The sequence below is a fragment of the Camelus dromedarius genome, chromosome 11 (assembly GCF_036321535.1).
Source record: "Camelus dromedarius isolate mCamDro1 chromosome 11, mCamDro1.pat, whole genome shotgun sequence".
In the NCBI taxonomy this organism is placed as follows: Eukaryota; Metazoa; Chordata; class Mammalia; order Artiodactyla; family Camelidae; genus Camelus; species Camelus dromedarius.
The window spans coordinates 58,845,321-58,963,832 of record NC_087446.1 but is presented as its reverse complement, the minus strand read 5'-3'; the positions used below and the strand labels follow the sequence as shown (position 1 = coordinate 58,963,832).

Genomic DNA, 118,512 nt, shown 5'->3' with positions numbered 1-118,512 from the left:
GCCCCGAGCCCTGTGCCCGCCTCCTCTCACAGAGCCCTCCAGCAGCCACCACCCAGCCATCAGACCTGGAACACAGAGCCCTCCTGTTCTTGTCCTGCACTCTCCCACCCCTCCAATACTGTTTGTACCTTGTATTTTATCCTGCTTCTTTCCATGTTAACGTGTTTTTACAGCTCTAACATTGTCCCTCTATAACAGATTGCCAGTATTTAAATAAACTTGTTTCTAAAGGACAAGAATCTGAGCCTGGTCACTAACTGCATGGAGCACACCCTGACCACTGTTCAGCCTCGGACCCACTACTCTGCTCGATGGGACACCAAGTGCTTCTCTCCCTCTGTCTTTTTTACCAACACCAGTGGCAGACTTAATTCTTCATCTTACTTCAAATCTAGTAAGGCCTGCTGATGCTGTGTAGTCTACAGTTTCAAACTAAACACTTGATGCTACGTGGGGGCAACAAGTCAGATTTTCCTCTTGAAAGGAGAAAGAACCAGAGGAATGTGTAGCTCCCTACTTCAACAGGGAGCATGCCATACTTTAGTTCACAAGTTTCCATATTCATTTTCTCAAAAAATGCTCAGTGAGCATCTCCCATATTCCAGGCGGAGTTCTGGGTGCTAAAGATTCATCTGTACACCAAACAGGGCCCCTGCCTAATGGTACTTACATTCTAGCTGGATCGCATAGTGTGGGATAATGACTGCACTGAGAGAATTATTAAAATGTAAAGGGTTATGGGGTCTCTTAACAACCTGGTGTAAAAGATGTGGGCAAGGTCACAGCTGCTAACTTGAGAATCACACGTTATTAGTGGTGTTCTACTTTAGATGTACAGGGTTTTTTTCTAGCAGTTAAAAAAAAAACTTAGTTTTCCAAAAATTAAATAAGCTAATCACTAAATCAGTTTATCAAATAAATTATTAAATTAAATAATTTAGTCCTCTTCCTCTAAACTTTTGAAATACCCGGACTTAACTACCTCTGCCCAGACTCTCTGGCAGTGGATACCTCTTTCAGTGAAAGTGTTCCCCTAGTCCATGCTTTGTTTTTTTGACTCCTGCTCTGCCCCAGATCAACATCACTCTCCTCCCCTTCCTCTCAGCTCTGCCTGCTTCCTCCCCAGCTTTGGGGAGAGACAGTTGAATGTTAAGAAATCTGGCTTTCGAGTCAAAAAGGGCTGTGGTCAGACCCCAGCTCTGCCACCTTCAACAGTGTAACTCTAGGCAAAGGTATGCTCTGAGTTTGTTTCCTCATCTCTTAAATGAGAATAATATTGTCCCATAGGTCAATGTCAAGAGTTCAAAGAGACAGTAGGCCAAGGTGCCTGGAAATGGGTCCTTCTTTTTCCCACTGGAGGATCTTCTGGGAAGCTATGCTTCAACTAGTCTAAAACTAACTGTTTCTCCTTGTGTCTCTCTTAGCAATTTCTAATAGCTTCATGCCTGGTACTCATCACACCATGCCCACATTTAAAAACACTTAGCTCATGTGATAATGCTCTGAGGTGGGCATCCCCTGATTATCCCTCCTTAACCAGTATGAAAACTGAAACTGAGAGAGGCTCACTTCTCTGAGTTCTGAGGATCCCTAGCTAAGGGCAGGGCAGGTCTCCTGACCCCAAGTCCCATCCATGGCTGCCTAAATGGATTAATAGAACTCTGGTGTTTTGCCAGCGTTTCTGTTTCTGTAGTGATAAAACCACACTTTTCTCACAGTGACAACTTATTCATCTGATGCCTCATCCAGGCATGATCTTAGGTATTTCAAAGAGAAAATAACGTCTGTGCTGGAATTATTACTAGGTTTGGAGATGTGGGAATTTGCTTTCTTGGATAATACCTTCATCCTATCAAATTACTCCACTTTACAAATGAGAGTATTTGATTTCTTGCTATCTTTGATTGCACTGGCCTGGTCCTAATAAAGCCGACAGTTACAGAGCAAACTTTTGGCACTACTGCTGTGCCTTTCTTTTCTATAAGACTAGGTCTAAAATGGGGTATCCAACAAATCAAGCCATCATAAATAGATGGTCATATGTCAGGGTCCTCCTAAGCTGGAGATTTCCTATACACATGAATATCACTGCCATTTAAATAGTAAGCTAAAAGAGTCAAATCTATGAGACATATAATTCCACAGCCCTGAAAAACAGAGATGGCATGACACTGCATATAGAAAACCCTATAGACTCCACACAAAAACTACTAGAGCTGATATATGAATTCAGCAATGTAGCAGGTTACAAGATTAATACACAGAAATCTGCTGCATTTCTTTACACCAGCAGTGAAAAATCAGAAAAGGAAAAATTTAAAATTCCTTTAAAAATCTTTAGTTGTGTTTCCTACTCACAGGATCATTCTACACAACCACAATATCATAATGAAATTAACAGTGTTACTTTACTACCATCTAATCTTAGGCCCTGTTTACGTTTTGCCCATTGTCCTAATATTGTTCTTGGCAGGCAAAATCCAGTTCAGAATCACATGTTGTTTATTTAGTTGTCATATCCCTTAATCTCCTTCAGTCTGGAACAGTTCCTCAGTCTTTTCTTGACTTTCATGACCTAAATATTTTAAAGATTACAGACAAGTTATGTTGTAGACTGCCCCTCAATTTGGTCTGTGATTTCCTCAAGGTTGGATTCATATGTATCTTTGGCAGGAATATCACACAGGTGCAGCTCCGTTCCTCTCGTTGCATCCCCTCAGGTTGTGCACGATTTCAATTTGTCCCGTTACTGACAAGGTTCACGTTCATCACTTGATTCAGGTGTTGTCTGTCTTCTCTACTATAAAGTTACGTTATTTCTTTTTTTTTTTAACATTTTTTATTGATTTATAATCATTTTACAATGTTGTGTCAAATTCCAGTGTTCAGCACAATTTTTCAGTCATACATGGACATATACACACTCATTGTCACATTTTTTTCTCTGTTCACATAACGTTTTGTGTAAATTTCCCTGTGCTATACAGTATAATCTTGTTTATCTATTCTATAAAATCGACAAACCTCTGGCCAAACTCACAAAGAAGAGAGAGCACAAATGAGCAAAATAAGAAAGGAAAATGGAGAAATTACAACAAATAAAATAGAAATACAGAATATCATATGAGAATATTATGAAAAACTATATGGAACCAAACTGGATAACCTAGAGGAGATGGACAAGTTTCTGGAAACATACTGCCCACCAAGACTGAATCAAGAAGAAACTGACCACCTGAACAATCCGATCACTAGAAAGGAAATAGAAGTAACAATTAAAAACCTCCCTACAAATAAAAGTCCAGGACCAGACGGCTTCACCGGGGAATTCTACCAAACATACAAAGAAGAACTCATACCAGTCCTTCTCAAACTCTTCCAGACGATTGAAAAGGAGGGAATACTCCCAAACTAATTCTATGAAGCCACCATCACCCTGATACCAAAACCAGGCAAAGACACTACAAAAAAAGAGAATTATAGGCCAATATCACTGATGAACATAGACGCCAAAATCCTCACCAAAATATTAGCAAATAGAATCCAACAGCACATAAAAAAGATTATATATCATGACCAAGTGGGATTCATCCCAGGGACACAAGGGCGGTTCAACATACGCAAATCAATCAATGTAATACATCACATCAACAAGAGAAAGGACAAAAACCACATGATCATCTCAATCGATGCAGAAAAAGCATTTGATAAAATTCAACACCCATTTATGACAAAAACTCTCGCCAAAGTGGGTATAGAGGGAACATATCTCAACATAATAAAAGCTATATATGACAAAGTTACGTTATTTCTTTTTGTAACTAGTAAGGATTTTGTAGGGAGAGAACTGTGAAACTATGAAAATTTTCTATTACTTATTAACTAATTAATATCAACATGAGCTCATGGTTTCCTATTTTATTCAATTGGTTATTTTCTACTAACTTTAATATTTATTGATGCTCAACTTGTCATCTATTTAACAACTGGGACCCCTTTCAAACCACTTTCTGTTGGCTAAGAGTCATGTTCCCATCATCTTTGAGCATTTTCTTACTTTTTGGCGCAAAAATATGTTTCAGACTCACTTTTTTACTTTCCCTGCTGTTTCAGTTCTCTTGTATATGTATCTAGAAGTGGAATTGCTGGATCATATGGTAACTTTATGAACTGTTTGGTGAACTTTCCAACTGCTTTTCAAAACAGTTGCACCATTTAGTGCAATTAACTTTACTGTATGTTTTACCTGGCCAAATTCCCTAAAATTGTATATATTTGTGGTATTTAATTTTCTTAGCTGCTAAAGCATTATTTGGCTTTGGATTTCATCCCTGAATCTAGAGAATATCTTAATATATTTTCGGTGGTTGGGCATTTTCCTATTCTCCTCTGTTGTTCACTTTAAGACACTTTACGAGTAAAATACACTGCTTTTAAGTATTCTGGAGTGCATCTCTGTGTCCTAGTACATGATCAAATTTGTGACATCCATATATTATTGAAAAGAAATGGCAATTCTTTGTTCTATTCATTGTAATATATAACTTTTGGGCATAAACAAAAACCCTAGAGTGTATAACAGATTCTTCACTGAAAATGTTGCTTACTAAATATCATGATTTGATAGTGAAACACTGGTATCTTTAATTATTTTTCTATCTCTGCTTTCTTATTCTTCTCCTTTATAAATTGTATTTTGTATCTAGATGTTCAGGATCATTAACTTTGTGTTATTTTTATTATGATTGAATGTTCTTGTTTTTTCCTTAATGATTTAGCTCTGAAATTTGATATTATGTTGATAATTTTTTTTTTTTTTGAGCAGAGAAAGGTTTATTGCAGGACTGAGCAAGGAGGACAAGGTGGCTCATGCCCAAGAAAATCCTGAATTCCAACTCTGATAACGTTTAACTTTCCTAAATTATACATAGGTCTCCTAATTCTTATAAGTGTCTTTTAAAATGTGTCTGATTGCCAGCAAATTATTGACTCTCTTAAAAATATTCCTAGCAACTCTTATTTCTATATGAGAGTTAGTCCATTTGCATTTAATGCTCTATTTGAGAGATTTTTTTTTTACTACCCTCCATTTTTCTGGTTGTTTACTCTCTGTTCAGTTATGTAATTTCTATAGTGGACTTTGACCTCATTTCTCTTGTAACATGAGTATAAAATAGTCTTTTCTAAACCACATGTTATTCCATGTCAACATCAAACATTTAAAAATCATCATCATATTTTTTTCTGTAACTGATTCTATTATCTAAGCAACCTCTGACTTTTATTTTCAGAGGTTATAAAGAGCAGAGATATTTTTGCCAGCTAGCCTGCCAGCCAATCTGGAGCCTCACGTGTCAATTACATCCTGGTAGATAGCATGTATGGGCTGCTCTCAGAAGCTCAGCTCTGTATGTAACCGCTATGACAAAGCCTTTTGGCAGTGAATACTTCCCTCTCCCACAGGTATTGTATAATCTTTGAGATACAGGCACTGTGAGCTGCCATTTTGAGGAAGATGAATGTAAAGATTTCTTTGCTCAGTCCCAACTAAGGAGGCTGGCTTTATCCAGAAACCCTGTTTGCCCTGAAGCAAGGTGTTAACCTTAAGCACTTAAGCTGCTATCTCTTTTAATTCAGTAAAGTTTTACATCTTTAATTTCTTAAACTCTAAAATTGTTAATCTGTTTCTGCATTGTTTAAACATATTTTGCCTACTTTATTTTTATATTTCTGATTGTATTGTATATTTTATGTCTAATCAGCATAAATTTCCTTATTATTAATCATTTCAACTGTTTTTTATTTAACAATTTTTTTGTTCTCAATAATCTTATGTTTACCTTTATTTTATTCATCGTAATTGTGATCAACATGCTAAGCTTTGACTTCTATATATGTAATCTTTTGTATTTTATTTTCCCTGTGATTTAAAAAATATTTTTTACCATTTTAGTTCTCTTTTAATGTCACTTTCTTTTATCTTTCTTGTTCAGAGTATTTGCTATTTTAATTTTAGACTCCTCGATTTACTAATAACAAATTTTATAATTTGTTAATCTTTTAACTGTTGGTGTTGAGCAATCTGTTTTATTTTTAATTAATTTTATTATTTATTGTTAAGAAGTGGTTCTGGTTTTTTAATTTAAAATTTTTTTCCAGCTTAATGAGATATAACTCATTACAAATCTGTGTTCATTTAAGGTGCATAACATGATTTAATTATGTATATAATGTGAAATGCTTACCACTAAAGTTTGTTAACACTTCCATTACTTTACATAATTATCATTTGTGTGTGTGTGTGATGATAATATTTTAAATCTATTTTTAGGAACTTTCAAGTATACAATACAGTATTTTTAACAACAGTTAGCATGCTGTACATTAGATTCCCCTCATTTGTTCTTATAAGTGGAAGTTTGTACCCTTTGACAAACATCTCCCCATTTCCTACACCCCTACTAGCCCACAGCAACAACCATTCTACTGTCTCTGAGTTCAGCTTTTTTAGATTCTACATGTAAGTGATATCATATAGTATTTGTCTTTCTCTGTCTGACTTATTTCACTTAGCATAATGCTCTCAAGGTCCATTCATGTTGTCATGAATGGCAGGACCTCCTTTTTTTAACAGCTAAATAACATTCCACTATGTGCTGTGTGTGTGTGTGTGTGTGTATGTGTGTATATACGTCACATTTTCTTTATCCATTCATCCATCAGCAGACTCTTAGGTTGTTTTCAATCCACTAAAATGATAGTAAATACCTTTTAAAATAAGACACTAAAACCACAAGTGCTATGAGAAGATTCCTATAGCACTGCAATTTCAGGAGACAGAAAGCAAATGCAAAGAGGTGAATGATTTAGCAGAACTGAAAATACTGAGTAACAAGCCAGCAATAGGGGACCTAAGAAGCAACTCAGTTTAGCTGAAGAGTTTCTAAAGGCTCAACAATTGAAGCACCAGACAGCTCTGGAATTAGGGGTAAACAAGGGACTGAGAAAAAGATTGTTTGAAAGCCTATTTAAGAAACAGACCATTGAATCCCCTCCCAAACATGTACAGAAACTGTTCCTCTCACAACAGGGAAGAGGGGGTGTAGATACAACAATATAAATATACAGTAATGAGTAACTGGATGACAGTGGGATCAGGCATTTGGCAGAGCTGAGGGCACATATATTGTGTATGGAATGCACCGTGAAGAGACTCATAAAACAGAAGGTGGGCCCAGCCTTCTTCCTGCATTTAGCAACCAAAATGGTGGCAGCCAGGCATATGCCCTCCAGGTGGGAGACTGGAGGAACTTCCCTAGGGAATCTGACAAAGCCAAGGGGGGAATAAAAACAGCCTAGAACACTGATATCAGGTATCCACTGAAATAGTCCAGTCAGAGCAAAAATAGCAAAGAGGGTAACTGACAAGCAACACCAATCTGCAGTTCTTTAGTTCCCCACTCCTTGGTGTGAGCAAATAGCTCTCAGATTGGAGCTAGCCCAGAGGCTCCAAGTAATCATGCTGGAAGATGAAATTACAGACTGCCTAACATGTTTGAACATATTGGGGGGTGACTTATAAAACAGGGGGTGGAGAGAGAGAAGGGAGAAAGGTCAATGTAGGGGTAACACATCAAAAACTAAGCAAAGTTAATTATTAACTCTAGAGAAAATAAAATGTGTAAGGCATCAAGAGTAATTGTTTACACGAATCAGCATACTGCCAACACTGAGTATCAATCTGGCCAAATTTCTGCAAGGATGGGGGTGATTGGAATGTACCTGGGGATGGAGTTGGAGTGGTGTCGAAACAGGTTCATCTCAACCCCCCATAGAGAAGCCAATGGAAAATACTCAGATCAAAAACAAGCAACGTAAGCAGGTTATTTAGATAAACAGAAGTAAATACCACAATAACTCACTAAAAGAATCCAAAAGATTGTCCTCAGAAGCTCTTTATATCTGTACCCATATCATTTTTTTAAAATTATCAATCTTGTAAAAATAAAAATGACAACTTAAAAAGGAATGACATAGGGAGAGGGTACTCTTATTTCTGTAAGTAGTCATCTGTTGCAAAGGCTAAAGCTGTGGTTTGGGGGAAATATCAGAAGGATAAAGAAAAAAACAGAAGGCACTAGAATCTCACCACCCAAAGATAATTGCTATTAAAATTTCAGCTGAGATTCAGTGTAATTCCTCCAAGCCGAGCATTTAACCTAGCACATTTCTGTGGCAGCCCAAGATTCAACTAAACAAACCAAGCATGAACTGAGCACCTACTATGTGCTAGGTATTAGGTACTAAGAACATGGAGACAAAGATACACAATCCCTGTCCTTTAACTCTCTCACAAGTCAGACTTACTCTAATAGAGGTAAAAGGAACATGGTATTTTAATTGCCTCGAGAAGTCCCTCTCCTTCATATTAACAAACCAACACTTAAATTTATTAAACTTAATCTCTGTAGCTCCAGAAGTTCTAAAAGGAGAAGAAACTTTGCCAAGGCCAGTAACACATCTTCAAAACGAAACACACTACAGCCTAATCACGAATCTACCAAATTTAATTCTTATTATACATTTGCTACCAGCACGAAACGTCAAGTTCTTACAGCCCTTACTTTGAGGTAACTAAGAGTGACCATTATCCTCATTGCGGTTTTCTCACTGGCAAAGCCCATGAACAATTCAGGAAATAAAAACAGAATCTGGATAATAAAATAAAGTCTAACCTTTTTTTTTTCGCCCTTTGAGCTTCGTCTTGTTTCACTTGCTCGGAGGGTGTCACGGGCAGAGGCCTTGCAGCCGGCACCTCAGACTAGAGTTTCTAGTGCAAAACGGCTGCGTCTGACAGCTCAGCCGGAGGCGGGCCGTGTGGAGAAGTGGGCACACGACCTGCAACTCAAGACGGCGAGAGCAGACTGTGCAGAGGACCTGCAATTCAAGACGGCGAGGGCAGACTGCGCGGGCAGACCGTGCAGAGACGCCACCCGCGGCCCTTCGCTTCCTGTGCCGCGCGCAGAAGCTCCCGGCTTCCGCCACTCAAGATGGCGGCAGCGGGCTGCGTGCAGAGCGGCAGCGCCCCGCCCCGCGGCCCGGAGCTGTGGGCGGTGCCGCTGCGCCCCGCCCACGAGAGCTCCGCCCCTCCCCGCGGGGAGATCACACAGCTTCGCTGCCCTCGGCCTGTCGGGGAGAGCATGCATGCTAGGAAAAGCTCGAACCCCTCCACTTTCTGAACCAAACTCAGTCTCATCTTGTTGGTTCTAAAGATGCTGGGCAGAAGGATCCTTATTGCGCGGACTGACTCAAGAGGGTGGGTAACAGCTTCACCACAAAGCTGGGGCAGGGCAATGGCCTGATGACCCCAGGTGGTTTATTTCTCCCAGCTTTATAATCCTAATAAGAAAATTAAATCCTGCCCATTTTAAACCCAAATGTGTCAAGAAAGCCAAAGCTTTGACTTATCCCAATCTGATTGAAGGAAAAAGTTAAACAAGGCAAACAGCTGAGAGAATGTTTTGCCTCGAGCTGTTTATTGGGGTTGGACTCCAGCCTCTTCAATCCACTACTCTGGAGTTGCAATCCTGTGTGAAGAAGGGTGGTGAGCAGCATCCTACATGTCTCTGGAGCCTGACAGCTGGGGTTGAAACCCTGTTCTCCTCTGACTCAGTTCTTCATCTGTAGAATGTGAATGTTAATCACAGCAAACTGTTGTTAAGGAAGATTAAATGAGTTAGTGTTTGTAATGTACCTGATGGTGCATTTCCCGGTTAATGGAAATAAATCCTGTTTGAATGGACTCAAATCAAAGTCTGTGCCCTTTACTATTCACATAAGATTACAGATTTAAGAGTTAGCGAACCATTTCTTCCATTCTTTATGCTACCTTCTTAACAAGCTGCTGGTTGGCTTTCTTTCCCAACCAATTCATGAGAAATAAGCTACTCCACAATTATTATTAGATGGCAATATATCTTACTAAATGTTAGACACAGTTTTAGTCATTTTGTGCACATCATCTCTTTTAATCTTCACAACAAGTGATTTTACAGTTAAGAAAACAAAGGCACAGAGAAGTTAAGTTACTTACCCAAGGTTACATAGGTGGTAAGTGTTGGAGCCAAGATTCAATCCTAGACAAGCTAGCTCCAGGCACCATGTGCTTCGCCGTGAAAATGGGCAGCCCTTCAGAGAGCATGCTGTGTTAGGAATAACATGCACCTTTAAACACTAATCATCTTCTTTCTGTCTCTGCTATGAACAGAAAGCAGTTATTCCCCAAGCCTCAACAAGACTCACCAGTTCCCTATATGATGGCGTTTCCATTGGCCACACAGTCACCAACTTCTTCCCTAACTGAACTTTCCTTTCCACTTCCATATAAATTAGTTATATTCCATCGAAAGATCAAAACCTACTTATTCTGAATTCTACATTCACCAGATTCATAGCCAAAGTATAGAAAAGAAAAGTCAGCAGGGATGTACATTGGACTCTTGCCTCAGGCTGAACCTCATTGGTGGGTTCTGATGGTAAAGGGTCCCTCAGTCAGTTCTGTATTTCTGCTTTGCTGGTCCTTATATCCAGTTCCAGCTGTAACCCAAGATCAAATTCTGGGAGGAGGCTGATTTACAAACCAAGAATCAAGTTTACAGGGGAAACTATTTCTGAATATTAAAGCTATGGAGGGCATTATCATAGGACTTATTCTGGGTAAGACCTAGAACACCTGGAGTCTCTATCATTGATCAGAATGTTGTTTAGTGATGATAGTTTTAGAGCCAAAAGAATGAGATGCTTTTAAAGAATATCTCCAACAAGTTAGTACACTAAGTGAACTTCCCTCTCTCCATCCTAGCACTTTGGGGTCCTGAGGAACAGCAGCAGCCCTCAGGGCCAGAGCAGCTTCTCTCCAGGGTGGGGCAGCAGACCATCTGGAATGGCTCTCCTCTTTGGCTGTCTTCTCCTAGGCTCCATGTAACCTATTAACCCTTCTGTCAAAACCCTGCCATACCCTTGTGGCAGCTTAAGTAATGTATGCATGTAATGTACACAAATCACATTCCAGGCTTGCTTTATTGCGGACTTGTCTCACCCAAATAAAACTCAGTAGTTTCTTACAACACTTCACAGTGACACTAGCAAACTATCTCTTGGGTAGGGTTACTTCTAAAGTGACTCACTTCACATTCAGAGAGTGACATTATTTCTAAATTTATTTCCAAATTCTGAGATCATCTCCCCACTTAAAGCCAATTAACTAGGGAGTCTATATTTACAAGGGAAGTGATAAGATACGATTGTGGTGATTTGCAGAAGAGGGGAGAAAAGAAGGAAAGGAGGACTCTGTGGTTGAATTAAACCTGGTTAATTACCAGTGATTGATTCTTTGTTTGTTTGTTTATTATTCTGACTAAAGGTTTATTATTTTCATATAATTTTTCAAAGTATTAAAAGAACACCACGTTGAGAAAAATCATTTTTAAATACTGCAATAATTCTACTCTATATACATTAACACCAGTCTCTTAACTCTGAAAACATTCTTCGCGTGTACAATGTAAAAAATTTTTTGACAGTATGTGACTAGAAATCTTCCATTACCATAAAGCTACAAACATTTACTTTCCTAAGAGCAAAGTTAGAAAAGCAAAAATAATCATTATTAACAGTGATAAGCACCAAGACGGAACTTTTTTGCACTTAGGGCCTGATTGGTTTTATATAAACATAACTTCTGATATTTGCAAAATATATCCATGTCCATATTTCTTCCTCGTTAGTACACTTTTTACAATTCAGACGGCTCCATCTTTGTTAATGTGCTGTCACACTAGTGTAAATAAACATGCTGAGCCCCGGGAGTTTGCCGTAAGGAATCCAAACCATCAGAGCCAGATCCAGTAGTGCAAACAATCTTAGTTGCACCTCATTCCAACTGATGAAACAGATTATCTTCATAATTTTTGAAAACCTTAGCCAGATGAGATATTGTTTGTATGTGATATTGTGTGTGTGTGTGTACATGTACAAGTTTGCGAGAGCAGTGTGAGAGTGAGTGCGTCCCAGAGAGAAAAGTGACATACAAACAACTGTACACAATGGCCCGAAAGACATGGGTAGCCAGACGTTAACTTCCCCCAAAACAAATCTGAGGCTGAGCAATGGGGGAATTAAGTGACAGGTTTGGAAAATGAAGCCTAAGGCAGGATGCCTCGCCATAACATTCCCATGACACTGGAGGATGCGAAGCAGCGACAGGGACCAGGGATCGACTCTGGCTGCACTTGGATGGATTTCCTGGGTCTACAGCTGAGGATCCCTGGAACTTCCCCCAAAGGGCATTGCAGTGGCCTCTGACAGTGGCCCTCCACCTCTTCAGTGAGAAAGTCTCAGGGATCTCAGTGTCTGAGCCTGGGTATTCTGTCCTTCTGGTCTAGTACAGATACCATCCCACCTAGAGACTTGGCCAAAAACCATCTACCAGTGATTATTTATTGCAGTAACTTTAAAACTTTGTACTTCTTTTGTTTGCCTTGGCTTAAAAAAAAAAAAGTGTTATCTGTTGTTACAAGAATGACCTTCGAATTTGGGACTTTGAGTCAGACAGACCTAGATTTTACAGATTCCAAACAGATGTCATTTTAATATCTTTAAGATTTGTTTCACTACAGATAGGAAGAATATGAAAATTATTCATATTAGACTATAATCAGAAATGACTCACTGGATCCCATGTGGGTGAGAGTTGCAGGCATCAATCAGATGTGAAAATTAGGGGTCGCACATTCAAATGCAGGGTCAAGGGATTGTGCAAGATCCCCTTATCTGGCAATAGGGACATTAAAAGAGGCTTCTAGTAATGTTTGTCCTCCATCACTGTGAGAAAACTCATCCTAGATGTTGTTGAAATAAACTTCGAGGTCCAAGATGGAGCTGCTCCTGTCAAGGAGGAGGGCAGGGAGTGGGAAGGGTGTACATCAGCAAAGGGAACTTTTCTGTTTCTGTGAATGCTCCTCGTGGCCAGAAATGTAGTGAACCCAGTCAGCCACTCCCAAGCACCAGGCCAGCTCAGGAGTCTGTACTCATTTCCTTATCCACTGATCTTTGGGCAAATATGCAAACCCAGCCAAACATGCCCCGTTTCCACACTGGAATTTGTAATGCTTTGCAAAACTCATTGTTGCCCCAAATCTCTTGACAACGGTGCTCCACTGCACTCCCCCGATCCATGGATTGTTTTCCCTTGAATAAAGGATATTAATTTTGTACGTACTTCTTTTATGGCAGTCATCCGACCATTCATTATCTTACCATGGTGAACCTGAGTTTTGTTCTTATTTTCTCCAGACAGAAATGTAAAGATCAAACCATGCAACTATTTAAAAATGCACATGCTGTTTTATTCAAATGCCTCTTTTGTACATGTTCATGTTCAGTGTTTTCTTAGAATCAGCAACTCAATGAAGGTACTATGAGGATTTTTCTCACTGGCATAATTTGATTACAAGCTAAACAGGAATCTATGTTAATATGAGGAAATGTAAATTAAATTAGTTATAAATAAATAACAAACCAAAAATGTATGTAAACATTCAAATGATTATCTGAACACATGGAATTTTGTTGTGTTTTTCTTAACCCATGTGATGTCCTCCAAAATGTGTAGGGTAAAAATTCGCAGGGCTTCCAGATAACTGTTTCACTATTAAATTTTATTTATATAATGTTGACATCTCATAATTCATAATGTAATTTTGACTCATGCAGCCTTAATTACTGTCTATGTGTGGGGTATATGTGTGAGAGAGAGAGACAGTCAGTCATCAGGTCCTTCCATTAATGAAGTAAGGTTTTTAAATTTATGTTTCTAGAAATTAGAGCTGCCAGTTTATAGTAGTTTGAGCACAGAGAATGATTTGCAAAAAATCAATAGTTATTTTCCTCTCCTCTAAAAAAAAAAAGATATTACACTCATTACTAAGTTGTTTTCATTTCATCATTTGACAATGTCCTCAGCTATAAGTATTCTTACCCCAAGGTCTCAGGGCCACACGCAACCTCAGCTACCCAACCAGGCAATGGCAACTACCTGAAGAAAACTGGCAGGATGTCTTCCTTTTCCACCATGTAGCAGCCTCTTCCTGCCAGCTGACCTGGGCCTGGCAGAGGTGCCGATGGCCACAGGCATAAGAGGACTTGGGAAGCAGCCATGGGAAGCTTGGGGCCGGATACCCATGGCTCAGTTCAAGGGGGTCCTGGGGAGTGCGGTATAGGGGTCAGCGGCTGCCATCTCTCTAATTTCTCCACATGGGCACTTGGCTGGCTGGTTGGAAGCTGTGTTGGGATGCCAGAGACCTGGGAGGTGCAGTCTCGGGATGGGCAGCTGTGCTCCTGTTCTTGAAGCCCAATCTCTCGCCGCGGGGCTGGAACCAGAAGGAGAGGAGCCAGGCTAGCCGATACAGGTGCAGGAGGTGCCAGGTGCAGGTGTACAAACTTGCCGGCCCGCAGAGGGGCCTGAAGGTGGATCCTGGCATTAGAGTAGAGTGCTCGGTGTGTGTGAGGGGCCTGGGGCAAGAGGAAAGGGCATGGAGTGCGTCAGAGATAGACACGGAGAAGGTGGTCCAGGACACGGCCACAACCAGCAAGAGAACTAGAAAGGCCACCTCTGCTATGGCTCACCTCTGCAGCGGCGCCGGCTTTTATAACTGCCCGTGGTGCATCATAATGCCTCCCTGTGACCCCTGCGGCCTCTCGGGCCAGTCGCCAGGCTGCTCTCAGCAGGCCACGCCTCCAGCCAGTTGCCAGGAGGCTGTCACCGTGTCCCTCTGTAACAGAAAAGAACAAATCTGACTCCATATTGGATCTGTTCCTGTGGCTTTCACCACTGTGCCCTGTTTTCCAGGCTTAGTCTTGCTAGCTCTGCACCTTTTGTAAAACAATGTTGCCTTTAGCCTGAAATGTACAGGAGAGCCTATTCTCGGGGCTCTGACCTTTAAGGATATTAGCACTTCTGCACTTATGTAGAGATGGCAAGTTGCAAAACAGAAAATAAATAATCTTTGTTTTGTTGGAGGTTTACAGGGACACCAAGGCCTGACCCACATGGACAGCTGCAGGAACAAAGACTTCCTGCAGCAAGAACTTTGCAACAACCACACTGCCTCCCCTGTTTTTCTGTATAAAAGGAGACTGTATTCTGACTGGAGTAGGATGGTTCCCCGAGACGTTAGTCTGCCATCCTCTCGGTCGGCCAGCTTTCAGAATAGTCGCTATTCCTTGCCCCAATACTTCGTCTCCCAATTTATTGGCCTGTTGTGCGGCAAGCAGAATGAGTTTGGACTCCGTAACAAGTGGGATTTCCAGTCACTGAAGAGGGGTACTGCAGGAGGGGCAGGCTTTAGGGGCAGGAAAGCAAAAGCGAGATTTACCTTGGACGAGCAAGGTTAGAGATTATTACACATCCAAATAGAGCTGTCAAATGCACAGTTGGAGATACGGGTCTGGAGTTCAAGAAAGAAGTTAGAAGGACAAAGATGGTAACTTGGAGGCTCCTGAATTTCCCTTCTAGCACAGAGGCACTGAGTACACGGCTATTCATGGAGCAGTTGCCTCTGAGAGAAACCCAGAGCCTGGCTGAGTGATTCCTACACATCGGGTAACAGAAAACACCCACATCAGAAGGGATAGGAAAGGCACATCCTCCCCATAAACCCCACCCCCAGCGCAGTGCCCTGCAATTGAGGGGACCCCCAACTCCCAGCTTGTCCCAACAGTAAAACCAAGCATGTCACTGGAAGGAGTTTGTCCACACACCTAGTGCCCCAGCTTTTACAGCTGCCATTCGAGAGATGGCCCCCAGTCACCCAGGTTTGGTAGCCTGTAGGACTTCCACTCCCGAGTGCCACAGGACTAAAAGAAAGGTGTGCTTTTTAAATGGACACAGGAGTACCCGCCTCAGCTATACCCCACAGCTCAGCATGGGGTGAGCAAGTCAAAACACTCATCTCCCAGTTTCTCCAAAGAAAGGGCTTCATTACACACTTTCTCAGTCCTGCCTGAGGGTCCAGCTTCCAATCAACCCACATTTAGGCGCTGCCTGAGAGTTTCCCCTTTGGAAAACTGATGGGTCTAGGGAGCCACTAAAAGAAAGATAGCAGTTTGGACAATCGCAGAGGTTAGTAAAGACACAACCAGGAGCTCAGGGCTGGCTGACTGCCAGGGTTCAACTCCTGCGGGAGACCATTCCACCCAGACTGGGAGAGGTGGCGGTTTTATCTAATGTGCAGAAACCAATACAGAGAGTCAAGGAAAATGAAGAAACAGGGGAATTGATTCCAAGCAAAAGAAGAAGCTAAATCTTCTGAAACTTACCATAATAAAATAGAAAGAAATGATTTACCTGAGAGAGAGTTTAAAATAACAGTCATAAAGATGCTCACTGATTCAGGAGAGCAATGTATGAACAAAGTGAAAACTTCAACAAGAGATTAAAAATATTGAAAAGTACAAAACAGCAATCATAGAACTGAAAAATAGAATAAAAATAATTGAACTGAAAAATTCAATTGAGAGGCTCAATAGTAGACTAGATTGAGCAAAAGGAATGATCAACAAACTTGCAAACAGGGCAGTAGAATTTATTCAAGCAGAGAACAAGAAGGAAAAAGAATGAAGAGTGAACATATACATTATAGAGGTCCCAGAGGAGAGGAGAGAGGAAAAGAGGCAGAACGCCTATTCGAAGAAATAATGGCTGAAAACTTCCCTAAACTGAGGAGAGAAGCAGACGTCCTGACCCAGGAAGCCCAGAACTCCAAATAAGCTGCATCTAAAGAATCCCACAGTGAGACACATTGTAATTCAACAGAAGTTAAAGACAAGAAGACAGTCTTAAAAGCAGCAAGAGCAAAGCAACTTATTATGACAAGGGAACCCTCATAAGACTGCCAGTGGATTTTTCAACAGAAACCTTGTGAGTCAGAAGAGAGCTCTCAGGATGATATACATTCAAAGTGCTGAAAGAAAAAACCATCAACCAAGAATCCTCTACCTGGCAAAGCTGTCCTTCAGAATAAAAAGAGAAACAGTTTTACAGATAAACAAAAGCTGAAGAACTTCATCACCACTAACATTGCCTCATGAGAGATGCTAAAGGGAGTTCTTCAAAAGGAAATGAAATGATGCAAATTAGTAACAGGAAAACATAGGAAAGCATAAAACTCACTGGTAAAATTAAAAATAGAGTTACATTCAGAATACTCTCTTATTGCAATGCTGGTGGTGGTGAAATCACTTATAAATCTAGTTTGAAGGTTAAATAACAAAGCATTGAAGGAACTATAATTACAATAATTTGTTGATGGATACACAGGTAAAAATAGATAAATTGTGACATTAAAGACCTAAAATGGGGGGGGGGTGTAAAAATGCAGAGCTTTAATATGTGTGCGAAGTTGTTATCTTAAAACAGACTGTTGTTTCCTGTAATCCTCATGGTAAACACAAAGCAGAAATACATAGTAGATATACAAAATAAGAAGAGAAAGGAATTTAAGAATAGCACTACATAAAATTACCAAGTCACAGAGACAGAGAGGAAGATAGGAGTGGAGGAATTACAAAACAGCCAAGAAATAATGAACTAAATGGCAATAGTAAGTCCTTACCTATCAATTATTACTACAAGTGTAAATGGACTAAATTCTCTACTCAAAAGACACAGAGTAGCTAAATGGATTAAAAAAAAATAAGACCCAACTATATGCTACCTACAAAAGACTCACCAGCTTTCAAGACACATGCAGACTGAAAGTACAGGGATGAAATAAGTTATTCCATGCAAATGAAAACCAAAAGAAAGCAGAGGTATAGCTCTACTTACATCAGGAAAAATAGACTTTAATCAAAATACTATAAGAGACAGAAAAGGTCATTATATAACAATAAAGGGGTCAATTCAACAAGAGGCTATAACATTTGCAAATATTTATGTGCCCAACGTAGGAGCAGCTAAATATATAAAGCAAATACTAATAGGCCTAAAAGGAGAAATAGCAATACAAAATTATGGGGGGGACTTTGATACCCAACTTTCATCAATGGATAGATCATCCAGACAGAAAATCAATAAGGAAACACTGGCCTTAAAGAACATGTCAGAACATTTCATCCAATAGCAGCAGAATACACATTCTTCGCAAGTGAACATGGAACATTCTCCAGGATAGAGTCTATGTTAGGCACAAAATAGATCTTAAGGAATTTAAGAAGACTGAAATCATATCAATAATCTTTTTCTGACCACAGTGGTATAACACTAGAAATCAATTGTAAGAAGCAAGCTGGAAAGTTCACAAATACGTGGAGATTAAACAAGATGCTCATGTTCAACCAGCCCACAGGTAACATCATACTCTACAGTGACAATCTGAAAACTTTCCCTCCAGGATCAGGAACAGTCAGGACATCCATTCTCACCAGTTCTATTCAGTGTTGTACTGGAAGCCATGGCCTGAGCAATTAGACAAAGAAAAAGACATAAAGGGCATTCAAACTGGAAAGGAGGAAGTAAGATTTTCTCTGTTTATAGCTGGCATGTTATTATATATAGAAAACCCTAAATATCCACCAACAGATGAATGGATAAGGAAAATATGATACATATATATAAACAAAGGAAGAAAATCTTGAAATGATGAAACTTGAGGGAATTATGTTAAATGAAATAAATCAGACAAGGACAAATAAATACTGCATGATCTCAAACAGGATTCAAAAGAGCCAAACTCATAAAAAGAGACCAGATTGGTGTCGACCAGGGGTTGGGAGGTGGGCGAAATTAAGAGATGTTGATCAAAGGGTACAAACTTACAGTTTGTAAGAGGAGTATGTTCTGGGTGGCGACTACAGTTATAATATTGCATTCTATAACTGAAATTTGCTAAGAGAATAGAACTTAAGGGTTGTCATCAAATAAAAAAGTATGTGAGATTTTGGATGTGTTCATTAACTCAGTAGGAATCCTTTCACAATGTCTGTGTATTTCAAATCACAGACACTTTAAAACTTTTACAATTTTATTTATCAAGTTTATGTTAATAAAGCTGAAAAAAAGAATTTAGCAGTACAATCACGGAGGTGAGTTTTAACCTGCAGACCAACCACAGACCTCTGGTTACTTTACAAAACACGAATAAGAAAAACAAAATCAAAACATTAACTTAGCATTTAAAAACATTTATTTAAGGACAACAGAAGCATGTCAACATAAGTTTATTCTACTGCTACAAATGAACATAACCTCACAAAGAAAAAAAATTAATAGATGTCATCTTTTTTTAATGAACAGTGGTTGAATTTCTTTGTAATAGTATCTTACATACATGTACATGAAACATATATATGCAACTTTTGAAGGCATAGAAATAATTTTAAGAATTAATATTCTAGTTAGTACCTACAACTCTAATTATTATTTAATACACAGTTAGAATTCACACCCCCATCCTTAAGCTTCCCAAATTAAAGTCATAAGGTACAAAGCCAAATCAAATATTTATGGGTGTTTAAAAATGAACACAAAAATAATGTGACCATATAAATTGGAAGACATTAACTCTTAAATAGTATATGTAATAAAATTAGTAGAAAGTATTTAAAGACATGTAAGGTAACCATTTATATATAGAAAAACAAAATCTTTTACATACAGGATAAAGGTTTATGGAATAAACAGAAGAGGTTTTGAACTTGTATTAAACACTGTTTAACTAGATAGTAAATCCTGTGAGTGCAGAAATAATTTTCTTATAACTCTCAAAGAAGGAAATCATATAAACTTTAATTCATGGTAACAGAGCTGGCTGGAAAAATGCCAGTTTGACCTCGGAGTTTTCCTTCCCACCAATCAAAATGTGAGTCTGTTTTTGATAAAACTGTGATTCTGTCTCCAGCTTGAAAATTCAAGTCCCCGGGCTGTTGTCCTTCAAAAGAATACAGTGCTCTCACTTCTGTAGTCTGGTCTGAATTGCCTAAAATAAGAGAAAGGTATTTAAATTGCTCACATTTTTATGAGGAAACTGGAAGCATGTGTCAGCAGGATATCAGCTAACAACTCGGGGCTTGGTGTGCGGACGCCTTGGAAGCACGCGGACTGTGTGAGTTCACCCCACTGTGAAGAGCACACGTTTGGTAATAACACTCCCTACATCCACACGCGTCAAACTGCATTCGATTATGTACTTAAACATGTGTTTAGCAAATATTTGTGGTTATAAATATTTAAATTTTGAATATTCTGTAATATTTTTCAATATTTGTTTTAATAGAATAGTTAGGATAGTTTCCAAGAATTATAGTTATTTGATAGAAGTTGATGCTTATGATCCTGATTGGATTATTAAAGCCTGCCAGGTCCCTAACACCAATGCCCCTCCACGCCACTGACCGCGTCCTGGCACCCAACCAGAACCACCACCAGCCCCGAGCTAGGCAACATCCCCCAATCCCACTCCCCCTGCTCACCGCCCCCACCCACATCACTGCCTCCCCACCCCAGGTCAGGCCGGGTCGCAGACCAGACCCCCTAGACAAGGCCTCTTCTCCTCACACTGAGTACCGGCCACTACACTCCGCCCCACTAGGTCCTAACCTACAGCCCCCGCAAACCAACCTGACCCCTCATGCCTCACCCAGGGGTTCCCCCACCCCTCAGCCGGGTCCTCCCACTCCGAGCGCCCCTCACCCAGGGCCTGCCACTTCACCTCTCAGCCAGGTCACTTCCACTCCCAGCGGCTCCTCACCACTCAGCCTGTTCCCTATCACCATGGGATCCCCCCTCACTCAAAGTGCACCCCTGCCCCGAGGTGACCCCCTCACCCCACTGGGGGCGGGGAGGTCTGGGCTCCGGTCACCATGGCAACAGCCACCAAACACGGATCCTGTGCAGTGTGCAGGCATACATTCATGTGTCGAAGGGTCTTGGGCCTGGCGAGCAGGGATCAAGACAGTTCTCATTCCAGCCTGGGTGCCCTGCCTCCCATGCCTGAGGCCTCGTCAGAGCCAGGAGGTCAGGGTGTCCTCGGCTGCACGCTGCTTGCCAGTGGACCTTGGGTAGGTGATGGCCTGGATTTTGACCCAGACACCGAGGGTGGAGGCTCTGGGCACTCGGACCTGCACGGGGGACTGGCAGTAGGCAGCGGCAGGGGCGGCGGGGGAAGGGGGCTGCCCTAGGAGAGCCAGTCTTCTTGCTCCTTTCTACCACGCGGCCTCGCCTGGGAGAGGCCACTTCTGCCCCAGCTTATAGGAAAGCATTTCTCCCTGTCAGCCTGCTCCTGGGAGGCGGACACGGTGCGGTCAGCGGGTGGAGAAGGTGGTGATGGCTGGCTTGGGACTGCCCTGAGCTAGCACGGGGATTTGCTCCCATTTCACGGCTGTGGCTGCTGCACCACCCGCCCTGCACACTGACTGCACCACGCCCGCCTCTCAGGAGCAGGCTGACCTGAGAACGTGCCTCCAGCGAACCTGGGGCAGCAGAAGCAGCCCCCAGGCCAGGCTGTGGGGGAGATGGGACCAAATCCACCAGCTGGCACTGGGCAGACCCCCTTCTCCCGCCACCGCCTCAGCTGCCACCTCTGCAGCCTTCCCTGCTCCCTGACTGAACCGTGCAGGCCTCCAGGAAGGAGGCTGACCTAAACATGTGAGTCCTGCAAACCTGGGGCAGCAGGGGCTTGCACAGGGCAGCCTCCTTCCTGCCACCGCCGCCCTCGACCCTAACCCCACCATGCCAGCCTCCTGGGAGCAGACTGACCTAAAGACGTGGGTCCAGTCAAACTGGAGCAGCAGCGTCCACCCCCAGGTCAGGCTGCAGGGGGGATGGGAGCAAATGAATGGCTCCCAAGGGGCAGCCCCCCTCCTCCCGCAGCTGCTACTGCTGCTACCATCCTCCCAAGCTCAATATCACGAATTTTCAGAGAAATGCAAATCAAAACTACAATGAGGTATCACCTCACACCAGTCAGAATGGCCATCATTCAGAAGTCCACAAATGACAAAGCCTGGAGAGGCTGCGGAGAAAAGGGAACCCTCCTACACTGCTGGTGGGAATGCAGTTTGGTGAAGCCACTGTGGAAAACAGTATGGAGATTCCTCAAAAGACCAGGAATACACTTACCATATGACCCAGGAATCCCGCTCTAGGCATATATCCAGAAGGAACCCTACTTTAAAAAGACACCTGTGCTCCAATCTTCATAACAGCACTATTTACAATAGCTAAGACATGGAAACAGCCTAAATGTCCATCAACAGATGACTGGATAAAGAAGATGTGGTATATTTATACAATGGAATACCATTCAGCCATAAAAATGACAACATAACACCATTTGCAGCAACACGGATGTCCCTGGAGAATGTCATTCTAAGTGAAGTAAGCCAGAAAGAGAAAGAAAAATACCATATGAGATCACTCTTTGTGGAATCTAAAAAAAATAAAATAAATAAATACAAAATAGAAACAAACTCATTGACAAAATACAAACTTGTGGTTGCCCAGGGGGAGGGAGGTGGGAAAGGACAGACTTGTAGTTCAAAATTTGTAGATACTGACAGGCATATTCAGACTCTGCCTGCATTCCTCCTTCTGGGATTCTCTGACCTCAAGGCCCTGCAGGGCCCCCCCGTTCTGGGTGGTGCTTCTGGTCTACCTGGTCACCTTGCTGGGCAACTTCCCGATCATCCTCCTCACACAGGTCAGCCCCGTCCTGCACTCACCCATGTACTTCTTCCTGCGCCACCTCTCCGTGGTGGAGGTCCTCTAAACCACTGACATCGTGCCCAGGACCCTGGCTGACCTGGCCTCCCCACACCCCCGGGCCATCTCCTTCTGGGGCTGTGCAGCCCAGATGTACAACTTCATTGTCCTGGGCATCTCAGAGGGCTGCCTGCTCACAGCCATGGCCTATGACCGCTACGTCGCCATCTGCCGGCCCCTGCACTACTCCACCCTCATGAGCCGGCGGGCCTGCACGGCCATGGTGGGCATCTCCTGGCTCCTGGGCATCATCACGGCCACCACACACTCCTCCCTCATCTTCACCCTGCCTTTCCCCAGCCGCCCAACCATCCCACACTTCCTCTGCGACATCCTGCCAGTACTGAGGTTGGCCAGTGCTGGGAAGCACAGGAGTGAGATCTCTGTGATGACAGCCACCGTGGTCTTCATCATGGTCCCCTTCTCTCTGATTGTCACCTCTTATGTCTGCATCCTGGGTGCCATCCTGGCAATGGGCTCCACCCAGAGCCACCGCAAGGTCTTCTCCACCTGTTCCTCCCACCTGCTCATGGTCTCCCTCTTCTTTGGAACGGCCAGCATCACTTACATCTGGCCCCAGGAAGGCTCCTCTGTCACCACGGACCGCATCCTCAGCCTCTTCTGCACAATCATCACACCCGTGCTCAACCCCATCATCTACACCCTTCGCAACAAGGAGGTGACAAGGGCCCTGCGGCACATGGTGAAGAGGCAAGTCCCCTCACCCTGAAGGGACTCAGGGGTTGTCTGCTGACTCAAGTCTGCTCCTCCTCTCAGCCTTCAGGTGCTGGACTTAAACCCTAGCCTAACAGAAACCATGCAGCACCTCAAAGAGATGAGGCCTCCTCGCAGAAGGTGTTGGAGTTAAAACAGAGATAAATCTGTATCTTATCTCCTCTCCCACACTCCAGACTCACTATCAGAGCATGAGTTATTAGACCAGGGGAGAATGGAAGGGAATACTGCCTAGGGGGAAGAACATTTAACATCTTCTAGATAATTCCGGATCCCTGAGCAAGCTGATTGCCATGGTATACCAGCAGTCGGAGGTCCATGTCAGTCATGAAGGCAGATTTCTATGAACTTGACATCCAACTAAGTGACCCACCCAGAACCCCTGGCGGAGTTTACCTGGCCCTTTGATCTAGTTTTCTCCCAGAAACACACTGCAGTCTTAGGCCCTGATGCCTTTTAGAAGAGAAGGAACTGCTACCTCCTTGAGACATTCCACGTGAATATTCTTCCCTGCCTTTCCCATCCTGGATTTCTGACCTCATCCTTAACTGGTGATAACATGTCCAGCTGGACAAGAGCAACTCCCTGGCTTCCCTGTCCTTCTCCCAACACGCACCATCAGCCAGATCCTGTGTGCTCTTAGACTAGGTGAAGTCCTGAGGCCGTCCTGGATAGGAACCAGAGAGTGGACACTTAACGGTCACTGTGGCCACCCAGCATTTGACCCTCCTTCAGTGTTCAGAGAATTTTCCACTTTACAAGTCTGCTGGGGAGAAAAAATCACCTCCCTCTGTGAGCTGAGAACATTTCCAAACCCCCACGTATGGGAGCTGGTACCACCAACTGGATGCACCGCTGCCTGACCTTGAGTAGCCCGGGCCCACAAGAGGCAGAGAGCAGCGCTCTCGCTCTCGCTCTCGCTCTCACTCTGACTCTCTCTCTCCCTGTCTCTCTGGCAATAGCAAAGAAGGCTGCAGCAGCAGCAAGTTTCTGGCACACAAGTGGCATCTGGTCCCTAGCGGCAGCACCAGTGGTTTCCTCCACTGACCCAGTTCATGTTTGGGAGTTACTCCTGGAAGCTTAGCCTCTGACATGGTCCTCAACCCTCCCAACACTATATTTTGCTAATAAATTACTTCTCAGTTTCATCATCCAGACAGCTTACTTCTGTTGCCATCAAAAATTCTGACTGATACCATCAGCTGGGAGGCTGGAGGCAGCAGAGGGAAAACCTTAACCCTGGTGTCCTAGGAATGAAACGTCCAGCCCCCGCTTAGAGAAAACAGCTCAAAGGAACCTGGGGTCAGAGAACATCCTCAGACAGACACAGAGTCAAGGAACCAAGAGCTATACAGCTCTCCTAATCTTCAGAACAAAACTGAGAAGGTCCTTCCCTCATGGGGCTCCTAATCTAATGGGGGTGGTCATGGAGAGAAGAGAGTGAAAACAAGCAAACCAGCAGAAACATGTAATGAGTAATTACAAAATGTGCAATCATGCAGTAGAAGGTTAACGGTCGATTACAGTTCGCAGGTGTTTCTGGAGGGCTTCCTGGAAGAAGTGACTCAGTGCAGTACTTCCAACCTTCCTCCCATCATGGCACACATAGGAAGTGCTGAGATTTGAGTGACACACCAGGGTAAACAGAAGGGGATTTGAAGGCATCTAGACAGGACTTCATGGAAAAAAATTCATTGCACTTCTTGTAATACAATCATAAGAGAAATAAAGAATACAGTACTGTGGACGTTTTTAAATACTGGTTTTACATAAAAGTTACAAATAAAAATTTAAAGTTTTATAAGAAACTTGAGCTTCCTTCTTCAAACATAATTTTTACATTATACTAGGTTTTGTGTTTAAAAATTGACACAGTAAACACTTCCTGATCAAGATTTTTTAAGTATTGATTTCTTAAAATAACTATGGTCATCATGAATGAAAATTACTCACAGAAATGGGTGATAAAAAATCTAAAACCTTTTACAAAGTCATTCGAAATTTTGCAATAGCTGAAATTACACATAAATATATATTTATATTTACTAGATCTTCCTTTTCTTTCATGCACAAAGGTAGTGTTCAAAATTCTTGTTAATAATGAAAAAGAATTTCATATCCAATCATACTTTTTCACGTCAAGTGCCTCGGTGCAGCACTGTTGGAGCGCTAACATGCAGAACGCGGGGCCGGCTTAGACACCGCCACAGGGCACGTGGGCAGGCAACAGGCAAGATTCGGGTCCACTGTGGAGAGCTGAACTCTCAGGACGCCCCTCGGACTCCCCACCCTCCGACCCCCGCAGGCCACACGCTGGGCTGTGCACTGTGTTCCTCAGGCACGTGGAAGCCCACCTCCTCCACAGCTCCACAGGCCCCTCGCCCACAGAGGGTAAGGGGACACCGGGGAGCTGGCCCCAGGAGAAGACGTGAAGGCTTCAGAGCCCTTCATGGGCTGCCTCCTCCTACCGAGGCCAAGCAGTGGCTACGGCTCTTTTCTCTCAGCGACCTCAGGAAACTCAGTTTATTACTAAACCCCACTCCTTTTGGGCTTCCCCGTGAGGGTCCCAGGCAAGGCTGTTTATGACCAGATGCAGTGGGCCTGGGAGCTCCATCCTTTCCAAGAGTCCACACGTGCAGAAACCAAGGCCTGAGAGGATCACTCCAATCCGTGTGGTCCCCCAGCGTGCCATGATGCACCCGCTGGAAAGCTCAAGTTCAATAACTCACTCAGAAAATACTACGTCAGGCTGTGTGCTAGGGATCTGGGGCAAAGGGGAATAAAACACAACCAAACAGGACAGACACACCAACTAACAGTCGACTGCAGTCTCACAATTTTATATGAGACTTGTGCCAAAGACAGCAGCAAGACAGGACAGTGAGGAGCACAAGGGAAAGGTCCTAATCCAGCCTGAGAGGATGGAGCAGGCTTCACGGAGGAGGAGATATCTTAGCTGAAGTCTGGATAACAGGGAGGAGTTATCCAGGGAAAGAAGTAAGAAAGGGAATAGAATGTGCAACTGTCCATCGGTGACAAGGAGCATGGCACACACTCCAGGAACCGCAGGGTGATTATTACAGTTACGTGTGTGTGTCTGTGTGTGTGTGTGTGTGTGGTGAGCAACGGGGAAGTGACAAGAGAGGAGGGAAATGCAAGCGGTGACCAAATTTGCTGGGGTCTGAAGAGGCCCAGTGAACCTCACAGCTCGCCCTTTTGGGTTCTCCGCCAACGAGGAGAGTACACTGGAGTTAGAGAGAGAGCACACGGTCAGCTTTATTACCAGGCAGGCTGAGCTGGGGGAGACGGCTTGAACCCAAGGTCAAAATGAGCTTCCTACTCCCCACATTTACCACCACCCCCAGTTACAGGCAGAGGTTCTGTACAAACTGCTGGTCACCCCAGCGGGCCTGCCCCCAGCTCACCACCTGAAGGAGAAAAGAGTGTGTGCAGCCTAAGGCAGGCCAGCCCGCGACAAAAGCCAAAGAGGGCTTGGGGCGTGCTTTCTACAGCATCACCAGGCCGTTCACTCCTCCTCCCCTGAAGAAGTGAGTGAGGGGCTAGAGAGAAAGGCAGGAAGTGTTTCCACCCCTGTTCCCTTCTGGGAGTGGGATAAAAAATCCTTCATCTCATGGAAGACCTAAGGAGCCGGGTAACAGCTGTGCTCCCACCTCCACCCCGTACAGATCACGAAGGATGTGGGGGTCAGTTTAGAACTTGAGGACTCATCCTGAGTGGCAAGACCAGATGTGAGGGTTTTTTTAAAATCATTCTAGTGGTGTGAAAAGTAGGTAACAGCGGCAGGAAAAAGAGACATGGAGATCATTAACCAGTTTATCAGCGATGGTGCTCAGTTGCCAACAACAGATTCCAATCTGCTCATCTCAAGCAGAGAGGAATTATTTGAAGGTTGAACAGTGCACGGAATCTCCAAGCTGGGGACAGAGAGCCACGGTCCTCAGCGGTGCAGCAAAGATGACACTCAACAGCCCAGGACCCACACCACTGACACGAGGAGCTCGGTTCATACGCCACTGCCCAGTGCACACTGATGGCACTCGGGACAAGACGTCACAGCTGCCCCCTAGAGCCATCCACAGTGGGCCGGTGGGAATTCGAGGCAAAAAGTAACTGATTAGGGCCTGAACAGGAAGCACAGAAGGGCATCTGAGCCACAATGAACAGTAATAGTAAAAGCTAAGATTGTTTCAGAGCCTAATACATACAATACGAACCCCTTGACTTGATTATCTTATTTAACTCCCATAAAAACCCTATGTGGTAGATGCAGGGATGGATCCCAGACATGTGGGCCTAAAGCTTATACCCTTTGAGATGGCCCTATTTAATAACACAGAAATATAAAATTAAGTACAATGTTCATTTAAAGGAAAAAATACATTACTAAAATTAGAAAACTTTTTAAACTGGCAGATGCCACGAATGATACAATCCAGGAAAACAATATATTTTTGGTTTCCCTGCTCACCTCTGGAATTCTTTTTTTCTTATGTTTTTTGCTGTGCACTCTTTGATTGCCTTCCTATTCACAGGACAATGATTTTGTTATACACTATCTGCAAAGAGATTAGAAAGATGATTTGTCCTACCCCTTGCATGGTTGATTGAAATGTATTGTTTTAATTGGTAGTTTAGGAAAGAAGTTTTAACGTCACAACTCATTTTTGGCAATTTTATGTGAGATTTTAGGATTGTTGTCAAATTTGATCAAACCTCTATCAAGTTTCTTTCATTATTAGCTGTAAATTTTCACAATGTTTCAAGTTTTCTTGTACAATGAATTATCTTAAGTAGTCTCTGAACTGACCTCACTCATTAGCCATTTTGCCCTCCAGGCTCTCACTGCACTAGCATATTAAATTTTATGTTTCCTACTTTGATGTCAGTATTTATGTCTAATCAGCAAGAAATCTAAATCTTTTCCCAATGTGTTCATTTGATTCACTCTCTTCATTACTTGGATGGTGTTCAAGTGACCTATTGCTGCATAACAAACCACCCCAATCTAGTGGCATAAAACAATGATCAGTTTGTTGTGCTCTTAATTTCTGTAGGTCAGGAATTTAGAGCACAAGGATTCTCGTCTCTGCAGCACAATGTCTCTGTCATCAGCTGGAAAGACTCACTAGGTAGAAGTGACTTGAACGGCTGGGAGCAGAATCATCTAACAGTTTCTTCATTCCCACGTCAGGTGCCTGTAATGACTGGGTTTACTGACCAGAACACCTACACGTGATCGCTCCATGTGGCTCGGCCTTCTCACAGCCTAGCAGCTGGATTCCAAGAGGGAGTGTCCCCAAAGAAGACATCCAGAGCCAGCATTCCCAGAGCCAAGACAGAGGCTGCAAGGCTTCTTCCCACCTAACCCTGGAAGTCACACAGCATCATTCCCAGCACATCCTGTTGGTTACAAGTGGGTCACTAAGACAATCCCAGATTTAAGAGTAAGGGGTTAGACCCCACCTCTTGATATAGGAGGGTGACAAGGTCACGTTGCAAACGTGCATGTGGGACGGGATATACTGCTACTGCCATCTTTGGAAAACACTATGTCAGAGACAGATTATCAAGTAATCCATGAGAGCCTATACTTCATGCAGAATCTCTCTCTTCCTCTTAATAAATTTCAGCTTTTAACACAATTTGAAATTTCCATTATAATTCGTTTCTGAATGTAAGAGTAACTTCATCACTGTTATTGCTTTTGTTTCATATTTCATTATTTTCATCTAGATTTTCTCTTAGTTCTTTTACAAATAAATTTGAAGATGACAAAAGCAGATAGTTTCACATACATCCAAATCCATAAAAGTTGTTTGGGTTTTTGTTTTTTTGAGCAGAGACAGGTCTACTGCAGGGTCAGGCAAGGAGAACAGGTGGCTCAGCTCAGAAACCCAGCGCTCTAAAGTGGTTTTAATTTTTCACTTTTTAATTGAAAAACTCAAAACATCTTTTCAAATTTCAGTTAAAATGAAGTACTTACATTTAATCAAATACCCCATTCCCATTTTTTTAAAAAGAAGGAAATTAATGGTATGTTTACAATTATATATGTTCCTGCATCATCAAGGATATTTCTGACAGTTGATAACTTTTTTTTACTTAGAGGATGAAAATCAAATCCCACTGACAACTTTACAGATGTGATGGTTGGAAAGGTCTTTTGCCATAAACTAACTTCTCAATCCCTGGTTTCTCCTCCACTTCCCACATATTTTCAGTGCCCAGCACCATCAGACACACTTTTGCTGTAATAAATATCTGGTGCTAAACTTTGTGTCATAATGCTGATGATACGGCACCGTGGGTAGAAGGTGTGTTCCTGGAAGTCATTCCTGCATCAGGACAGCTGGCAGTGACTTAACTATGCACAAAAGTGACCACACAAACCCAGACGCTACCATCCCATCAAACTTAAACTTAATCTATCGCCAACTCAACTTAGACTTAGATCCAAAAGTATCCATGGTCACTTCAACATCACCCATCACAAGGGGAAATGTGACAGAGAAAGTCAGAGAGGAGAAAGACAGAAGCTACAAAAGACTTCAGTTAAAATAGATCACTTTGCAATTTTTAAGAAAACTTGGCAATTTATATTTTAAAATGTGACCATAGGAACGTAATTGCTAGCAATTCCTGGCCCTTTTAAGGAGCCCATACAAGTTTGGAGTCCCCAGAATTCAAGCTTCACAGTAAGTTCACCTCTAAGTAGGCTCTATTATTATACCAATCTCAACAGGATGAGGAAACCAAGGCACAGCGATGTTGAACAACTTTCCCTAGGTAACACAGCTAGGAAATAACAGACTTGAGTTTCCAACTCTACAGCCGGCACTTTCACTCTCTACATTATTAATTTCCCCTCTGATAATGTGAGTTTAGAGAAAGTAGAAAGATGAGAACAAAGAGCTGATGAAAATAAGCAGAACGACAGGTGGAAGGTTAGTGGCACAGAGGAGGAGAAGCAGGACAGCCTCGGCCACCAGAAAGCCACTTCTCCTCATCTGGACCAGATGTGCAAATACTGAGTAAGAAAATGCATTTCTTCACTACCTTGTAAGTGGAAAACACTCCAGAATCAGTGCAGGGACAGAAGTTAGCCTTTCTTGTCTTGCCTCAGAGTCACACCAGCTCTCACTCTGCACCATCATTTAATCCACACCAACCTCAGCATCTCATTTTCCTCTAGGAACCACACCACTTCAAAGCTGACAGCACCTGGAGAGAAGCACACAGCAGGTATGCTAGGTGTACGCTCATACCAGAGGGTAGGAGATAAGCCCCCTCAAATTCAGAGACCCGGCACCTCAGTGAAGGTTCTCTGGAAATGTCAAGACATCTCCTCAAGTGTTAAGGACAAGCTGCCTCACCTTTTTCTCTGTAGGGTAAGAAAACAACCTCCTGTGGGTCTCTGGATTTGGGAAGCAACATACAGCCCATTTGGGTGTGCTGCTTCAAACCCTCTAGCAGATGTCTCACAAGTCAGAGCAAGAAAAGGCTCTCTAGCTGGTCCAGGCTGCAGTTCTGCCATCTGGACCTCCTGAACACCCAGCAGACCCGAGGATGCTCAGCATCATGGCGCTGGAAGCTCTGATAAGTCCAAGAGGCAAATCACAGGTTTGGGAACCAAACCCAGGTTTTGAGAGCCACGCCTTGGCCTTTGGGGCAAATAATCAGTATCCTTTTGTGAAACTGTTCTTGGGCTCGTTGTAGGCAACAGTACATACTGAACACCTGACCACTGAAGACCAGGTGACCATCTATTGAACTCTTTTGGTCACCGTAGATTGGACATAGCTGATCCATCCAGCCTAAAATTAGGAATTTCCAGTAGCACTTCACCAACAAGCAGAAGTGCTGAATTCAGACAGGGCCCAAGCACACGTCCTGAAGACACAAGAAAGTTGCGTCTACCTCCTTCCTCAACAAATCACACCCAGTTCGTTCTTAATGGGCCTGTGAATAGAACGGCCATAATGGCAGGAAAGGAGGCCGGGCATGAACTCCACAAAAGCAGCTTCTCCTCACCAGCCAACCAACTGACCCCACCGCTGAGATTCCACTTTGGTTTTTTTTTCATTCAAATGTTTCATTAAAAATGTTTCATACATATTGTGGTTTGGTGGGGTTTTTTTGTTTTTGGGTTTTGTAATTTAATTACAGTTGATTTACAATATTGTTTTAGTTTCAGGTGTACAGCTTCAGATTCTTTTCCATTATTATTATAAGGTCACAAGATATTGAATATAACTCCCTGAGCTATACAGTAAATCTGGTTGTTTATCTGTTTTGTATATAGTGGTGTGTATCTGTTAATCCCGTACTCCTTATTTACCCCTCCCCCTCCCCCTTTGGTAACCATAAGTTTGTTTTCTACATCTGTGAGTCTTTTTGTAAATAAGTTGACTTGTTTTTTTTTTTTAGATTCCACATACAAGTGATATCATATAATATTTCTTTCTCTGCCATTTACTTTTATTTGGTGGTTAAGAGCTTTGCGAGAAGACAGAACTCCCCCATCGTCTACAGAAGACAGTAAGGCCAAAACACTGGCTTTCCCTAAACTCTAGCAGCCAAGACACACGCCTGTGACCTTAGCTAGTCCCCGAGGATGTATGTGCCTCATACTTCAAGTCAGGGGCAAGTGATGCAGAGAGTAAAGTTCACAGTTCATCTTGGTGACGGCAGTGGGGGCACCCAGGACCTAGAGGCGGCAGCACCACACATGCCAAAGAAGCACCAAGAACCAATGGTGGCCGTGCCAGCAGCATCCTAGCCAGACCACCCCTGTGGTAAAAACTTGACTTGGCTCGGGTCTCTGGGTGTCTCTTGGTTCCAGATCGTTCCCTAAGCCTGGTCCTCCAGGATTCCTATCAGCTCTGCGACCAGCGGAGTCACTTTTTCTCCCCCCAGAACTGCTCACTTGCTACCCCGTTCCCTTCCTCCCAAGGCCCAGAGGAAGGGGGGCCACATGCCCCCTGCGGAGTTGCCTGCACTCAGCCTGCACCAGGATTTCTGCATTTCCAAATCCCTTCTCTTCGAAAAGTCCACACACAGCTTCTCCCTGACATAACACAACGTAACACATTTTCTTTCGGCTTTCCTGCAACTTTGGGAGAATCCTTTTTAGTGGAGAAGGTCCCAATGTTTTTGTTGTCAAGTTAATCCTCGGCCCACTCACACGGGCGGTACACACGTCCCAAGGCGAGTCCACCCCCCACAGCGCGGCTGCGGGCGAGGGAAGGCGCGGGGACAGGGGGACCAACCCTCGTCCCCCCGCGGCGGCCGGGCCCCGTCGAGGGTCGGGGGCTTTCTTCTCACCACCGAAACCCCAACCACGGCCACGCTTACCTCCGAGGCCCGCAGGAGGCCTTAACAGCGGCGACGCTTTCTTGTCCGGACGACGCTTCCCGCTCGCAGGAGATGTGCCGTGTAAAACGCCGGGGACGCGCGGAGGAGGCCGGGTTCGGCGGCCCCGCACCGGCGGCCCCGCACCAGCGGCCCCGCAGCCCGGAGGCCGCCGCCGCCCGGAGGCCGCCACCGCCCCCGAGGTCGCGACCCCGCGCGTTCGGGGCGAGCCTGCGGGGAAGCGGCGGCGGCACAAAGGCGGGCGGGCGGGGGGCGCGAACCCCCGGCCCCCGGGCTCTGCGCTCACCCCACCCGCCCGCCCCGCCCGGAGCCCCCACGCCGGCGCCCGCGGCCGCGGCCCGTGCGCCCAGAGGCCGGCCTTCCGCCCCCAACCCCGCGCGGCCCCGCCCCGCACCCCCGCCCGGCAAGCCGGCCTCATGCCCCCGACCCCGCGCGGCCCCGCGCTGCCCCGCGACAGCCTCTGCGCGCGAACCCCGCGCCCCCGCCCTCCCGCTCGGCCGCTCACTCGGCCGCCGCGGGTCCGGGTGCCGCGAAGAGGCATCTACGCCAACGGCCTCCGGCCTACGCTGCCCCGAAGTGTTTAAGACATCTAAAAACCTCAATGAAAGTTATCACTGAAGTTCATAGAAACGCAAATGATAGCAGTAGCACTCCTACTATTAATTATCTATTGGGCAAATATTTCTTGAACATCTACTATGTGCCAGGCACTTAGTCTAGGCACTACGAAAACACTGGTAAACAAGACAGGCAGCAACCCATACGGGACATGCAGTGAGAGATGAGAAACCATTAACAAATTGATTTCCGATAATGTTAAGTGACTGTGCAATAAAGAATGCCTGGAGAGGGTCTACATTAAATTCTCACAACTATTCTATGAAGCATAGAAACTATTGTAACTGCTGTTCTACAGATTAGGAAATCCAGGCATAAAAATGTTAAACTCCCAAGATGGGAAAACTGTTAAGAACCCTCCAAGGATTTGATCTTGGAGCCTCCTAGCACCACAGCCATGCTGTAAACCACTGTGTCATAGTGCCATCTGTATCCAGTCCTCTGGTCAACCTTTCTTAGGCAGCTCCATATTCTCCACTCCTAGAATTTCCAATACAATAAGGGACACTATTCCACTCTTTAATGCCCCTTATTCCCAAGGATAGACACGGACTCCTCCGTCCCTAGCCTCCCATTTCCTCTTTTGCACTTACAGGATGGCCAACATTCACACAAGTAACAAGAGTGAGTCTCTGGTCCAACAAAGGACTCATATCAGGGGAAATTACTCTATTTCCCAAGTAGTTTCCTTCTTCCTGAATGGAGGTGATCAGAGCTTTCTGCTTAGATCCTCACATCCAACTGCAGTTCCAGCCCTGCTTGAATAGCACCTGGGGCTACAGTTGCCAGATTTAGCAAATAAAAATACAAGACATATAGTTAAATTTTATTTTCTCATGAACAATGAATAATTTTCAATGTATCTATGTTTCAAACATTTCTTTCCCCAGAAAGATAAAGCGGTGCAAAATCCTGGCCAAATAGTTCATGGGACACACTTATACCAAATAATTACTTGTAGTTTATCAGAAATTCAAATTTTACTGAACATCCAGTATTTTCCTGGCAACTCTGTCTGGGGACCCTGTAAATAGGGAGCCTCAGCTTCCAGAACTGATGGTGACCATCTCAGGTGAGAGAAGCACAAAACCACTTAGGGCTGAGCCAGTCAGATTTCATGTCCTCCTCCTGCCTCCGCCCTCAGCTCACAACAATGAGGAAAAAGCCTCTCCCCCTGTCTTGTTCAGATACCAACTCTATAGGGAAGTCATTCCCTGAGTCTAACTTTGATGCCTCATGTTGCACTCTCAGTCCATGTATGTCTCACACAGTCCTTGGTGGACTGGGAATAAATGAGTTTGTGTCCTACTTGTAAGGTCTTTTCTGAACTACAAGAATATTAAATATCCCATATCTCCCCCATCCTGCTCTTCCCCGGGCTCCCTAACCCTACTGCTTCCTGACTCTTAGTCCATTTCCTTCCCCTGCAAATGGGACTGCCCTCAATTGGACTGTAAAGCTATAAAAATTCTTTTGGAGGACAGTTTGGCAATATGTTTCAAAAGCTCTAAAACTGCGCACATGTTTTCACTCAACAATTCCATTCCTAGAAGATGGTGCTCAGAAAAGCATAAACATACAAAGATATAAGTGCAATGATATCTGTCTCAGCAATATTTAGAACAAAAAATATTTTAATTCCAATAATAGAAGATTGGGGGGTTCATCTTTAGTTTTTTTTTTTTTTTATTGAAATGGAGTCAATTTATAATGTTGTTAGTTTCCGGTGTACAGCATAGTGATTCAGTTATACATATGTATATGTTCCTTTTCATATTCTCTTTCATTTTAGGCCAATAAAATGTACTGAATATAGTTCCCTGTGCTGTACAGTAGGACCTTGTTGTTTACCTGTTTTGTATACAGTAGTTGGTATCTGTGAATCCCCAGCTCTCATTTTATCCCCCCCAACTCCTTTCCCCTCTGGTAACCATAAGTTTGTTTTCTATGTCTGTGAGTCTGTTAAGACTGTTTAAAATTAGTACATTTCTATAGTAGGCTACTACATGGATATTAAAATAATGCTTTAGAAGCCTACTTAATGTTACAATATAGTTTAATAAAGTGGAAAACAAAAGTTTTGAGCAATTTAGACAATATAATCCCATTTTTAGTTTTTAAAAATATGTATATATATATATATATATACATACAACTATATGTATATATATACATACAAACACATACACAGAGGGAAACCAGACATAATTAACATAAAAATGTTAATAGTTATTTTCATTTCTTCTGGATGCAAAATTCACTGCAATTAACAGTGTTACTTTTGTAAATTGGAAAAGAAAATCAATGCGATTTTCAAGGCCCTCATTTATTGTGCCTTTAGAGTGATTTCCCTGCTTATCCTCTCCCTCTGGCAGCTTATTGCTAAGGGAGAGTTTATGAACAAGCAAGAATGGGCTTCCCAGGGAAAGTAAAATGGTGCTAGGTTCTTCTGGCAGGCAAATGAAGGTGGCTTCAAGTAGAAAGAGTGGACAGTTTACAAGAAACAGAAGCATCATCTTGGGAGTGCAGGAGCCAGATCAGCCCTTCTGATTGATCAGAGTCAGAGGCGAGAGATGTGGGTGCATTTCTACCCTAGGACCACACGAGAAGATGACCAGCGAGCCAGGCTGCAGGTGAGAAAGTAGCTCAGGAGAGAATATCAGGGTCTCAGGGATCCCAGGAGAGAAGATGTGAGTCAGGAGAAAAGTGACTAGACAGATGCTTCCAGAACTAAAGTGGCACCGGGCAAGACTCATCACCTGAACGGCCAAAGCCAGACCACCTATTCCCTGCCCCGTTCCTACCCCAGTAAGACCTCCCACCTGGAGCAAAGGCGCTCATGTCATATCAGGGGTGACTTATGTGAAAGAGAAAGGTTTGCAGCGAGGATTCTGGGAGAAGGAGGAAGAGCAGTGTCTCCAGGAATCTTAGGCCCAGGAAGGCGCCCCAGGCCTCAGGAGAGACCAGGAATTGCTCAGTCATCACGCAAGATGGGCACAGCGCCTTCCCTCCTCAACCGCCCCTCAAGTGCCTGTCTCTCCAGCTTTGCACATGCAAACAAGTCAGGTCAAGGCCGTAAGAACAGGCCCCAGAAGCTGAGTTCTGAGGAGCATGTCAGAGCCCTGGGTCCTTGAGCTGGGCAGGCAGGGTCCCCTACACAGACCACACCGAGTGGGCCAGACCCCCGTGGCTGCAGCCCCCAGCTGCTCCCTCCTCGTTGAGAATCCCCAAGGATCGAACCCTTATCTCCAAGAACCTGAGGGGTCAAGGGCTCCAAAGGTATCTCATGAGCCGCCTCACTGCCCCTGTGACCTCCTTGTTCCTCAGAGTGTAGACGAAAGGGTTGAACATGGGAGTGACAACTGTGTAGAAGAGGGCAAGGATCTGGTCCCTGTCCTGAGAGGAGCTTGCCCCTGGCCTCATATAGGCAATTGTCCCCGTCCCAAAAAAGCGCACAACCACAAATAGGTGGGAGGAACAGGTAGAGAAGATTTTCTGACGTCCCTGGGATGTCGCGACGCCAAGGATGGTGGCAAGGATACAGGCATAGGAGGCTACCGTCAGCGAGAAGGGCGTCAGGATAAAGGCTATGGTGACGACAAGATTGCCCACTTCGCCCCAGAAGGTGCTGGCGCTAGGCAGCCTCAGCACGGGCAGGGTGTCACACAGGAAGTGCTGGATCGTGTTGGCACCGTGGAAGGGCAAAGTGGAGATGCAGCAGGAGTGAATGGTGCCGGAGACGATGCCATGAGGTAGGAGGCGCCCGCCTCGCCGGCGCACGCTCGCGGGCTCATCAGCGTGGAGCAGCGCGGCGGCCGGCAGGTGGCAGCTTAGCGGCCACGGGCCATGGCCGTGAGCAGGCAGCGCTCGGCGACGCCAAAGAGGGCGAAGAAGCGCAGTGGGTGAAGCACTGGCAGGCGGGATGGTGGGGCAGGGGCAGAGGAGACCGGCCGGCACCCTGGGCACGATGGTCGTGGTGCAGAGGATCTCCACCACCGAGAAGTGGCGAAGGAAGAAGTACAGGGGCGAGCGCAGGGCGGCGTCCGCCAGCGTGAGGAGGATGATCAGCAAGTTGCCCAGCAGAGTGACAGGTAGACGCAGAGCACCCCCCAGAACAGAGGGCCCCGAAGGCAACCGGCACCTGAGAACCCTAGCAGAACAAACTCCGTCACTGCTGTGCCACTGCCACCCGCCATGTCCCCAACGTCAGGCTGGAAGAGGGAGCCGGGAGAGGGCTCAGACAGAGGGCTCGGGCAAAGACGGAGGCTCCGGAGGCAGCAGGAAAGGCGGGAATGGTCCACAGGAACATCCCAGTGATCAGGAGTGGGATGGGCCAGCACCCTGGCTGCTGGCAAGTCCCTCCCAGAAAACCCCTCTGGGCGGGAAGAAGGTAAGTGAAGGTGGGGAGGGACAGAGGCGAATGGCAGACCCTCCTGGAAGCTGGGAACTTGCAAGACACCAGGATGTTCACCCCCTCACCCAAGTTCTGGGTTCTGGGGGCGATGAGCTGGGACCTTTGAGAAACTGGTGGAGGACATGGGCAGAAAAGTGGGTGCACAGACAGAATAAATAAAGCTGTCAAGGGGGAGACTGGAAGAAAAATGGATCCAGCATAAGGCAGAAGAGCTGGAGTGAGAGCAAAAGCCAGAGAGAGAAAAAGAAGACGCAGGATTAAAGGCTTCAGAGAGAAGGCAGGTGGGGCTTGTACCTGTACATGGGTCCCCACGGCCGCCAGAATGCCCCTCCCAGCAGCACAAGAGGGAAGCTCAGTGTCCCCAAGAGCCCGATTCCCGAAGCAGAGGATGGGGAAGGAGGTGGGGGGGCGCTGAAGGAGGGGGAAGGAAGTGCTGTCTGGGAGAAGGAAGCAGTAACTGAGCCTCTCTGAGTTCCCTGCTGTCCGGCCTGGGGCATGGAGTCTGCACCCCAAGGACGACTGAGAGACCACAACGCAGAGGGGTCTGGGATGTACCCAGGTCCCTCAGCAAGGCCTGAGTGAAGCTGGGCTCAGAAACCGAGTGTTCCAGCTCCCTGGCTAGTGTCTACCTGCTGAACTGCTCAGCCCACTGCCCCAGCCCTCTGCCCGTAGCCCATCCCCAGAATTAGTCCAGTGCCTGGAAAGCAGGGGAAGCACTTTTTTCAAAATCCTTTTGTAAAACAGTGCTAATGCTCAAAGAAGAGAAATTGCTGAAATAGCGACAGGTCTGACTTGTGGCAGAACCTCCCAACCCGGCCTGGGGGTTCAATCCACTCCCCAGCTGCTGAGGAAGGTGTTAGAAGTAGGAAAAAGGTCTCAGCTGGGGTAAATGATGTCACGGAGAGCAGGGGATGACAGAGGTGACCCAAGAGGATGCCTCAAGCCCTAACGGCTCAAAGAGTAAAGACCAGAGAGAAATTCCAGTCCTTAGAATTATGTGTATCACTTAGCCGGGAAGGAAGCCTTTTTCTTCCTCTATAGCAAACTTTAATGATCTCATGATTACAAGTCAACAATTCTTAGAACACTTAAGTCAGTATTATTGGAAAGTTCTTTGCCTTTTTTCATGAACACACTTAGATAGAAACTCAACATTATGGCAACAAGATACAGAAAAAGTATGACTTTAACCTAAATTTTGTATCTGATATGTAAATATTTCCGAACCTTTTTCATCTGTCTAAGCAAAGGCCTGTGCGAACCCCAAGTTTTGCATCCTCAAAGCACTTGTGTCATAGTTTCTTTCTCTTTTTAATTATTTTTTATTGAATTATAGTTGACATACAATATTATGTTACAGGTATATACAACATAGTGATTCACAATTTTTGAAGTTATACTGTGTGTATAGTTATTATAAAATATTGCCTATATTCCCTGAGCTGTGCAATATATCCTTGTGGCTTATTCTATACGCAACAGTTTGTACCTCTTAATCCCCTACCCCTGTGTTGCCCCTCCCCACTCCCCTCCTGCCCCTCCCCCTCCCCCTCCCTGTAACCACTAGTCTGTCGTCTGTGTCTGTGAGTCTGCTGGAAAGAAGCCTTCTTTGCCACAGGTTCACCTCCTGTTTAGAGTTCTGCGGAGACCCTCCTAATTCAAGGAAGTCTCTTGTTCATTTGGGTTATTTTCTTTTTTAGATTGCAGTAAGTTTATTTATTAAAAATTTCAAACAACTTATGTAGACAGCCCACCCTCAGGGAAAGGAAGCATAACTCCCCACTCCTTAACTGTGGGCTCTGCACAGAACTTTCTGGAAAGAAAAAAAAAGGGGGGGAAATGAGTAACTTCACAGAGAAGCAGCCTGACAAACACCTCCTCAACCAGGTGATTAAAGTGAACATCAGCCGTGGCAAACCAGGTGACAGTGCGTGCCTTTGATCTGATGTGATGGGAACGGCACGTCACCTGTGTGGTCTTCCTTCTAAAACCCCCTAATTTTGGTCTAATTGTAAGAGAAACAGGCAAGTTCCAAGACAGGAACTGGCTACGAAATATCTGACCAGGACTCCTCGCACACGTCAAGGTCCTCCAAAACGAGGAGCGCCTGAGAAACGAAGGAGCCGTAACAACTAAACGAGCCGAGTATCCTGCAAGAGAAGAAAGGTCATTAGGAGGAAACTGAGGAAATCTGAGTAAGTGTGGATTGTAGGTAACAATAATGTGCCAGTATTGGTTCACTAACTGGGACAAATGTATCAAATGTACTTTAAGTTGTGACTAATACAGAAAACCGGAGGTGGGGAGTATGAGAACTCTGTCATCTTCGCAGTTTTTCTGTAAATCTAAAACTATTCTAAAAGAAAATGTTTATTTTTAAAAGTTAATTGATGTGGGAAGATGTTCACAATGTATTACTAAGTGATAAAAGCAACGTAGAAAACAATTCTCAGTATAAAACATAAATTCAGATAAATAGGTGGCTGGACAGACAGGCAGACAACGTTAGATATGCACCAAAGTATCAGCAATAATACGCTCTGGGTGGGATGGGCTTGGAGTGTGCGTTGCATTCTTTTTGTTTTGTGGGGTTTTTTAATATGTGTTTGATCCATTGATCACACAATAGGAAAAATCATACATGAAACATTTAAAGAAAAAGATGGGACTTGTTTTAACATATTTTGGTGTTTTTAAATATCTGATTTATTTTCAACCAATTATGCCTACTTATGCCTTTGGAAATGTTTTTATCCACAGTTTAATTTTGCGGTTGGGTCAATAGTGAATGTTTCCAATTGTCAGCACACATCTGTCAAACGTATATGACATAGAAAAGCTGTGAGTGTAATCACACTGCACAGGGCAGGAAGAAGCTGTGAGTAGCACTTAGGTTGTTTCCAGATGTACAGTGTTGAGCATTTCTGCAATTTCCACTTTAAAAATATAAATGAAAAACAAGAAGTAGGTGGAATAAAGTTTGGGAAATGGATCCGAAAAAAAGCAGACCTTTTTCCTGAAGAGCAGTGTTAGTTCTGGGTTTGTTCAAAATAGGATCTCATCGCCCCCATGTGGTGAGTCTCCAAATAGCCACTTTCAATGTCGTCCCCTCTATTTGAGCTCTGGGTGAGGAGATGGTGAAAGGAAGGGGCCTTGAAGATCTTCTACTTGTCCAAACTCCAGTCTACAGACAAAAACTGGACACAACCCAAAGGCCCATCCACAGCTGAATGGATATATAATTTGTGGTATATCCACAAAATGGGATACTATTCAGCAATAAAATGAATGCCAAGTTGTTGATTTACTTTAAGTAAAATTTCCTTCACCATTATGCATTAGCATTATACAAGAGGGGGATTATAACAATCTAAAATCTCACAAGGACCATTTTCCAGGGCCACTGATGACCACTGGGGAAGGACTGAGTTTAAACAAAGTCCCTGATTGGGACGGGAGCTCAAAGACCACTGCCTCTGTCCTACCGGTCAAACCCACTGATGTCACCATCCCGGCCGTTGGGGGCCTCAGAGAAGAGGTCTGGGGACAAACCCTGAGTCAGGCGGGGATGAACTACTTCAGGAAGACGTCTCCTGCACTGTGCTGCTGGAGCCCGAGTGGCCCCTGTGCCGCTGCCCAGCAGAAAAGTCCTGTGACAACCCTCCCACCCCCACACCCCTACCCTTCCCACCCCCACCCCCTGGTTAAGACACATTCTTCTTGGTTTTTGGCTTGTATCTGGGGCAGAGGCAGGTTACCGTTTACAAAGCCCTGGGGGTGTGCCAGTGGCACCCAACCAGAACTTCCAGCTTGCATAAACCGAGCAGAACCTGAGGACCGAATCAGGCCAGGGCGGGCCGGCGTGAGTCAGCTCTGCTAGGCATTTGGCCCCCGCAAACTGTGATCAGAGACATAGCCCCCCTCCCCCTTCTCTCCCTTCTGAGATGGTCAGCACACACCATCCTCTTCAACTGGGCAGAGCGCCCCGAACTCAGGACACACTGGCGCCACCTGTTCCTTCGCCTCCCATAAAATCTGCTGAAGAGCTTGTGGGGGCTTGGGACCTGTGCCCTCTGGAGGGATTTCACAGATCCACTCCACCCGGCGAGGAGGAAACTGCCAAGTAGGAGACAGGGAGCAAAGTCCTACCACGGGGCAAAAAGAGACGCGCGTCTGCAGCGGCCGGGCAGCGCGGAAAGGCCGGCCACCAGGGAAGCGCCGCTCCCAGCCGGGCTGCCATGGACGCCCTGGTCCGGCTCCTGCAGCTGCTGGTGCTGCTCCTGACCCTGCCCCTGCACATCATGGCTCTGCTGGGCTTCTGGGAGCCCCTGTGCAAGAGCTATTTCCCCTACCTGATGGCCGTGCTGGCGGCCAAGACCAACCGCAAGATGGAGGGCAAGAAGCGAGAGCTCTTCAGCCAGATAAAGGGGCTTGCGGGGGCCTCGGGCAAGGTGGCCCTGCTGGAGCTGGGCTGCGGCACTGGTGCCAACTTCCAGTTCTACCCATCTGGCTGCAGGATCACCTGCCTGGACCCGAACCCCAACTTTGAGAAGTTCCTGACAAAAAGTATGGCCGAGAATAGACATCTCAAGTATGAACGGTTTGTGGTGGCTTTCGGAGAGGACATGAAGCAGCTGGCCGATGGCTCCATGGACGTGGTGGTCTGCACCTTGGTGCTCTGCTCAGTGCAGAGCCCAAGGAAGGTCCTGCAGGAGGTCCACAGAGTGCTGAGGCCGGTGAGCAGAGTGGGAAGGGTGTGGGTGCGGGGCAGCAAACGTAGCATCGGCCACCGCCGTGTCCGGGGCACCCAGGACGGGGAATCTAGTGAACTAGTGCATCTGACACCCGTCCACCCCCATCTGCTGGTGAACATGGCTGGATGTGGAAGCCCACAAGAGAGCCACCCAGTGAAGTCGGGGAAGAGGGGAGGACACCTAAGGATGGGATGTTTACATTGAGATCCGAGGGATTAAGCAGGGGCTGGAGGGAGTGGGGCAACTGACAGTGTTCTAGGTAGAGATATCAGGGGAAGTAGAATCCGTAAGATTGGGAACTGGGTGTGGAGAGAAAGGAGTTTAGGATGGTTTCCAGGTTTTTGGCATGAGCAGCTGATGGAGGGAGGGACGGTAGAGGGAAATGCCTTTTGCAAGACAGGAGAAACCTGTTTTGAACTCTTTAGGTCTGAGGTGCCATGAGGCAGAGAGAACCCAGAGGCAGTTGGAAGTCCAGATCTGGAAGTCAGAAAAAGAGGGAGCATGGAGATAGAGATTTGGAAGTCACCAGCTTTAGCTGGTAAATTCCAAGCACAGAGGTGTATGAGATCACCTAGGGAAGGCACAGCGAGGAGCAAAGAGCTGGAGGAACCCCAGTTTAATCAGAAGCCCAGTGCAAGTGTTCCCCAAAATGCTGGCTGAGATGTCCAGGACACGTGTGTCTGGCTCGCGGGAGGGGGCTCTGGGCAAGCATCTCTGTACCCAGTGAGACCTCTGTTCCTGGTTCTCCGCCTGCCCGTCTGTCTGCCCTCGGTTACGCTGTCCTTCTGGCCGCCCTTTGAGAATGTCTCACCAGTCGTCCCCACTCAGTCACGGGAGGCTCGTCACACTCGCTCTGGGCGGGCAGCCGGAGCCGGGGCGCAGGAGGCGTCACGGAGCAGGACGGGTTTGCTCCCCGAACTTGAAGACCAGCACCTCCCTCTTCACCGAGAGGTTTCGGGCAGGCGTGGCCGGCGGGACGGAGGTGAGGTTAGAGGCAGGCGGTGGGTGGAGCAGGTGAGTGACACGCTCTTCTCTCCCAGGGAGGATTGTTCTTTTTCTGGGAGCACGTGGCTGAGCCGCGTGGGAGCTGGGCCTTCCTGTGGCAGCAAGTTGCAGAGCCCACCTGGAAACACATCGGGGATGGCTGCCGCCTCACCAGAGAGACCTGGAAGGATCTGGAAAGTGCCCAGTTCTCCGAACTCCAAATGGAACGACAGCCCCCTCCCTTCAAGTGGTTGCCTGTTGGGCCGCACATCATGGGGAAGGCCGTGAAGTAAGCCTTCCCCAAATCCTGCCTGCGGTCGGAATGATCCCACCCATCTGCTGAGTCTGCCTTCTCCTGAGAGGATCTGGGCAGAGAGAAGCCATCCCCCCACCACCCCTCCCCCACCCCTCCCCCCCACCTCTGCCAGGGGACTCTCCAACCCTTCCCTCTTCAGTGGAAAAGCGCTATTGCTCCCCTGACCGCGGGGAGGGAGCAGTGACACCCTGCCGTACCCCTAGCTGCAAATTCCTGGACTGGGTCTCCCAGTTTTTGCCCAACCACCCCAGGACAGCTGCCCTTTCCTCTTTCTGAGACCACACTCAAGTGCCCCAGGACCTGGTCACACAAGTCATGATACGTGTGTCTGTGCCAGGCCCCCAGCACTCCCTCCCGTCACCACCTTTGACCTGAGCTGTGTGCGAGCAGAGAAAATCTGCCCTCTCCTGCAGACCCTGGGCAGGAGGCGGCCAGACTCAGTAAAGGAGCCAGGTTTTGTCCTCAAGTATTTTTTAATAAATAGACAAAATCTGCTAGATTGGATCAGCCAACTAAGGTCAGAGGAGAGGGGAAGCTAGGGAGGGAAGAGCCCCTGAGTCAGCGACATAACCTCCTCCCCACCCTCTGGGCTTAAGGCACTTTTGGGGAGACAGGTCCTTGGGGTTCCATTAGACAGGGTGAATGGGAGAGGGAAGGATTAGGGTCCCCTTCCCCACTTTTGCATCAGAACATCGCTGCCCTCCTCACCCTCCCCCATGACCCATCCCTGATTTCCCCTCTCACCTAACAGCATCCTAAGGGGATGTTTGGGGGGTGGTCCTCATGGGGGTAGAGGTCTGTGCCCTGAGGAAGCAGATCCTGCCAAATTCTGATGGGACACCAGCGACCGGGTCCCCCCTCTTCACCCCCAGGAGCCGTCTCTGGGGAAGGGGTGGCGGGGGCCCCAGGGCCAGCTGGGACAAAGGAGGCTAGGCAGTGCTTGGCACAGGGTGGCCATTGGGGCCCAGCTCGGGCTGCCCATCCCCAGCCAGGATGGGGTGCGCGTCGGGGCCCTCCCGCCGGGGGCTGCCCCAGTTGTTCCTCAGGATCGTGCCCGTCTTCTCCTCCTTGAACTGCTGCCGGTCTTCCCGCGGGATCTTCACCGCGTGGTACTGGGGCACTGCGGCTTCGGGGTACCGCGCTCGCTTGAAGAATCCCATCTAGAAGGACACCAGGCCAGACGTGAGGAGCCTGCGGGGCTGAGGTCCCTGGGGCAGGTGCTCAGCACAGCCAGCTGCCTGCCTCCAAGGTCCCTGAGACAGAAAGGACCAACGGCAGCAGGAAGGAGACAGGCTGGGCGGCAGCCAGCACAGCAAGCAGCCCCAATGAGGGCCACCATCCATGCTGGGTCCCCAGGTACTCATTCACAGCAAGAGAAAGACCAGGAGAGGGCCTGAGGTGCAGGACCAAGGACATCTCCCTTGGCACCTGAAAGAGGGGCTTGAAGGTAGAACATCAGGACCGCTGACCCCAAAGGTTCCCACGCCCTCCCAAGCTTTTAAGAGGCCCAATAGCATCCCCAGGAACACAAACGAGTTCGGAGGGAAAACATGGCTTCCGAGACCCGTGGAAGCTCCGGAATAATTCCTCTTCAAGCCTGTGTGCTCGTGCGCTGGGAGCACCCCCCTCGGGCTGGGCCCTCCCCTCTGTGAATAAAATGGCCTGGCCCCTCCCTGAGTCATGAACATGCTGGCCCTTCCACACCAAGATGGAAACGTGCCCCGTGCACACTCACGCTCAGGACTGCTCACACTCAGGACGGCCCAAGACTCCTACATGCTCAGACTGCACGGCACCTCCTTGCACGACGGCCTGCACACTCATGCCCCCAGAGGACAAGCACGGCACCTCCCTGTACTCCCACATGCTCACAGCCCAGGAGCCCACCCAACCCTGGTGCGTGCCCCCGGCTGTGTATACGCCCCCTCATGACCTCACCCTGGTAAGTCCCTCCCACCCCAGCTCCTAGAACTCACGCGGCCCCCGGGCAACCTCATTTCTTCAACCCGCACATCCCTGGTCCCGTGACTACTGGGAGTATCTCACACTCACACACACACATCCCCACACACGCACACACACATTTACACACACACATGCTCACACACAATTACCCCACAGTCCCTGGACCCCCGGCTTCCATGGCCGAGGGCTGCACAGCCAGACGGGCCCGGTGATAGTCGGTGGGAAAAGATGAGCTCTGGCTGCTCCGATGGAAGAAGCCACACTGGGATGTAAGGGAGAAGGGGAGCAGAAGAGGAGGAGGATGGGAAGACTGGAGAAAGATGGGGGCCCCCATTTCTGCTTGGTCCCCCTTCCATGCGAGCAGGGAGCAGAGAGCCAGTTTCTCCCAGGCATCAATCTCCCCTAAAAAGAGCTGGCAAGGTTCCCAACAGTCTGGACGCCCAGAGGCCTGGTCCACTGATGACTCGCATTTGCCAGAGCGTGTGCTTGGTCTATGGTCCCAGGGAGGAGGGGAGGGGCAGTTCCTCATAAAGCCCCAAGGGCGTGCATGGTTCCGCAAATGTAGCATATGGTTCAGGGGATGACCGCAGGTGACGGGTGTGACTGTACGGACATGTGCTCGTATGTGCTCTCAGTGGAGCCCCAGATGCAAACGTGGTTCTGGCTACACTCTGTGTACAAGCATGGTTCCCCGTGGAGCCTGGAATGTGCAGGTTCCGAGTTCAGTCCTGGAGACAGTTCCCTGGAGGCAGTTCTCCACACTGGTTGGCTTCCTTGGCCACAGCTTCCTTCCTAGCCTTACTTGCCATGCTCTAGTTAAATCAGCCCACATTTCCCTGCCTCCATGGCTTTGCCTCCCATGGTCCTTTTGAAAGGCGCAGACCCACCCATTCACCTCCCCACATCCAGACCCTGCTACCCCATCTGCTAAGGCCCAGCTCCAGGCCCCCGGCTCTCAAGCTCTCCCCCCTTGAATTCCCCCTGCACTCTCCTGACTTAGTACCTCTGCCTTGTGCTTGACCACAGGCTCCCCTCCCCCACGAGACTATAAAACCTCTGACAAGATCTGCGCCTGCCTTATCTCCGAACCGTCCAGGGCCCGACAGGGTCCCTGGTACGTGCAGGGTAAGGGCTCAGTGCAGATCTGCTGAAGAAATGGGAGTGTGGGTGAGAGAACCACACCTGGAGAGGCCACCTGCCTGACAAGGAGCCCAGCCCCCGCCGGCCTCCCCCTCCCCAAGCCTCACCTTCCACATGAGCAACACCAGTAGCGCCAACACCAGCAGCCCGGCCAGGACAGCCAGGAGGATGACCCACCAGGGGACTCCTTCTGCCACCACCGCCACGGGGTCCAAGTATACCATCACTGGGATCTGGGGAGGGAGGGGTTCGCAGAACGAGGGCGGGAGCGTCAGGAGAGAAGAGAAGCCCCGGCCCCTCCTCCCCAGCCCTGCAGCTCACCACCGTGGAGGCGTCTCTGAGCAGCAGGTTCTTGATGGAGGACTTCACGGTGATGTTGGCTCGAACAATCACCTCCAGGGACTTCACAGCTGAGTACTCCTAAGGGAGCAGGGAAGGAGACCCTCCTCCTAAATGCCTAAGGCCCCCCTCCCCCAGCTTCTGAAGCTGTAAATGGAAGAGGGTGTTTCCTCCTGTCTTGGGCTGTGTGTGCTGCATTTGGACACAGAGGAGGTGGGAGGAGAAGTGAGTCCCCGAGGGGCTGTTGGGGAAGAGGACGCCCAGCCCGGTGCCCCGGCCGTGCTCTCACCTCCAGGAAGGTGCTGTTCCAGAGGCGGCCCCAGACGTGCAGCACAGCCGCGCGGTCAAAACTGTAGAGAGGGCAGCTGAACACCATGCAGTTGGCCGTGCCCTGGGCGCAGTCCTGGGGACAAGGACAGGAGAGGCTCTGAGCCGCGTGGCCCCACCCCACGGAGCTGCTCAGGGCCCAGCACCCTCACGGTCGTGCTCACACAGACACTGAGTCTGCCCAGAGCCTTCCCTCCATCCCTCCCTGAGCCCCCCTTTCCCTTGGCTCCTCATTCAATATCTATCCCATTTTCCTTACTTGGCTTCAAACCCCCTTCCTCCAGGAAGTCTTCCCAAACTAACCCTTGGTCCAAAACAGCAGCCTACCCCAAATCTGGGCTATTCGGTGTTGAGATGCATGGGGAGCAGGGAGGACAGCAACAGGCAGAGCAGCTTCTCCAGGTGCCGCTTCTGCTACCTAATGACGGTCCCATTTACTGAGCATCTACTATCTGCGAGGTACTTGCCCCATTTAAATGTGCTACTGTCCTGCAATGTGCATATTACCATCATCTCCATCTTTCAAACTAGGAAATTCAAGTTCAAAGAAGCCAGGTGACCTCCCTCAGGTCACACAGCTAACAAAGCTGCTAAGAGGTGGAGCAGATATTTGAACCCAGGTCCAGAGTGGGCAAAGCCGCATTCCTCTGCTAAGCCCAAACTCACTGAAGGAGGATGAGGCTGCCCCAGAGCCGCTGGGGGGCAGCGGACTTAGGCCCTGCTCCTTCCAGGCCTGACTTAAATCCATTTGGCCCAATCCCACCTAATGGCCTGTTTGCCTAAGATTAATGTTCTATTTATCACACTTCGTATACAGAAGACTGGCTTTGACAGTGTTTGAACTCTTTGCGTCATCCTTTATTTTGCCACTTTGGAGCAATTCAAGAATCCTTGGTCAATTTGTCTAAATGCCATTTTTAGTAAAAGAATCCATTTCAAAGTTCTTATCAGAAAGGGAGGGCTTTCCGAGGAAACCAGTCACATGGGGAAGGCCAGGACTAGCCACATATCAGGGAAACAGCGATGACACAAGCTCTTACTATTCCTGAGGCGCCTTCGTTTGCTTCAGGTCATGCTCTCAGGGGAGCAGGGACGCGGAGGAAGCCCCGAGAGGGATGGGGTGTGACAGTGGAACTCCCTCCCAGACAGCTGACACCAGAGCTGGCCCCGCCGCTTACCTCCCCCTGCAAAGGCCTCTTTGACTCTTCTTGCCTCTATTGCCCTTCCTTCCGCACCTGGGATTCACCCCCTTGCCACCAGACCAAGTACCCCGCTGACCTGTGTCCCCTGCTCACTCTCCCTGCCAGCACCGCCCTGCAAGGGACAGCACAGAGCATGCGCTAATCTGCTCAGTAAGTCTGCCTGTGGAACAAAGCTAGGTGACACAAGTAGGAGAAGGGGGGCAACACTGCTCAAAAAGGAGAGACAATAAATCACGTGAATATACCATCAGTTTAATTACTAGAACTGTCAAAAACCTAAAGCGTCCTTGACATTGTGAAAATCAAGCAGGTTTCCTTATGCAAATTGACTTTTTGTCGAAAAAGAATTCAAAAGAACAACAAACAGATCTCAGAGGTGGCTAAGACCATCCCACCTCTATAAACCGTGATCTTTCATCCACAAGATGAAAAGGCTATAGGTAAGCGCCTGCCCTGGAGTAAGCACCTGGCGAGCGTGGAGGGGTGGGACTTTGGCGTCCGCAGCTGCCTCACAGGCGTGTTGTGCACTGTCCTGTCAACTTGCCCAGCTGTCAGACCATCGCACCTCCCCACGCGCCACCCACCGTCCTGACGCACCATTCCCTCCCCACCACCCGCATCCTCTATCACACCACGCGCCCCCTCCCCCATTCTGGCTGCACCAAGTTTGCCCTGCCCGCACCAGGGTGATGTTTTTCTTCTTCTCAGCAGAGGACACTGGCCACCAGGACGTGCTGGGCTCCGGCTGCTCACGAGGCTCCGGCTGCTCCGGCTGCCCCAGCTCCCGCCGCCTCCTGTCCCTGCTGTCCACATCCTGAGGTGGGGAGGGGGCCCAGTGAGGGTCCCTCCAAACGCAGCAGTCCTGAGATGGCATCTCCTACCCACCACCTTCCTCCGGGCCCCCCACCTATCCACACACCCCCAGCCCACAGCGTCCTTTCCCAAGTCCTCCTCCCACCCTGCTTCAGCAGCCCTGCCCACCCGGCCTAAGACTCACCAGGTAGAGGGCGTTGGGCCTGGGGGAACAGAGCCCCTTCTGCCCGGGCCCCTGCCCGCCCTCCAGCTCGACCCGCATGGGGTACAGCAGCCACTTCCCGTTGGCAATCTCGTGGGGCCACATGATGTTGAGGAAGGCAGAGCCCAGGGTGTTGAGTGACTGGCCTTGGTTGGAGACCTGTGGGCACAAGCAAGCGTGAGGGCCACTAAATCCCTGGGGATGGAGAGCACGCGGGCTGCGGGGAGGCCTCGGAGAGCAGAGTCTCCACAAAGACCCAGGATCCTAGATCCAGGCGCCAGTCTCTGCCCGCCCCAAGGCCAGGAAAACCTAGAGATGCCACTAGAGGTGTGGGAAGGCCCCAGCCGCGCCAGGGCAGAGTCCGGGAGAGAGACAGCAGCCCTGCCCCCGAGTCCCCGGCCCCCAGCTGAGGCCCTAGGCAGAGCAGCTGCCCTGGGCCCTCATGGGCCCCCCAGACCAGCAGGTGAGACGGCCGGCCAGGGCCGAGCAGGAAATGGCCATCTGAGGCCCCAGCACAAACACCTGCCCACAGCCAAGGCCCAGGGGCTGAGCGAGGCCTCGAACTCGCTAGACCACCATGCGGCCACATGGGAGAAGAGCCACAGCTCCTGGGGCAGACCCCAGCCCCTCCTCTGTGCCAAGAAGGAGGGGCCTCACCAGGACACTCACCGTGACCTCGTACTTGACCTTGCTGCCCACATCCCGCTCAGACCGCATGGCACTCTCACCCTGCACCACGCCGGAGAAGAAGAGCTGCTGGGGAATGGCCACCCTGGCGAGGAGGGGTCAAAACGGGGGCTCAGGAGGCCTGGGGCCTGATGGAGGGTGAGGTAGAGCCCAGGCCTGGGTTTGGCAGTAGCAGTGCCCACCCCTCTGGCGGCGGTGCCCCCCTGGGCAGGGCTTACCCTGTGATGGACAGCGGCAGCTCGATGAAGACACGAGCTCGGGCAGAGACCGGACGCAGCTCCTGCTCGCTGATCCTGGCATGTGGCAGGGCGGGCGTGGGCAGCGGGCACAGACGCCACCCCAAGGGGTCAGGTGAGCACAGTGAAGCCCCTTCTAGGTGGACTTCCAGCCAACTTCCCCCACCATCACCCACCCTGGCCCCACCAGCCTTACGTGGCTAACAGCAGCTCCACCTCTAGCTCTGTGGTCTCAATGGTGATCCCTGAGGTGCTAAGGATGAGGTAGAAGGTGACCTGGAGCAAGGACGGAGCAGGATGAGAGTCCAGAAGGGCGAGGGGCTTGAGGAATGATCGGGGGATAGAGAGCCCCTTGGATAGGGACAAGGGTAGATGTGCCAACCTGGGCGCCTCTCTTCATGGGGTTCCCAAGCTCACACTCGACGTGGGAGGCGTTGTCATTGGACAGGCACAGTGGCTTCTCCTGGAGTGGGGAGAGAAGGAGAGGTCAGCTTGGGTTGCTGGAGCCCCTGAACACCCCACGCCTACCCTGCCCAGGTCCTCACCGCAGGGTCCAGGGCCCGGACTCCTGAGTAGTGCAGAGAGGCAGGGAGGGTGACCAGGAGCTGGGCCTCGTGAGCGTCATCCCCGTCGGCCTGGGGCTGGGCTGGGTCCGAGGGCAGATTGCTGACCTTCAGCTCCAGGCCGATGACTGGCTGCCCACTCAGTGCAAACAGGGCTGTCGTCCCATCTGCGTCCCTGGAGGGTCAGATCCCACTCACTCTAAGATCTGAACACCTCCCCCGGCCTCCCCCCTCTCCTGCCTCCTTCCCCCAGGGCACGCCCCCTCTCCTCCCGCCTGGGTCCCCCAAATCTCAGGCTTAGGAGAATCAAGACTTGGAGTCAGGGGACCTCCATTCTGGTCCCAGCTCCACCACTACCCGACCTTGGGCAAGTAACCTAACCTCTCTAGGCCTCCATTTTCCATTTATAAAGTGGGATTTACAAGAATTCCTATCTCACAGGGTCGTGAAGACTATAAAGAGAGATATATGACATGTGAACTGTATGTTTGTATATATATATATATGTATATATGTATATATATAGTGAAGGCCTGTCATTCCTTGCCAGGGGAGCCCCTGTGGGTCCACCACTGCCCTCATCTGCAAACTTGTGAATTATCAGCAGGTCCCCCCAGCCTTCCGCTTTCTCCCTGCAGACTGGCGCTCCTGAGGGGACTTCCTTCCGATCCTGGAGCTCTTGCCTTCCCACCCCGCCTGCTCCCTTGCTCCGCCTCACATGGGCAGAGGCTGAAACTCGGTGTCACTGATGCGGGTGCAGAAACGGGCGTGGACCAGCCGCAGGTTGCTCTGACAGATCTTATCTTCCCCACAGCCTTGCTTCAGGAAGTGGATCTGAGGAGAGATTCGAGGAGGGTCATTGCTAGGGGGTGAATGTGCCTTGCCTAGGTGGGGTAGAGGATCACAGGGGTAAACAGCCTGTGTTCAATTCGAAGACCTGCGGCTTCCCAGCTGTGTGATATCGAGCTGGTCACTCAACCACTCTGAGCTGGGGCCTCATCAGCAAAATGATGGGAGTATTACGATGTCGCAGTAGAGGCTAGCAGGCTAGTCCAGAGCAAGGCCATATTTCCTCGGCCTTTCTCCCGTGTAACCGAGCCCCAGACTTAGAACGCGAAGCGAAGAGCGCCACTGCCAGACCGGCCGTGAAACCCATGCAAGGAGCTCCAAGCTCCCCTCCAGCAGGCTGGGATAGAGGTGGCCTTGGAGACCACATCTGAAGACGGCAGAGCCCCACACCCCTGCGCCCCTGAGTGCCTGCCTGCCCCTCCGACTAGCAACTCATGGTCACTTGGGCCAGGTTTCATCTGGGGTCCCCCCTGTTACAGCATCTAGAAACAGGAGGAAATACCGGGGTAACCGGTGAAAGGGTCTCGCACGCTGTGAGTGCGTGTCACTGGCGAGGGGCCACGGCTCCTCTTCCTGGGCTAAGCTGGAACCCAGGCTCACCTCCGTCCGCTGGGTGCTGGGCTGGTGGGCATTGAGGATGGGGGCCGCTGGGGGCAGCCCCTGGCCAGGAGCCTGTCGCCGGAGCCGAGGGGTCGGGAGACTATAGGACAGGGTCACCACAATGGCCCGAAGCTTGTCTTTGACATTCTCCTGGGAAGGGAAAACACAGACATGGATACAAGAACAACCCCCAGCCCCAGCCCTGCCCAAAGCCCCAGCCAGACCTGAGACAGATCCTGAAATTCGGAAAGAGGCTCAGGGAGGTGCAGGAGAGAGGTGGAGAACTGGGCAAGGAGGAGGGAGAGCGACTGGGGTAGAGAAGGGAGGAGAGCAGGGCTTTGAGAACCAGACGTGAAGACAGAACCTGCTGTCACCTTCTCCAGGGAGGACAGAGCTTAACAGGAGACGCAAGAAGGCAGCAGTTGGGGGATGGGGGTGGTCAGCGTCTTTGTTTCAGCTCTGTGGGACTCGGGAGTGTAAGTCCTGCAGGCTACCAAACCTGGGTGATTGGGGGCCCAATCCTGGAATGGCAGCTATAAAAGCTGGGGCACTAGTTGTGTGGACAAACTCCTTCCAGTGACTTGCTTGGTTTTACTGTTGGAGCGAGCTAGAAGGAGAAGGCAGGGCTCTGGGGAGGGTCACAGCTGGCCCCAGGGTGTGTGCTAAGTAGATGCTGGGCCCCAGGCAGCCCTTTGCAAAGTCTGCAACCAAACTCCTTCCAGGCAAGTGGAAGCGGGAAGATGGCATTTCTACCTGCAACCTCTGAGCTGGGGCCTTGGGGAGTAGCCCAGGGGGTGCTGGTGCTCCCACTGGTTCCGTTTGCCACACTCCTGTGGGACTGGTGGACACAGGCCCTGCTGACTTTCAGAGCGCAGTGACCTGGAGCTCACCCCTTGGATGGAAGCCTTAAAGTTGAGGGGGGTGCGAGTTGTTCAGTTTAGACCCCTCGCTCCACAGGGAGAAGCTGGGAGTTGGGGGTCCCCTCAATTGCAGGGCACTGCGCTGGGGTGGGGTTTATGGTGGGGATGTGCCTTTCCTACCCCTTCTGATGTGGGTGTTTTCTGTTACCCGATCTGTAGGAAACACTCAGCCAGACTCTGGGTTTCTCTCAGAGGCAATTGCTCCATAAATAGCCGTGTACTCAGTGCCTCTGTGGTAGAAGGGACATTCAGGAGCCTCTAAGTTACCATCTTTGTCCTTCTAACTTCTTTCTTGAACTCCAGACCCGTATCTCCAACTGTGCTTTTGACAGCTCTATTCGGACGTGTAATAGCTCCTCAAACCTCACTTGTCCGAGGTAAAGCTCGCCCTTGCTTTCCCGCCCCTAAAGCCTGCACCTCCCGTGGTGCCCCTCTTCAGTGACCAGAAATCCCACTTGTTACCAAGTCCAAACTCGTTCTGCTCGCCGCACAACAGGCCAATAAAACGGGAGATAAAGTGTTGGGGCAAAGAATAGTGGCTTTATTCGGAAAGCTGGCCGACCAAGAGGTTGGCCGACTAATGTCTTGGAGGACCAGCCTACTCCAGTCAGAATACAGTTTCCTTTTATACAGAAAAACAAGGGAGGCGGTGTGGTTGTTGCAAAGTTCTCACTGCAGGAAGTCTTTATTCCTGCAGCTGTCCATGTGGGTCAGGCCATGGTGTCCCTGTAAACCTCCAACAAAACAAAGGTTATTTTCTGTTTTGCAACTTACCATCTCTACATAAATGCAGAAGTGCTAACATCCTTAAAGGTCTGAGTCCCGAGAACAGGCTCTCCTGTACATTTCAGCCTAAAGGTAACATTGTTTTACAAAAGGTGCACAGCTAGAAAGACTAAGCCTGGAAAACAGGGCACAGTGGTGAAAGCCACAGGAACAGAGCCAATATGGGGTCAGATTTGTTCTTTTCCGTTACAGAGGGACACGGTGACAGCCTCCTGGCGATTGGCCGGAGAGGCCACAGTGGTCACAGGGAGGCATTACGATGCCCCACGGGCGGTTATAAAAGCCGGCGCCGCTACCAAGGTGAGCCATAGCAGAGGTGGCCTTTCTGGTTCTCCTGCTACTTGTGGCCACGTCCTCGACCGCCTTCTCCATACCCACCTCTGACACACTCCATGCCCACTCCTATTGCCCCGGGTCCCTCACCCACACCGAGCACTCTACTCTAGTGCCAGGGTCCACTTTCGGGCCCCTCTGCGGGCCAGCAAGCCCGCGTACCCGCACCCGGTGCCCCCTGTACCGGCATGGGCTGGCCTGGCTCCTCTCCTTCTGGTTCCAGCCCCGCGGTGGGGGGTCGGGCTCCGACAACAGGAGCACAGCGGACCCCTGCCCATGCTGGGACTGTCCCTCCCAGGCCTCTGGTGTCCCAACACAGCTTCCAACCAGCCAGCCAAGCAACCACGCAGAGACATCGGACAGAGGGCAGCCGCTGACTCCTGTGCCGCACTCCCCAGGACCTCCTCCAGCTGAGCCGTGGGTATCCGGCCCCAAGCCTCATGTGGACGCACCACAAGTCCACTTATGCCTCTGGCCGTCGGCACCTCTGCCGGTCCCGGGTCAGCCGGCAGGAAGAGGCTGCTACATAGTGGAAGAGGAAGACATCCTGCCGGTCCTCACGCGTGCCGTCCCCTACCTTGGCCCTGGTTCCCTCCCTGACTCTCAGCCCCAACCTCCTCCACAAAGGGAAGAACGGGTACCATCAGTCCAGCCTGCCCTACAGCCAGCCAGCCAGATGGGAGGCCGAGAGACAGACCAGAAACAGCAACCTGGACCCAAAGGCCGTCCTGTCCCTGACGCAGACTGGAAACATCCCAGGCCACCAGCCCAGGCCAGGCTCCATATACTGCTGCTGCGGCCGGAGCAGTCACGTTGGTGGTGGTCCAAGGAGGCAATGGCGGGCTTTTGCAAGGGCAGGCACTCCAACGTCAGCATTTCGGTACCCGGGACCCTTGAGAGCGTGGTCCTCCTCCTTATGGGTCACTGGGCCGAGGTGCTGGCAGGCCCCTGGGCTGGGACCACATTCCACCTAACACGTTCTGGTTCTGTAACACCTGGCGGCATCATTTTCCTATTCAGACTCATCTTGGAGAGGAGAAAGGTGCCAGCAGAACAGGAGCCCTGGGTCGTGGCAGGGAGGGAGGGGTGTGGGCACATCCCAGGGGAGCCCCCGGCCCTGAGCATAGAGGAGTCCTTGACTGAGCTCCAGAGGCTGCAGGAGAGGTATTGTGAGTTGGAGTGGGAAGTGGAGGCCTTGCAGCAGCAGGAGTTGTGCAAGCAGGAGGTTGAGGTCCTTGCCATCAAAAGGGTCTTGGAGTGTTTGCTCAGTGAGGTGTCTTAACTCTTCCCTTGGCAGCAGGGGGTGCACTCGGGTAGGGGGGGTGAGTTGGGGGGAAAGGGGGTGGGGGGGCATGGGAGGAGGGCTTCCCATGTATGTGACTTCTCAATAAATACTGTGTTGGAATGCAAAACAAGTGTCCACGAGTGATGGTGGCCCCAAGGACCACATCGCACGGAGTCCTCACACCCTTCAGCGGGCTGGTGTCCACTGGGCAGGTGCCTCCATGGTTGTGAACTACAGAGCCAGCACCATGACACCCTGCCCGACCTCCTGGTGCCAGCGCCGAGCGGGGTGCCTTCGGACGGAAAGAAACCAGGTGGAGGGTCTGCTCCCGGTCTTTCTCCAAAGACCGCTTCTGGCCTGAGACAGCAAAGGACAAAGGTTTCTTCCACAGTCCCTCCCATATGATTGTCATCTCTCTCTCTTATGGCAGCTGCATGTTTATGTACATTAATCTTTCTGCAAAAGAAGAAGGTGTTTTCAACAAAGGAATAGCTGTGCTCATTACTTCAACTACTCCCTTGTTAAACCCTTTCATTTACACTCTAAGAGAAGCAAGCATTCAAGGACAACATCAAAAAGACCGTGAAGCTTTAAATATATCTATATATATCTATATATCAAGGAAATACATTCCACTTAATAAACATGTACTGAATGTCTACTACATTTCAAGTGCTGAACCAGCACTTGAGGACAAAAGTATAAAGGGCATACGCCCTAATTTCAAGGAATCTACAATCTAATGTGATAGAAATGTGTATAGACTGTAAATTGATGTCATAAGTTAAAAAAAGAATAACATGGCAAGTGTTATTAGAGAAAGTTGACTGAGGATCCCTGAAAAGAACAATTGGAAAGAATTAACTGCTTTCTGGAAATCACTTGAAATTTAAGAGGCAAACATCCTGCTTATTTAGGAGAGTGGGAAAGTAAAAATTTAGAGCAAGAAAGAGAGGCCAGATCATAAAGGTATTTATTACAAAGTGTGGAGTTAGCTGGATCTTGGTGAGTCAAGAGATGTTTAAGAAAGGAGGTGATGTTACCAGCATTGTCTGCGAGGAGGTCGAGCACGGGCACTGCTCTTCACCGGGGAGCGCTGGAGACCATCCTTCTATCAAAGTGTCAATAATTTTTTATTCTCCTTTCCTTTTTCATTTATGTTTCAACTGTAGCCATTGCAACTTCCACCCTCCCATAAAGAAAAAAAGCTTTACATTTGATCCACTTTTCTCCAAATGAGGTGAAAATTCTCAAGATTTTGTCAACTTACACATCCGTTTTCTAGAAGTTATGGTTAGGTTTCCAGAGGGAAGGTTAGAATCCTCTCACTTCTCCTATTGGTGGTTTTCATAAACTGACATTTTTTAAGGTTATGAGTCACTGACTCTCCCTCTTTGTAGTCTCGCATGATTTTCTATTGTGATTTTATTTTGATCTTTTTGTTTATTTTGTTAGGTATTATAGAGGACAAATTCTGTGATATGACTTCATTTGTTTAAGTTGTTCCCAAATTTTTGCTTTTTTTTTTAAAAACATAAGCCATGGATAACTGTTTCATAAAGTAGAGAAGAATATAAGGTATTCATACAGTTTTATGTCTAGAATGTTCCAAATTTTGAGTCTCTGCAACCAACTGGAAACAGACTACCCTACCAAGATCTCTACATAGAGTCAAAGGGAGAGCAAATTCAATTTGAATCAATGTCAGTGGAACAGGGCATTTTGGAAATCTGAGTATTTGTACATTGTCTGGTACTATCCTAATTCATTGCAGAATGCTGATTACTGTTTGGGGTACAAATGGAACATTATCTGATGTATTCACATCTGTTATACGTTGTAGTAACACTGAATGGCACAATGCTCCTCAAGCACTTAAGGAGCAAACTGTACTGGACTGATCGTGAGACCAAACTCCCAGAACCCCAGAAAGCACTGAAGAGTATACAGTAGTTTTAATAAATGGCCTTTTATATAAAGCCACTGCTGTTTTGAATATCTGGGTTTCCTTGGTGGATAAGCTAGAGATTAGTGGTGACTTTCAATTTATTCCAGCTTCACTGAAATGTTAATAAATAGAGAAATGTTCTTAAACAGCCACACCTGAATCATTAAGTTCCCCCAAATCGACATTTCTACCAAAACCTATGATGAAGTGGGAGACAACGCCACATTGTGGTTGAAAATACAGGCTTTCGCTCAAATCCCAGATTCTCAACCTTCTACCCAAGTCTCCTTGCAACAGTTTTTCACCTCTCTAAAGCTTACTTTTCTCAACTCTAAAATGTGGATAATAATAGTGTCTATATTTTAGGATCGTTTTGAGCATTAAATGAGATAGTAAGTATTAAAAAATTTAAAGCCATTATTAAGTGTTTAATAAATGGTATCAATTATAACAGTATGGTAATAATAACCAATGTCCTTTTCAAGAAACTCAGGCTTAACTGGTAAGAATAGGTATTAAATTGTTTGGTTTAACCCGAGACTGTAAAGATGTTGGCCATTCTACTTGCCACAAGGCCAGCTTGTTTCCATTCCTCTTCTGTCCAGCTGCATCCTTGATTAGCCAGGTCAGTGAAGGTCTAACCCGCACTTCAGATAAAGCCAATAAGAACATCCGGCAGCCGACTGTTAGGACTGGGCTACCGCCAACTCCCCGTGCATCCAGGCGCCAAGTATGCCGAGATAAAGAAGACTACTTGTGTAAGTCAAAGTTCAAGAATATGAGCCAGGGCTCCACCCAGTCTTCGTAATAAAAGCATTTTGAAATGAAATCAGGAGGGAATGTGTCACCTTCTACAAGAGCTTGTCCAGAAGACAAAAGAAAAAGACAAGCCATGCTCTTCTGAAACTGTCCACCTGGCTATCTTTATGTTAATATTGACTTGGAATGTAACCCAAGTCACAGAAAAGCAAAGGAATGAGCTTACTAATTCTGCAGCTGAACCTTTAGAGCATTCAGGGTCTAATTAAGTTGATGGGTTTCATCCTCCTATCACCGCTGTTGATGAGAATCAAAAGAAACAGCTTTACAGCCTCATATTCCCAGGATAGTATCAGCAGGGCTGGGGTGAGGGGAGAATAAAAGCAAGTGAGACCGGATCTACTGTACCAAGTGTTCACTCCTCTCTTCTCTCTCCCTGAGCCCCCAGAGCTTGTGGGCTTATGAATTGTAAATCTAAACCCAAAGCCACTTCTTGCAAAGAGTTTAAATAAAATTCAAAAGGAAAGGAGAGAATTTTTTAAGAAGTCAAGCAAGGTAAGAACAGTTCTAAAATGTCTTGGGTTTTCCAGCCTAAGGATCATCTTTGTCATTTCTTTAAATTCACCCAGAAGGTCACAAACCAGGGCTTAAGCTTCAGCCCTTACACATCACTAGACAGTATCGCTGAAGCTCTGCAGGGGTTATGAGTTCAGAAGCCACAGTAACCACCCATCTGAGGAATACAGCCACTGTGAAGTGGGGGCTGGGTGGGGAGCAAGATTACACACAAGACAACAGAGGAAGGGAAGAATTATAGGGACAGAAACACCAAGAATTTAACAAGTTTATACTGTAAATAGTACAGGGAACTATATTCAATATCTTTTAGTAACATGGTGAAAAAGAATATGAAAGTGAATATATGTCTGTTCATGTATGACTGAAGCATTATGTTATACACCAGAAATTGACGCACTGCAAACTGACTATACTTCAATTAAAAAAATATATACATATACAAAATTTTTTTTACTAAGTATAATCTCCTCAAAAAGATAAGAATGATACTGGTAACATGAAGGACAAGACATTATAAAAATAACTAGGTAAAAAATATGGCTGAAAAACCTAATAAATGAAACAAAGATGAGGCTAATACCAAGAGAGAAGGAACTAAAACATTCATTAAAACTGAGCTAGAAGACCAGACCTGATAAGGAGGGAGGGTATAGCTCAACTGGTAGAGTGCGTGCTTAGCATGCACAAGGTCCTCAGTTAAAGTAAAACAAACAAATAAATAAAATAAACCTAGTTACCTTCCGCCCCCAAAAAAGATCAGACCTGATAAACTCTCCCAAAAAGCAACAGAAAACAATAAAGATATTAGATAGATAACATAAAACAATAAAGATATTAAATTAGGTAGGTAGATAGATAAACAGGCACCAAAAGACCATTGTAGATGCCAAAATCCAGAGAATAAGCATTGCAGGTGAAGACAAGAGAAAAAATGAAATAGTAATACATTTCCTATACTAGAGAAAGGTGGGTATGTCTGAGTATGCTGAGACAAGCTAGATAGAGAAAATTTACTTCTCAAGAAACCAGACATTTAAATGTGATAGTAAAATAAAAGAACGGCTTAGAAGGCTTACTGCACAAAGAACAAATTCAAAACACTTCTAAAAGAAATACTCAAATAAAAGGATAAATAAACAGAAGGATGATGCAAATATGAAACGTAAAAATTACAATATAACATATTAATTACATAATGTGTATTTTTAACTTTTAAAAAAGGAAGACTCAAAGATGAATAAAAGAAAATCTATATCCAAAGCAGAACTAAAATTCTAGAAAACATGTAAATGGTGGGGTTGTGAAGAAAGACCAAAGTAACATACAAAAACGGTAATATATTTTGTTGTGATCCAAGAAAGAAATACAAATGCCTTAAGTTTAAGAAATCAGTAGATGAAAATAAACAAAAATGAATCTTAAGGTATCAATCCCAAAAATAAAATATAATTTATAACTCAACAAAACAAAAAGTACCCACCCAATGAGAGACAGGAAAAGATTTTTAATAGTAGTAACTAGTGGAATAAATGGCATATATAGAATAAGATGGCAGAAATCAGTCCAATTATATAACAGTCATCATGGAAAGAACCTATCAGTGAATCCCATAATGAAAGACACAGAACTCAAACTGGGTTAAAAACAATAATAAATAAATCCAGGAATGTATTGTATATAACAGACACACAAGTCTATTTTACCAAAAATATAAATTTTACTTTCATGTATTCTGGTAATTAAGGGTTTGAACTGAAAATAGCACTTTGGGTCTACAGGAGTTAGAGGCTACTATTAGTTTCAGAAAGTTGTTTAAAAATAAGACATTTTAATCAAAATGCAAAATTTCATTCATACCTATTTGTATGCTAAAGCAGTCATTTGCTTGAATGTAACTAATTGATGAAATGGAATGGACATAAAGTGTTAATTCAGTGCTTTGTTTGTCTAGAGCCCAGGATTTCCTACCACGTATCACTAAGGAAATACCTGGACTTTACTCATCACAACGAGTAAATGATAGATTAAACACCACCCCCGCCCCTAGAAAAAGACTAACTAGAAAAAGACTAACTGACCTGATTGCAGGGTGCTCTGTAAAATTATTTGGATGATTTTCTTAAGCACAGCTGCTTCTACCATCTCTATAATCAATGTAGTAGTTTCTTTCGCCCCTACTATCCTTCATGGATTTACACTGACCACATGTCTGGGTCAGGGGAGGTCAGAGGTGCCCATGCAATGCACTCATCCCATTGCCACTGTCCTAATGGTAGCAGTTGCTTATTGGGAACATTCCACATGAACAGAAGTATTTCACATGCTTAAAACATTTAGTTCCAAAATACATTCAGAGTAGCAGCTACAACCACTTGGATATATAAAATGCCCATAAATACTTTGACTATCAGCCCACTGCTGGAAGGCTTTGTGAAAACAGGTGCACAAAACTGCAGACGGTCCAAAATGCTGACAAACATCAGTTAATTTCAAGGACCCCAGTGGTGGGAGCTGTTCTTGACTGACATCCTAAATCTTGCAACTTTATTTCTACTCTACTCTGATGATCAAAAGTAAATTATAAGCCCAGCCAAATGAAAGAGAGAGAAAAGAAATCGTGTGCCCTGATGGAGACACTGACACTGTTGTTTTCTTTCAAGATTTTTTGAACATATTGTACCTACAGAAAGGAAAAAAATCTCAAAATTCTAAAGCCTAAGACTTTCCATTCAGGTCTCTCAAATGACCAGCACAGCTTCCCCGGCCTCACAAGACCAACCGTGTCCTGCCAGGTCCCTGCGGCCCACCACCCAGGCAAAACACTCTATCTTATTTGTTAGTATCTGTTGCTGTGTAACGTTGTCACCCCAAATTTTGGTGGAAAAGATAAATTTTTATCACTATAGTTCTGAGAGGAGACGGGACAGCTGAGTGGCTCTCACATGGGCCTTTCATTTAGCTGTAATTAGCGGTGACAACATTTGGAATCATGGAAAGGCTCAACTGAGCTGATGTCCAAGATGACTTTAGGTCACAGTTCACTACAGCTGAGACGGCTGGATGAGGCGGGGGCTAACCAAGTCTCTCTCTCTATTCAGCAAGGCTGGCTTGGGCGTCCTCGTTGCACGGCAATCTCACAGTATTTGAACTTTTGTTGTTGTTGGGAGGTAGGGGGTAATAGTTGTTGCTTTCTTTTTTTTAATGGAGGTACTGGGGACTGAACCCAGGACCTTGTGCGTGCGGGGCATGCGCTCTACCACTGAGCTATGCTCTCCCTCCTGAACTTTTTCATGACTCCTGGATCCCCACAGAGCACATGTTCCAAAACAGAAGGGAGAAGCTACAAGTCTCCAGTGAGCTAATCTCTGAAATGACACAACTTCACTTCTACAACTAATGTCAAAATCAAGTCACAGAGCCAGTCAAGATGAAAAGGGGGAGGGAAGAAACTACCCCCCACAGTCATGAAGCTGCAAAGGACCTCAAGGGCCACCGGGGCCAAGAGGCAAAACAGCTGTCTACGTCAGCCCCTCCTCCCACAGCTCTGCCTTTTCTAGGATCTCAGCCCCTCTGACCCTCATTGTTTCAAACACAGTCTGATTGTAAGTCAGTAACTTTTGTTTTTTACCCATATTTGCTGGTTGTGTTTGAGACAATTACAGACATATCTCAGAGCTATTATGGGTTCAGTTCCAGACACAATAAAGCGAATATCACAACAAGGTGAGTCACAGAAATGTTTTGGTTTCCCAGTGCATATTAAAGTTACATTTACACTTTACTGTAATTTAAGTTTGCAATAGTACTATATCTAAAACACCAATGTACTATCTTAATTTAAAAATACTTTATTGCTAAGAAGCGCCATCATCTGAGAACAAAGGGTTGCTACAAACTTTCAATTTGTAAAAAATGCAGTATCTGCAAAGCATCAAGTCACCTCTCTCTCATCTATTAGCTGAGTGACCTTGGGTAAATTATGTCACCTCTCTATACTCCATAATCTACAGAGTCAGCAGGAATACTGCATCATAGGGTTACTACAAGGTCTAAGCAAGATAAACCACATAAAACATTTACAATACTACTCAGCACAGATGTGAAGCACATTAAAATGAGGTATGCCTGTAGTCAGAAGAGGAAGTCTATCGACTATCATTAAAGACCACTTGGTTATGTTTTTTAGGCATATGTTTTAATAAATTCCTATTAGGAGGGGCAAGGAATATTATTATAATTTTGTGAAAATCCACATATTTATTCTGAGACAGTATTAACGGGTTAGATTTGAAGATTAAGGCAGCTTATATTTCCTAAGAAACAATGTTTTTATTCTCTTGAAAAGGGAAAGTACTTTGAAAGAGGCTGTGTTACAAAGAGGGGAAGCACCCCATGGAAAGAACAGATTCAATACGCAAGATTAATGAATAATGTGTATTTGAGAAAACTAAAAAAAAAAAAAAAGATTGAAATACAGATTAGAAAAAAGTTTCAGAAAAGTAGAGAACTACCTATCTGCGTGATGCTAGGTCCCTCACGGTTCTTTCTTAGACTTTCTTCTCAACTCCCGGGTTGCTCCTCTGCATTAAAAGACCACATCCACAACAGCCATGCCTCAGTTTCCACCCAGATGCTGGTAACTTACTGTTTTCATTTGAATTCCCAATATGAAAATTGAAATATATTTCAATTAATATTTCTTTGAAAGAAGTGCAAGTCTTTTCAAGATGTCATGGAAAGACTGCTTTGCTTGCTTATTTCTCAGGGTATAAATGAAGGGGTTCAACAAAGGAGCAACAGATGCAGTGAGCAGGGAAACTCCCTTATTAAGGGCCACTTCATCCTTAGCTGAAGGTTTGATATACACCGAAATGCAGCTGCCATAGGTCATGGAAACCACAATCATGTGGGAAGAACACGTGGAAAAGGCTTTTTTTCCTTTGCTGAGCAGAGGGTAATCTTAGGACCATCCTGATGAACTACACACACAAGGGTCATTATGAAGGTCAACACAGCACAGAATATAACCAGCTGCTCTATGAACCATGTATCTGAACATGAATTCTTCAGTATTGGAGAAGCATCACAGAAAAAATGGTCAATAACAGAGTCACAGAATTCCAGGCGGAGACTCAGGCCAAGGGGCGGGAGAATAATCAATAAGCCAGATACGCAACAACAGACGATGAGATTCCTGCGGACTCTGCTGTTCATGATGGTCACGTGGTGCAGGGGTTTGCAGATGGCCACGTAGCGGTCATAGGACATCACGGCCAAGAGGAAAAATTCTGTAGCTCCAAAGAGGACAACAAAAAATATTTGGCTGAAGCAGGCATTGATGGTGATGGTTTCGTCCCCACTTGATATGATGTAGAGGTACGTGGGGACACAGGCAGCTGTAAACGAGATCTCTCAGAAAGAAAAATTTTGAAGGGAAAAATACATAGCTGTTTTTAAATGAGAATCCACCAAGATGGGGGAAATTATGGTCAGGTTCCCAACTGCACTTAACATATGTGATCAACAGAAAGCTAAAGGCCAAAATCTCTAGTTGTGGGTCATTCGTCAAACCCAGGGTGATGAACGTTGTTACAGCCGAACGGTTTCTCATCACTGACTTCGTACTATGGCCACTGGTTCAAGACTGCTTCACATAAAAGGCACAGAAATTAGATCTGAAGAGCAATGTCAAGACGTGACAGAGGCAGACCGCATCTATAATGCCCAGCAAACCCAGTCACATGCATGGCCTTCTGGAACTTAACAGTCCGATTTTAGTGAGATGATTCCCTCAAATCCACTGAAATGTGCCACAGGGAGGTGAAGCTTTGGGGAAATTTCTTTTGAAAATTACTGCTACTAAAATTGTTTTAAATATTCTAGGATCTCCCAATTCACAGCACTATTTCCAATTCTCTTTTTTTTAAGTCCATACTTCGGTTGAGACGTCTCCTATTGGATCACAAGTTGGCCACTTTTGAGCTATACTTTGACGGGTCATTGAGTCTCTTTATTCCAAAGCATTTGTACTCAAAAGCTAAACCCTAAAATTCCTTTGCTTTAAGTTATGGTGCCTGATAAAATGCAAATATATGGAGGATGGCATTATGCCCTAGGTGTAGAATCTTTCCAGAACTTCCCTCCAGTGAACGAAGCATTATTTAAAGGTCAAGTTAGATTTCTCCCAGAAAATAGTCATTCAATGGCCCCTTTCTCCGGACTTTCTCTAAGTTCCTCTTATTTCCTTATTTTCCATCTCTGTCCTCAGCAGAGAGCTTTAATGCATGACTATTTTAATGCAATTTGAAGAAAACATAGGTAAAAAAGGATAAATAGCTGAAGGATATCAAGATATACTTTGCTTTCCCTCCTCCCTGACAGCAGAAGTGTGATGCATGTTTCACAGGGGCTAACGTATGGACCTTGGAGCAGTTTGTCTGGGATCAAGTCATCTCTCTCTCATCTACTAGCTGAGTGACCTTCGGCAAATTATTTAATCTCTCTGTACTCGGACTTCCTAATCTATAAAGTGGAGTCAACGGGAATGCATACTGCATCATAGGGTTACTATGATGTTTAAATGAGATAAACCACGCAGAATGTTTACAATAGTACTTAGCACATGATTAATATTACACTTTTTTTTTCTGAAGCCAATCTTTCTCATTATCTCAAGAAGGCATTTAGCCCCACTAGGAGCACCTCTCTCTCTCTCTCTCAGTATCATCAATTTCTTCCACTTTTCTAGATTTATTTCCTCAGCATACAAACATTCTCTGGTATGACCCTATACTTAAAAAAACCATAAAAATACTCGTAGGGAGTGACACTTCAATCACTATACTCTTTATATAGTTTTTACTTTAGGAAACGTGTTAATCTACATATTCAAAAATAAAATATATCTTCCAAACTGGTAACTGACCTCTTTATCAATATAATTTCTGTCTACTCAGTTGTTTCAATGTGATATTGAGACCACTGCCTAAGTGTGTGGTAATTCAAGATCTGGGCATTAGGCCCATAATAATAGTTATATTGGTCTATTCAGCTATTTGTCTTCATTCAATGTTCTCTCTTCATTCAATGTTCCAGGCCTCCACTGCTCAATGCAGTAGCTATCAGCCATATATCTAACACTTGAGATGTGGCTGGTTCAAACTGAGGTGTATTATAACCGTGAAATACACATCAGATGTCAAGACTTAGAATACAAATATATAAAATATACCATTTATAATTTTATACTGAATACAAGTGGAACTTTTAATATTTTGCATATATATGGAGTTAAATAAAATACATTATTACAAATCAAGATCATCTGCTTCTTTTTACCTTTTAAATGATATGACCAGAAAACTATAAATTATAAATGAGGCTCACAACATTATATTTCTGTTGCACTATACTGTTCTAGGTTTTCAAATTCTTTCACATTGTGGAATTTTGAAAAAAGGATCTCCTAAGACAAATGAGTTCGTTTTCTAAACGGCTTTCACTCTTTTTTAATATAACCCTCAAATGACTTTCAAGCGTATGCTCCCTGAAACTGAAAAAATGAGGCTCTTTTTTGTCTTTGGGAGGTGATAAGTATCAACTCCCACCAAGTACAGACTTACTACTGTGCATTGCCAGGTTGCAGACATTGCAAAAGAAAAGGGACATTAACCTGCATTTATGAGACAAATAGTTTGCAAAGAGGTGATACAGGTACTGAAAGATGGGGGGATGTTAAAAATGGAGCGTTTACCAATGGTAATTGAGGTATATAATATAAACACATAGATAGCGACAAAATAGATAAACGAGAGACAGAGACAGACAAGGAAAGAGAAAGTGAGGTAGATAATAAATTGGGAGTTTGGGATCGGCAAATACAAACTACCATGTACAGAACAGATACACATCAAGGTCCGACTGTACAGCATAGAGAACTATAGTCAATAGCTTGTAATAACCTATAATGAAGAAGAAATATGTGTATATATATAGCTGTATCAACATGCTGTATATCAGAAACTAATACACATTGTAAATCAACTATACTTCAATAAAAATAAAAAATTAAAAAAAGACCGGCAGAGAGAGATCCGGAAAGGGCTTCCTGTGTGTCAGTCAGACCACAGCACATGGTGTTGCACCAGCTTAACGATGCATAAAATGCGTCCTGCCCACGTTTCCAACTGGTGAAGGTTCATGAGCTCGATAAATAACCTCAGAAACGACTGGATTTCTCAATAAAATATCAAAAACAAATAAATACTGAAACTAGTAATCGTTTGTTTTACTAGAGTGAAACATAATCACAAACGCCTTCTCTATAAATTATTTGCTGAAACAGGCCTGGCTTGAAAACACCCCAGTACTTACCTCTGACATTCTTCATCGTTTCGCCAGGAAGCTACACCTCAAATGACCTCAGTGAGCTTCACAGTTAAACAAAAAGTTACTAGTAGGATCGTCTAAGTGCATTCCCAGCCCCTCGCCCCTGGGAAGCTACAGTCACCATATATATACACATGGTTTCTAAACATATAATACCATCCTACTCTAAAATTAAGATATACTTCTGTGCACTCTGGGTAACTGAAAGGAAGATAAAGTCCAAAGGGCAAGGAGGAGTTAGGAAGACACTCTGGCTCTGCGAAAGTGGATGTTCTGATTTTCTCTGCTCAAACAGGTTTTTACATTTATGACCCTATTTATTTCCTTCATTTCCAACAGGTGTGCACAAAATAGGTGTGAATAAAAAATTCCTCGGAGGACCTGATTCAAAACTCTCCATTGAATTAAAAACATAATTTACTTTACAAAAAAAAATCCTAAGCCAAGAAATAAAGATAATTTCCTGAGAGAGAAAAAGATGCAGCAGTAGTAACAAGCTCAGTCCAAGCATCAAAAGCACTAAGATTCCAGTGTCCCATCAGAAACCTGTTTCTAATTATTTGTTCACACATGGTTTATGCAATGCAACAAGATAGCCTTCTTATCTAAAATTACACCCATAACAATATTTAATATAGAAAATTCAAAAATAGATACAAAAACTGAAAAAAGAAAACCATAGAAACTGTAACATCCAGAATAAACATTATTATTTTGGTGTTTCTCCTTCCAAATATTGCCTACCGTTAACATGTGACTGCTGCACTATTACTAGTTTATTATAAAAGACACTTCTCTGGAACAGCCAAATGGAAGAGTTTCATAGAGCGCAGTATGGAGGATGGGGCAGCATGGAGTCTCCATGCTCAACCCTCCCAGCATCTCGATGTGCTCCCCAATCTGGAAGCTCCCCTCACCTCCCTGTTCAAGAGTTTGTGTGGTAATCTCCCTCTCTCACTCACCCCGCCCCAGAAGCAGTGGACAGGGCTGACAGCTTCCGTCCTCTAGTCCTTTGGTCTTTCTAAAGATCAGCCCCATTCGGAGGCTACCTAGGGTCCCCATCCTAAGTTTCCTTATGAGCATAAACACAAGGTAACAAAAGACGCCCCTATCAATCAGAAGATTTCAAGAGTTTTAGGAGCGCTGTGCCAGGAACAGGGACAAAGACCACATACTTCCTATGACATATATATTTACAAAGTGCAGGTGCAGCAAGAGAGCAGTAAGCTTTTCAATATCTTTCTCTTAATTAATAGAACAAGCAGAAAAAGAAATGAGCGTGTGCAATGAAGACCTGATCACTATAGTATATAAGGAGAGTAACAGATATATGTAGAAACGCACCCAAAAGATGAAGAAGACACTTTTTCATTTTTTGCTTAAACAAGAGAACTATGTCTTCTCACAGTTTGGAAGCTAGAAGTCCAAGATCAAGGTGCCGGCAGGGTTGGTTTCTTCTGAATCCTCTCTCCTCTGGCTGTAGATGACCGTCTTCTCCCTGTGTCTTCACATGATGCTCCCTCTGTGCACCATCTGCCTAATCTCCTGTTTTTAGAAAGACACAGTTAAATTGGATTAGGGATCACGCTAATGACCTCATTTTAACCTATTACCTCTTTAAAGATCCTATCTTCAAATATAGTCACTTTCTGAAGTAATGGGGGTTAGGGTTTCAACGTATGAATTTGAGGAGAATGCAGCCCAGCCAATAATAGGATCCTAGGGAAATGTACAGCCTGGAGTTGTGTGAGATTCTGAATTGCTGTTAGAAAATAACTGAAACATACCGAGAATAATACAAAGAAACACATGATGTACTGGAAGCTCAGCTTATTAAACATTTCCAATACAGCGCGAGTCCCTGGTATAAAGATCACGGCCATGGTCTCCCAAGCTCCAGAAGCATCCTCACCTAGAACTGAGCACTTCTGATTTTCTTGTGCTCCTTTCTGCCTTGACTGCATTCCTGTGCAAATACAAACTATATGTTATACTGTTTGTATGTGGGTGTTTTAAACTTTGCATAAATGTTATCATTCTGTATGCTTTCTTTCCAATTTGTTTTATTATGGTAAAATACACATAATATTTTACCATCTTAGCCTTTTTAAATGTGTAGTTCAGAAGTAATAAATACACTCCCAACGTTGTCCAGCTATGACGCCCACCCATCTCTGTAACTCTTTTCATCCTGTAAAACTCAAACTCTGTATCCATTAGACAATAATCCCCAATTTCCCGATCCCCCAGCCCCTGGCAACTACCATTAATGCTTTGTTTTTATTATTTTGCCAACTTTAAATACCTCATGTAAGTGAAAAAATACAACACTTGTCTTTTTGTGACTGGCTTATTACCCTTAGCATAATGTCCTCAAGGTTCATCCACGTTGCACCATATGTCAGAATTTTCTTCCTTTTTTAAATGTGTATTTTACCACAATTCTTTAAGGGAAAAATATCATACCACAAAAGAAGAAATGATAGAAATTAATTATCTCCATCTTAAGTTACACAAAGAATTTGATAAACATATGTAATGAGTTGTGTATTACGTTCACAGCAGCCTTATTTATAGTGGCCAAAACATGGAAACAGCCCAAATGCCTGTCAACAAGGGAAGGAATGAACACATTCTGGTATGTTCATACCATGGCAAAGTGGGTAGCAACAAGAGTAGGCAATCCTGAGCTATACACAAATAAAGGACAAATCTCACAAACACAGTCCTGAGCAGAAGAATCCAGACACAAAAAGAATACATACGGTATTACTGCCTGTATAAAAAAAAATTAAGGAACAAAACTGAATGACAGATTTTGGAATGCTTGCCTATTTCGTTAAACTACAAAGAAAATTATAACTTTTTAATTATTACTATTAAAGTCAGCAGAGTGGTTATCTTTGGGAGCGAGAAGGATTTTAGCGGTTGGGAGAGGCACAAAAGGCACTTGTGGGGTCCTGGCAGTGTTCTATGCACCGCCCTTGGACATTTATTTTTTTCCACATTTCACAATAAAAGTAGCATAGGAAGCTTTTGATCTGTTTGCTTCCAGGCAGTGCCTTGCACCAGTGACCAAACCAAAAACCCTTACCAGACTGAATTCTTACACCTGCTTTATTTCTTCACTTACTTCTCCTCACGCCTCTCTACATTAATGCATCTACTTTTAGGGACCATCCAAAACAGAAGGCTCATGTGGGAAGTTAGCAACCTTCTCTCTGACTGTTTGAGGTCCAGAACCAGTTGGTTTTGCAAAAACCTATGATGTCCCCAATGTCTGCAATCTCTTACTATCTAATCTAGTTGCAAACCAACCACTTATTGCCCAAGTTCAAATGTTTCTTGAAACCATTAGTTGAACCTAGCAGAGAACGTCAAACAAATACTGGCTCTTTTCAGCCACGCCAGCAATGCCCCTCAGAGCCAGAGACTCAGCAGACTAGTCCCTACAGGGAACAGTTTTATAAAATGTTGTATTGTGGCAAATTAAGAATCTCCAGCTCCAAGGCTGCAATATATTTTTCTTTACCACCTCTTATCCATCCACTGAGTTAATGTCACACATTTTCTTTTGTGTTATGACAGGACTTCACTTATAGTATGAACTTTTATATTAGTCTTATAAAAGGACAGACTGCTGAAAAAACAAGACCTAAAAGTATCGTGGCTGAAATAAGCCAAAAAGTTATTTTTCTCCAAAATTCTAAAAAGAATGTCAGCAAGCAATTCTCTTCCTCATAATTTAAGGAGGGCGGCAAGAAAAATTATCCATGGCAGACATACCATAAAGAATAGGTAAAAGGAGTTCTTCAAACAAGAAGAAAATTACAAGATAAGAAATCCTGGTGCAACAGGAAAGAAGAAAGAAAAATGGAAGGAGAAGAAATATGGGTAAGTGAAATAGACTATCCTCATCCTCGTGAGTTTTACAAATCATGTATGATGACAAACAAAAATTAACACCATCTGATACTGAAGACAATGATATTTAAAAGTGGGGTGGGTAAAGTGATCTAAATAGAAGTAAGATTTCCACATTTCACCTGAAATGCTAAAACATCTATGCCAGTAGACTGTGATAATATATGTATGTTGTAATACCCAGAGCAACCACTAAGAAAATCAAACAAAGTGATACAATCAAAACTACTGAATTAGGGTGGGAGGTAAAGCTTAGAGCATGTGCTTGGCATGCACAAGGTCTTGGGTTCAATCCCCAGTACCTCCTGGCGATTGGAGGGAAAAAACTAAATAAATAAATACTACTTTTAAAAAAATACTGAATTAATGAATTAGTCAAAATAGAATCCTAAAAAGTGTTCAAACAACCTACACATGTGCAAAAAAAAAAAAAAAGAAACAAAGAAAATAAACAGAAACAAATGATAAAAAAGATAAATCTATACACATAATTATCTTAAATGTAAATAGTTTAAATACATCAATTACAAGGAAGAAATTGGCAGAGTGAATTTATTTTTTAAAACAACCCAACTATATGATATTATCAGCAATTTGCTTCAAAATCAACAACATACCGAGGTTGAAAGTAAAAGGATAAAGAAAGCTATGCCATGAAAAATCAAGAAAAAAAGCAGATAAGGCTACATTAGTGTTAGATAAAGTAGACAGAAGCAAAGAAAATTACAAACGGGAAGCAAGAGACATTTATATAATGATAAAAGGACCGCTCCACCAGGAACCCACCTTGCTTTATTTATAGTCACATTTATCATCATCTCACTTATTTTACATTTACCTGTGCATTCGTTTATTGTCCCTAGGCCATGTCTAGGCAAGGACTTCAGTGGTTTTGTTGACAGTCATATACTCAGCGCCCACAGCAGTACCTGCACAGGGTAAGTACTCAGTAAATATTTACTCATCAATGAAAGTGTTATCCTATTATCTATCAATATCTGCCCTTTAGATACAAGGCACTAATCATGATCAGCTCAAGTGATTTAAATACTTTAAACAGTAACATTATGAACTAAAATATTCCAACATCAGATCAGAAATGACCAAAAGGTTTACTAATTCTTATTATAGCATCTCATGCACAAAATTTAAGTTCTACTTTCTTCATCATAAATATACTAATTATAAAATCAGCAAGCAAAAACTATTGACATTAGAATGCTTCCTGGAAAAAAGTCATCATTTCCAAAATAACCGTCTTCCATCAGTCACAGTTACCTCAGTCATTTCCTCATCATGCAGTCGAGGTACTTCCTAAACTTTAGAAAGAAGCGTAGCTTTTCCATACTACTCAGCCACAAAAAAAGAACAAAATCTGCCATTTGTAGCAACATAAATAGACTTGGAGGACACTGTGCTAAGTGAAGTAAGTCAAAGACAAATACTCTATGGTATCACTTTTACATGGAATCTAAAACATATAACAAACTAGAGAATATAACCAAAAAACGAAGCAGACTCACAGACACAAAGAACAAACTAGTGGCTCCCAGCGAGGAAGGGAGGGGAGGGACAGAGTATGGGTGGGGGAGCAGGAGGTACAAACTACTGGGTGTAAGACAGGCTCAAGGATGCACTGTGCAACACAGGGAAGACAGCCAATAGTTTGTAATAACTGTAAATGGAAAGTAATCTATAAAAAATTGTATTAAGAAGCCTCTACAAATTTAAGAGGACAAATTATTTCAAGCATCTTTTCTGACCACAATGCCATAAAACTAGAAATCAGCCACTGGGGGGAAAAATGAGAGAAAAACAACTGTATGGAGACTAAACAACATGCTACTAAAAAACCAATGGGTCAATGATGAAATCAAAGAAGAAATTAAAAAATACCTTGAGACAAATGACAATGAAAACACAATTACATAAAATCTGTGGGATACAGTAAAAGAAGTCCTAAGAGGGAAGTTCATAGTGGTACAGGCCTTCCTCAAAAAACGAGAACAATCTCAATTAAACAATCTAACCTACCACCTAAAAGAATTAGAAAAAGAACAAACAAAACCTAGAGCCAGCAGAAGGAAAGAAATAATAAAGATCAGGGAGGAAATAAATTCTTTTAATTTAAGGACTAAGATTTAAAATTGCATTAAATTTTTTAGAAAAAAGAAGTATAGCCATAAAAAAAAGTGTAGCCTTTCCAAATAATTCATTATCAAATAATTTCCTCCATGAATCACTTCCTAAGCAGATTTCCACCTCTTGCTCTCGTTTTATTTTATGTTGATCTTTGTTCCCAAATTCCAAGCCTGCCCAATTTGCAGCCTAGACTGGCTCATCAATGACCTGCCACTCAACTTACTTCCTCTCCCTCCCCTTTCTAAAGAAGAGATTCACTCTAACCCAAATAGAGCATTCGCAATCTGTCAGACTCAGTTTCCACTGGTAACTTCAGCTTTCTTGTCTGTAAACACATTTGAAAGAAACAACTGAAAATTGCTAAATACAGTTGTATAGTAATTCCCTCATTGGAGAAAAGAAAGTGGGAAACGTCTGTGAGGCATGTACTGTGTAGCTGGTACTTAGCAATTATAAGCCTATTTGAAGGGCATCATGGTCTCTATTTTACAGAAGAGGAAAGTGAGAACCAGAGAGATGCAGCTTCTTGTGTCACTCAAGGTGGAGGTGATTATTGTGTTAAATTTGGTGAGACCACATTCATTTTCTGGGCCCCACCATTGCTATGAGAATTATATGCAACCATGTATAAGGAAGCCATTTATAAGATATTTGTACAGTGGGTACTTTGTTCCTAATTCTGGAATTTTGTTCACTAGCACTGGTTCTTCTGATGCTTGAATTCTGTTGATAAACAGGTGATGAATCTGATAAATTAACTGCTATGAAGATGTCTTTGGGTAGCAAAGGGTTAGCCCTCCCAGGTAATATATACATATCTTAAGTTCTTCACTACCTTAAACTGGAAATTTGCAAGTGTTTTCTCAGAAGAGACTCACAAGTCAAATGGGATCCCACCCCTATCTCAAACTGAGCAATCCCCTTTTATATGTTCTATATTTCATTTATGCACACACTTCGAAAAATGAAAATCACTGCTTACTGTCTTCAGCCAGTAGTCTATAAACGGACTAATTACAACCAGGTTAACAATGTTTATCAACTGGGACTTTTCAGGACATTTGTGACCTGCAAACGGTTCCACCTAAGCTGTTGGTCTACAGCCAAGTCCAGCCCTGCCCACCCACAGGGAAAGGCAAATGTCATCACTCCACAGTCTTCCCTGCTCTCTGACTACCGCCCACCCGACTCCAAGCTAGTCTCTCTGGATCTCATCGCTTAGCCATATATTTAAAATTTGTTCCCAGAGTTGTTGACAAAGGACATTCATTAGCCTGTTCCAAACAAGAATCCCCAGGGCAACTTGTGCTTCCTCACTCAATTGATTCCCCCAGTGCAATCTCTCAATAGAGCAAATATAACCTTTGTCACTCTGGTTAAAGGACAGCTGAGGTGGGAGAGGGAGTTCATATTCTGCCTTCTGAGGTCATTAACATCATTTTTCCTAGAACAGAAAAATCCAGGGCTACTCTGCTCCTCAAAGTCCTTCTTTTAACCTTTATACTGGCTCCACTTTTAAAAGACAGGCTATCCAAAAACTCTGATGCAGCCCCAGTCTTAATGAGTGGAAAAACAGAAATGGGCAAATCCCCACTAAACTGGTAAGGAAATGGAAAAGACTATTTCTTACCAAGAGAAGCCCTGGAAGATTTGTAACTTCTGTGAAATGCTGGATAGGACTTGGTGGCAGATAACATTGAAAATGCAATACATTTTATTTTATTTTATAATAATATAGCCTTATAATTTTTATATACCTCTAAGAATATTTAGGACTAAAATCTCACTATAGCCATTTGGATAGTCAAATGAGGAGGTATATTCCCTCTTTACAGCTTCATTGATTTTACCTCTCTGTGGCCGTGAAGCCTGAAACCAATGCAGATGTGAATATTCAACCTTTCCCTGAAGATTTCAGGTTGGTAACCAGGAGCGCAAGGGCATCCAGAGCACTGTGTAACTTTTCCCGGTCCCTGATTCCAACTGTGGACTGCACCCCACTAGTGGCTTATGGAATCAATTTAATGGGTTGCATTCAGCATTTGAAAAAAAAATTTTAGTAAAATAAAATTTAAAATACTATGTTGTACCACATGCAGTAATAAGGAGTGTTCTGTAAAACCTTTATTTAAGTTAGACATATACAAGTTTGCCAGAAAATGATTTAAAATGCAGAATACATTATGGTCAAAATGCTTGAAAGCAGCTGCCCTATAAATGTTTGTAAAAACAATACATAAAGAAAATCTTGAATAAGCCATCAAGGATGCTCTCATATAATGCGATTCTTAAACAACATGAACTCACAAATCAGTAGAGACTTGAAATGTTCTTGAAGTGCTTAAACGTGAAGACTCCTTAGAAAACCCTGGATCATAGTTTTTATATACTTTTCCTGTAAAATTTCTATACCCATATACCCAAAATGTTTTACACATGTTTTAGTGGGTTCATAGACATGGTAAATCCAATCTAGAATTAACAGATCCCTAGTTTAGAACTCCTGCTTGAAATATCCTGAAGCTCCTAAAATTTCCTTGAAATGTAATAGCATCTGCCTGTCCTTAAAGGAAAGCAAAGTTCTAGATCTAAAGATTCTGAATGCATTTGTGTAAATGGAGATTTTTATTCTAATCTAATATTTGCTGAACTGTAGACAGGTAGATGGAATGGTTCAAAGGACAGAAGACTTTTCAATCTAATACACAATCTTTGAATTCTAACAGACAGAGAAGGAGGGTCTGTTGAAGAAGAAGTGAGGAGCTGGTACTCTTGGCATCGAGGGAATTGAGGGAGTTGAACAGGAAGGAAAATGAGAGGCTGATATGATTGTATGAAAAATAAAAACAAAAATGGCAGAGAAGCGTAAGAAAACGAGCTCATCTAAGAAGAGTTAGGCAGGCAAAGGAAGCAGGGCAATAAGTGGAACCAGTGAGAAGTAAGGAAAGTGAATACAGGGGAAAGAAAATTAGTAACTTCTGGAAGGAGACAGCTGTTGCAGGCATTCCTTTATTAACTCTTTTCAAAAACTATTTAAACATCATCTACGAAGCGATTATTTCATATTGGCACTGGGGAGAGTACATTTGGAGAAATCATAAAAAGAACTTTCTATATAGGGCAAACAGGACTGGCAAGAACCCAACACCATTCAAATGGGCTGCTGGGCTGGGTCATGTCATCAGAGGAAAAGTTCATGGTCCCTCTCCTTTTGTTCTCTTCAGATTTCATGTCCCTTTCAGAATACCTCTTCCTTTCTCACCTTTTATTATTACCATTTTACCTTGAGACTCAAAATTTTTTAAGCAATGCAAAATAAAACCGTATTGACTGAGTTCATCCTGCTGGGTCTAACAGATGTCCCTGAACTCCAGATGGTGGTTTTCACCTTTCTGTTCCTTGCCTATTTGCTCAGCATGATGGGAAATCTGACGATCCTCATCCTCACCTTGCTGGACTCCCACCTTCAGACCCCCATGTATTTCTTTCTCCGGAACTTCTCCTTCTTAGAAATTTCCTTCACAAACATCTTCATTCTTAGGGTCCTGATCAGCATCACAACAGGAAACAAGAGCATCAGCTTTGCTGGCTGCTTCACTCAGTATTTCTTTGCCATATTCCTTGGGTCAACAGAGTTTTACCTTCTGGCCGCCATGTCCTATGACCGCTATGTGGCCGTCTGCAAGCCCCTGCACTACACGACCACCATGAGCAGCAGAGCCTGCACCCAGCTGACTCTCTGCTCCTGGCTGGCTGGGTTAGTGGTTATTATACCACCAACCACTCTGATGAGTCAGCAGGACTTCTGTGCCTCCAACAGGCTAAATCATTATTTCTGTGACAATGAGCCCCTTCGGGAACTCTCCTGTTCAGACACGAGCCTCATAGATAAGGTTGTCTTCCTTGTGGCCTCAGTGACCCTGGTGGTCACTCTGGTGCTAGTGATTCTCTCCCACACGTTCATCATCAGGACTGTTCTGAAGCTCCCCTCTGGTCAGCAAAGGACAAAGGCCTTTTTCACTTGTTCTTCCCACCTGATTGTCATCTCTCTCTCTTATGGAAGCTGCTTCTTCATTTACATTAAGCCCACAGCAAAAGAAGTGGATTCATTCAACAAGGGAGCCGATCTACTCATTACTTCAGCTGCACCTTTGTTAAACCCCTTCATTTATTCCCTAAGGAACCAACAGGTAAAACAAGCTTTCAAGGATACAGTCAAGAAGCTTATGAAACTTTAAAGAATTTCAGAATTAAAACCTTAACGGGTGAATCCTTACTACGTACCAAACTCTCTGCCAGTTACTAGATATCCAATAAAGAGTTAAACTCCAGGACAGTGAGAGAGATTTGGAAATTAAAAAAATACAACCTAAATGTTCATATAAAGAAATGATTAGGTTTTATTAATGAAAAAGCAGCTCAATCTGAGTTAGTGAGTCAAAAAGTTTTCAGAGCAGGTGCCATTTAAATTGAGTCTTGACAAGTAGGAATAGGTCAAGCAAGCAAAAATAGAGAAAGAAACAGGTAGAAAGAATATTGGTGGTGGGAGCACAAATTTTCAGTCCAACAAGATTGAGGAAATGTTGTCATTCATTTCAATTAAATAAAACAGAGAAGGAAAAGACTTGTGGAGATAAAAGTTTTAGTTTTGAATTAAGTTAAATCCTATTTTAAATAAATTAAATGTTCAAAATGTCAAGCCATTTGGATTTGGGACAAGATCTGTGAATTTAGAAATCCTTACCATGTAGATGGCAACTGATGTGGAAACAGAGGAGGCCACGAATAGAAGCAAGTACAGAAGTTCAAATATTAAACTCTTAGCATCCTCTCATAATTTGAAGAGCACAAGAGGCAGAAGATAAGAAAGTCCACAGAACTGTGGGATTCATAAGAGAATGTCTCAAGAAACACAGGTTATTTGGCAATGTGAAATGCTGCAGAGAACAATTAATATGAAGAATGAAAGCATGAGAACTGACAATTAGGCTACTGTTATTGATCACAGCCATTTTCAGAAAATGTGGAACTTGGGGGTGGGGTAGGAAGAAGTCAGACCACAGTGGGATACTGGTGGTTAGGAGTTGAAAAGCTAGAAATGGTAAGATGGAATTTCAAGAGTATGGGTCAATGGCTTTGGTTCCTAGACTTGAGGGCATATAACACTGTGCCATGCCTATAACAGGCACTCAGTAAATGCTCAATTAATTAAAAAAAATGAGTAAATGATGTCTTTATTACATAGGATTCAAGTAAGCTTTCATAAGCTTTTTTATCATCTACTAGTTTTTTAAAGGGCCAAACTCTTTCTCTCCTGAACACTTTAAAGCCTATTTTGAACCACATAGTTATTTCTTTGTAGAGATATCCACAGACAAATCCTCTGTTAATGTCACCTTGTTTAACATTATTTTAAGAGTTTTTTTCTCCTTTTCTCAGGGATATTTATAGGTAAATAAATTAAAAGGAGAATCAGATTTTCACAAAAGCTGTCTAAGCATGTTTTCAGAAGTCTAGGAGACGCACATACCCTTTTATAAAAGTGTGTTCCCCGTTAATCTATCCCTTATATCTACAATCTACTATTAGGAATTAAATTATTTTCTTTTGAGTCTTCTTCCTATTAAAATGCAATCAAGAGAAGCAGTGTACTAGTGTACTATAGAAGTAAACAGCCTCAAAAATCTCAGTGACTTAAATAACCAAAGTTTATAACCTCTCATACTATGTTCAATGTGGGTCAGCAGCCAACTCTGCTCCACATGGTAACTTCTGCATCACCTTATAATGCTGCCATCCCCACATCAGATGCTTCAAGGGTCACAGAAGGAAACACACAAAACAGGAAATGTCTCAAACCTGCACTTAAAAGCTCCGCCTAAAACCCACTGGCCAAAACGAGTTAACAAATGCAAAAGATCCAAGCAGTGTGATCTTCCCACACATATAGAAGGAAAAGAGAACATGAGAACTTGTGAGCGAAAGATGAAAACACCTTATAGGCTAGGATATGTTACCTTTTTTTCCCAAATGACAGCCAAGTCCTGTAAACAAAACTGGCTAAAGAAATTTGGCAGAGCAAATTACCGCCATGAAAATTGTAGTGAAATGTTGGTGGGGATGTAAACTGGGGTGGCCACTATAAAGAACAGTATGGAGGTCCCTTTGAAAACTAAAAATAAACTTACCATATGATCCAGCAATCCCACTCCTGGCCATATATCCAGAGGAAACTCTAATTCAAAAAGACACATGAACCCCAATGTTGACAGCAGCACTATTTACAACAGCCAAGACATGGAAGCAACCTAAGTGTCCATCAACAGATGACTGGACAAAGAAGATGTGGCATATATATACAAACTACTCAGCCATAAAAAAGAATGAAATAATGCCATTTGCAGCAACATGGGTGGACCTAGAGACTATCATATTAAGTGAAGTCTAAGTCAGAGAGAGAAAGAGAAATCATATGATATCAGTTATAGGTGGAACCTTAAAAAAATGATACAAATGACCTTATTTACAAAACAGGAATAGACTCAAAGACACTGAAAACAAACTTATAGTTACCTAAGAGGAGAGCAGTGGGGGGAGGAGCGATAAATTAATTTTGGGATTACATATACACACTACTATATATACAATATATAAACAACAAAGACCTACTGTGTAGCACAGGTTATACTATATTCAATAACTAGAAGTTAACCTATAATGTAAAGGAATCTGAAAAGAACATAGATATATATTATGTATAACTGAATCACTTTGTTGTACACCTGAAACTAACACAACATTGTAAATCAACTATACTTCAATTAAAAACAAAAACTGCAAAAATAACATATGAGATCGCTCATATGTGGAATCTTAAAAAAAAACAAAACAAAGCATAAATACAAAACAGAAATAGACTCACAGACATAGAATACAAACTTGTGGTTGCCAAGGGGGCGGGGGGTGGGAAGAGATAGACTGGGATTTCAAAATTGTAGAATAGATAAACAAGATTATACTGTATAGCACAGGGAAATATACACAAGATCTTATGGTAGCTCACAGAGAAAAAAATGTGACAATGAATATATATATGTTCATGTATAACTGAAAAATTGTGCTGTACACTGGAATTTGACACAACATTGTAAAATGATTATAAATCAATAAAAAATGTTAAAAAACAAAAACAACAAAAACTGTAGTGAGACAGACTGAGGAAAACAATGTCTCATGGCTTCATCTTTTAAAAATATAAATCATATCATGTCACTATCTTTCTTAAAACCCTCTGAGAGCTTCCCATTACTTAAATTCCAAATTCCTCACCACAGTCCACAAGGCACTACCTCAACTAGCTCTGGCCCAGCTCTTTCAACACTCTGCCCTCGGCACTGACTAACAGGCCCAGAAGAGGTAACAATTACAGCTCATGTTCCTTCTCCTAAAAGAACTTCAGAACGAATTACATCCTGTTATTTCCTCCCTGTCAACTTAATCATTACCAGAAAACTCTCTAGATCCTCCTTCATTACCCCTGAGTGATCTGTCATCTTCAAAATCCTCTGAAAACTCTCAGCACACCTGTCCTTCACATATTTCTGATCCTGGAGAAGGGGTAGGTACCCTCCTCGCTCTCCACTGCCTTTTTTTTTTTTCATTCACGAGATAGTCAGTAGAGTAACATTTATTGATGGTCTACTTACACCAAGACTGCAAAAAACGCTGCAGATAAATGGATGAAAAGTCATGGTTCTACCCTCAAGGCCCTTATAACCAGTAGGAGACCTCATGCTAAGTATTAGGGCAGAAATACACCAACGCAATCAAAAGGGAGAGGACAGAGCAGATACTACCACCTGGAGAAGTTAGGGAGCATCTCATATATGTATTCTCTTATCCTTAATTCTCTTCCATTCTTTTGTCATTTTCCCATTCATTATCATACACATGGATGATATTGAAACTAATTATCTTATTGGAGAGAGAACAGAAATTTAAAATTTATTTTTCCTTTTTTAAAAAAAAATTTTTGAAGTGCAGTTGATTTACAATGTCAGTTTCAGGTATACAGCAAAGCGATTCAGTTATACATACACATACATGGTTTTTTTTCTTTTCAGATTCTTTTCCATTCTCTCCATTGCCTCTTACAGACCACTGTCCTCTATTTTCAAAACCTGTAATTCCGTTAAAGCACATGTCATCAGATTATATCACTCCTTGTTCAACTACTCCCTCAGGTATCTGGTTGGTTCACTGATAAATTTAGCAACTGGCTACCCCAACTCTACCACTTACTCCTGGTTTGATTGTTTGGTGACTTGAATAGCTACAGAGATCGATGTACTGAACCAGTGTGATGTTCTGTGGGCTGGTGAACTCAGCCTGGCTCAGATGGCTGGCTCTACTTCAAGCTGTGGGTCTGTTCACGACACTGAGGACAAGAGGACCTAAGAAACAAGTAGCTGGATTCCATGGTAAGACACACGCTTGCCCAGGGGAAGAAGATAAATTCCAAGACACTGTCGTTCCCTGCTTCCTCAATGAAGTTTCTGGGATTCCGGGTGTCTAAGGGCATATCAGGGTATACCTTCAAATTAGAATAAAAATTACTACATTTTGTACCTCCTAAGAGGAATCAAAAAGTACAATACACTACATTGACGAGATAATATACACCACATTGGTGACTGCTGTTCTGGCCCACGTACTAAGTAATCCATAAAACTGCTCACAATAAGGGAAAGCTCTCCAGATGGCCCAGACTTTGATGCAAGCAGAGTCCTTATGACTCTGTGGATTTCACTGTATTCAAAGTGTCGGTGGGAGATCAGGACGCAGTGTAGAATTTGTGGCATGCTCCCGTAGGTAAGTCTTAATACAAACCCCCTAAGATAAATCCACACCATCTTTAGCAATTAACTTGCTGTTTTGAGAAATAAGTGTTTTGCTCGTTACTGGGCCTGGCACAGACTGAATGTCTATTCGTGGGGCAAGCTAAAAACATGTACCTTGAACTACTCATCATGAACTGAGTGAATATCTTTCACTAAGTCATAAAAATAGAAGTGTCTAAAAATGCCCCAGCTTCAAGTGGAAGTGAGACATAGGAGATGAAGCTCATGCAGACCCTTCAAAGCAGAAGCAACGTGCACAGGCAGAAGGCTCACACTCCTGATGTATTAACCCTTCCTCTGGTGCCTCTCCTACCTCAAACCACACCTGTAACTTCATGTTTGGTGAGGGTCAGGGAGGCGGGTTCCCAATGACTAATGGACTAGGGAAGAGAAAATAAAGCCTTCTTTACAGATGGCTCTGTGCAATACACTGACATGAGCCAGCGGTGGACTACCGTGGTGTTACAACACCACTGAGGCACGGCCATGAAAAGTAGTTGGGAAGGGAAATCATCCCACCAGCAGAACTTTGATATTAACAGCTGTCACTCTGTCTGGAAGGAGAGATGTCTAGAGAGTTAGACCTATACCATTCAGTGCTTAGAAGATAATGGTTTGTCTATATAATCAGAGACTTAGAATGAAAAAAAAAGTTGGAGGATTGGTTAACCAGGAGGTTTGGGGTAGAGGAATAAGGATGGACCTCTCACAGTGTGACTGAAGCTGAGGACACTTGTAATACCTTATGACTGAGTGCTCACCATAAGTCTCCTGCGGCAAACACACACATCCACCACGCACATCTATCAGAAATTTGGTAGACTTTTCCTTTTCAGGGCACAGAAGACTAAAGTGAAGGGAAAGGGTCTAATGGGGAAAACGCTAAACCCTCTACATGGCTCGTGTTACCTGACCAATGTAAGAGTACCACGGCAACAGAAGGCAAATGGCCTCCTACCCCTTGTTCTTTAGGAGGCATATGGTGCTAGGAACATTAAATAATTAAGGTATGTCGTCCAGCATTATGCACAATGTAATGAAGGTGTGTTGTGTAGCGTTATGCGTAGCACATGGTAAATGGCTCAAAAAATATACTGTTGTTCTAGCTCCCACGATTATTTTTCATTGTTGTCATTACTCCAGCTTCCACGAGGCTTTTGAACTATACTGATGCTCTCCTGCTAACTTCCTCAGCGTCTCTTTGGACTTCTTCCCCAATCCCTTATTAAAAGTTCAATTCCAGAGTTCTCAGCAAATAGGGCTCATTAGCATGCTCTGAATGGGGGTCTCCTGGGATCTTTTCTCTCCTTCCTCATCTGATTATGCTGAGGTCTCCCCCGAATAGAATATTTAAAATATGCTTCCATCTGGTGTAAAATCAGAAGCAGCACATATCCAGGCTCAGATGAGTCAGAACGGAGGAAACTAGACTTTGAAGGGAGGGTGGTTTCTATTATCACTACCATAAACACATTTAACTTAAATAAATCACACCTCAAAGGATTACCTGCTGGCTGGGGGGCATTTTACATTTTATGTGGAGATAAGAAGTGGCAAATGACAGCTAAGCTGATATACAGCAGGAGGAGTAGGAGTTTTTCTACCAAATTTTCATAAGTTTGTGAACTTTTGTGATGAATTAGGTCAGTAAGTAGCGGTGGGAAGGCAGACAAGTTCAGTTTTATGCTACCTTTCCTCCACATCTGACTTCTAAACTGTGATTCATTCCATAGAGGTGCACGGGTAAAACCCTACAGAACTTTCCCTGAAAGTCAAGTGTAAGTATATTCTCAGCTTCTAGTTAAATCAGTGTTACCTGTTTGTGATTATAGAGCATGAAATTATATTACTGTGATTTTTCTTAATTAAAAAGTAACTCACGCTTGTTTTACAGTATTCATGGAATACAGACAAATATAAAGTAAAAAGAGACAGCTCCCCTTATGTCCTCCACTTCCTCATCTAACTCCATAAATGCAATACTGAAAATTTCTCCAGATCTATGTGAATACGCACATAAAAATATAGTTTTAGAGCATATACGATATATACTTTTTAACCCAAATGGGATAATACACTACTGTTCAGCAGCTTGCTTTACTCACTTAGCAATATATCAAATATATCTTTCCAAGTGAGTTCACATAAATACTTCCCATTTATTTGTATTGGTGTATTGCATTTTATAGTTTGGATGTGCCAAAGTTATTTAGTCACTTCCATACTGATGGAAACTTTAATTGTTTCCAAATTTTTACATTTATAAACAAGGCTATAATGAACATCCTTGTAAAATTATTGAAACAGAATTATCATAGAATTTATATAGAATATGAATGTGAAATTTTGAATGATAACATACATCTGTTCACCAAAGACCAACAATTAATGACCAGGAAGTGCAAGAGCCTGGACATTCAGGTACTGGATGGCATTACCAGGTTCCACACATCCTGTGATTGGGACGTTCCTAGGGACAATGGCAAAGATGGCTCTCTGGTGTTCCAGATAGGCACACGGTCCAGGGATGTACGGAGCGGGGCTAAGGATTTCTTTATTTCAGGAAACTTAAAAGATCAGAACAATATGAAAATGCCTAATTGATTCTAAAATTCAAAGCTTCTTTCTTGGAATACATGCCATCATTTCTGAAAAAGAATATTATGACCACATAATCTGGTAGCCCACTTCCTGGTTCTGTGTTCGGGCTGTACCTGTATCTTATGCAAAGTGCCTCAGCCCATCCAGGGAGCTTAGAGAGCACAGATGGAGGAGTCCAGGTACAAATGAACACCTCTCTCTAAGTGTCAGGGGTAAGAATTTAAAGTAGTTCCTGAAAGCCCCTCCTGAAATCATTTGCTCCCTGAGGTTTCTCTTTCCATCAGTGACAGGTCAGTATTACGAAAACAAAGCATGAAGGAATTCTGTGCCCAAACAAACTTTACATGCATTAAGTCATTTTAAAATTATTGTATCCCCCTCACCCTCAGTAACACATAACAGAAATACAGATTTTTATTGTTTGGGGATAGAGGAGCACCAACTATGAACAAGGAAAATCTCAAAATACAACCTTCCTAACAGAGGCCTGGCTCTCAGCTCCTAAAATCTCACCAGAGACTACATGACTCATTGATCATTCATCAGTGGAAGAGAGAAGGGAAGTGGTAACATCAATTTATAGATTGAAGAGACTTTACCCTAGACTAACTCTTGAAAGTTCCTATTCACTGTTAGACAAAAAAAAGCTAGGAAAATGCACAGTTTATATGGTTGATTTTCAAGGACAAAGGGTAAACAGAGAATAAAATGGGGGGAGGGGGTAAAAGAAAGAGAAGGGCACTACCTTTTTTCATTTATTTAATAACCATGTATTTTGATTATACTGTGTTTTTGCCAATGTTACTGGGGAGTAAAAGAACACCAAAAGAGGAAGAACGGATTTATGAAGAGCCTGGCATAAAACCAACACTACAGTCATTCAGCAGGTGTTGGCTCTCTTGCCCTTCCTCTGCATTTAAGGAACTTACAGTCTGTTTTGGGGAAAGGTGACATATACACAGAAAACAGGAAATGGTCAATGCCTGAAAAGAATGCATCCTACGTGTTAATTCTTATCTTAGAATCAGACATCTCTCTGCATTTATTCTGTGTCACAGATTTTCAGATACTCATTTTGATGTAAAAATTCCACATAGAATGCAGCCATTCTGGAAGGCAGCATGGTGGTATCCAGCAAAACTGAAAATAGAATTATCATAGGATCCAGCAAGATATGCTGCTGGGTATACACCCAAAAGAAATGAAAGTAGAATTTTGAAGATATATTTGCACACCCATGTTTACAGCAGCATTTTCACAATAATCAAGAGATAGAAGCAACCCAAACATCCATTACAGATGAATGGGTAGACAAAATGTAATCTATATGTATAATGGAATATTATTTAACCTCAAAAAGGGGGAAATCCTATCACATGGTACAATATAGATTAACCTTGAGAACATTATGCTAAGCGAAATAAGCCAGTCACAAAAAAACAAATACTGTACATAAGTTATCTGCTGAAAATGGCTTTGAGAACTTGAGAATTGTGGAGAAATTTAAACAGAAGTTAAGTAATTTTTATTATATATTTATGGTAAAATGTATAATAAAAAGATGTAAATATTCAGAAACCTGTTCCTTATCAATAAGCAAAAACTAATTACTTGAATTCTCAAAGTATGGTATAAATAGCCCCCTAATCATTCAAGTTATTCCTGAGAAACTTGTAAGTGAGGCTTGCAACTTTGGATTCCAGTTATATTTTTCTAGCCAGAGGAATATCACATACTTATTAATATAATAGACGTGGATATGGAAGAAAATTATAGCAGGGATCTGATTGGAGAGGTACCATCTATTTCTCTGCTAAAACCATCTAAGACAGGAGAACTAGGGCCTGAGGGAAAGCTGACATTGGCAGCAAAGATTTACAGACTGATAATACTAGTTACAATGGTCCACAAATTCAAAAACATCAAAGGGAAGTTAGGCCATCTTTGGTCACCACAGTTACAACAGCATTGCTGATCCCCTCCTGAAGGCTCCTCAACTGCAGCTAACAGGTGAGCTTTCCTTCTCACACAGAGACCAAGAAAGTTACAGGAATGAGGTGTCACTGCCAAATGAGCAGAAGCAATGAAAGAGCAAAACTAGGGCTATCATTCAAAGTGGAAATAAAAATAGAAAACAGAAAATGATCACGTAGGCACTGGTTTAGAAGACAGGCTAGGAGAGCTGAGGGGGAGCCTGAGAAGGGGCCACAGAGGACACCCTCCCACGTGAGACTTCAGGGAAATCGTTCTTGTGACGAGTCACCCTCTGTCCCATAGAAAACCTCATCCACGTCAAAATGACAGGAAAAAAAGGCATCTGAACCAATTCAACAAGAAAAGCTTAACCTCTTCTAAATGCTCCTGGGCTCCTCTTCCATTCTCATCACTGACTTCTTTCCTTTGTACCTTCATAGGCAGCAAAGGGCAGCAATGAGAAACCACACCTATATGACAGAATTCATTCTGCTGGGACTGACAGACATCCCAGAGATTCAATTTGTAATCTTTATACTCCTCTTCCTCACCTATGTACTCAGCATCTTAGGTAACCTGACAATCATCACCCTCACGCTACTGGACTCCCATCTCCAGACTCCCATGTATTTCTTCCTCTGGAACTTCTCCTTCCTAGAAATTTTCTTTACAACCACTTTTACTCCTAGGCTACTGTTCAGCATCTCAACCGGGAACAAGAGCATCAGCTTTGCTGGCTGCTTCACTCAGTATTTCTTTGCCATATTCCTTGGGGCCACAGAGTTTTACCTTCTGGCTGCCATGTCCTATGACCGCTATGTGGCCATCTGCAAACCCCTGCATTACACGACCATCATGAGCAACAGAGTCTGCATCCAACTGGTTCTCTGCTCCTGGCTGGGGGGATTCCTCATCATTGTATCTCCAATCATCCTAACCAGTCAACTGGATTTCTGTGCCTCCAACATGCTGAATCATTATTATTGTGACTATGGACCCCTCACAGAAATATCCTGCTCAGACACACGACTCCTGGAGCTGGCTGACTTTATCTTAGCAGTTGTGACCTTGGTGGTCACCCTGGTGATGGTGATTCTCTCCTACGCAAACATCATCCGGACCGTTCTGAAGATCCCCTCTGCTCAGCAAAGGAAGAAGGCCTTTTCCACGTGTTCCTCCCACATGATTGTCATCTCCCTCTCTTACGGCAGCTGCATCTTCATGTACATAAAACCCTCAGCAAAAGAAGGAGTTGCCTTCAATAAGGGAGTAGCTGTGCTCAACACCTCAATTGCCCCTTTACTCAACCCCTTCATTTACACCCTAAGGAATAAGCAAGTAAAACAAGCCTTCAAAGATGTGTCCAGAAAGATTGTGAGTCTTTAATGAATGTAAAGACCTCAAACTCAAAAGAAAATCTGAAGAGTAGTAATATTCTTGAATTCCTCCCCATGAAAACAAAGGCAGAACTCCTTTAACCCTCTCCTTAGTAAAATAGCATCTCAGATGAATTTATCATAAAGAAGTGTCGAAGTTATGTTCCAGACTTGCCAAGGAGGGGGGGGGGAATCTTCCAAAACCAGTTCAAATATTTCTTCCCAGTAAATAGATTTTTGAGCCAGACATTTTAAAATTTTACAAGAAACCTAAAACAATACCACTCTTCTCATGACTTTTTTGCAGATTATAGTTATTTTAAATAAAAATATATTATTTGTAAAAAAAAATTTGTGCTAAAAAGAAATGTTTGTTATACAATTATTCTAAAACAAATGAATATATAGATTTTTTAAGTTCTCAGTTTAATTTCTAATAAGATTAAAAATGGATATAGATATAACCACTTGATAAATTTTTATACAAAAAAGATGTAGCAGGTAACACTGTCAGTCTGAGTACAAAAATGGAATAACTGGATAAAATTACTAGGACTGTCACAAGACTGATGGTCCTGGGCTTATTGGAAAAGTTTAACTTTACAAATGAGGCTCTTAATTTCATGGACGTCTTTAAGAAAGTTGTGCAAACATATTTTCAGAAATACTAGACATTTTCCAGAAGAGGCTAGTAATTACATTTTGCAGTAAGGCTTTATTTCACTCTTGGAAAAAAAACACCATCTTCTCTTAAGGTTGAGACAATTTTCTTCCTCATTATTCTTGCTTTGAGAATTCTAAAACTGTCTCCTTTTAGACGTTTAATACAAAAAGGATTTTCAGTTGTAGGGTTGATACTTATGACTCTACCTCTCCTTCCAGTCATGAAATTAGAATGAAAACTATCACCAGGGGCATCTCCAACAGAGTGAATATCCAACTTCCTCTTAAGGGAAGATTCAGAAGAGTAAGACTCTTCAGCCATGTTGCAATGGACAAAACCTACAGCACTCTGAGTGACCCTGAGCTGTAGAGGACATATTTTGGAGATGAACTTGAGGAGGCTGAGTGAAAGAACTGCCTAAGGATGCCTTAGGGAAAAACATCCACATTTTGTAAGGATTTGTTTTTTAAAGTGTAGTTAAAGTGGGGAGGGCAAAAAAGCCTATATGGTGTAAGGTGTCTGCATCCTTTGAGGTAAAATCTTGATTCTAAGTGGACTGGGGAAAGTTAAGCATGCATATTGTAACTCCTACAGAAATGACTTCAAAAATTAAACACAGAGACACAGTCAAAAATCACAAGAAATAAGTGAATTTAAAGGGAATCATAAAAAAAACTTCAAATAACTGAAAAGTAGGCATGAAAAGGGAAACAGAAGAAATAAACAGATAATAATAAAATGATGGACATGACTCCAAACAGATCAATAATTACATTAAATATAAATGGTCCAAAAATGCCATTTAAAATAGAGATTATCAGAATGGATTTTTTCTAAATGACATAACTATATGCTGTCTAGGTGAAATTCTCTTTGAATATAATGATTTATGCAGGTTAAAAGTAAATAATCTAGAAATATATACCATGAAGACACTAATTACGAAAAGAGTCGATTCACCAAGAAGACATCCAAAATGCATATGTACTTAAAAACACAATTGCAAAATATTTAAGTTAAAACATATAATTCAAACAAGAAATAGAAAATCCACAGTTGTAACTGATGACTTCCACACCCCTCTCTCAGTAATAGATATAATTAGTGGACAGAAGATAAGCAAGGATATAGAAGAACTGAACAACTCTATAAAGTCAATTAGATATAATTGACATTTATAGGTGATTCCACCTAAAACAGGAGAACACAAAGCCTTTTCACATGCACATGCACATGGACTATTTACCAAAACAGACCATACCCTGGGTCACAGAACAAACCTTAGCAGATTTTAAAAAACTGAAATAATATAAAGTATGTTCTCAACTCATAATGGAACTAAACTTGAAATTAGTAATAGAAACATAACAGAAAATTCTCCAAGCACTTGGAAATTAAACAGCACACTTCTCAATAATTCATAGGTCAAAGAGGAAGTCTCAAGAGAAATTAGAAAATATATTGAATTGAATTAAAATGAGAACCCAATATATCACAAATTGTAACGCAGGTGATAACAGTACGTAAAGGGAAATTTATAGCATTAAGTGCTTGCATTGGAAAAGATGAGGTAGGATTTTTTTTCTGCTTAGCTAAGATATAGCAGGCATATAATATTATGTAAATTTAAGCTATACGGTGTGATGATTTGATATACATATATATACTGAAATAAGGTTACCCACAATAGGGTTAGTTAACACATTCAACACCCCATATAGTTAGTTTTTTTGTTGTGTGTAGTGAGAATAGAACTACTCTTTTAGCAACTTCCAAGTATACATTATTTTTTTCTTTTTGGAAATTTGAACAGTAAATTTTTTCAGAGATACCTTCATTTTTATTTTTTTCAGCCTCATTGAGATATAATTGACGTACAACCTTCTTGAACTTTAAGGTGTAAAATATGATGATTTGATACAGGTATGTACTGGGAAATGATTACCACAATAAGGTTAGTTAGCATCTCCATTGCCTCAGTAACCACCTTTGTGTGTGTGTTACAGAAGATGAGTGAATTCTGGGCATCAAATGTGAAATACTGTTAGCTATAGTCACATGGAGTACATTAGATCCCCAGAACTTAATCATCTTATAACTGGAAGTTTGTACCCTTTGACCAACATGTCCCTATTTTCCCACTCCTCAGTCCCTGGCAACTATCAATCTATTCTTAGTTTCTGAGTTCAGTTTTTTCAGATTCCATATAAAAGTGAGATAGCACAATATTTGTCTTTTTCTGTCTGATTTATTTCACCTAGCATAATACTCTCAAGGAACATTCATGTTATTGTAAATGGGAGAATTTCTTTCCTTTATGGCTAAATAATACTCCATTGTGTGCATATCCATCATCCTCTGACAGATGCTTAGGTTATTTCCATACCTTGGCTATTGTGAAGGATGCTCCAGTGAACATCAAAATGCAGATATCTCTTTGACATACTGATTACATTCCTTCAGATATATGTATATATATCCTAGAAGTACAATTGCTGCATTGTATGATAGTTCAATTTTTAATTTTTTAAAGAATCTCCATACTGTCTCCATAGTGGCTGTACCAATTTACATTTCCAGCAGCAGTGCACAAGGGTTCCCTTTTCTCCATATCTTTGCTGACACTTATTTCTTGTCTTTTTGATAACAGCCATTCTAAGTGGTGTGAGGTAATATTTCATTGTGGTTTTGATTTGCATTTCCCTGTTGTCGGTTACAAAATTCTGGTTTTTTAAGTGAAAAAAAAAAAAGTGAATGAAGGGCCACAAATGGCAAAGTATCTTTCTTTCTCATGTGTGAGTTGTATTCCATTACATATACGTATGTTGCATCTTCATCATCTATTCAACTATTGACATGCACTTAGGATGCTTCCACATCTTGGCAACTATAAATAATGTTGCTGTTAATAGCAAGGTGTATGTATCCTTTTGAATTAATTTTTATTTTGTTGTTGGCTTTATTTCTTTGATAACTATGTAAGTTTAAAAAGCTAAAGCTCTACATGTTCTTAGAAACAATGAACAGTACATATATGTAAACTAAAAAATACATGTGCAGTGAAAAAAATGAGCTATCAAGCCATGAAACACATGGAAGAAACTTAAAAGACATATTAGTAAATGAAAGAAGCCAGTCTGAAAAGGCTACAAACTGTACGATTGCAACCAAATGACATTCTGGAAAAGGCACAGCTACAAAAACAATAAAAAGATCATGGTTTCCAGGGGTTTGGGGAGAGGGAGGGAGGGAGGAATGAACAGATGGAGCACAAGGGATTTTTAGGTATGATACTATAGTGGTGGCTACATGACATTACGCATTTGTCAAAGCCCATAGAATGTACAACATCAAGAGTGAACCCTAATGTAAACTATGGACTTTGGTTGATAATAATGTGCCCATGCTGGTTCATCGATTGTACCAAATATGACGCACTGATGAGGGATGTGGAGGGTAGGGGAGTATAAATGTGTAGGTGGGGACAGCTATGTGGGAATTCTGTATTTTTTTTTGCTCAGTCTGCTGTAAATCTGAAACCAATCTAAACAAATGGTCTATTTTTTTAAAAAGTAATCTCATTAAATGTCATGGCTTTAAATAGTGAAAAAAAAAAAACTGATGTTGCAGTTTTTACTATTATCATCATCATTATTGCATCACTTCCCACAGGGCTTTTCTCCTGTAACTGACCCCCTTGTGACAGCTTCCTCACGGGTCTCTTTGGAACACCTTCCCTAATTACCTGATAAAAGTTAATTCCCAACATTATTTTTTTAAAGACTAATTAAAATTTTCTGGACATGGATCCCAGGACAATATTTTATCCCCCAATGTCTCTGCTGAGTAAACTAGATAAAATGTGTATCACTCAAACTGGTATAAAATTGAAAAGAAGTCCATAACCAGTCTTCAGACCAAATGGAGAAAATGAGACTTAAGAGTAAAATGTTCCTCTACTTTTCAAATAGTTTAAATAAGGCAGCATCTTCAGGACTTACAGATCCGATTATAAATGGGGTCAGTGTATAAAAAGGGTAGTAACGAGTGCTTGGTTACAGGTAAGGGGAGCTAGAAACTATTTCTTTCCAAACTAGTGCCTAAGAAGCCTGTGTGCTTTGTGAACAATCAGGGAATCAAGTAGTGTTAGAAAAGTGGAAAATATGTTACATTTTATTCTACTTTTTCAACCACATCTGACTTCTCAGTTTTGACTCACCCTTCAGTGTATCAAGAGGTAAGATCCCTCAGCAACTTTCCTGACTGTCAGAAAGTATGTCCACAGGTCACTGACATTACCCTTCTATGATGACAGATTATATGAGATCCACTTCAATGTGATTAACTCTCATTCAGGCTTGTTTTTTTCTTTTTAATTTTTAAATGATCAAGATGGGTACCACATAAAAGGGAAAGTCTTTCATTTTTTGTGCAGTGGCATTCCAGAAATAGCTATCACTGACCATTTGGTATTTTTCTAGACATTCTTCTATGCACTTTAAGAAATATGCACATGAATTTTCAGTTTCTTCCACAGATAAAACAATATACATAATGAGAAACAATCTAATTCACTAGCAGTATATTGTATCATGTCGAAGCCAGTACGAATAAATTTCACATTTTATTCCAAATAGAAATGGTTGTAAGTTATTTACTTATTCACCTATTGGTGGAATTTTTATTGTTTAGTTTTTCATTATTACAAATACTGATGAAATGAACATCTTAAAACAATTACATACGCAGACTTGTGCTGGTATTTCTCTGAAATGGAAATATAAATTTTTGAATGATAATATAGAGAAATTCCTTAAAGACTAAGGCTTGTGAACAGAAGCCCGAGCCTCCCAATCACAGGGTGACATTGCCTTGATATTACAGTCCAGTGGCTACAATGGTCCAAGGGCAAGGGTGGTCCTACACTATGAAAGTGTTCTGGATAAGCACCCACCTCAGAGGGCACCTTGAAGATCCTTAGTTCCAGTGATACTGGAAGATCAGAACAAAGATAAATGCCCAAAAGGATCCTTGACCCTGGCAGGTTCTTTTCTGGGAGGAATCCTTATTAGTCCTTAAGTGACTAGACTGACTCTTCTCTCTACTTTTCGGTAAGAGTCACATCTACGTCCTGGAGACTAAGGGAACATAAGAAGGGATCCAGGTCCACTAAACATTTCTCCCTGACTGTTTAAGCAGTTAAAGAAAGCTCTCCTAGAATTATACCCATCTGTTATCTCTCTCCCATCAGTTAAAACCAAGAGAAAGGGAGACATAAAGAAAAGAGTGCAATATTGCAAAGCTTTCTCCAGCAATGCTACCAGGCTCAGAAGTCTGAACACATAAAAAGAACTATTCGCTCCTGCACTGGAGGGTTGGAGATTGTTATTAGGCAAAGCAAAAGGATACAGCAGGTGTCCGATATGTTCAGGAGAGCATCAACAAAGCAAATCACCAAGGCATTAAGGCTGCAGAAAGATGAGACATTACTACCAGGATCTTAAGAGAGGGGTTTCATCGATATGAGAAGAAAACAAAACAAAGTATGGATAAAGGGGTAAACGTTTGAATGCAGGAGAGGAATTAAGGTGGGCCAGCTGACTACTGTGTTGTTCTGAGAAAAGGGCTTCGGAAATACAGCTGCCTACACGGGAACTTTAGTAAACAGATTTTGTGAAGGGCTAGTTGAGACAAACAGACACTCTGTTTGGATCAGATGGACAAAGGGATTTACCACTTCAAGAGAAATTGACATCCTCCCCTCAATACTCCCGAGTTTTGTTGTCCTTCTCACCACTCCTTCCTCTTCTTCTCAGCTTCACAGGCAGCAATATTAACAATGAAAAACCACACCTATATGACAGAATTCATCCTGCTGGGACTGACAGACATCCCAGAGATTCAGAGTATCATCTTCATACTTCTCTTCTTCACCTACCTACTCAGCACCTTAGGTAACCTGACAATCATCACCCTTACACTACTGGACTCCCATCTCCAGACTCCCATGTATTTCTTCCTCTGGAACTTCTCCTTCCTAGAAATTTTCTTTACAACCACTTTTACTCCTAGGCTACTGTTCAGCATCTCAGCTGGGAACAAGAGCATCAGCTTTGCTGGCTGCTTCACTCAGTATTTCTTTACCATATTCCTTGGGGCCACAGAGTTTTACCTTCTGGCTGCCATGTCCTATGACCGCTATGTGGCCATCTGCAAACCCCTGCATTACACGACCATCATGAGCAACAGAGTCTGCATCCAGTTGGTTCTCTGCTCATGTTTGGCTGGATTCCTGAGCATCCTCTCCCCTATTATCCTAACCAGTCAACTGGATTTCTGTGCCTCCAATGTCTTGAATCATTATTTTTGTGACTATGGACCCCTCATAGAAATATCCTGCTCAGACGCACGACTCCTGGAGCTGGCTGACTTTATCTTAGCAGTTGTGACCTTGGTGGTCACCCTGGTGATGGTGATTCTCTCCTACGCAAACATCATCTGGACCGTTCTGAAGATCCCCTCTGCTCAGCAAAGGAAGAAGGCCTTTTCCACGTGTTCCTCCCACATGATTATCATCTCCCTCTCTTACGGAAGCTGCATCTTCATGTACATAAAACCCTCAGCAAAAGAAGGAGTTACCCTCAATAAGGGAGTGGCTGTGCTCAATACATTAATTGCCCTTTTACTCAACCCCTTCATTTACACCCTAAGGAATAAGCAAGTAAAACAAGCCTTCAATAATATGGCCAGAAAAATAGGGCATCTTTATTCATTTTAATAGCCTCAAAATCAATGGAAATTCTGAATGATTCATGAAGTTACTCCAAATGATAATTTGAGCTTCTGATATCTGCTTTTGTAAAAGTTATTTCTCAGATAAACTGTGATCACATTTGGAAATTTAGTTTCAAATCTGCCAGCAAGAGAGAGGTATTCAAAGAAGTTCAGATTTTTTTTTCTATTAGATATCTCTTAATAAAGAAGGCAAATTAGGAAAGTAATATCTTTAGAGTACATAAAAAACAGAACTGTCTGATTAAAAATGATTTTACTCATCATAATTGTGGTGATCAGCTGAGTGATTAAGTCCACCTTCCCATGAAGGGCTCTTAATCTTACCAATCACTATCTCAGAGGAGATTATACGTGATGTCACACACACAAAAGAACTCTACTTCCTATAAACTTCTCGGGTTTTAAACAACTTTCTTTCTCAAGCTTCTCCCTCCAGCAACTCTTAAAGACTGCATCTCTCTGGCATCTCCTACAGAAAATATTTCCTACTGTAAGGCACAGTGTGGGACCTTGTGATTGTTCATAAGAGTATTTCTAACTCTCATTTGAGGGCTGAAATTAGAATGAAAACTATTATCAAGGAATCATTTGGACTCCACTTAAAGGAAAATTCAGGTGAAGAGATATCTTAGGCCATGTTGGCAATGATCAAAATCTGTAGGACCTAGAGTCTGGCAAGGCACACCTGACTTTCAGAAGCTACGTTTACAGACGGGCCTGAGGAGGTTAGGAGTGTTACAGACGATTCTTAGGGAAACCTACGATGCTGTGGTCTATCAAATTCCTCCACAACTTCCTGCACCTGAAGCCCCTTGACTGCCCCTCTGACCTTGCCAATCCTGTGGTAATTGCGTCTGACAGTTAAGTGGAGCCACCTGGCCTTACTACTGCAGGCCCCATCAGTCCTGTGAATATTAACAAGCCCGTCTCCATGACTATCTGTCCTGTCAGCATCCCCGGTAAATGAGAGCCATCACTGAACGTTTTCGTGATGCTGGTGCCCCGCCCCACAACACACTTCTCCTGGCCTACGTGAAAGCCGCGACCTCGGGCCCTCCTACGGAACAATCTTCTAGGAGGTCCTACATTCTTGCCTCATATGTTCATTCCATCTTTCCCACCTCCCTCAGCCTTTTTATTCCTTCCTTTACCACCTTCCACAGCGACTCACGTACTTCCGGGTCACTGAGTGTTGGACGTCACTTTTTCACGCACTAGGAGTCCCCCCAGCAGTGGTGAAATCCTTGCTAGGGTGTTAAATCCGACACCCTGAGAACGTGTTCCCAAGTCAGTAAATTCTTGCTCAGCCAGTCGTACATTCCGGGGCCCTGATCAAAACCCAATCCCACGAACACTTCTCTGACTTCAGCCAGTCAAGCTAGCCCATTTCCCTCATTCCTTCAGTGTACAGGATCTTTCCTCCTTTACCAAGCCCAGCATGTACTCAGCTGGATTATGCTGGGTTTAACCCTAGTCATCAGCCCGGCATCTCAGAGAGGAGCTGGGGACAGCTCCTGAGGGAAGCACCTGGTTCTTTGTGGGGAAGAGGCCTCCTAAGCGTCTTCCAGCAGCTCTTAGTGAGGAAGGGAGGCCACCTCTGCAAATCCAAGGTGTTCGTAACAAGCTGATAAGTTAAAATTCTCAGAAGCATCCATCCAGATATGCCTTTTCCATGTCTCCCCCATCAGGATCCTGAGCTTCCTAACAGGCCTGCCTGGCTAAGCATTCAAATGCCTCTGGAGCTCTGTGCCTCTAACAAGTAGATGAACATGCCACTCAACTATGTCTGTCCTCCCACTACAGAGATAAGGGCCTCTGTAACCCACCACAGAGGTAGGCCCCCGGCTCTCATACCTACCCAGGAACTGACTGGTAACAGCACTTAGACTCGCGTCCCTCCTCGAGGCATCAATACAACTTAGCATCAACCAGTCAACTCTACTGTCTTTCTGGGCATTTTTCCTCTGTATTTTTCTAATGCCTGCAACATCACATCTGCCACTGTGTTCCTCTCCACTGGGACATTTCTCCAGATCAACACAAGGGAATCTCAATTAGAAAATGAGCCACCACACTACACACAAGGTAACACCAGCCCACACCTGAAGGATTTTGAAGTCTGTGAGCTGAAACTATCGAGAGCAACAACTGAAACTCAACTCAGCAACTGAACAACTAACTAAACATCTGAAACTAAACTCCTGACTCAGTGGACTTGTGCTATTGACCAGCCTTACATAACAAAATGCATGGCCATTTCTGTGTACAAATACTATTTACCTCAGTCTCTACGGTTTGTCTACACATGATATTAAACCTGCATTCAGAAATTACAAGACACATAAAAAAGCCAGAAGAAACAACCCATTAATAAAACATAAAGTTTTAGACCAGACTCGGAAATGACACGTGTCAGAATTATCCTACAGGGACTATAAAGTAATTATGAGGCCAATGTTAAAATGTCTAATGAACAAGGCAGACAACATGAAGAATCAGCTGGGGAACTTTAACGGAACATTTTTTAAAGTAAAATAGAATGGTAGAACTAGAAAACACAGCGACAGAAATAAAGAATTTCTGTAGTGAGCTCATACACCTACTGGACAGAGTTTAGGAAAGAATCAATCAAACTGAAGAAAGGTCAACAGAAATTATCCAAGTTAAGAGCAAAGAGGAAAACGTGTGAGAAAAAAGCAGACTATTTTAGAGCAATGAGACAGTATCAAACATTCAAAAATATGTGCAATCACATGCTAGGCCACAAAACAAGTGAGGGTTACAGATCAGGAGATAACTGCCATTGAAAAGATAGTCTGTTGCTCACAGTTCCCAAGAGGAGGGGGCATGCCACACCACACGGAGCCTCATGAAGAAACACCAGAGTCGGTCAGGAGGCAGAGGGAGCTAGGGGATGATGTGGGCAGGAGACTGTTTTGTGCTTTTCATGGGAAGGACTGGGTGAGGCAGGGTAGGCAGGTTTAGGATTAGCTAATCTGAATAATTTCAGTGGGCTCTGGGTTTAGGGGCTGTCTCTGGTTGTCTGGTACCTGGCTTTGGGATGATTAGGGCAGGAGGATACTGGCCCAGACTATCAGAACTTGGTAAAGGTGGTGGCTCTGGGTATGGACTCTGGATTGCTTGGTCTGCATATAAAAGGCATGCTTGCAGGTAAGTCATTTGTTACCTCTAGGAATTAGCTGACTCTGGGAGGGACAGTCTACCCAGGGTTAGTAAGATTCTACATGTCAAAACATCAGAATAAAAAGACACGCTTAAACACAGGGACCAAATCACTGGGGTTCTATAGATCAAGTGAAGGAGTCTGCAGTTTATTCTACCTAAAATGAGAATCTATTGAGCTATTGGAGAGTTTAAAGAAGACTGACATCATCTGACTTACACTTGGAGAAAAATTACATGAGCTAGGTGGAGACAAGATATGGGTGGAACAAGAATGACTCTGATGAAGGACAATTTGCTGGACTGGGAATTTAGCAATAAAGGTGAGAGGTGGTTGCCTGGGATTCAATTGTTGATGCAGAACTAACAGGACTTGCTGAGAAACTGCATATGGAATATTAAGAGAATAAATGAATTTAAATGGACAGCCAGATTTTTGATCTGAGCAATTGGGTGGTAACAGGGCCCTTACTGCTGATGAGGACGTTTGGGAGAAGAAGAAGAGAGCTGTTTGAGACAAAGTAAGTATGAGATACCTCTAAGACATCTAAGGGGCTTCACTCTATATGTGAGAGGCCAGGGCCAAAGATGTATATTTGGGAGTCACAGAAGTTAAAAAGGAAAGTGTTTCAAGGATGAGAGGGGATCAAATATTTCAAATGCTGCTGAGAGACTGAATAAGATAAAGACTGAAAATTATCCATTGGACTTGGTAACATGAGGGCTGTTGGTGACCTTGATAAGAAAGAGTCAGTGTTGATGTAGGGACAAATGGAGAAAATGGGAGGTAAAAAGCAGAGACAGCACGTGTCAACCAGAAGATACCAGGAGCTGAGGGGAAGGCCCAGGCTATCCCAGGTAGCACCTCTGTTCTACTCCCAAATTCCACCACCCTCCCCAGACTAAAACCATTCAGAAGGCTGACTCTCTGTAAAGGACCCCACTAAGCACATCTGCAGGAACATGAGATACCTGGAGATTGATGGGAACCCTGAAACCCCTGCCATGAGCCCATGGGTAACCAGACAGGCAGTGTCTTCCCTGGAAACACTTTTCATCAAAAGCAAACCAGGCAAGGAAATCAATGTGACTTAACCACATCTCACTGTCATTAACTTCTAGAATTTTCCAGAAGCCTCTACATTTAAAAGGGAGCCAAGATTTCACATAGAGAAATGAATTACCCATGGTGAGATTCTAGACATAAGGGAGGAGGACTCGCAAATCTCCTGCCATTTGTGACCAAGGAGACCCTATGATGAGTGAGGCAGCAAACGTTGGCAGGAGAGGGAGAAAGGTAAGAGGAAAGGGAGAAGGACGCAGGTCAGCCAGGAAAAAATGAGCGCAAGGAAAGGGAAGGGGTCACAGCAGTCACGGGGGACCCCGACAGAGTCACCAGCCCATGACACACCTCAGCACAGAGATACTCAGGGAACCCCCAAGAGTCAGGGCCTCCCAGGTCCCCAGAGGGTGAGTTACAGCAGCAGCTGGAGAATAACTGTGGGCACCACCGGGGCTGAGTCTTCCAGAGGAGGAGGGAACCGGCAGAGCCCGAACCTGCGCCCTTCAGGCCCCACCTGGCTGGGTGGCCATTTCCATCGGCCCCAGGTAAGCGGCCCACACAGTGCTGGGCAGCCTTGGGCCGTCCAGGGACAGAAGTGGAAAAGGAACAGTGGGTATATCAGGGCCCACTTAGGGCCTACAACCTCTCTCTCTGGGCTGGAAGCCAATAATGGCACCTGGTCATGGGAGAAGAGTCCAGGGCAGGGTTCCCAAATCCCTACGGCTGCATTTGCAAAGATGTGATCAGATGCCACCAGCCTGGCTGGACAGGGAGAAGGGATAAGGAGGAGACAGGGAGCCTTGGACAATTTCTCCCAGATAAAACTGCACACAATACAGCAAATGCATGTATGTTCAGACCATGCAAACCTGGGTATGACATGAGTGAGCAGCTGTGCTGTGGGATCGGCCGTCCTGTGTGGTAAGTGTGGCGATCATGTGATATGCAGGTGTGAAGTGGGTCTAGTAGGGTGGGGCGTGTGTGGTGACGTGGTCGGGGTGAGGCAGTGGATAGTGAGTGCCGGTCTGCGGGATGACAAGTGGTATGTGCATCAGCTAGGCATTCATAGCCTCCATCCTGCCTATGGTCAGTGTCTGATGAAAACTTAGGACAGTCTTTTCAGGTTCCTGTTAATGGTCCTCATCTCAGAGCCCACAGATAGAGCTGGCTGTTTCCCCCTTTGCTGTCCCATATAGTCCACACACACACACACACACACACACACACACTCCCCCATGCACAGCTCCCATTAATACTTCAGACAAAACCACGAAATTTGAAAGAACGATGATGAGTTGTCTGGCTGTGCTCCCCAAGATCTCCCTGACTTAATAAAGGCTGTCCTCCCCCCATTTCCCACACCCCCCAGCAGGCTCCAGAACCCCAGCTCCCTCGCCCACAAGATGACGAATCTCCCCCTCAAGGGCCGCTTCCTATTCCTGCGCCCCTTAGGAGCCTCAGCCCCTGCATTCAGGGCTCTCCGAGCGACCAGCAGCACAGCTAGCCAGCCACAACTTTGTCCGCTCACCCTCTGCCCACCTGGCCATTTATCCACAAGTTACCTGTTGTTCCATTGATACACCCATTAATTGACCAGTTTATCCATCTCCCTGTCTCATTAAGACTTACTGAAAGCATACTTGGAGATGGAGGAGGGTCTGCATTAAAAAGGGTCACGGGAAGGGAGAAATGGGGAGTTGCTGTTTAACTGGCATAGAGTTATACTCATTTTTCAATAGAGAAAAAGTTCTGGAGATGTGTTACACAACAAGGTGAAGGTACTAACACCGCCAAACTATATGTGAAGAAATGGCTAGGATGATAAATTTCACCACGTGTATTTTTTACCACAATAAAAAATAAATTTTATTTTAAAGAGAGCCTCAGCTCCTCTTTATGACCCAGAAGGGTTCCCTGTCCTCTCTGCGAGACTTTGAAAAAGATAACTGTGGCCTCAGGGCCAGTGTCTCTCTGAAGATTGTCCCAACTCTGCCAGGATGCATGGGAGGTAAAGAGAAGCTGAAGAGGGAAACTAACGGAGGCAGAGTGGAAACAGGGGTGATGGGAGCTGAGGAACAGAGAAGGGAAGAGTCGATGACCCAGGAGAAACTTCTCTCTCCACCCTCACAGATGGTATCTTGGGCAGAATGTAACTAGGAGACAGAGGAGAAAGGCACGCACAGTGCGGCAAAGATGAGGCGGGTGAGGAGGCACAGGGCAGGGTGAAGAAGAATCGCAGCTTTACTCGGGGAAGGAGAGGAGGCTGGGATTGCCACTCGTGTCCACTTACAAGAAATCCAAAAATACATAGTACGTGGCAAGACCCATTAAAAAGTCCATGCCCTTAGCCACTTATTCCCTTGGGCAGAATTTCCAGGAGTGGGATAAGTTAATAGAAGCAAAATGAGGCATTTACAAAGATATTGTTTGCATCATTACCTAAAATAGCAAAGAAAAAAAAAAAGAAAGAATCCAAGTTGCCCTGCAGGATCTTACAGTGGAGACTCTGCACCCAGGCACAAGTAATGTCTCGTGAGAGCATGCAGGAAGATGCTTTCTTTAAATACTGGGAGGGCTGTCTGGTGCAAAAGGGCTTAGACATTCTATAAAATACTAAGAATTTAGCCAAGATCTATATAACGAAGACTCTTCCTACAGGCAGAGGAGGCCAAAGCTAAAGGGGGCTACCTCAGTAGATGGTGAGTTCCTGTCCCTGCAGATGTTCAAACAGACACTACAGCAACCTTCTAAGATGTTGCAGATAAGATTGGAGCATTGTCATGCTGACCTGTATGACCTTTAAGGTCACTTTCAATCCTGAATTGCCCTGAGTAATTATTTCTAACCATGAGGAGCAGAGAAGCTGCGATGGGGGAGGTAGACCTTAAGTTCAGCTTGAAGGATGAGTGGGATTTTAAGAGAACGCATAGTAACATGCCCTGTCGGGGGCACTCTCTAGGGAAATGCATGGAGACCTGGGAGAACAGAGTGCGGACAGCTGGTACAGCTGATCACAGGGCCCAGATAAGAGGAGAGCAAAGGACAACGTGCAACATGGCCAGTCTCTGCCCGACTCCGCTCACAGAGCAGGTCACAGAACCTGACAACCTACAAAAAGAGTTTGTAGAATCCCAAAGTGTGACACAACTGGGCAGTATTATCACACACAGTCACATCATAGCGTGGCATTCGAAATCCACAGCCCACCGCAGTGATCACTAGAGATAGGTTTGGGACAGTACCTGACTCAGTCCACAGCAGAGGTTTCTGGGTAGTTTCTTCCAGGCTGGGGTTTCTGTCCCAGGAGTACAAAGAGGGGTAGGACATGGCAGCTGCTCCATCCCTGCTCTGGAGAAAGATCCCAAGTACACACGGGAGTCGGGCCCTGCACACAGGACCCAGAGCGCAGGGAACAGTGGGAAATTCATGGAACGTGGAGTCAAGAAACCTAGATTCAAGTCATGCCTGCCACACCCTGCCTATTACCTCCAGCAAATTATTTAACCCCTTGGAGGCCCATGGTCTCATCCATAAAGTGGGGGACCCTAACTGTCTCCGTTGATTCAAGAGGGACTATATGAAAAGTGCTTTACTAAGTTACAGAAATGCTGATTGTTCCTCTATAAACTTCTCTTTATTGGCTGTGCCACAGGTCCTAGCCTGAAGTGATGGCTAATGCGAATCAGACTCTGCCTGCATTCCTCCTTCTGGGATTCTCTGACCTCAAGGCCCTGCAGGGCCCCCCTGTTCTGGGCGGTGCTTCTGGTCTACCTGGTCACCTTGCTGGGCAACTCCCTGATCATCCTCCTCACACAGGTCAGCCCCGTCCTGCGCTCACCCATGTACTTCTTCCTGTGCCACCTCTCCATGGTGGAGGTCCTCTACACCACCGACATCGTGCCCAGGACCCTGGCTGACCTGGCCTCCCCGCACCCCCGGGCCATCTCCTTCTGGGGCTGTGCAGCCCAGATGTACAACTTCATTGTCCTGGGCATCTCAGAGTGCTGCCTGCTCACAGCCATGGCCTATGACCGCTACGTCGCCATCTGCCGGCCCCTGCACTACTCCACCCTCATGAGCCAGCAGGCCTGCGCGGCCATGGTGGGCATCTCCTGGCTCGTGGGCATCATCACGGCCACCACGCACTCTTCCCTCATCTTCACCCTGCCTTTCCCCAGCCGGCCAACCATCCCACACTTCCTCTGCGACATCCTGCCAGTACTGAGGTTGGCAAGTGCTGGGAAGCACAGGAGTGAGATCTCTGTGATGACAGCCACCGTGGTCTTCATCATGGTCCCCTTCTCTCTGATTGTCACCTCTTATGTCTGCATCCTGGGTGCCATCCTGGCAATGGGTTCCACCCAGAGCCACCGCAAGGTCTTCTCCACCTGTTCCTCCCACCTGCTCACGGTCTCCCTCTTCTTTGGAACGGCCAGCATCACTTACATCTGGCCCCGGGAAGGCTCCTCTGTCACCACGGACCGCATCCTCAGCCTCTTCTGCACAATCATCACACCCGTGCTCAACCCCATCATCTACACCCTTCGCAACAAGGAGGTGACAAGGGCCCTGTGGCACATGGTGAAGAGGCAAGTCCCCTCACCCTGAAGGGACTCAGGGGTTGTCTGCTGACTCACTGTCTGCTCCTCCTCTCAGCCTTCAGGTGGACTTAAACCCTAGCCTAACAGAAACCATGCAGCACCTCAAAGAGATGAGGCCTCCTCGCAGAAGGTGTTGGAGTTAAAACAGAGATAAATCTGTATCTTATCTCCTCTCCCACACTCCAGACTCACTATCAGAGCATGAGTTATTAGACCAGGGGAGAATGGAAGGGAATACTGCCTAGGGGGAAGAACATTTAACATCTTCTAGATAATTCCGGATCCCTGAGCAAGCTGATTGCCATGGTATACCAGCAGTCGGAGGTCCATGTCAGTCATGAAGGCAGATTTCTATGAACTTGACATCCAACTAAGTGACCCACCCAGAACCCCTGGCGGAGTTTACCTGGCCCTTTGATCTAGTTTTCTCCCAGAAACACACTGCAGTCTTAGGCCCCGATGTCTTTTAGAAGAGAGGGAACTGCTACCTCCTTGAGACATTCCACGTGAATATTCTTCCCTGCCTTTCCCATCCTGGATTTCTGACCTCATCCTTAACTGGTGATAACATGTCCAGCTGGACAAGAGCAACTCCCTGGCTTCCCTGTCCTTCTCCCAACACGCACCATCAGCCAGATCCTGTGTGCTCTTAGACTAGGTGAAGCCCTGAGGCCGTCCTGGATAGGAACCAGAGAGTGGACACTTAACGGTCACTGTGGCCACCCAGCATTTGACCCTCCTTCAGTGTTCAGAGAATTTTCCACTTTACAAGTCTGCTGGGGAGAAAAAATCACCTCCCTCTGTGAGCTGAGAACATTTCCAAACCCCCACGTATGGGAGCTGGTACCACCAACTGGATGCACCGCTGCCTGACCTTGAGTAGCCCGGGCCCACAAGAGGCAGAGAGCAGCGCTCTCGCTCTCGCTCTCTCTCTCTCCCTGTCTCTCTGGCAATAGCAAAGAAGGCTGCAGCAGCAGCAAGTTTCTGGCACACAAGTGGCATCTGGTCCCTAGCGGCAGCACCACTGGTTTCCTCCACTGACCCAGTTCATGTTTGGGAGTTACTCCTGGAAGCTTAGCCTCTGACATGGTCCTCAACCCTCCCAACACTATATTTTGCTAATAAATTACTTCTCAGTTTCATCATCCAGACAGCTTACTTCTGTTGCCATCAAAAATTCTGACTGATACCATCAGCTGGGAGGCTGGAGGCAGCAGAGGGAAAACCTTAACCCTGGTGTCCTAGGAATGAAACGTCCAGCCCCCGCTTAGAGAAAACAGCTCAAAGGAACCTGGGGTCAGAGAACATCCTCAGACAGACACAGAGTCAAGGAACCAAGAGCTATACAGCTCTCCTAATCTTCAGAACAAAACTGAGAAGGTCCTTCCCTCATGGGGCTCCTAATCTAATGGGGGTGGTCATGGAGAGAAGAGAGTGAAAACAAGCAAACCAGCAGAAACATGTAATGAGTAATTACAAAATGTGCAATCATGAAGTAGAAGGTTAACGGTCGATTACAGTTCGCAGGTGTTTCTGGAGGGCTTCCTGGAAGAAGTGACTCAGTGCAGTACTTCCAACCTTCCTCCCATCATGGCACACATAGGAAGTGCTGAGATTTGAGTGACACACCAGGGTAAACAGAAGGGGATTTGAAGGCATCTAGACAGGACTTCATGGAAAAAAATTCATTGCACTTCTTGTAATACAATCATAAGAGAAATAAAGAATACAGTACTGTGGACGTTTTTAAATACTGGTTTTACATAAAAGTTACAAATAAAAATTTAAAGTTTTATAAGAAACTTGAGCTTCCTTCTTCAAACATAATTTTTACATTATACTAGGTTTTGTGTTTAAAAATTGACACAGTAAACACTTCCTGATCAAGATTTTTTAAGTATTGATTTCTTAAAATAACTATGGTCATCATGAATGAAAATTACTCACAGAAATGGGTGATAAAAAATCTAAAACCTTTTACAAAGTCATTCGAAATTTTGCAATAGCTGAAATTACACATAAATATATATTTATATTTACTAGATCTTCCTTTTCTTTCATGCACAAAGGTAGTGTTCAAAATTCTTGTTAATAATGAAAAAGAATTTCATATCCAATCATACTTTTTCACGTCAAGTGCCTCGGTGCAGCACTGTTGGAGCGCTAACATGCAGAACGCGGGGCCGGCTTAGACACCGCCACAGGGCACGTGGGCAGGCAACAGGCAAGATTCGGGTCCACTGTGGAGAGCTGAACTCTCAGGACGCCCCTCGGACTCCCCACCCTCCGACCCCCGCAGGCCACACGCTGGGCTGTGCACTGTGTTCCTCAGGCACGTGGAAGCCCACCTCCTCCACAGCTCCACAGGCCCCTCGCCCACAGAGGGTAAGGGGACACCGGGGAGCTGGCCCCAGGAGAAGACGTGAAGGCTTCAGAGCCCTTCATGGGCTGCCTCCTCCTACCGAGGCCAAGCAGTGGCTACGGCTCTTTTCTCTCAGCGACCTCAGGAAACTCAGTTTATTACTAAACCCCACTCCTTTTGGGCTTCCCCGTGAGGGTCCCAGGCAAGGCTGTTTATGACCAGATGCAGTGGGCCTGGGAGCTCCATCCTTTCCAAGAGTCCACACGTGCAGAAACCAAGGCCTGAGAGGATCACTCCAATCCGTGTGGTCCCCCAGCGTGCCATGATGCACCCGCTGGAAAGCTCAAGTTCAATAACTCACTCAGAAAATACTACGTCAGGCTGTGTGCTAGGGATCTGGGGCAAAGGGGAATAAAACACAACCAAACAGGACAGACACACCAACTAACAGTCGACTGCAGTCTCACAATTTTATATGAGACTTGTGCCAAAGACAGCAGCAAGACAGGACAGTGAGGAGCACAAGGGAAAGGTCCTAATCCAGCCTGAGAGGATGGAGCAGGCTTCACGGAGGAGGAGATATCTTAGCTGAAGTCTGGATAACAGGGAGGAGTTATCCAGGGAAAGAAGTAAGAAAGGGAATAGAATGTGCAACTGTCCATCGGTGACAAGGAGCATGGCACACACTCCAGGAACCGCAGGGTGATTATTACAGTTACGTGTGTGTGTCTGTGTGTGTGTGTGTGTGTGGTGAGCAACGGGGAAGTGACAAGAGAGGAGGGAAATGCAAGCGGTGACCAAATTTGCTGGGGTCTGAAGAGGCCCAGTGAACCTCACAGCTCGCCCCTTTGGGTTCTCCGCCAACGAGGAGAGTACACTGGAGTTAGAGAGAGAGCACACGGTCAGCTTTATTACCAGGCAGGCTGAGCTGGGGGAGACGGCTTGAACCCAAGGTCAAAATGAGCTTCCTACTCCCCACATTTACCACCACCCCCAGTTACAGGCAGAGGTTCTGTACAAACTGCTGGTCACCCCAGCGGGCCTGCCCCCAGCTCACCACCTGAAGGAGAAAAGAGTGTGTGCAGCCTAAGGCAGGCCAGCCCGCGACAAAAGCCAAAGAGGGCTTGGGGCGTGCTTTCTACAGCATCACCAGGCCGTTCACTCCTCCTCCCCTGAAGAAGTGAGTGAGGGGCTAGAGAGAAAGGCAGGAAGTGTTTCCACCCCTGTTCCCTTCTGGGAGTGGGATAAAAAATCCTTCATCTCATGGAAGACCTAAGGAGCCGGGTAACAGCTGTGCTCCCACCTCCACCCCGTACAGATCACGAAGGATGTGGGGGTCAGTTTAGAACTTGAGGACTCATCCTGAGTGGCAAGACCAGATGTGAGGGTTTTTTTAAAATCATTCTAGTGGTGTGAAAAGTAGGTAACAGCGGCAGGAAAAAGAGACATGGAGATCATTAACCAGTTTATCAGCGATGGTGCTCAGTTGCCAACAACAGATTCCAATCTGCTCATCTCAAGCAGAGAGGAATTATTTGAAGGTTGAACAGTGCACGGAATCTCCAAGCTGGGGACAGAGAGCCACGGTCCTCAGCGGTGCAGCAAAGATGACACTCAACAGCCCAGGACCCACACCACTGACACGAGGAGCTCGGTTCATACGCCACTGCCCAGTGCACACTGATGGCACTCGGGACAAGACGTCACAGCTGCCCCCTAGAGCCATCCACAGTGGGCCGGTGGGAATTCGAGGCAAAAAGTAACTGATTAGGGCCTGAACAGGAAGCACAGAAGGGCATCTGAGCCACAATGAACAGTAATAGTAAAAGCTAAGATTGTTTCAGAGCCTAATACATACAATACGAACCCCTTGACTTGATTATCTTATTTAACTCCCATAAAAACCCTATGTGGTAGATGCAGGGATGGATCCCAGACATGTGGGCCTAAAGCTTATACCCTTTGAGATGGCCCTATTTAATAACACAGAAATATAAAATTAAGTACAATGTTCATTTAAAGGAAAAAATACATTACTAAAATTAGAAAACTTTTTAAACTGGCAGATGCCACGAATGATACAATCCAGGAAAACAATATATTTTTGGTTTCCCTGCTCACCTCTGGAATTCTTTTTTTCTTATGTTTTTTGCTGTGCACTCTTTGATTGCCTTCCTATTCACAGGACAATGATTTTGTTATACACTATCTGCAAAGAGATTAGAAAGATGATTTGTCCTACCCCTTGCATGGTTGATTGAAATGTATTGTTTTAATTGGTAGTTTAGGAAAGAAGTTTTTAACGTCACAACTCATTTTTGGCAATTTTATGTGAGATTTTAGGATTGTTGTCAAATTTGATCAAACCTCTATCAAGTTTCTTTCATTATTAGCTGTAAATTTTCACAATGTTTCAAGTTTTCTTGTACAATGAATTATCTTAAGTAGTCTCTGAACTGACCTCACTCATTAGCCATTTTGCCCTCCAGGCTCTCACTGCACTAGCATATTAAATTTTCTGTTTCCTACTTTGATGTCAGTATTTATGTCTAATCAGCAAGAAATCTAAATCTTTTCCCAATGTGTTCATTTGATTCACTCTCTTCATTACTTGGATGGTGTTCAAGTGACCTATTGCTGCATAACAAACCACCCCAATCTAGTGGCATAAAACAATGATCAGTTTGTTGTGCTCTTAATTTCTGTAGGTCAGGAATTTAGAGCACAAGGATTCTCGTCTCTGCAGCACAATGTCTCTGTCATCAGCTGGAAAGACTCACTAGGTAGAAGTGACTTGAACGGCTGGGAGCAGAATCATCTAACAGTTTCTTCATTCCCACGTCAGGTGCCTGTAATGACTGGGTTTACTGACCAGAACACCTACACGTGATCGCTCCATGTGGCTCGGCCTTCTCACAGCCTAGCAGCTAGATTCCAAGAGGGAGTGTCCCCAAAGAAGACATCCAGAGCCAGCATTCCCAGAGCCAAGACAGAGGCTGCAAGGCTTCTTCCCACCTAACCCTGGAAGTCACACAGCATCATTCCCAGCACATCCTGTTGGTTACAAGTGGGTCACTAAGACAATCCCAGATTTAAGAGTAAGGGGTTAGACCCCACCTCTTGATATAGGAGGGTGACAAGGTCACGTTGCAAACGTGCATGTGGGACGGGATATACTGCTACTGCCATCTTTGGAAAACACTATGTCAGAGACAGATTATCAAGTAATCCATGAGAGCCTATACTTCATGCAGAATCTCTCTCTTCCTCTTAATAAATTTCAGCTTTTAACACAATTTGAAATTTCCATTATAATTCGTTTCTGAATGTAAGAGTAACTTCATCACTGTTATTGCTTTTGTTTCATATTTCATTATTTTCATCTAGATTTTCTCTTAGTTCTTTTACAAATAAATTTGAAGATGACAAAAGCAGATAGTTTCACATACATCCAAATCCATAAAAGTTGTTTGGGTTTTTGTTTTTTTGAGCAGAGACAGGTCTACTGCAGGGTCAGGCAAGGAGAACAGGTGGCTCAGCTCAGAAACCCAGCGCTCTAAAGTGGTTTTAATTTTTCACTTTTTAATTGAAAAACTCAAAACATCTTTTCAAATTTCAGTTAAAATGAAGTACTTACATTTAATCAAATACCCCATTCCCATTTTTTTAAAAAGAAGGAAATTAATGGTATGTTTACAATTATATATGTTCCTGCATCATCAAGGATATTTCTGACAGTTGATAACTTTTTTTTACTTAGAGGATGAAAATCAAATCCCACTGACAACTTTACAGATGTGATGGTTGGAAAGGTCTTTTGCCATAAACTAACTTCTCAATCCCTGGTTTCTCCTCCACTTCCCACATATTTTCAGTGCCCAGCACCATCAGACACACTTTTGCTGTAATAAATATCTGGTGCTAAACTTTGTGTCATAATGCTGATGATACGGCACCGTGGGTAGAAGGTGTGTTCCTGGAAGTCATTCCTGCATCAGGACAGCTGGCAGTGACTTAACTATGCACAAAAGTGACCACACAAACCCAGACGCTACCATCCCATCAAACTTAAACTTAATCTATCGCCAACTCAACTTAGACTTAGATCCAAAAGTATCCATGGTCACTTCAACATCACCCATCACAAGGGGAAATGTGACAGAGAAAGTCAGAGAGGAGAAAGACAGAAGCTACAAAAGACTTCAGTTAAAATAGATCACTTTGCAATTTTTAAGAAAACTTGGCAATTTATATTTTAAAATGTGACCATAGGAACGTAATTGCTAGCAATTCCTGGCCCTTTTAAGGAGCCCATACAAGTTTGGAGTCCCCAGAATTCAAGCTTCACAGTAAGTTCACCTCTAAGTAGGCTCTATTATTATACCAATCTCAACAGGATGAGGAAACCAAGGCACAGCGATGTTGAACAACTTTCCCTAGGTAACACAGCTAGGAAATAACAGACTTGAGTTTCCAACTCTACAGCCGGCACTTTCACTCTCTACATTATTAATTTCCCCTCTGATAATGTGAGTTTAGAGAAAGCAGAAAGATGAGAACAAAGAGCTGATGAAAATAAGCAGAACGACAGGTGGAAGGTTAGTGGCACAGAGGAGGAGAAGCAGGACAGCCTCGGCCACCAGAAAGCCACTTCTCCTCATCTGGACCAGATGTGCAAATACTGAGTAAGAAAATGCATTTCTTCACTACCTTGTAAGTGGAAAACACTCCAGAATCAGTGCAGGGACAGAAGTTAGCCTTTCTTGTCTTGCCTCAGAGTCACACCAGCTCTCACTCTGCACCATCATTTAATCCACACCAACCTCAGCATCTCATTTTCCTCTAGGAACCACACCACTTCAAAGCTGACAGCACCTGGAGAGAAGCACACAGCAGGTATGCTAGGTGTACGCTCATACCAGAGGGTAGGAGATAAGCCCCCTCAAATTCAGAGACCCGGCACCTCAGTGAAGGTTCTCTGGAAATGTCAAGACATCTCCTCAAGTGTTAAGGACAAGCTGCCTCACCTTTTTCTCTGTAGGGTAAGAAAACAACCTCCTGTGGGTCTCTGGATTTGGGAAGCAACATACAGCCCATTTGGGTGTGCTGCTTCAAACCCTCTAGCAGATGTCTCACAAGTCAGAGCAAGAAAAGGCTCTCTAGCTGGTCCAGGCTGCAGTTCTGCCATCTGGACCTCCTGAACACCCAGCAGACCCGAGGATGCTCAGCATCATGGCGCTGGAAGCTCTGATAAGTCCAAGAGGCAAATCACAGGTTTGGGAACCAAACCCAGGTTTTGAGAGCCACGCCTTGGCCTTTGGGGCAAATAATCAGTATCCTTTTGTGAAACTGTTCTTGGGCTCGTTGTAGGCAACAGTACATACTGAACACCTGACCACTGAAGACCAGGTGACCATCTATTGAACTCTTTTGGTCACCGTAGATTGGACATAGCTGATCCATCCAGCCTAAAATTAGGAATTTCCAGTAGCACTTCACCAACAAGCAGAAGTGCTGAATTCAGACAGGGCCCAAGCACACGTCCTGAAGACACAAGAAAGTTGCGTCTACCTCCTTCCTCAACAAATCACACCCAGTTCGTTCTTAATGGGCCTGTGAATAGAACGGCCATAATGGCAGGAAAGGAGGCCGGGCATGGACTCCACAAAAGCAGCTTCTCCTCACCAGCCAACCAACTGACCCCACCGCTGAGATTCCACTTTGGTTTTTTTTTCATTCAAATGTTTCATTAAAAATGTTTCATACATATTGTGGTTTGGTGGGGTTTTTTTGTTTTTGGGTTTTGTAATTTAATTACAGTTGATTTACAATATTGTTTTAGTTTCAGGTGTACAGCTTCAGATTCTTTTCCATTATTATTATAAGGTCACAAGATATTGAATATAACTCCCTGAGCTATACAGTAAATCTGGTTGTTTATCTGTTTTGTATATAGTGGTGTGTGTATCTGTTAATCCCGTACTCCTTATTTACCCCTCCCCCTCCCCCTTTGGTAACCATAAGTTTGTTTTCTACATCTGTGAGTCTTTTTGTAAATAAGTTGATTTGTTGTTTTTTTTTTTTAGATTCCACATACAAGTGATATCATATAATATTTCTTTCTCTGCCATTTACTTTTATTTGGTGGTTAAGAGCTTTGCGAGAAGACAGAACTCCCCCATCGTCTACAGAAGACAGTAAGGCCAAAATACTGGCTTTCCCTAAACTCTAGCAGCCAAGACACACGCCTGTGACCTTAGCTAGTCCCCGAGGATGTATGTGCCTCATACTTCAAGTCAGGGGCAAGTGATGCAGAGAGTAAAGTTCACAGTTCATCTTGGTGACGGCAGTGGGGGCACCCAGGACCTAGAGGCGGCAGCACCACACATGCCAAAGAAGCACCAAGAACCAATGGTGGCCGTGCCAGCAGCATCCCAGCCAGACCACCCCTGTGGTAAAAACTTGACTTGGCTCGGGTCTCTGGGTGTCTCTTGGTTCCAGATCGTTCCCTAAGCCTGGTCCTCCAGGATTCCTATCAGCTCTGCGACCAGCGGAGTCACTTTTTCTCCCCCCAGAACTGCTCACTTGCTACCCCGTTCCCTTCCTCCCAAGGCCCAGAGGAAGGGGGGCCACATGCCCCCTGCGGAGTTGCCTGCACTCAGCCTGCACCAGGATTTCCGCATTTCCAAATCCCTTCTCTTCGAAAAGTCCACACACAGCTTCTCCCTGACGTAACACAACGTAACACATTTTCTTTCGGCTTTCCTGCAACTTTGGGAGAATCCTTTTTAGTGGAGAAGGTCCCAATGTTTTTGTTGTCAAGTTAATCCTCGGCCCACTCACACGGGCGGTACACACGTCCCAAGGCGAGTCCACCCCCCACAGCGCGGCTGCGGGCGAGGGAAGGCGCGGGGACAGGGGGACCAACCCTCGTCCCCCCGCGGCGGCCGGGCCCCGTCGAGGGTCGCGGGGCTTTCTTCTCACCACTGAAACCCCAACCACCTCCACGCTTACCTCCGAGGCCCGCAGGAGGCCTTAACAGCGGCGACGCTTTCTTGTCCGGACGACGCTACCGCTCGCAGGAGATGTGCCGTGTAAAACGCCGGGGACGCGCGGAGGAGGCCGGGTTCGGCGGCCCCGCACCGGCGGCCCCGCACCGGAGGCCGCCGCCGCCCGGAGTCCGCCACCGCCCCCGAGGTCGCGACCCCGCGCGTTCGGGGCGAGCCTGCGGGGAAGCGGCGGCGGCACAAAGGCGGGCGGGCGGGGGGCGCGAACCCCCGGCCCCCGGGCTCTGCGCTCACCCCACCCGCCCGCCCCGCCCGGAGCCGCCGCGCCGGCGCCCGGGGCCGCGGCCCGTGCGCCCAGAGGCCGGCCTTCCGCCCCCAACCCCGCGCGGCCCCGCCCCTCGCGCCCCCTACCCCTCGCAGCCCCGCCCCCCCGCCCGGCAAGCCGCCCTCACGCCCCCGACCCCGCGCGGCCCCGCGCTGCCCCGCGCCAGCCTCTGCGCGCGGGCCCCGCGCCCCCGCCCTCCCGCTCGGCCGCTCACTCGGCCGCCGCGGGTCCGGGTGCCGCGAAGAGGCATCTACGCCAACGGCCTCCGGCCTACGCTGCCCCGAAGTGTTTAAGACATCTAAAAACCTCAATGAAAGTTATCAGTGAAGTTCATAGAAACGCAAATGATAGCAGTAGCACTCCTACTATTAATTATCTATTGGACAAATATTTCTTGAACATCTACTATGTGCCAGGCACTAGTCTAGGCACTACGAAAACACTGGTAAACAACACAGGCAGCAACCCTGCCTTTACGGGACACCCCCACCCCAAACTCTGCCCGGTAAACTGCCTCTCCTGCCTCCCACTCCCCTCCCATCGCTGAGAGACTCGCCGTTTACACGTGTCCAAGTCGTGCCTTGTTTTTCGCTGAACAGCGTAAATAGCTGACCCAAGCCATGTCAACGAGACAAAACAAAAAGATGGTAAAAATTAAAAGTAGGAACAAAGGAAATAAAGAGAAAGAAAATAAATGTTAACAAAGGAAAAAGAAATTAGGGGTATAAAATGGAACCAGAAATAAAACTTAAAAAGGCAAAATATAAGACCTACGCCCTTCCTAAGGGTGGGCTACGAGTTTGGCTCAACAGCGAACCCCAAAAGGAGAGTGCGGTCAGTCCCAGAGTTCACAGTGTCCGTGCGACAAAGCAGAGACAGGCTGCTCAGGGCAGGACAACCATTCTCGGAGCCAAGACCAGACAGAAGGTTCCCCCAAGGACACCCCTAGAGAGATGACTGTGCTGCACGTCCTTACCGTTGCCTTAGAAGTGAGTTTCTTGGAATGGCTTCTAATAACGGTCCTCGACCCAGGGGATGCCGTCACACCAAAGGACCTCAGCAGCTGTGGGGGAGACGGGAGGCAGCGCGCGCCCTGCTCTGTCCTGCCGGAGCCTCATCTGTGCAGGAGCGCCCCGTCTCGGTGTGACTGACGTTTGGAGCCAGATCATCCTTTGTTACGGGGGCTGTTCTTGCCTTGCAGGACAGTCAGCAGTATCCAGACGTCCCTCGGGGGACAAGATCACCCCCAGTTGAGAACCACTGATAGAAGGGTAGAAATCATTCCTTTTATTTCCTTTTTAATATGGAGCGGCAAAGAGGAACTTGGTTGCATTTTTATTATTTTTTACAGCTTTATGAGTATAATCTGTGTACCCTAAAATCCCCTCATTTTTTAGGGTTTTTTGGGGGGGTTAGTAATTAGGTTTATTTATTTATTTTAAGAGGAGGTACTGGGGACTGAACCCAGAACCTCATGCATGCTGAGCACACACTACCACTGAGCTACACCCTTCCCTTACAATCCACTCAGGTAAATTACGCAGTTCAGTGGGTTTTAGAATACTCACAGGACTGTGTAACTGTCACCACTATCTAATTTTAGAACAATTTTATCACTTCAGAAAGTAACTCCTTACCCCTTAGCAGTCACTTCCCATTCGTCCCTCCCCCTAGTGTCTCCTCCATGGATTTGCCTCTCCTGGACATTTCATATGAATACAGTCATGCAGTATGTGGTCTTCTGGGCCTGACTTCTTCCACGTAGCCTGACATTTTCCAGGTTCATCCACATTGTAGTTGTGTCAGTATTTATATCCTTTTTATTGGCACATAATGCTCCACTGTATGGATGTATCCTATTTTATTTATCCATTCATCAGTTTTAGGGGGTTTGGGTTGTTTACTTTGGGACTACTGTGAATAACCCTGCCATAAATGTTCATGCACAAATTTTTGAGTGGAGATGTGTTTTCAGTTCTCTTGGGCATATACCTGGAAATGGAATTGTTGGTGTGGTAGATTAATATTTTGACCAATTGCCAGTTTTCCAAAATAGCTGCACCAATGAATGATAGTTCTAATTTCTCCACATCCAACTCAGTATTGTCTTCTTTTTATTTCAGTCATCCCAGTGGGTATGAAGTGGTATCTCGTGGTTTTGATTTTCATTTCCCTAGTGAGTAACGATGTTGAGCCTGTTTCTTGTGTTTATTAACCATTTGTTTATCTTCTTTGAAAAAATGTCTATAAATCTTTTCCCATTTTTTTTCAATTGGGTTATTTGGCTTTTTATTGTTCAGTTACTTATTACATTTGTTTTTAATTGCTTTTTTAATTGCTATTCTTGTTCTTAATGGTTTTTTATTGGGGGGGATTAGGTTTATTTATTTTTTAATGGCGGTACTGGGGATTGAACCCAGGACGTCGTGCATGCTAAGCACACGCTCTGTCACTGAGCTATACCCTCCCCACTATTGTTCAGTTATGACTTCTTTATAAATCTGGGATACAAGTCTCTTATCAGATAATGGCTTGCAAATATTTCCTCCTATTATATAGGTTGTCTTTTCACTTCATTGATGGTGCCCCTAGAAGTACAAAAGGTTTTCATTTTGATGAAGTTCAATGTACAGATGTTTACATCTATAAATTCCCTTCTTTGGTGCATTGGTTATTTAGGAACATATTGTTTAATTTCCACATATTTGTAAATTTCCCAAATTTCCTTCTGTTATAGATTTATTTAATTCCATTGTGGTCAGAGAAGACACTTTGTATAATTTCAATCCTTTTAAATTGATTGAACCTTATTTCTGGCTTACTATGTGGTCTGTTCTGGAGGCTGTTTCATGTGCACTTCAGAAGAATGTGTTCTGCTGCTGGGGGACGTGGTCTGCAGGCGTCTGTTAGGTCTTGTTGGTTTACAGTGTTGCTCTGGCCTCTCTCCTGTTTTCTTGTTCAACTTCCAGTAATGAGAGCAGAGTGTCAGAGCCTCCAGCTGTCACTGCTGATCGGCTGTTTCTCCCTTCAGTTCTGTCTGGATTTGTCTCCTGTGTTTTGAGACTCTGTTGTTGGGTGGCTGTACTAACATCAGACAAAAGGGTTTAAGACGCAAGTTAATACTAGAGATAAAGAAGGCTCTTGTAATGATGAGAGATTCAATGTATCATGAAGGAAATCATAGACATTAAGTGGAAATAAATGAAATAGAGAATGAAAAAAACCATTGAGAAGATCAAGACAAAAAGTTGTCTTTGAAAAGGTCCACAAAATCGACAGACTTTTAGCTAGATTGAACAAGATAGAATCAAAGTATTAAAATGAGGAATGAAAGATGGGACATCACCACCCAACTTACAGGGGGGAAAAAGGATTGTAAGGGAGTGCTCTCTGTCTAGAAAGTCCACGTTTGGCCTTCCAGGGGAACATCCTTTGATCGCTATTTTTTTCCCTGTATATGGCCCGGTTTTTTTGCATGTCTCACAATATTTTGTTAAACTCGACATTTTAAATAGTATATACAGCAGCCCTGGAACTCAGATTGTCATCCCCTCAAGGATTAGTGTTGCCGTGTGTTGCTGCTGCTGCTGCTGTTCATTTGTTTGTGACTTTCCAGAAGTAATTCTATAGTCTGTATTCTG

At 44.5% G+C, this 118,512-nt stretch overlaps 6 protein-coding genes, 2 non-coding genes and 3 pseudogenes across 8 annotated transcripts; 6 read left to right on the top strand and 5 right to left on the bottom strand.

The window, feature by feature from the left end:
• Positions 1-19,226: 19,226 nt before the first annotated feature.
• On the bottom strand, positions 19,227-33,064 carry LOC116156565 (uncharacterized). The gene is made up of 2 exons (XR_010382952.1): positions 32,930-33,064; positions 19,227-20,036 (listed from the first exon to the last, which is right to left on the bottom strand). It is a non-coding gene; the product is annotated as an uncharacterized LOC116156565 (transcript).
• On the top strand, positions 21,788-23,549 carry LOC105105378 (olfactory receptor 10P1-like; annotated as a pseudogene).
• A 3,765-nt stretch (positions 33,065-36,829) lies between the features above and the next one.
• LOC116156566 (olfactory receptor 10P22-like) lies at positions 36,830-37,761 on the bottom strand (annotated as a pseudogene).
• Positions 37,762-41,827: 4,066 nt separating this feature from the next.
• LOC135322404 (thiol S-methyltransferase TMT1B-like) lies at positions 41,828-44,530 on the top strand. The gene is made up of 2 exons (XM_064491139.1): positions 41,828-42,715; positions 43,774-44,530. Exons 1-2 carry the CDS (start codon positions 42,218-42,220, stop codon positions 44,008-44,010), a joined length of 735 nt encoding a protein of 244 aa, XP_064347209.1. The 5' UTR covers positions 41,828-42,217; the 3' UTR covers positions 44,011-44,530.
• A 432-nt stretch (positions 44,531-44,962) lies between these two features.
• Positions 44,963-53,703, bottom strand: LOC116151322 (integrin alpha-7). Its single transcript, XM_064491245.1, has 14 exons — positions 53,599-53,703; positions 52,957-53,106; positions 52,226-52,341; positions 51,490-51,682; positions 51,327-51,407; positions 51,141-51,220; positions 50,927-51,001; positions 50,691-50,793; positions 50,004-50,180; positions 49,689-49,820; positions 47,767-47,880; positions 47,460-47,558; positions 47,246-47,371; positions 44,963-45,193 (listed from the first exon to the last, which is right to left on the bottom strand). Exons 1-14 carry the CDS (start codon positions 53,701-53,703, stop codon positions 44,963-44,965), a joined length of 1,782 nt encoding a protein of 593 aa, XP_064347315.1.
• A 691-nt stretch (positions 53,704-54,394) lies between these two features.
• Positions 54,395-114,734, bottom strand: LOC116156299 (uncharacterized). Its single transcript, XR_010382951.1, has 4 exons — positions 114,554-114,734; positions 72,717-72,807; positions 69,361-69,499; positions 54,395-56,736 (listed from the first exon to the last, which is right to left on the bottom strand). It is a non-coding gene; the product is annotated as an uncharacterized LOC116156299 (transcript).
• Positions 59,570-66,888, bottom strand: LOC135322403 (olfactory receptor 6C2-like; annotated as a pseudogene).
• On the top strand, positions 77,329-78,258 carry LOC105100967 (olfactory receptor 2AP1). The gene has a single exon (XM_010994053.3). The coding sequence runs from the start codon at positions 77,329-77,331 to the stop codon at positions 78,256-78,258; it is 930 nt and encodes a 309-aa protein (XP_010992355.3).
• On the top strand, positions 87,934-88,985 carry LOC105100966 (olfactory receptor 6C4). Its single transcript, XM_031463682.2, has one exon. The coding sequence runs from the start codon at positions 87,952-87,954 to the stop codon at positions 88,879-88,881; it is 930 nt and encodes a 309-aa protein (XP_031319542.2). The 5' UTR covers positions 87,934-87,951; the 3' UTR covers positions 88,882-88,985.
• On the top strand, positions 95,008-96,313 carry LOC105101012 (olfactory receptor 2AP1). The gene has a single exon (XM_010994102.3). The coding sequence runs from the start codon at positions 95,375-95,377 to the stop codon at positions 96,311-96,313; it is 939 nt and encodes a 312-aa protein (XP_010992404.3). The 5' UTR covers positions 95,008-95,374.
• LOC135322485 (olfactory receptor 10P1) lies at positions 104,245-105,184 on the top strand. The gene is given in 2 exon segments (XM_064491279.1): positions 104,245-104,316; positions 104,318-105,184. Coding segments are annotated over 2 exon segments (939 nt in total).
• Positions 114,735-118,512: the final 3,778 nt, after the last annotated feature.

Bases quoted from the DNA above. Each gene is read 5' to 3' on its own strand.
- LOC135322404 (XM_064491139.1), top strand. From the start codon at position 42,218: ATGGACGCCCTGGTCCGGCTCCTGCAGCTGCTGGTGCTGCTCCTGACC. The intron at 42,716-43,773 runs GTGAGCAGAGTG...CTTCTCTCCCAG, and splicing joins TCCACAGAGTGCTGAGGCCG to GGAGGATTGTTCTTTTTCTG.
- LOC116151322 (XM_064491245.1), bottom strand. From the start codon at position 53,703: ATGCCATCTTCCCGCTTCCACTTGCCTGGAAGGAGTTTGGTTGCAGAC. The intron at 51,408-51,489 runs GTGAGGACCTGG...TCCCCACTCCAG, and splicing joins TCCGGGCCCTGGACCCTGCG to GAGAAGCCACTGTGCCTGTC. The intron at 51,221-51,326 runs GTTGGCACATCT...TCCTTGCTCCAG, and splicing joins CCATGAAGAGAGGCGCCCAG to GTCACCTTCTACCTCATCCT.
- LOC105100967 (XM_010994053.3), top strand. From the start codon at position 77,329: ATGCAAAATAAAACCGTATTGACTGAGTTCATCCTGCTGGGTCTAACA.
- LOC105100966 (XM_031463682.2), top strand. From the start codon at position 87,952: ATGAGAAACCACACCTATATGACAGAATTCATTCTGCTGGGACTGACA.
- LOC105101012 (XM_010994102.3), top strand. From the start codon at position 95,375: ATGAAAAACCACACCTATATGACAGAATTCATCCTGCTGGGACTGACA.